General features: G+C 35.9%; 7 protein-coding genes and 2 pseudogenes across 12 annotated transcripts; 2 read left to right on the top strand and 7 right to left on the bottom strand.

The window, feature by feature from the left end:
- Positions 1-26522: 26522 nt before the first annotated feature.
- On the bottom strand, positions 26523-39570 carry LOC114259047 (uncharacterized). Its single transcript, XM_082885906.1, has 4 exons — positions 38339-39570; positions 34528-35145; positions 29807-30730; positions 26523-27307 (listed from the first exon to the last, which is right to left on the bottom strand). The coding sequence occupies exons 1-4, from the start codon at positions 39293-39295 to the stop codon at positions 26681-26683; spliced, it is 3126 nt and encodes a 1041-aa protein (XP_082742032.1). The 5' UTR covers positions 39296-39570; the 3' UTR covers positions 26523-26680.
- Positions 39571-40115: 545 nt separating this feature from the next.
- On the bottom strand, positions 40116-41660 carry LOC145797407 (serine acetyltransferase 1, chloroplastic pseudogene; annotated as a pseudogene). The gene has a single exon (XR_014338932.1). The product of XR_014338932.1 is annotated as a serine acetyltransferase 1, chloroplastic pseudogene (transcript).
- Positions 41661-47832: 6172 nt separating this feature from the next.
- LOC114318979 (small ribosomal subunit protein uS10c) lies at positions 47833-49888 on the bottom strand. Its single transcript, XM_028265958.2, has 4 exons — positions 49876-49888; positions 49338-49633; positions 49194-49253; positions 47833-48414 (listed from the first exon to the last, which is right to left on the bottom strand). The coding sequence occupies exons 1-4, from the start codon at positions 49886-49888 to the stop codon at positions 48103-48105; spliced, it is 681 nt and encodes a 226-aa protein (XP_028121759.2). The 3' UTR covers positions 47833-48102.
- Positions 49889-51399: 1511 nt separating this feature from the next.
- LOC114319010 (pectinesterase QRT1-like) lies at positions 51400-53797 on the top strand. Its single transcript, XM_082884492.1, has 5 exons — positions 51400-51787; positions 52735-52930; positions 53020-53223; positions 53316-53551; positions 53650-53797. Exons 1-5 carry the CDS (start codon positions 51504-51506, stop codon positions 53795-53797), a joined length of 1068 nt encoding a protein of 355 aa, XP_082740618.1. The 5' UTR covers positions 51400-51503.
- A 1870-nt stretch (positions 53798-55667) lies between these two features.
- LOC114318982 (disease resistance protein RPV1-like) lies at positions 55668-72403 on the top strand (annotated as a pseudogene). Its single transcript, XR_014338939.1, has 3 exons — positions 55668-56316; positions 68871-70388; positions 70494-72403. The product of XR_014338939.1 is annotated as a disease resistance protein RPV1-like (transcript).
- Positions 61660-65563, bottom strand: LOC145797408 (uncharacterized). The gene is made up of 10 exons (XM_082884494.1): positions 65387-65563; positions 65157-65297; positions 63754-64519; positions 63454-63540; positions 63052-63355; positions 62872-62956; positions 62694-62783; positions 62319-62570; positions 62064-62203; positions 61660-61983 (listed from the first exon to the last, which is right to left on the bottom strand). The coding sequence occupies exons 1-10, from the start codon at positions 65438-65440 to the stop codon at positions 61839-61841; spliced, it is 2064 nt and encodes a 687-aa protein (XP_082740620.1). The 5' UTR covers positions 65441-65563; the 3' UTR covers positions 61660-61838.
- Positions 72404-74091: 1688 nt separating the features above from the next.
- Positions 74092-76530, bottom strand: LOC114318955 (small ribosomal subunit protein uS10c-like). The gene is made up of 3 exons (XM_028265941.2): positions 76251-76530; positions 75945-76004; positions 74092-74655 (listed from the first exon to the last, which is right to left on the bottom strand). The coding sequence occupies exon 3, from the start codon at positions 74653-74655 to the stop codon at positions 74344-74346; it is 312 nt and encodes a 103-aa protein (XP_028121742.2). The 5' UTR covers positions 75945-76004; positions 76251-76530; the 3' UTR covers positions 74092-74343.
- Positions 76531-78719: 2189 nt separating this feature from the next.
- On the bottom strand, positions 78720-83155 carry LOC145797409 (uncharacterized). Of its 3 annotated transcripts, none has more exons than XR_014338937.1 (4): positions 82003-83155; positions 81698-81919; positions 81211-81500; positions 78720-81072 (listed from the first exon to the last, which is right to left on the bottom strand). XR_014338937.1 is itself a non-coding variant. In XM_082884496.1 (3 exons), exons 1-3 carry the CDS (start codon positions 82192-82194, stop codon positions 81387-81389), a joined length of 528 nt encoding a protein of 175 aa, XP_082740622.1. In that variant the 5' UTR covers positions 82195-83155; the 3' UTR covers positions 78720-81386. The 3 variants fall into 3 exon arrangements, 1 of the variants encoding a protein (XP_082740622.1); XR_014338938.1 differs by having other exon boundaries at positions 78720-79862; positions 80759-81500; XM_082884496.1 differs by having other exon boundaries at positions 78720-81500.
- Positions 83156-113816: 30661 nt separating this feature from the next.
- LOC114319012 (uncharacterized) lies at positions 113817-121427 on the bottom strand. 2 transcript variants are annotated; one of them, XM_082884495.1, is made up of 5 exons: positions 120467-121421; positions 115632-115733; positions 115451-115523; positions 115078-115160; positions 113817-114492 (listed from the first exon to the last, which is right to left on the bottom strand). In XM_082884495.1, exons 2-5 carry the CDS (start codon positions 115724-115726, stop codon positions 114126-114128), a joined length of 618 nt encoding a protein of 205 aa, XP_082740621.1. In that variant the 5' UTR covers positions 115727-115733; positions 120467-121421; the 3' UTR covers positions 113817-114125. The 2 variants fall into 2 exon arrangements, 1 of the variants encoding a protein (XP_082740621.1); XR_014338936.1 differs by lacking the exon at positions 115632-115733 and having other exon boundaries at positions 120467-121427.
- Positions 121428-144179: the final 22752 nt, after the last annotated feature.

A 144179-nucleotide genomic window follows, 5' to 3' on the forward strand; every position in this document is an offset into this window, starting at 1 on the left:
GACGTGGGGTTGGAAGACATTCACGCACACACACACACACACCCTTATTACAACATATGCCCTCTCGACGGAGGGTCCGAATAAATAATACAAGCTAGTTACGCTATGCTAAGCTACTTAACTAATCTAATAATCTAATTAGACTAATTATTACACAACACAAATTGAATAACTAGCTACAACTAATTATTACAATACTTTAATTAATTAATCAAATTAATTAAGTTACAAAACTAACTAAGTAAGAAAAAGAAGCTAAATTAGGCTGCCACAGCTCTGCCTCGGAATAATGAATGATGCATGCTCGGTCGGCTTCGCTCGGAAATCCATTACCATGTCCCCAATTGCCTCTGTTTGCATTTGGTTTGATCTCTGAAAATTGCACAATCTCCAAAATGCTTTTTCTCCAACACAGGGACCTCCTGGTGCACTGCCGACCAGAAAAAGAGGGTGTAGACCACCTGTAGACCAGAAAAAGTGGTCGGTCGACCACCTTTATTCGTCTACCGACCAGAAAATTTGCCAAGCTCCAGTTTTGCTGCAACTGTGAACAAGAAGGGGCATAGCAGTGTATTTGCAAGATATATGTGTACAACCACCCTCCCTATCATTTCTCAAGCCCAAGAGAGTGCGATACTCGACTCTCGGGCCACCAACCGAGCATCGCAATGCACGATGGCCGAGAAGCCAAGTTTGCACAAGTTAATGTCAATGAATGCACAAATAACACATAAGGGCCTCCACCTCTATCATGCTTGATCAAGAGGGTCGGCGACCGAGAAATGCTACACGTTTCATCACTTTGAGTATGAAACGTGCGACATTCCTCGTGTTTGGATCGACGTCCAATCCAAACACAATGCAACACACACAACATGCCTATCTAACAATGTTAATGTGGCATGCACAAGGTTCTAACATATGAACAATGCATGCAAGACATGCTCGGAGGCCAAGAACATCAAAGCTAGTAAAAAGCATCTCACAAGAGGCATGCAATACAAAGCTTAAATGGCTAAACCAACTATGGACAGACCTAAACCATGCCAAAACAAAGGCCAAAACATGTTGAAAAGGGAGTCCAAAAGCTTATACAAGCATGCATACACATTGGCTCACAAACAAGGCATGAACACACAACTCTCAAACACATTGAAGGAGTGGAAAATGTGAGAGTGTGGCAATGAAATATGCTCTAAAATCATGTAAGAAATTATGCCAAATCATCCAAACAACACAAGTAAGGCATGCTAGGAGGCCTAAGGCACAAGGCTAGTAAGGGGCACCACACAAGAGACATGCAATACATGACACAAATGTCCAAACCAACTCTGGACAGAGCTTAATTAGACCAAAACAAAGACCAAAGCATGCTGAAATGGTAGCCTAAAAGCCTGAGCAAGCATGCATACATATTGGCTCATAAACGAGGCATAAAGGTACAACTCTCAAGAGCACTTAAAGAGTGAAAAACATGGAAGTGTGACAACACTATATGCTCTAAAATATCATTCCAAATGATGCCAAAACATGCAAATTCCTCAAGCCAAGTATACAAGATACCTCAAAACTCAAAGCTAGTCAAGGCTATCATACTACAAGCATGCATAACAAGCACCATACGACCAAAAAAGCTCAAAACAGAGCTAAAGCATGTTAAAACATGAGTAAAAACTTGCTAGAGTGGAGCCAAAATGAGCTATAATAATAGGCCAAAATGGGAAGGATACAAGGCTAGTTAGCAAGATTGCACTACAAGTGCATGAAGCGTTCAAGAGGTAACCAAACCAGCCAAAAACAGAGTTATATCAGGTCCAAAAGCTCACAAAAACATGTTCAAACTAAGCCTTAAGAGGATAGAAATACATGCTCATTTGATAGGCCAACAAGACAAGTAAACAAGAGAAGAGGAAGGGGGAGACAACCCCCTCTCATTTTAGACCTCAAAACTACATTTCTATCACTGAAAATCCACTGGAATTCAGTGGCTAAAAGACCAAACAAAGATGACCTCAAAGGCCTTAAAAGATGGCTCAAGGCAAGGCCAAATGGGGTAAACCACCCCTAACACCAAAGAGGTCTCAAACAACCACCTTAAGCACTTAAAAACAAAAGTTTTTGTAGTTGCAAGTTAGGCCTAAAACATCATGCAAATAGGGCCAAATAAGCAATGAAAACAAAGCTTTAAAGAGGCTATTACTCACCCTTGAAGCAAACTTCAAAACAGAAACTTCAAAGGAAAACACCAAGCCAAAACCACCAAAATACAACCTCCAAGAACCTCAACTCAAGAATGAAGGTGTTTCACTAGGTGCTTTAGTGCAAAAGTTTGAAGACAAACCACTTTTAAGCACAAATATAAAGAGAGATGGAGAAATATAGAGAGAGAGGGATATGCTTTGCCCTAATATTTTCTGAACCCTGGAAAGGGAGAGAGAGCCTCCCTCTTATAGAATTCCAAGTCTCAAGCTTGTTGAACAAGCTAGAGACTTGAAGCAATCCCTTCATACACGTATATGGAGGATGCCTTCTGTGCCTAACAGCTGGCACAGCTGGCAAAAAAAATATCTGCAGGAAATGTAGGAAGGCCGCTGACCAGTTAAAGTGGTCGGCCGACCACCTCTCCTAGTTGACCGACCACAAAAAGTGGTCTACAAGGAAGCAAAGTGGTCGGAAAGGGAGGAAGCTGGTCTACACAGAAAGTAGAAGGTGATGGCAGGCTGCCGACCACCTTAGGTGGCCCACAGACCACCCACTCTAGCTGGCCGACCACCAAAAGTGGTCTATAGGGACAAAAAGTGGTCTACAGAGCGAAAAACTGGTCTACACCCCTGTTCCACTCTCCAGGCAAAGGATAACAAGGTTTGGTTCAACAACAAACCAAAAAAGAAGCAAGACAAGATTCCGCAAGGCGAGACACTCAGCCGGAAGCCCCGAAAACTAGCCTACGGGTACAAAAGTGGCCTACAAGAGGGAAATGTAGTCTACGGCTACAAAAAGTGGCCCACAGGCCTCTGTTTCCCTTTAGGCAAAGTGTAATAACCCCGACCCCTGATTGACGTAATCCGTACTTAATTATGTCTAATAGTAATTTAGGAAGGATTTGGGATTAATTTGCATGTGTATTGCATTATTTATGTTTTTCTATCTGTTTGCCATAAAATGATCTGTTCATGTTTTATGTTTTAAACTGCGAATTGAAGGTCTTATCGGCGGCCGACTTCGAAACTGATTAGCGTTTTGGACTAATTGGAATTAATGTGATTTTATGGTAGATTTAATTAAAATTTGATTTGGTATGATTAAATTAGACTAAGTAATGTAAATCACATTAACTCAAGTAAATTACCAAAATACCATTTGGTGGGCCACTATCTAAACCATTGTTTAGACTTGAATTAGGTGTTTTGTTTTCATCACTCTTCTCCATCCACAAGACCAATTCGAGAGAGAGAGAGGGGAGAGTAGGAGAATTTGAGTTCATCAAGAATTTGGCTAGGAAATTTGAAGAATTGAAGAAAGGATTGTATAATTAGGCTCCTACACCTTAACATTCAAGACCTAAGGTAGAAATCCATCCCCTTAAACTTGAATTTGAATTGTTCCTTTCTTGGTTCATGGTTAATTAGAGTCTAAACATTTAGAATTGGTTTAAAATGTTGAATTGAGGCTTAAATCATGCATGCATGTTCATATCATAATATTTTGAAGTGTTTTCATGGAAATTCTTGCATGCAAGACCATATTCTAGTTATAGTCCATGAGTTCATCATGATTTTGAGTTCAATCTTACATTTGGTTATGTTTTAGAGCATTGGATTTAAAATGAACACTTGCATGTAAGCTCTTGTTTTGTTCTTGAAGTTTTCCTTGAAATTGTGTATAATTGAACTACCTTTGGCTTTGATTTAGCAAATTGATCTTCAAAACATGTCATACTATGAGTTTACAAGAGTTTTCCAGAAAATTAGCACAAAAAGATCGAATTTGATGCATTGTAGTAGAGTTTTGAGCTTGAGGTTCAAATTTGGAAATTCCAGATTTTGGACTCACGCTCGAGCGGGAAACTCCACACTCGAGCATACATACTGAGTTCGTGCAGTACGCTCAAGCGGGTAAAATGACGCTCGAGCAGGAATTTCGTGTATCCAGTACTTTGCCTGTGTTTTCAGTCCGCTCGAGCGGGGTAATGCACGCTCGAGCGAGGACTTGTATCTCACGTTCGAGCAGGTATCGAGCGCCCATCGAGCGTTAATTTTGTGCATCCAGTACTTTTACTGTAGCTTGTAGTCTGCTCGAGCGGAGTAATCCACGCTCGAGCGGATTCCTTTTGTCTGCATGTCCGTTCGAGCGTAGAAGGCCATGCTTGAGCGGGACCCCTGTTTCAGCAAAATTTTGAAAAGTTTTTTAAAGTGCATCTTTGCATCCTCATTCCATTCTAGGTGTTCCTAGGCCATGTTTAAGACTCTATAGTGAGGGTAAGAGATTAGAAACACACGAAAAGCCAATGAAATAAGTTTTGTACAATTAGAATGTGTGTCTCAAGTGTGTATCTGTTATGTGTCGTGTAGGTCACGTGTCATGCCCTGTCTGATCGATCTGCTCTATCTGTCTGTCTCCAAGCCCACTGTGAGTAATAACTCTGTAAAGTTATGTTCAACTTATGTATTTTCTGACTGGTATTGTATGATCTGTTTCCTGAAATGCTATCTTACGAATTATGAATGAATGTCCAATTTTCTAAAAAGTAATTGTGGCACCCTTAGTTCACGTGGCCCTCACCTAGGGGTAATAATACCGCGGCCAATCTGCATCTGGCCCTCGCCCGGGGGTAACAATACCGCGGCTAATCTGCACGTGGCCCTTGCCTAGGGGTAACAATACTAGGAATGGCAACGGGTCGGGGCGGGGCCGGGGACCCCACTCCCCGTTCCCGATCCCCGAAGGTTAAAATATCCCCGTCCCCTTCCCCGATCCCCGGCAGGAAAACTCATCACCCCCCCATCCCCGTCCCCAACGGGGATCGAGTTTCCCCGACCCCGAAAAATCCCCAAGGTTTTTTTAATTTTTTTTTTTATTTTGTTCAAGAACAACAAATCAATATAGCAGATCTAAGTACCAACAATCATCATCAACAGATTTAAATTAAAAAAACAATTAATTTGAAAAAAAATATATAAGTTTTCATTATCATCAACAAATTTAATTTATAAAAAAAAAACAATCTGGAAAAAATATATATATACATAATCATCATCTCAACAGATTTAAACTAAAAAAAAATTTGAAAAAAAAAAACAGATGTACCAACAATCAGATCAAAGCGAGAGAGAGAAAGAGATAACAAATCTGAGCACAGATCTAACAGTAACAGATCTGAGAGACCGTAGCTGTGGTGAGATCAACGGCGGCTGTGGCGAGATCAACACAGGTATTACCGACTGTGGCTGTGGCTGTGGCTGTGACCGGCGGCTGTGGCTGTGGCGAGATCAACGGCGGTGGTGGGACACGCCGACTGTGAGAGTGAGAGAGTTGAGAGAGAAGAACGAGAGGGTGAGTGAGAAGAACGAGCGGCTGTGGCTGTGGTGAGATCAACGGCGGTGGTGCGACACACCGACTGTGAGAGAGAGAGTTGAGTGAGAAGAACGAGAGGGTGATAGAGTTGAGAGAGTAAGTGAGTCAAATAGATATAATGAAGTCAGATAGATATAATGATATACTATTGCACTAGATATATATTATAGAGTCAGACAGATATAATGATACACTATTACACTACATATTTATTATAATACAACTAAACACCAACACAGGTATTAACAGGGAAATTTCGGGGCGGAGCGGGGCTGGGGCCGGGGCGGAGCGGGGCCGGGGCCGGGGCTCAGGAGCCTATCCCCGTCCCCGGCCCAAAATTGATCGGGGAGTGATTTTTTAATACCATTCCCATCCCCGTGGGGATATTTTTTGGGGAAAAACCACTTATTTCGGGGTCGGGGGATCAGGTCCCCGTCGGGCCAGGTTTAAATTGCCATTCCTAAACAATACCATGGCTACTTGCGCGCAAGTTATGGACCTTTATGGTCATTGGTACTAACTGTGTATGTGGGTCTCTGGACCAATCTGTTCTGATAGCTAATGGGTGTACCACGTATGATCTTATGCAAAATCTGAATATGTAAATGTATATGAATTTGTTTCTGTTGAAGTCTGATTATGCTCTGATTTAAATGCTGGATTCTAACTTGTGCTGGACATCATTCATATAACCCCTTTACTCTGTTATTATTCACTGGACTTTCGCTCACAGTTTATATTATGTATGTAGGTGAGCCGGCATATGACCAGGGCCAGAGTTGATGGCCTTCTGTACTGTTTTGTCAGCCAACCTTTGTGCCTCCCGAGGAGGTTCCGATCGAAGTTTAACACCAAGGCTGTTTTTATTTTCATGCTAGTCTCTGTAATTTTTGTAAAGTCAGATCTTGAGAAGTTCACCTCTGTAAATATATAGTAAATATTGTGTATCTGGACCGGCATGTTTATATATCTATAAGTAAGTTTTGAAATGTTCTGTCCCATGTACATCGTCATAGCTCATTGGACCTTGTCTATTTTGTATTATTGCTTCCACAGCCCCTTATTATTTGTTAATCTGTTCAGAGGCCTTTGGTAGTCCACGGATTACTGGCTGGTTACGGTGCCAAACCCATAGGGGCGGGTTTGGGTCGTGACAAAGTGGTATCAAAGCACGTGTTCTACCGCGCACACAGGTCCGTATGAGCTTAGGATGTCCTAGTAAGCATTAAGGGCATTACATCTACATGTGTGAGTGTGTGGTAATGCAACTGAATATGAAAATTGAATATACATTTGAATCAAATGAATTGAAGGAAACGAATAACATTATGCCTGTGTTTATTATCATTTGATGTCTGTATAGTAAGATTGACAATGCAAGGGGCAGTGGTGAAAGTGAGTCTTCAGAGGCTCACATGGGCCAAATGGAACAGATGTTAGCAGCATTGACTGAAGCCTGGACACAACAACAGAGACAACAACCTTTGCCCCATCCGCCTCCACCGGCACAAGCCGAGGTAGATAATGCTGACATCATCAATCTGACACAGAAATTTATGAAAATGAAACCGCCAACGTTCTATGGCGGAATTGAACCTTTGAAAGTAGAGACGTGGCTACTTGAAATGGAGAAGTTGTATGATGTGTTCCCTTGTACCGAAACTCAGAAAGTCCTCCTAGCCACCTACGCTCTGAAAGATGAAGCTCGCAGGTGGTGGTTATTGATCCGAAATGGCAATGGGAATATGACATGGGCACAGTTTAATGATATCTTCTACGACAAGTACTTTCTCCAATGTTTCAGGGATCGGAAAGTGTCAGAATTCCAAGAACTTAAACAGGGAAGAATGGTTGTAGCAGAGTATGAAGCCAAATTCACTAAGTTGGCACGTTTTGCTCCACATATGGTGGATACTGATTACAAGAAAGCACGGAAGTTTGAGGGAGGGCTGGACCTAGAAATATTTGACCGAGTGGGTGTCCTAAAGTTACCTACTTATGTGGAGGTACTTGACAGGGCATTGATGGCAGAAGCCACAATAGCAGCTAAGAAACAAACTACAACACTAACAACAGAATGGAGAGGAAAGAGGACTGGACCTAGTTTCAAGAAAGGCCGGTCATTTTCGAAGAGGCAATATACAGGATCCTCCGACAGCTCTAGCCAAAGTAGCGGATTTACTCCAAACTGCCCCGACTGCGGAAAGAAGCACATGGGTGCCTGTTATCGAGCATCAGGTGCATGTTTTCGCTGTGGCAAGACTGGCCACATGGTAAGGGATTGCCCGATGAGATCCAATGAGGTTAACCGTCCTATGACAAGTTCCACCGGGTCTGTTTCCGCAGCAAGACCAAATGCAAGGGCCGATGTTAGAGGGAATGCAAACAATGAAACATTAAGGCAAGGGAGAGTGTTCGCCTTAGTGCCTGGTGACGTACCCAACACCTATACTATGGTGTCAGGTACACTCTCTGTATATTCTCAAAATGCATGTGTACTGATAGATTCTGATTTTACACATTCCTTTATATCGCATGCTTTCTCTCAAAAATTGACTAGACCACTAGAACAAATGACATATGTGTTATCTGTATCCACACCGTCTGGGATTCTATGATGTGTACTCATATTTATCCGGCATGTGATATTATGATTGGCGATATGATATTATATGTGGACTTATTACCCTTGGACAATAGTCATTTTGATTGTATTTTGGAAATGGACTGGTTGACTAAATACTGTGCTACCATTGACTGTGCAAATAAAACTATTGTTTTTAGACCACCGGGTATGCCTGAATTTACTTTTATTGGGAATGGGGTAGTTCATCCCCCGTATTTGATTTCGGCTATGAAAGTTGTAAAACTCCTTAGGAAGGGATGTAGGGGTTACCTGTGTTGTATACTGACTGCACCATCTGACGGTACTACTGTAGAAACAATCCCTATTGTTTGTAACTTTCCTGATGTGTTTCCAACTGACTTACCTGGGGACTTAGTTGATAAGGAGATCGAATTCACTGTTGAAGTGTTTCCAGGGACACAACCTATTTTTAAGACTCCCTATAGAATGTCTACCTCTGAATTGAAAGAATTGAAAACCTGTAGACACCCCATTTTTGACCGTCCTCAAGACTTGGATGTCACCGTTTGAACACTCGGTGATCATCCATGTTTGTGTTCGTTTGGAGTTCCCGGAGATCTCGGCTACGTGCCTTGCCTCAGGATCTCCGAACTCGACCGTTTAGTGTTTGGTTTTGCACCAAACACTTGCATCTTGCCTTTGAGAGGCAGGGTAGGGCTTGTGGACCATCCCCACCCACCACCGGCAGTGGCTAGAGGCCACCGGCTGGTTTTTGCTGCCACCGGCAATGTATATTGCCAGTCGGCACTTTTTAGTGCCGGTCGGCACTCTTTTTGGCCAAAATGGCATTTTTGGCCGGCCGACTACTGTGCATCTGCTTTTGCAAATATTTTAAGACAGCTATCTTGCTTTTGCTCCCCTCTATACACGTGTATGGAGGGATCTCCCTCTTATGAAGCTTGTCTTGTAAGCTTTACAAGACAAAAGCTTCTATATAGAGAGGGGCTCTCTCTTGGTTGAAAGAGGTTAGAGAGTTTAGACATTTTTAGAGAGGGAAAAACACAGACCAAGCTCTGGTTTTAGGGTTTGAGTTACATACACATCCTATCTCTATATTCCTCTTGTGTGTTTTAGTCCATACTATTGCACACAAGCACCTAGTGTTTCATCTTCCTCTTGAAACTAAGGTTTTAAAGGCTTGTTCTTGAGGTTCTTGACTGGTTTGGAGCCAAGGAGGGCCATTGGAGCATCACTTGTAAAGGGATCTTCAAGGGTGAGAATCTTACCCCTTTTTACCCCATTTTTGCATTGTATTTCTACCGATCTTAAAATCGTTTTTGAGCTTAGTGTATAATACAAAAAAGTTCTGTTTTTAGACCCTCTAAATTGTTTGTTTAGAGTGTTTTATGGTTTGGAGGTGTTTGACCCCTCCTAGGCCTTGAAAGGCCTCATTTTGTGCTATTTTGTGCTAGTTTCGAGACTTTGGTGTTTGGGCCTCTTCACCACTGAAATCTTGAGGGATTTCAGTGGTGAAGATGGTGCCTTGAAGTCTCCAAAAGGAGAGGGCCACCCCCTCTCCTTGTTGTCCTTGAAAAGGACCATTTTGGCCTCTTAAGGAAGCCTATGTTTGAGTGTGTGTTGAGCATGTATAGGCTGTTTTTCATGCTTATATATCCATAATATAACATGATTTTAAATTGTTTTTGGTACTCCATGCATGCTTAGCATAGTTGCCATGTAATGCCTTGTGATCCCTTAACATGCCTTAGGTTGTGTGCCTTTGTTTCTAGCATGTTTTAGGCTTACATTTGTGAAGATTTTGTGCATATTTTGCCATGTCTTAGGTCTGTCCATGGTTGTTTGGGTTGGATTTTGGCATGCTTAGTATAGCCCATTTGCATTCTGGCTTGTTGGCCTTAAGTATGTGCATGTATAGCATGACATTTTTGCATTGACTTGGTGATTTGGAACCACCCTACATGCTATTTCAGTCCCATTTTCATGCCTATGTGTTTGCCTTGAATGCTTCTTTAATGCTTTGAAAGCATGTGTAGCATGTTCCATGCTTTGGCCATAGTGCATGCTTTGAAATTGAGCCACTTAGATGCCATCTAGAGAGTTCCCTTTGCATGGTCTAGGTCTGCCTTGAACCTATTTTAAGCCCTCTTAGCCTCGTGAGGCTTGGTTGGCTTGGCCATGGTTCAAGCCCCTTTGACTTGCTTCAAGCACTTAGGCCATTTGTTGCATGTTTGGCTTGATTTGTTGTTTGGTTTGGCTTCATGTTTTAACATGATTTTCAATGCTTATGTCGCATGCTATATGCCCATGATTACCTTCTTTCAAATGTGTTTGAGGGTTGTCCAAGTTGTACCTAAGTGTTGGCCTTTCATCATATGTATGTGTGCATGTGTATTTGGTCCTTCATTATAGCACTTTGGCCACTGTTTTGGGCCTTATTAGAGCTGCCCAAATCATGTTTAAGACCACCTTTTCATCCCTTAGCATTGCCTCATGTTTGCTTGCATGCTTGCATAAGTGCCTTGTCATGCCATGTTGCATCTTTAGCTTGTATGCCTAGGTTGCATTGCATCTTGCACACATGCCTTGTTCCTTGACTTGATGATAGGAATTGGGCCTTGTTTGCTTGATTGATTTGCATTTCATTTGACATGAAAATTGCATACTTGATCCTTTGGGCCATCATGCATGAAAATGCGTGATTAGTGGTCCGAGAATCGAGGCACGTGCCCCTTTGAGTCATTACCATGATAAGGGACATGATTGGTGGATATATGCCTTGAATTGTGCTGCCATGCTTTGCCTTGCCCTCTGTTGCTGTCATTTGCAGATTCTGCAGGAACACTCTGCCGACCGGCAGTGTAAAGTGCCGACCGGCAATAATTTCTCTGCCGACAGCTTCATTTTGTGCCGGTGGCCGCATCCCACTGCCGGTGGCAATTCCATGCAGCCGGTGATGTCTCCCAGCATCCAAGGAAGCAGTCCTGAGGTTTTGGCAGCCTCCAGAGGAGTGAAGGAAGGAAAACAGAGGCAGCCTATGCATGGCGGTGCATTTTCCGAGGCGATTCCCTGTTTTCTTAGCTTAAGTTAATTTGCTTAGTTGATTAGGCAATTTGTAATATTTAATTAGCTTGCGTAGTTAATTATTTGTAATATTTATTTGGTCCCTCCGAGTGAGGGCAACTCTGTAATAAGCGTGTGTGAGTGGTGTGTATGTCTTCCAATCCCCACTTCTTTCTCCCCTTTTACTTACCTTCTTTGTTGGTTAGTATTAGGGCACGTTTAATTTAGCATGCCTTATGCTATGCATGCGTGCATTCATGCATTTGTACTGCATGCATTAGGCTCGGTACATCACGCTAACTGCATTTGAATTTCAAATTCCAAATTGAATACGTGCATCAATTGATCGTATTTCGTATGCCATGCTTAGGTTAGCCGAGCCTACTTCGATTGCATCCTGTATGCGTTGCATTAGGCAATTTAACATGAACTAGGACATGCATGTTTGCTAACTAGTTTATTGTTTTGGCACGGAGTACGATGTAAGTATTTCCGCTTTAGCATATCGCATGAGTGTGAATGTTGCCATGATAGCATGCTTAACATGTGGCTAGATGCTTATGTGTTATGAACTGTTTGGATGCCTGCAGGTGAAGGTTGGATTGTTTGAGTTGGAAAAACTCGTTGAAATCCGTATCTTAGCCTACTTGCAAGTAGCAAATTCCAAAACGCTTTTCAAAACAAACGGATATGCAATGCTTATTTCCAAATTAGGCAATCTAGTCTATACTTGTTTGCTGCGCGCATAACATAGTAATTCTAGGCTAACAATTGGTATAAGAACACATAACGTTTTCAAAAATGGATATCACGGTTAGTAGAGGCCGGTCTTCGGACCGGGCGAAAGGGGGTGCTCATAGCTGACCTTCCCCGATCGTACCCAAGCTCCCGAGCCGAGACAACTCCGGTGATGACGGACATGTGGCCTTCGGCACTGAGTCAGGGTTTCCTAAATTCTCCCATTTTAAAATATTTAGGTGGCGACTCTGTATCTGGCAAAGCAGTCCATGTTTGGCACTACTTTTTCAAAAATCTGTTTCTCAAAACGATTTGCCAGATTTTGACTCTTTGGTTCAGATTTAGAACCGTGACACAAATCGAGAGTCCGAACTGTAGCGGGGTCCCCCTGCGAACGTGTTACAAAACCCAACTTCAGGAACTGTTAGACAAGAAATTTATCCGTGCGAGTAGTTCACCTTGGGGTGCTCCAGTCTTGTTTGTCAAAAAGAATGATGGATCCTTGAGATTGTGTATAGACTACCGGGAACTGAATAAAGTGACTATCAAGAACAAATACCCTTTGCCCCGAATAGATGACTTGTTTGATCAATTTCAGGGTGCCCAAGTGTTTTCCAAAATTGACCTCAGGTCCGGGTATCATCAACTAAAGGTTAGAGCTGAGGACATAGAGAAAACTGCATTCCGAACTAGATATGGACATTATGAGTTTTTAGTAATGCCGTTTGGGATGACCAATGCACCTGCAGCTTTCATGGACCTAATGAATAGGGTGTTTAAATCATATCTGGATGACTTCATTGTTGTATTTATTGATGACATTTTGATTTATTCTAAAGACAGGGAAGAGCATGAGAACCATCTGAGAACCACCTTGTAGATTTTGAGAGAGAAGAAATTGTATGCTAAATTGTCCAAATGTGAGTTCTAGTTTGTGGCATTTTTGGGACATATAATCAACAAGGATGGAGTTTCTATTGACCCTCAGAAAGTTGAAGCCGTTGTGGATTGGCCTAGACCAACAAATGTGACAGAAGTCCGAAGTTTTCTGGGACTTGCAGGTTACTACAGGAGATTTGTGAAAGACTTTTCTAAGCTTGCCCTGCCATTGACTCAATTAACTCAGAAAAATGTGCCATTTGACTGGAATAAACAAAGAGAGGCAGCTTTCCAAGAGTTGAAAACCAGGTTAGTGATTGCACCAATCTTAACTTTGCCTAATGGTATTGATGGGTTTCAAGTGTACAATGATGCTTCTTATAAAGGCTTGGGGTGTGTACTAATGCAAAACGGAAGGGTGATTGCCTATGTTTCTAGACAACTTCGACCTCATGAAAAGAATTACCCAACACACGATCTTGAATTAGCAGTTGTGGTGTTTACTTTGAAAATCTGGCGTCACTACTTATATAGGGTAACTTGTGAGGTGTACACCGACCATAAGAGCTTGAAATACTTCTTCACCCAAAAGGAATTGAACATGAGACAGAGGCGATGGTTAGAGTTAATCAATGATTATGATTTGCAGATCTTGTACCATCCAGGAAAGGCTAATACCGTAGCAGATGCCTTGAGCCAAAAATCCAGTGCGAATTTGTCATGTTTGTTATCCAATCGAAAAGAATTGTTGACTGACCTAGAACAAGACGGGTTGTTATCTGCTATTTCTGCTCAACCTGCTATTCTTGATGAGATCAAACAAAAACAATGTGAAGATGAACACTTGAAAAAGATTATAAAGGAATTTGATTCGAAGCCAAGGCCGGGATTTGTGTTTGAGAATGATGTGCTGAAATTTCAGAACCGTCTTTGTGTGCCCGATTGTTGTGATTTGAGGAAACGTGTTATGACCGAAACTCACAGTAGTAAATTTTCTATGCATCCGGGGAACACGAAGATGTATCACAATTTGAAACAGAACTTTTGATGGCCTGGAATGAAAAAGAGTATTGCAGACTTTGTGGCTAGATGTCTACATTGCCAACAAGTTAAAGCTAAGCATCAACGACCCGCTGGTTTGCAACGACCCGCTAGTTTGCTACAACCACTCCCAATACCGGAATAGAAATGGGAACACATTACCATGGACTTCATTGTGGGATTACCTCGTTCTTCTCGAGGTATGGACTCTATCTGGGTTATAGTTGACCGTTTAACTAAGTCTGCCCATTTCTTGCCTGTCAAAACTATTTATAATGCTGATAAATTGGCCAATATCTATATGACTGAAATTGTGAGATTGCATGGAGTGTCAGTATCTATTGTGTCTGACAGGGACTCAAAGTTTGTATTGAGATTTTGGCAGAGTTTGCAACCGGCTTTGGGGACTGAATTGGGACTGAGCAGTGCCTATCACCCACAGACAGATGGCCAAACTGAACGAACGAACCAAACTCTAGAGGATATGCTTAGAATGTGCGTGTTAGACTTCTAAGGGAATTGGGAGACCTACTTGCGATTAGCTGAATTTGTGTACAACAATAGTTACCATTCAAGCATTGGAATGGCTTCATACGAAGCTTTGTATGGAAGATAATGTCGATCTCCACTATGTTGGGCTGAAGTAGGTGATAGACCTTTGTTAGGACCGAAACTCGTGCAAGATACAATCGAGAAAGTGAAACTGATACAGCAGCGCCTGAAAACTGCACAGAGTCGACAGCAAAGCTATGCCGATGTCTGAAGAAGAGATAGGGAATATGAAGTTGGGGACCACGTGTTCATAAAAGTGACCCCGATGAAGGGTCAAACTCGGTTTGGTGTTAAGGGAAAATTGACGCCAAGATACGTTGGACCTTACGAAGTTCTTAAAAAGATCAATCCAGTATCATACCGAGTAGCCTTACCCCCAGTGATGGAGCATATGCACAATGTATTTCATGTATCGATGCTTCGAGAGTATTTGAGAGATCCACTCCATGTCATTGAGCCAACACACGTACTCTTGAAAGATAATTACACCTACGAAGAAAGACCTATCCAGATTGTGAATCGTCGGATCAAAAGTTTGAAAAATAAAGAAATACCGTTGGTAATAGTTGATTGGAAAAACCACGGAGGAACCTATGCAACCTGGGAAACCGAGGAAGGCACGATGAAGAGATATCCGAACTTGTTTCCATTAGACCCAATGTTGTCTCAGAATGAAGGTAATTCGAGTTTGGAGGACCAAACTCTTTTTAAGGGGAGAAGACTGTAATAACCCCGACCCCTGATTAACGTAATCCGTACTTAATTATGTCTAATAGTAATTTAGGAAGGATTTGGGATTAATTTGCATGTGTATTGCATTATTTATGTGTTTCTATCTGTTTGCCATAAAATGATCTGTTCATATTTTATGTTTTAAACTGCGAATAGAAGGCCTTATCGGCGGCCGACTTCGAAACTGATTAGCGTTTTGGACTAATTGGAATTAATGTGATTTTATGGTAGATTTAATTAAAATTTGATTTTGTATGATTAATTAGACTAAGTAATGTAAATCACATTAGCTCAAGTAAATTACCAAAATACCACTTGGTGGGCCACTATCTAAACCATTGTTTAGACTTGAATTAGGTGTTTTGTTTTCATCACTCTTCTCCATCCACAAGACCAATTCGAGAGAGAGAGTGGGAGAGTAAGAGAATTTGAGTTCATCAAGAATTTGGCTAGGAAATTTGAAGAATTGAAGAAAGGATTGTATAATTAGGCTCCTACACCTTAACATTCAAGACCTAAGGTAGAAATCCATCCCTTTGAACTTGAATTTGAATTGTTCCTTTCTTGGTTCATGGTTAATTAGGTGGCGTTTGGTAACACTTACGTTTTTTGTTTTCTGTTTATATTTATAAAAATTTAAAAAACTCAAATAAAAACTTGTTTGGTAAAATTTTTGATTTATAAATCAGTGGCGTCAGTTTATAAATTTGGCCAAAAAATGAAAACACAAAAAATGTGTTTCCATTTTGAGTTTTCAGTTTTTTTTTTTTTACCACCCAACACTAGCCACCAACCGCCACCATTTTCCACCACCGTCTTCCGCCACCACCACCACCACCACCCACCCACCACCCACCTACCACCCACTTGCCACCACCATCCACCCCTCGCCACTACCACCACCTACCTGCCATCCACCTGCCACCACCCACCATCCGTCACTACTATCCACCGCCCGCCACCTCCTTGCCACCACTACTCACAACCCACCTGCCACCACCAGCCACCCTCCACCACTAGCCACCTGCCACTCACCCGCCACCAGCACCCACCCACCACCCACCACCACTACCATCACCATCCACTCGCTACCACCTACCACCCGCCACCGTTACCCACTCACCCACCCACCACCACCACCACCCGCCACCTGCCACCACCACCCACCACTCGCCGCCACCACCCGCCGCCACCACCACCACCACCCACCACTCGCCACCGTCACCCACAAACCCACCATCACCATCAGCATCACCACCCATCACCCATCCGCCACTACCCACCACCATCCGTCACCCACCTGCCACTACCACCCACTACCCGCCACCACCACCCACCACCCGCCATCGTCACCCACCCACCCACCCACCTACCACCACCACCACCCGCCACCACCACTCACCTGCCACCACCACCACCCACCACCCCCACCCACCACCCCCACCCACCACCCGCCACCACCACCACCACCACTACTCACTCGTTACCGCCCACCACCCTCCACTGTCACCCACTCGCCCACCCACTACCACCACCACCCACCCGCCACCACCCACCACCACCAGCTACCCACCATCCACCGTCACCACTTTCCACCACCGTCTTCCGCCGCCACTTGCCGCCACTTGCCACCACTTGCCATTTCTCACTCTTTTTTATATTTTTAAATTTTTTTAAACATTTTGTCAATTACCAAACGTGTTTGTAGTTTATGTTTTTCTAAAAATAAACAAAAACCAGTTTCTAAAATTTTTGTAAATATAAACTGAAAACGTAAACGTTACCAAACACACCCTTAGAGTTTAAAGTTTAGAATTGGTTTAAAATGTTGAATTGAGGCTTAAATCATGCATGCATGTTCATATCATAATATTTTGAAGTGTTTTCATGGAAATTCTTGCATGCAAGACCATATTCTAGTTATAGTCCATGAGTTCATCATGATTTTAAGTTCAATCTTACATTTGGTCATGTTTTAGAGCATTGGATTTAAAATGAACACTTGCATGTAAGCTCTTGTTTTGTTCTTGAAGTTTTCCTTGAAATTGTGTTTAATTGAACTACCTTTGGGCTTTGATTTAGCAAATTGATCTTCAAAACATGTCATACTATGAGTTTACAAGAGTTTTCCAAAAAGTTAGCCTAAAAGGATCGAATTTGATGCATTATAGTTGAGTTTTAAGCTTGAGGTTCAAATCTGGAAATTCCAGATTTTGGACTCACGCTCGAGCGAGAAACTCCACGCTCGAGCGTACATACTGAGTTCGTGCAGTACGCTCGAGTGGGTAAAATGACGCTCGAGCGGGAATTTCGTGTATCCAGTACTTTGCCTGTGTTTTCAATCCGATCGAGCGGGGTAATGCACGCTCGAGCGAGGACTTGTGTCTCACGCTCGAGCGGGTATCGAGCGCCCATCGAGCGTGAATTTCGTGCATCTAGTACTTTTACTATAGCTTGTAGTCCGCTCAAGCGGAGTAATCCACGCTCGAGCAGATTCCTTTTGTCTGCATGTCCACTCGAGCGTAGAAGGCCATGCTCGAGCGGGACCCCTATTTCAGTAAAATTTTGAAAAGTGTTTTAAAGTGCATCTTTGTATCCTCATTCCATCCTAGACGTTTCTAGGCCATGTTTAAGACTCTATAGTGAGGGTAAGAGATTAGAAACACACTAAGAGCCAATGAAATAAGTTTTGTACAATTAGAACGTGTGTTTCAAGTGTGTATCTGTTATGTGTCGTGTAGGTCATGTGCCACGCCCTGTCTGATCGATCTGCTTTGTCTGTCTGTCTGCAAGCCCACTATGAGTAATAACTCTGTAAAGTTATGTTCAACTTATGTATTTTCTGACTGGTATTGTATGATCTGTTTCCTGAAATGTTATCTTACGAATTATGAATGAATGTCCAATTTTCTGAAAAGTAATTGTGGCACCCTTAGCTTACGTGGCCCTCGCCCGGGGGTAACAATACCGCGGCCAATCTGCATCTGGCCCTCGCCCGGGGGTAACAATATCGTGGCTAATCTGCACGTGGCTCTTGCCTAGGGGTAACAATACCATGGCTACTTGCATGCAAGTTATGGACCTTTATGGTCGTTGGTACCAATTGTGTATGTGGGTTTCTGAACCAATCTATTCTGATAGCTAATGGGTGTACCATGTATGATCTTATGCAAAATCTGAATATGTAAATGTATATGAATATGTTTCTATTGAAGTCTGATTATGCTCTGAATTAAATGCTGGATTCTAACTTGTGGTGGACATCATTCATATAACCCCTTTACTCTATTATTATTCACTGGGCTTTCGCTCACAGTTTATATTATGTATGTAGGTGAGCCGGTGCATGACCAGGGCCAGAGTTGATGGCCTTCTGTACTGTTTTGTCAGCCAACCTTTGTGCCTCCAGAGGAGGTTCCGATCGAAGTTTAACGCCAAGGCTGTTTTTATTTTCGTGCTAGTCTCTGTAACTTTTTGTAAAGTCAGATCTTGGGAAGTTCACCTTTGTAAATATATTGTAAATATTGTGTATCTGGACTGGCATGTTTATATATCTATAAGTAAGTTTTGAAATGTTCTGTCCCATGTACGTCGTCACAGCTCATTGGACTTTGTCTATTTTGTATTATTGTTTCCGCAACCCCTTATTATTTGTTAATCTGTTCAGAGGCCTTTGGTAGTCCACAGATTACTGGCCGGTTATGGTGCTAAACCCATAGGGGCGGGTTTGGGTTGTGACACAAAAGCAGCAAGGCATGGTCCAAAACCAGGCCAAGAGGAGAAAGTTAAGAGGTCCTGAGACAAGGCGCTCAGCCGAAGGCTCCGGAAACTCAAAACGAGCACAAACATGCACAATCACCGAGCGCACGGACGATGACGTCTGAGTCTTAAGGTCGGTCAAAAATGGGGTGTCTACACACCCCCTGAGGTTTAGGTTTATTACAGTTCCCCCCTCACCTTTTGAAAATTACATCTCCCCCCTTAAGGTTTAAAGTTTCATTACAGATTCCACCCCTTAGCAATTTAATTTTTTTAAATACCAATTTTGCCCTCATTGGGTAAATTACATTGACACCCCTCACATTTTACAAATTACAATCCTCTCCCTAAGGTTTAAAGTAGTATTAGCAATTGCCCTCTCGGTTAATATTAGTTGAAAAAATAATTCATTGAAAAAAAAAATTAATTGGAAAAAAAAATTATTTGAAAAAAAAATTAATTGAAAAAAAAATTTTGTTAGTAAAATTTTTAAATTTCTGTTTAAAAACCAACGTAAGCTCATTTTTTGAATTTACGTTTTTTCCTCAAATAAACAAAATGAGACAATCATTTATAAAACAAAAAATTATCAAACAAGTTTTTATGACATTTTTAAAATTTTTGTAAATATAAATTGAAAATTGAAAACGAAATGGTTACCAAGCAGGTTTCAGATAGTAAAAATGTCGTAAAATTAACAAATAATTAAATAAGTTATCAACGTAAGAAATGACTTATTAAAAAATTCTTAGGCTATATATGGTTTGATTTTTATAAATTTTTTTAAAAATTAAAAATTAATTTTCTTAGGCCATTTGGTAACACTTAAGTTTTCAATTTTTTGTTTATATTTACAAAAATTTTAAAAATTCAAATAAAAACTTATTTGGTAAATTTTTGATTTATAAATCAGTGGTCTCAGTTTATAAATTTGGCCAAAAAATGTGTTTCCGTTTTGAGTTTTGAGTTTTTTTTTTTTTACCACCCAACACTAGCCACCACCCGCCACCATTTTCTACCACCGTCTTTCGCCACCACCACCCACTCCCCACCACCACTCACCACCCACCTGCCACCACCACTTACCACCCACCTGCCACCTACCACCCAACACCACCCACCCGCCACCCACCTGCCACCACCTGTCACCGTCACCCACCCACCCACCAACCACCACCACCACCCACCATCCGCTACCCACCTGTAACCATCACCCGCCACCCACTCGCTACCATCCACCACCCGCTACCGTCACCCACCCACCTACCATCACCACCCGCTGCCGCCACCACCACCACCCACCCGCCCGCCATCCACCTGCTACCACCACCCACCACCCGCCACTACCACCACCACCACCATCACCCACTCGCTAGCACCCGCCACCGTCACCCACCCGCCTACCACCACCACCACCCGCCACCACCATCCACCCACCAGCACCCGCCATCCGCCACCCACCTGCCACAACTACCACCCACTCGCCACAACCACCTCCCGCCACTACCACCCACTCGCCACCACCCACCACCACTCACCATCCGCCACCCATCTGCCGCCACCACCCGCCACCACTACCACCACCACCCACTCGCTACCACCCGCCACCCGCCACCATCACCCACCCACCTACCCACCACCCGCCACCGTCACCCACCCACCCACCCACCCACCACCACCCGCTACCCACCACCCACCGTTACCACTTTCCACCACCGTCTTCCGCCCCCACTTGCCACCACTTGCCATTTCTCACTCTTTTTTATATTTTTAAATTTTTTTAAACATTTTGTCAATTACCAAACACGTTTGTAGTTTGTGTTTTTCTAAAAATAAACAAAAATCAGTTTATAAAATTTTTGTAAATATAAATTGAAAACGTAAACGTTACCAAACAGACCCCATTTCATTTTTAGTTTTCAATTTATATTTATAAAATTTTTAAAAACTGTCATAAAAATTTGTTTGATAATTTTTTGGCTTATAAATGGTTGTCTTAGTTTGTAAATTTAAGAAAAAAAACGTAAATTCAAAAAATGAGTTTACGTTAGTTTTTAAACAAAAATTTAAAAATTTTACTAACAAATTTTTTTTCAATTAATTTTTTTTTCCAACTAATACTAACCGATGGGGCAATTGGTAATGCTACTTTAAACCTTAGGGAGGGGATTGTAATTTCTAAAATGTGAGGGGTGTCAATGTAATTTACCCAATGAGGGAAAAATTGGTATTTAAAAAAATTGAATTGCTGATGGGGAGAATCTGTAATGAAACTTTAAACCTCAGGGGGGAGATGTAATTTCCAAAAGGTGAGAGGGGAACTGTAATTAACCTAAACCTCAAGGGGGTGTCAATGTAATTTATCCTTTTTTTTCATACAGAAAAAAATATAACAAATGCAATATATCTTCAATCAATTATTTTATATTTGTTTTTATTCAAAATTTAAAAATAATGTACCGAAAAATTTATAACTAATTAAAGAAAATTTTATTCCTACCGATATTTTTTTACTTCTATATAAATACTTAAAATAATAAACTTAAAAAAAGTAGTCAATATAAATATTATGCATTAAGTAAAAAAAAGTGGTTAGCAATTATGCTTACATAAATTTATTATAGTTTTAATTTCAAATTAAAAAAAAAATTATTTTAAAAACATTTTATATAACTAGTACCAAAAAGAATTTTTTAGCAAAAATGAAAGTTATAAAAAAATTTTACAAAATTTTAAATGTCTATTGTTAAACATTTTATTCTATTTACTTGTTTGTTTGTTTGCTTGCTTTTGGAGTTTTAATATTTGATCTTTGCTCCACATTTATCGTATTGTTTTATTTATTTTTCTTCTTCTTTCTTGATTTCGCACGATACTTCTTTCATCGTGCATCTTCGAGTGTATTAATAAAAATATTATACACTTAAAATGCACAAAATTACAATATATAGAAAAAAAATAAGTGATTGCCCGAAACTAAAACTACTTTAAGAAAAAATAAAAAATAAAACAAAGATGAAATTGTTTGAAATATAAAATGATTTATTTATGTATTTATTAATTTTTAAAAATAAACTTTTAATGAAACGCATAGTGTAATTTTTTCTCTCTCTATTTTTTTTTTTTGCAATTCCAACCTGTTATATTTGTTTTAGATATTTTTTTAATATACAAATTATTTTTTACAGTGTAATTTTTTTTTTGTTTTTGTTTTTTTTTTTTGCAATTGTAACGTATTATTTTTTTAATAAGAATTTATATTTGTTTTAGATATTTTTTTAATATATAAATTATTTTTTAGATTTACTGAAATGCACAGTGTAATTTTTTTTCTCGCAATTGTAATCTGCTATTTTTTAATAAGAATTTATATTTGTTTTAGATATTTTTTTAATATACAAATCATTTTTTTTAGATTTTAATTAAATGCATAGTGTAATTTCTTTTTTCTTTTTTTTTCACAATTGCTACCTGTTATTTTTTAATAAAAATTTATATTTGTTTTAGATATTTTTTAATATTCGAATTATTTTTTACAGTGTAATTTTTTTTCTCTTTTTTTTTTTTTTACAATTACAGCCTGTTATTTTTTAATAAGAATTTTTATTTGTTTTAGATATTTTTTTAATATACAAATTATTATTTATACATTTTTTATAAAAATAATTTAACAATCTTATCACTAACTATAGCGTATAGAAGAAGTTAAAAATGGTGTGGTAGTAGGTATGGGAGAAGTCAAAAGGGTTTGTTGGTTGGGAGAAGTCAATAAATGTTGATTTTTTTTTAAATCAACAAATTAAAAAATTAAGATTGAAATATTGGAGCTTCCACAAGGCTTTTGGGTTAGAAACCCTCTTTTCCTTATATAATATATAGATATATAGATTTGATTGTCATGTTGGAGCTCGTCCTACTATGGTTCATGGGTCTTGTATTAATAATTTAAATATTTTATTTTATCGGGTCATTCGTGTATATCATATATGAAAACAATTAGATCAATTCAATAATCGTAATATTTTCATTTTATGATATTTATCTATAAAAAAAATAATAATTAAAAATATACTTGTCATCTATTTTCTTAGAAACAAATATGATAAAATAAAAATGTAATTCTTATCGTATTGATCTAATTTCTTTTATAGATGATAAACACATACGAATCATTGAAATAAACTCATAGTGAATCCCACAAATTTAAACGTAATAGTAAAATTCAAATTTAAACATGAAATAAGCTCAATCCTAAGCATTCGTTTGGGATATGAGTTGACTTTTTGACTAGTTTATCCTGGGGCTTAAAAGTCTCGTTTGGGATGAACTTTTTGATTTTTTTTTTTACTTTTGTGAGAGAAAAAATGAATTGATTATGATTTGGATGTAATATTTTGTCTCATTAGTTTTTTAGCATATTTTATCTTTTTGTGACTAAAATATCCAAAAAAAACTAATAGGACAAAAAGTCACAAAAAGACAAAATAGACTAAAAAATAATAAAATAAAATGTCAAATCCAAACTATAATCATTTTATTTTTTCTTTCCAAAAGTCGAAAAAAGTCAAAAAGTTCAACTCAAACAAAATTTTTTAACCCCAAATTAAAATGGCTAAAAAGCAAAACCACATCCCAAATGAAGGCAACGTATTACAAAAAAAATAAAAATAAAAATAAAAATCCTAAGGTTTGACCTTTATCACAAATTAAACTGAATTTTTTTTTATTTTATCAATTTAAATTACAAATTTTTTATTTGTTTTCAATCTAAATCATTTGCTTAAATAAAAAAGTCAATTGAAAAAATAATATTTTAGTTATTAAACTCAATAAAAAAGAATATTTTAAACATTTATGTATACTTACATTGAATTTAATAACTAAAATATTATTTTTTCTATCAATTTTATTTGACAAAAACCTGCAAATAGTTTATATTAAAAACAAATCAAAAGATTAGGATTAAAAATTTTGAGTTTATTTTGTTATTAGGCTCAAACGTTAAAGTTTTTTTTTTTTTAGAATAAGAATGAAACCCACATTATGCCTTCGTTTAGAATGTGGGTTGTTTTTTTAACTTTTTGATTATTTTAGTCTGAGGCTAAAAAGTCTCATTTATGATGAAATTTTTGACTTTTGTAAGAGAAAAAATAAAATGATTATGATAGCCATTGTTTTGCCATTTTTTTATTTTTTACTTTTTTAAATTAGGCTTGTATGATTTGAAAGGTATTTTACAACAAACTTTGAGATAGACTTGAAGATAGGTACCCCCACAAAGTAATTCATCTTGCGCAATATCAACTCTCAACAATTTTTTGCATTTTTATTTTTCATTGTCTAAACTGCCAATTTTTTTTGTACATATTATTCAAGGATTTTTTTTTCAATCTATCACGGTTCACGTGTATGGCACATGTCCCATGGCCAGTAGTGCCCAAGCCCACGTACACCACTCACATTCACACCCATGTAGCCCCGCCCTTGAAAATACACATGCACCCACACCTAGAATGATATACCTAAATGTCATATTTATGAATTGATATATTAATTAATATATTAATAAATAATTTGACGTCATTTAAAAAAATTTAGGTATTTATAATTTATATAATAAGTGGAGTTAATAATAATGTCATAAGATATGTTAGTATACTAATTAGTATATTAATTGGTGTATATAACATCACTAATAATACATTTTTGATTTTTATTTTTATTTTTTGAATAATTTTTTTTCCTTCTCATATGCCTAATATTGTTGTTTTATCCATGATTTAGTTTGCGACAAGTTACTGGTGCTGCTATTTATGACTTTGCCTCTGTTTGGGAAGAAAAAGCCCAGGCTTTTTTGGCTAAAATAGCCACAAAAAACAAAATAGGCTATTTTAGCCACAAAAAACAAAACATCAAATCCAACCCATAATCATTACAATCCTCTCTCACAAAAAAGTCAAAAAAGCCAAAAAGTCAAAAAGCCCTTCCCAAACCAGGCTAAAATAGCCCAGGCTAAAATAGCCAAAAAGTCAAAAAGCCAAAAAGCCAACCCACTTCCCAAACGGAGGCTTTGTATGACGTTAACAGCAACCAAAAAAATCCTCATAGCTTAATTGGTGTATAGAAAAATTTGTCTCCAACTCAGTCTAGCTGCCATTTATGACTTGTATGATACTAACAGCTACAAAAAAAATTCATAGTTTAATAGATATATACAAAAATTTGTCTCCTTTGGGGGGTCGGTTTATGACTTTTTTTTAGGCTAAAATTTACAATAAAATAAAGATTTCATTTGGGATGTGAATTGGTTATTATTTTAGTCTGGGATTAAAAAGTTTCGTTTGAGATAGATTTTTTGATTTTTTTAATTTTTGTGAGAAAAAAAATAAAATGATTATGGTTTAAATATAACATTTTGTTTTATTGATTTTTTAACCTATTTTGACTTTTTGTGACTAAAATAGTCAAAAAGTTGGCTTTTTGGTATGTCAAACAAAAGAAAAATAAGTTAGAATAGTTAATAAGACAAAATGTTGCATTAAATTCATAATCATTTCACTTTTTTCTCTTATAAACATCACATCCAATTATAAAAAAATCAATTATCTTTCCAAACATAAAATTTTAACCATCTAAAATAACCAACTTTCCAAACGAGACCATTATCTACAAAATTTTACTGGTGTTTGGCAAGTGGGTTGGGGCTAAAATAGCCACAAAAGACAAAACAGGCTATTTTAGCCACAACAAACAAAACATCACATCCAACCCATAATCATTACACTCTTCTCTCACAAAAAAAAGCCAAAAAGCCAAAAAGCCAAAAAGCCCTTTCCAAACCAAGTTTTTTAGCCCAGGCTAAAATAGCCAAAAAAGCCAAAAAGCCAAAAAGCCAACCCACTTCCCAAACGGAGGCTAAAGAACTCTAGATATGAGTGGGCTGGGGTTGGCTTTTTTAGCTTTTTGAGTTAATGTGTTTGAAAAGTTGCTAAAAAAATAAATATATTTGTGAGTCAAAAAGGATGATGTGATATTTGATTTTTTTACTCATGGCAAACGACTTAGTAGATTTTTTTTTTTTTTTTGAAGGTTAATAGGTCCTAATAATTTGATTTAATTTTTATAAGTTTTATTGAAAATAAGTTCTAATAAAATCGTCGCTAAAAATAATTTTTTGTGATTATTTTTTGCATATATCGCTAAAAATTGCCAATTAGTGATTTTTTTGTTACAATTTTTATAAATTGTCACTAAAACTTATAATTAGTGATATTTTTCAGTGACATTTTTTAAACTATCGCTGAAAGTTGAAAATTTGTAACTTTTTTATGACGATTTCTTTAAACTATTGTAAGTTATAATTGGTGAAATTTTTTGCGACAAAAATTTTAAACTGTCACTGAAAATTAATAATTAGTGACATTCATTTAATAATGTTGGATGAAAAATGCCATTAATTATCATAGAGCTTATTAAACAATAAATCTACCTATTAGGATTTATACATAAGTTCCCTATTTTTTTAGCCTATTGGCAAACAATTGGGACCAGTGCCTTGGCATCACCAAAGAATGAGTTGTTGGTTTTGAATCTCTTTCCTCCTTGCAGTACCATAAACATGAACTCAAGCTCTCTCCTTGACAATCAATTACGGACTTAACGTGATTGCAAAATTTACAGTAGCATTGGAAAATATAGAAACTAGCATCTAACATATCTTCCTTATGGTTTCACTATTTAACAGGAGAAGGATGATGATTGATAAGGAATGGGAATCAAGTGAAGATCGTTTTTTCTTCTTACAGTCAAAGCAAACACCTCAGTCATGTCTAGCTCTTCTGGCTTCATTCCACCGGGGAGTTTCCAATCGAAATGGTACAACAATTGCGCGAGTGGAAGTTCAATATTAGGAATAGCAAATGCTATGCCTGGACATATCCTTCTCCCAGCTCCGAATGGTATATATTCAAAACATGTCCCCTTGAAATCAAGTGTGCTGTTTAAAAATCTCTCTGGTTCAAATTTCTCTGCTTCATTCCAGTATCTTGGATCTCTACCAATTGCCCACGCATTAACGATGATTTTGGTCTTGACAGGTATTTTGTATCCGTTAATCGTGCATTGCTCGTTGGATTCTCTTGGAAGTAACAGAGGAGCAGAAGGATGTAGCCTCAATGTTTCTTTAATTACTGAGTTTAAGTATTTCAATTCATGAATGCAAGTTTCATCAACATTTTTTTTCCCATCAAAGACATGCCTTACTTCGGCTTGTGTCCTTTTCATCACTTCTGGGTTTTTTTGCATTTCTGACATTGCCCACTCTACAACTCCTGATGATGTCTCGCTTCCAGCACTGAAAATATCCTGAAATGGGGTTGATGGTATTCATAATAGGTTCCTATTACTGTCAATAATTCTTAAAGTAGTTATCCATCTTCATGCCTATAAATCTTTTGAAGCTCTGCATAGCTATGTGAATGCAAGAAAAATGACCTCAAATCTTTTACAAATGTCCTGAAATAGAATGCATGCGACATCTAGCTGTATTGAAATGATATGTGCAATCAAAAACTTCGATTGAAAGTTATTGAATTTTTATATTTTTGAAACTTATTAAAGGAGATCTGTCAAACGAAATTTATATTCAATATCAAATTTTATAAATAAAAAAAAGTTAAATTTTAGTGTAGAAACAGTAGAATTTATCCGTTTTAGAATTGCCAATGCATAAGTTTAGAAATTTTGTAAATAAAAAAAAAAAGAGAGACTAATTTCTTAGTGCATAAACTAAAAATTTTCTCAACAAGCATATTCTAAAATTATAAATTTTATAAAAAATATATTGCATCATCTGAGCAATTCTATTCAAGTTGGTGTTTTGAAAAGTTAGTAAAAAGTTAGCTTTTGACTTTTTGATAATATTTATTTCTAGTGTCATATCACATTAAAATGACCACAATACCCTTACCCAACTTAGGCTTGGTTTGGGAAGTGGGTTGGCTTTTTGGATTTTTGGTTTTTTTGGCTATTTTAGCCTAAGATTAAAAAGCTTGGTTTGGGAAGGGCTTTTGACTTTTTTGGTTTTTTTTTTTTTTTTTTTGTGAGAGAAAGAATGTAATGATTATGAGTTAGATGTGATGTTTTGGAGCATTTTGGCAATAAGCTAAAAAGGCCAGTTTTTTGGCTTTTCAATTTTTTTAGTAAAAAAAAACCAGCTTTTTTACCCAAAAGAACCCATCTTTTTGCCAAAAAAGCCACCAAAAAAGTCAAAAAGTCAGTTTTTTACCAACTTCTCAAAACGCTATTTTGTCTTATTGGGCTAAAAAACTTATTTTGTTTTTTGTGGCTATTTTAGCAAAAAAAAACTTCCAAACCCACCTCCCAAACAGGCACTCAGGAAATTTACTTTTTTACCTATTGTGTGTTTGAACAATTTTTGGGAATATAAAGGGTAATTATGTAAATTCACAGGTTTGTGTTTTAAACCACTTCCCAAATGGTTTTTTGCGTTTTGCTGCCCATGACTTTTTTTTCCCATGCTGCAAAACGCAGTTTTTTACCCCCTCTTCCCAAATGGTCACTTGCTAAGCAAGTAAAAGAATGACAAATCAAACTGAGAATATTGTTTGAGAAGTTAAAAAAAAGATGAATTGAACTATCAACAATAAAAATCATGAGGTCTAACACTCTTGACGTTGCCAGACTTGCTGTGCAAGTTTAAGAAAATAAGGCCGATCAAAAAAAAAAGTTTAACAAAATAAGTAAATAAATAAAAATAAATTACCGAGAATAAAAATCAGCAAGATCTCGTGGGCTTTCTAGAAAAAGTCATGAAATTAACCAACCCATGAGACTTGTCCCGATTAGCCCTCTGCTAACGCAAAAAAATACTCTTGCAAGGACCGATCTAGTCTCAGCCCGTGGATGTTACAACTCTTATTTTGATAATTTAATAATTTGATCTTTTTATTGTATGTAAATTATTTATAAAAAAACAAATTGAGTCGATAATTATAATTATATGATTTTGTCACACTTATAGTATAAAAAAAATAGACAAATATAATTTAAAATATATATATATTTTTTATTTTTTGAAAAAATTTAAACTATGTACTTATAATTATTATATTTTATTGATTTATTTCTTGAATCATCTGCGAGTTTTTAAAACTAAAATATCAGATCATTGGTGCCAGGTGGTACACCCATTTGTCCGAACTGAACCATCTAAGGACTAGATCAAAGTTATTTTTTTTTTATTTTTGGGTTCATGAACAGAACAATAAATTTTTTCTCAAATTTCAAAAGGAACAAGACTCCCACCATTTCATAAATTACACTTGAGGTTGCAATTCAAGATGTTAAGAGTTTGCCTAGTATTTATTTCGTTAATTCAAATTATTCAATTGTTAGTATTATTTATTAAAAAAATTAAATTAAATTAAATATAAATAAAAATACATATATTTGATTCACACTCACTCTTAAATATATATATATATATTCTATATCTCATTTTATCACTTCTAATTACATCTTTAATGAGGTGACAAATAATAATAATTAATCAACTTTTTTCAAACTTTTTTTCTTTTCAAAATTATTTGTCATCTCATTAGAGGTTTAATTGAGAGCAGTGAAATGAGAGATATAACAAAACCCTGAAAAAAAATAAAAAAATACACCGTTTATTTCAAAGAATTATATGTGGCACACAGACTACTGTATTTATAAACAAATGATACACAAATTTACTTTTTTTCAATTTAATAATGTATTAAAAAAATTAATTAATAATTAAATATACTCTAATTAAGATTTAAAAAGTGAGTCTAAAGACTAATAAAGTAAGAAACTGACCAAGATGACAGCTTTGATGTTGTCGTCTGTCAATGGAAACTCAAGCTCTCCACCCTTCTGAACTCTCAGAAGAACATCAACCAAATCCTCTGCTTCGCCTCTCCCACTCTCTCTCTCCATCTTCCTCTCTCTGTGCTCGTTAACAATGTTTTCAAGTATCTGATCAACTCTCTTATGCAATTTCTCAAGCTTTCTTCTCATTCCACTCATCACCTGAAGCAATTTAACAGATGGGTACATATCAGCAACACTGAACCCACCAAATAACTTTAAAACTTCATCCATAGCCTCAATGAATTCTTCTTGGTCTCTGCTTTTCTTCCCAAAAGCAGCTCTAGCAGTAACCCCGTAGGTATGCGAGAAAATTCTCTTGCTCAGATTGATTGCCGACCCTGTGTTCAACGAAATGTCTCTGACAAAATTCATCGCCTCCTCTTCCCTAATTCCCCGGAACGTTTCGACGCGCTTTGAGCTCAGAGCCTCTGTTATGCAAATCTTTCGGAGTTGTCTCCAGTAATCACCGTATGGGGCAAAGCATATGTTTGTAGAATTGTAAGATATAATCCGAGAAGCGAGAAGGTAAGGTCTTTGAGCGAAGATGAGGTCATGGGTTTTCATAACCTGTTCGGCGGTTTCTGGGGAGGAGACAACGATGGTGGAGACTTCGCCGAGGCGGAGGTGCATCAAGGGTCCATGTTTTTTGGCCAAGTTTGTCAAGGTTTGGTGGGTTAGTGATGAGCTAATAAGCTGGTGCATGTTTCCTATGAGAGGTAGTTGCCATGGCCCTGGAGGGAGCTTTGAAGTTGAGCGATTGGGTTTGGTTGTGTTGATCAAGATTTTGAGTACCATGAAAATGAAGAGCAGGAAGGCCAAGAGGAGAGATGGTGATGAAAACTGAAGCTCCATTATCAGAGGAATGTGAGGTTAGCGTCTTAGTAGGAAACATGCATTTTATACTCAGAAAAACAGTGGCGTAACCAGTAATTTCATTTAGTTGAGTCATTCAATAAGGTATCATCATTATTAGACTTTTAGTTTTGCGAAATCTGTCACCGTAATATTATAATATATTTCCATTAAACCACAAGGCATGTGGCCGAGCGGTAAAGCTTGGAGGATAAAATCTACAGGTCTCGAGTTCGAGTCACACCTTGGGGCCACTGGAGGTTTGCCCGGTCGTTAACTTCAGGGCCCTGAGATTAGTCGAGGTGCGCGAAAGCTGGCCCGGACACTCAGTTATCAAAAAAAAAAAAAAATAATATATTTCCATTAACATTGACACAAATAATTCAAATTTATCAAACTACGTGTAAAAACAAACGCATAAAAACAGTCTGAGGTGTACACGCGAATAAAGCTTCCGACCTCCAGTGGGGTGCTGGGGGGTCGTGCGTGTCGCCCACTAATTGGCCAAAAAAAAAATTTGTTTTTTTTTTTTTTTTTTTTTGGTTGTGTTTCAGCGAATGGCGCAGCGCCATGTCACTGGGGTGCGACCCCCACTGGGGGTTTGAAGCACGGCTCGTGTACACGCCAAGCAATATCTTAAGCAGGCTCAATGAAAGCCAAGATTAGCCCATTAGGGGTTGGGTTTTGGGTTATTTTAAGCTGAGGTTAAAAAGTCTCGTTTGGGATAAATTTTTTGACTTTTGTGAGAGAATAAATAAAATAATTATGATTTGAACGTGACATTTTATCTTATTAGGCTGAAAAGCCTATTTTATCTTTTTATGACTATTTTAATCAAAAAATCTCCGTTTAGCTTATGCCAAACGAGGATAATGTTGTCTACTAGCGCTCTACAATATGCCGCATCACCTGGCCAGTAGCGGCCGCGGCTTAGGACAAGCTAATCAAAATTGTACACGGCTAAGTCTATATATAAAAAGAATCGAGATGTTTAAGTTTCTTTAGGGTTAAATTGTCAAAAAAAATCATTAGAAACATGAAGTGGATATAAAATTAAGAGGCACATGAATTAACCACTGGGCTCATTTTGTAACTCTCTCGACAAAACTGTATAATTTTACTTTGGTAATTTTTATTTCTTCAAATTTTAGTGACACCACTCACATAAATGTAGCCTCATGCTTGAAACTACTCAATACACCCAGAATGATCACATTTGGAAATTTTAATATTTATCTGAATCTTTTTTCTCTGTACCTTGGTTTTATCCTAGATTTAGTTTGTCACAAGATATCAGTGTAGCCGCCATTCATGACCTGTATGTATGATATGAACAACTACAAAAAGTTTCTCATAGCTGTCAATTGATTTATAGACCATTTGTCTCCTCTACTGAGCATGCGTTGCATATTATGAAAAATTCTACTTGTGCACAGAAAGTTTTGCACATAGAATACATAAATGTGAAACAATATTAGCAATTATTGATGTAAATATTTAATTCTCAACTATAAATATGAACATTTTATCTCATATTTATGTTTGATTATGTGACAATTTTTCTATGTGAGTAGCACAACTGATATATTTATCTCCTGCTTTTGCCAAAGTACTCAGGATATATGACTAATTTGATTCTGTAATGCTTATCTTATATATATGTATATATATATTTGTCTTGTTTGTTTGGTCTAAGTTGACGATGATAAGATGCAATCCTTGTTTTTTAATATATTATTATTTAGGGATTGTTTGGGATGATCTAAATAAATGTACTTTTTGTCTTTTTATGAAAAGATATGCAGAAAAATAGAAAGGTGATATGATGAAAAAAAAATAAAAAAATAGATTATTTGAGACTTTCTCAAACTTGGCCTTAGCCTAATAAAGTCGCTACATAAAAGTCCAACTTTGAATTGAAATTCCTGTACGTTGTCCCAAAACATCTATCTGTCTTACTCTTCCCAAAACATCTATATAGTGGGCATGTTTCCAAAAATTAGTTTTTTTTTCTAAAATTTATAAAAAGATAAAATAAATTAAAATAGTTAATAAGATAAATATCACATTGAACTCGTAATTATTTTACTTTCTTTCTCACAAATATCACATCCAACTATAAAAAAATTCAATCATTTTCTCAAATACAAAATACTTTAGCCTACTAAAATAGTCAATTTTTCAAATGAGGCCAGTATTTTTCAAATTAAAAACAATTGTTGTCACATAGTGAGTGGGAGCTAAGGTTGCCATCATTGGGAAAATTATTAGATACTTTTGGAATATCATTTGGTATTGTCTATATAACTTTCGTTTGGCATGTCAGGTTTTTTTGGCTATTTTAGCCACAAAAAGATAAAATAGACTTTTTAACATAATAAGATAAAATATCACATCAAACTCATAATTATTTTATTTTTTTTCTCACAAAAGTCAAAAAAGTCAAAAAACCTATCCCAAACGAAACTTTTTAGCCTTAGGTTAAAAAAGTCAAAAAGTTAACCCACATCCCAAACGAATAGTAATCTCGATCAATGAGAAATTGTAACACAAAAAGTGAATCATCACCAAACTTAGGGAGAAATAAACATCACAAATGAACCAAACTAGAAAGAAATAACACCACAAATGATATCAAACTACTTTTCGTAAGAGTTAAACCCTCAATTTTACACTACAAAATGATACTATACAACCACTAGGCCAAAGGCCTTGGAAACAACATAGATACTAGATAGTGATATCAAATATCGATAATAATGTAAGTATCATTGTTACATTTAATTTTTTTCTTTTTAAGAAGATGAATATACTCCCTCTGTCCTATAGTAATAGTCCCTTTTGGAGATCTAATAATAGTTCCTTTTGGGGATTCTAACTTTTTAGTGAGACATGTACTTATTGCTTTGAAGTCAAATCAAAATATATTAATTTACAACATTGCCCCTTTTATACTGATTATTAAATATATTTATAATTATTTTTAAAGGGTAGTTTTGGAATTTTCTAAGAATTTTATGTTTTGACTTTTCAAAATAGACAAATATTTTGGGACATCGAGAAAAGGAAAGATGGACAAATAATATGGGATGAAAAGAGTAATTAATTTCATTTATCTTCTCTTTTCTTTTCACTTAACGTATTCAAAAATCTAAACATAGCATTAAGGTTGCCTCTTTGAGTTTGTTGGAACAATTACCCTTGCATTTGAGATGATATGAGTCTTGTATACCAATTAATAGAAAAAAGTGAAAAAGATAAAACTGGAAAGAGAACCTTAATTGCTAATCACACTAAACAATATTAAACTTGAAAATTAAAAGCAAAATAAATTCTCAATATACATATATATATATATATATATATATATCAGTGGCAATACAGACCCCCTCAAATTCCCACCCCCACCACCCCCACACACACGTGGGGGTTGGTGAATGGGGGAGAAAAAAAAAAAAATTTTTGGACCAATGAAAGGCAGAGGGGATCGTGGGGCTTGCTTCCAAAAGGGGGTCTAAGTCTTTTTTGTATATATATATATATATATTTCTTCACTTTGATTTTTTAGTTTTCATGCACTATATAATCACACTATATATATCCTTTACGAAAAAAGGATAATTAGAGTTCTGAAAATGACTGAAACATAAATAAATTAAGAAGTAGGTACCAAGTACATCTATTCTTCAACATGCAGAAACTGGTCACAAAATACTCAAGAAAATGAATCCCACAATGTCTGAACTCCACGATAGGACCCATCACTTAAGTGTTTAGTGACGGATTTATGTGCAATCTTTTTCCTCCATGTTTCAATTTGGTATTGGTTTATAAGGGACAGCAATTAAGTTGAGGTCTTCCTTTCTTCTAACTGTCACAGCAAAGGCTTCAGTCATGTGTAGTTCCTCTTGGTTCATTCCACCAGGGAGCTTCCAATCAAAATGATACAAAAACAGTGCAAGTGGCATTTCAACATTGGCCAGCCCAAATGCCATCCCTGGGCATATCCTTCTTCCAGCACCAAATGGTATAAATTCGAAGTTATTCCCTTTGAAATCAATTGAACTATCAAAAAATCTCTCTGGCCTAAAGCACTCAGGATCACTCCAGTAGTTTGGATCTCTTCCGATTGCCCACGCATTGATGATGACTTTGGTTTTCACCGGAATTTCATACCCGTTGATCTCACATCTCTCTCCACATTCTCTTGGAAGTAGCAAAGGAAGTGCAGGGTGTAATCGAAGCGTCTCTTTGATCACCAACTTCAAGTAGTTCAATTCTTGAATGCCCGTTTCATCAACCTTTCCTTTACCATTGAAAACCCGTCTCACCTCGGCTTGTGCCTTTCTCATGATTCTTGGGTTTTTCATCATTTCTGACATGGCCCAGTCTACAGTAGTTGCTGATGTCTCACTCCCAGCACTGAAAATGTCCTGATAATATAGAATTGACAAACTTCAGTTAACAATTAAAATCCTATTTTCTTGTCTTTACAGTCGACAAAATAAATTTAATCAAGGAAAAAAATCAGATTCTTCCCCAATAATAACAACTAAAATCTTGAGTTTTTAATTTCTTCACTTTAAACTCTGGTCTTATAAAATGATTCCAATCCCAACCATTCATCCATTAAAGTCTAAATGTACTAATGGGAAGGGGAAGGAGAAGGGGAAGGTGAGTGTGGCGGGTGACGCTAGGGGAACGGGAAGGGGAGGACACTGTGTGGTTAGGTGAATCGTAGAAATGAGATGGGTGGTAAGGGGTGATTGTGATTTGGTGTAGTTAAAGTGAAGTTGGCATTGATGTCAAGCCTCGTTTGGCAAGTGACTTTTTTAGTCAAAAAGTCACTAAGGTTCCGTTTGGCAAGAGCTAAACGGAGCTTTTTTGGCTATTTTAGCCACAAAAGACAAAATAGGCTATTTTAGTCACAAAAAATAAAATATCACATCCAACCCATAATCATTACATTCTTCTCTCACAAAAAAATTCAAAAAAGTCAAAAAGTCAAAAAGCCAAAAAGCCCTTCCCAAACGAAACTTTTTAGCCCAGGCTAAAATAGCAAAAAAAGCCAAAAAACTAAAAAGCCAACCCACTTCCCAAACGGAGGCTAAAAAAACTAAAAAGCCAATAACCTATACCAGAAAGTCAAAGATTCTATTTTCTCTCTACTTTTTACACATCTTTTCGTAAAAAACTAAAAAGTCATCCCAAACATACTAGTTTTTTTACATCATATTTTAGCCAAAAAATCAAAAAGTTACTAAAAAAGCATGTTCCTAGACGAGGCCTTGAAAGAACAAATGAGAAGATGTCATGTGTTGCACAATTTTTGCTCCCTTTAAATGGAGATGGATGGATAGTTAAGATTGAGAAAGCTTTAAAAGACTCGTATTTAAATTGAAGAAGTTAAAAATCTGAGGTTTTAGTTATTTCTGCTCTCTTTTGTGTAATTTTCCCTTTAAATGAAAATAATAATCCTACATAAAGGACATCGGCCTTTTCAAAGGCTTAGTTTTGGCAGATGAAACCTCCTGGATGCAAAAAATTTCTCGAGGCCAGTCCATATGGGGCTATATCCCGACTTTAATTTGGACCTTTGAAAGTGGACGGTGAGATTGATCCCTGGTTTAGTCGGTCTAATGGACCGGATGCCGAGTTATCAAAAAGAAAAAAACAGCTTGGAGACTTGGTCAGTTACAAAGGTCTAATACTAAGGCCTGGTTTGGCATGTCTTGAAAAAGACAAAAAGTTAAAAAGTTACTTAAAAAGTTAAAAAGTTATCACTATTCACAAAAAAAATACAAAAAAAATAAATTTACACATAAAAAAATACAACTCAACTTTTTGCTAAAGTGATGGATAGTCCGCGTAATTGGTCTGCTGTACTGGTTTAAAAATGATTGCCTCCTTCACGGGTAACCATTTAGACTATGTTGTTTGGCCCGTCGGGGCCACCACGGGTCACATTTTGATAATCTAAACCATTTAATATGTAGAATTCGTTGAGTACTATATGCTTCTAAAAATTACGTTAATCAGATATCGTTAACTATATGATCAAATCAGTTTTGTATAAAAAAAAGAATGGTGTTATAGTTAACTGGTGAACAAAAACTAATCCGATCAATGTGATTTTGATATCCGATTAATGTGATTTTTTGCATATATATAGTACTCGACAAGTTCTACATATTGAACGGTTCAGATTATCAAAATGGGACTCGTGGTGGGCTCCACGGGCCGAACAACACAGTCCAAATGGTTACCTGCAAAGGAGACAATCATGTCCTTATCTCCTACACTCTGCCCAGAAAAATGTGTCGTACAGCCTATTACACTTACTTCTCCTATACACTTATTTATATAATTTTTTATTACACATTTTTTCGAAAAAAGACAAAGTTAACCCAAACATCTATATTTTTTTCCTCAACTTTTTAGTCCAAAATGTGCACTTATTTAAGACACCCCAAACAACCCCTAAACTTCAATATGGTAATGGACTTTAGTGATTTATTTGAGGTGCAAAGGTTTTGAAAAGCAGTTGCGGTGGCGGTAACGGTGGCAGTGGTGCGGTTGCGGGGTGTAAAGGCCGTAGTATAACGGTTGCGGTAACCGAAACCGTGAATTTTTTTATTTTTCGTACAATTTGAAAAAAAATTAGCGATACGCATATTTTTTTTTCCCATAATCATATTTATTTATTGGGTTTTAAAATAAATATTGATCAATATTTGTAAATTTTTAAATAGATCGAAATCAACAAATCAATAGTATGTTCTTCATCTTCCCTTTTCCCTCTCTCTATCTCTTACCCCTCCATCATCCCCAAGGTTTTAAAAAACAGCCGTAAACATTACGTAACGCCGTTACGTAACGGTTGTGGTGGTAACCGCCATACGCTACGGCCACTTTGCAGTGTGATTGTCGGCCGTAGCGATCGTAATGGCCTGTTACACACCGTTACGTAATGGTTCCAAATTGATTCTTTCGAAAAAAAAAAGAAAAAAAAGAGCTGAAAATGGGGGAAGAGAGATAGAGAGAGAAGAGGAAAGATGAAGAGGGGAGATGGAGGAGCAAGAGATAAAGAGAGAGAGAGAGAAGAGGGAAGATGAAGAATATGTTATTGATTTGTTGATTTTGATCATACTTAAAAATTTACAAACATTGATCAATATTTATCTTAAAACCCAATAAATATGATTATGAAAAAAAAAATATGCGTATCGGTAAATTTTTTTCAAATTGTACGAAAAATAAAAAAATTTACGGTTCCTATTACTGCAACCATTATGCTATGGCTTTTACACCCCGCAACCTCAACCGTGCCACCGCCACCGTTACGAAAACTGTAACTGCTTTCCAGAACCTTGATCTTCCCTCTTCATCTTACCTCTTCTCTCTCCATCCCTTTTCTCCCATTTTTATTTTTTTTTATTTTCGAAAGAAGCAGTTTGGAACCGTTACGTAACGGTGCATAACAGGCCGCTACAGCCGACACACCTGTGAAACTCAATCACACCGCAAAAGCGGCCATAGTGGGTGGCGGTAACCACCACAACTGTTATGTAACGACGTTACGTAACAGTTGCGGCTGCTTTTTAAAACTTTGGGTGCAACTCTAACCTGGATAATCGCTTTGATGTTGTCAATAGTCAAGGAAAATTCATTTGTCCCGTGGTCATGATATTTTAAAAGAGCATCAACCAGATCTTCATTTGCTCTATCCTTGCCAGTCTCTGTCGCCTTGCCCGCTATATGTTCATTGATGATGTTTCCGAGTATCCTATCTGCCTCTTTTTGCAGCTTCTCAATTTTGGACTTTATTCCGCTGATCAAATGAAGCCACTCAGCAGAAGGATAAAAATCAGCAATGTTGAACCCTGATGCAGCCTTTACAGTTTCCTCCATAATCAATATGTACGATTCTTGGTCCTTAGTTTTATTACCAAAAGCAGCCCTCGAAGTGATGGTGTATCCTGATGAGTAAATTTTCTGAGTTAGATTGATGGGTGATCCTGCCTTCAAAGCGATCCATCTAATGAAATTTGATGACTCTTCTTCTCTGATTGATCGGAATGATTGAACACGCTTTGCGCTCAGAAGCTCCAATGTGCAAATTTTCCTTATTTGTCTCCAATATTCACCATATGGAGCAAAGGCAATGTTAGTAAAACCATAGGTCATGATCTTTGTAGCAAGAATCTGAGGCCTTGTTGCAAAGATGAGGTCGTGTGTTTTCATCACTTCCTTTGCGATTTCTGGCGAAGAAATTATTACAGTGGGGACTTCACCGAATTGTAGGCTCATCAGGGGTCCATGTTTGTTGGCCAAGTCTCGTAGGGCATGATGAGGTAAAGAGCCAGCAAGCTGGTGCAAGTTTCCTATGAGGGGTAGCTTCCTTGGTCCCGGGGGGAGATTTGAAGCCAAGTTATTGGTTTTGGATCTCTTACCTGTTTTCAGAACAATGAATACAAAAAGGAATAAGGTACAAAGGATTGAGACGGAGGGAAATTGAAACTCCATAGGAAAAAGAGACAAGTTCTTTAGAAGGGTGTTATGGGATGATTGATGAAATTGCATTGATTCCAGTTTTATGCAATGTGGATCCTTGGATTTTTGCAGATGTATGATTCCTTTTTCAACTAAGGGTTTTGTTTTCTAGTTTTTGGGAATCTTAGTTGAGAAAAATATATGCTCTTTGAGTTGATTCTTTCTTTTTTACATATGAGATATTTGGCTTCATCTAGTCTATTAAACATTTCAAACAAAAAAGCAAAAACAAAAAACAAACATGAACGTCAAAGCAATAATGCACCAGAATTTAGTTTATTGTTGTTATTTTTTTGTTTAGTCATCCAAAAATAATAATAATAAAAAAAAAATTTGAAAAAAGGAAAAAAGAAGAAGAAGAAGACGAAGGAAACACAACATCACAACATAACAGGGGAACGAACAATTTTTTTAAAAAAATAAATAAAGGAGGGAAAAACACCCTTTTCCTCTCAATTTTGAGTGTTCCATAATAAAACAACTCCATCTCTATTTTGGATGAAACCTACTAATTTGCTAAATCTTATTTGTGACGTTCAAATTTTGGCTACCACAAAGTTAGACATCTGGCATTGAAAATTGGAAATAGATGTACCATAGATTAGTTAAAGCTTGAAACTATCTCTTCAATAGACTTCTCATTTCCAATAGCATTATATGACAATTTCCATTCAACAACAGCAAATCTAATATATTCTAGCAGAGATTTCATGATTGCCAAAGCATACCTTACTAAAAAGACAATGGAATTTCTCACAAATCATGGTTGATATTGATTATGAGTGGCTTACCTGTCAAAAAGACTTGGCAGACGAAAACATTCTTTGGAATATGCAAAGAACAAAAAATGTAAAGGGAATGCCATAATTTCCATTTCATACTCATAGCACAATGTGGTCTTGGAACATAAGAGAGAACAATGTAAAAAACAATTATATGACAAGAAACATGTTTACTTGATACCTAATAATAATACATGGTCGTCTTGGCAACATTTTCCCACTATTTTAATGGCAAAAGCAACATATATGTTATCAGCAGCTCAAAAGCATTTCTGTTTGCTAACAGGAGAACTTCAGCTCTCACTTATCGGCTAGGATTCCACAACCGCACCATATGGTAGGAATCTCGAAATATGGGATTTTCGAGGTACGATGATCATACAACTAGGAGAGTGAAATGAGCCTCTAAATAACATAATCAGACCATATATGTGAAGTATGGTCCATGGTGAAACTAGGAATCTTGTCAAGCCTAATTGGATTTTCCTTCCCTCCAATCAACCTAGCTGGATTCCCAACAGCAGTAGTCCTAGGAGACACTTCCTTCAACACCACTGACCCAGCCCCAATCTTAGCACCATCCCCAATCCTAACATTGCCCAAAACACAAGTACCTGCACCAATCAACACCCCATCACCAATTTTTGGATGCCTATCCCCACAAGCCTTGCCAGTGCCTCCCAATGTCACATTATGCAGAATTGACACATTATTTCCAATCACTGCCGTCTCTCCGACAACCACTCCGGTCGCATGATCGAGCAATATCCCCCGTCCGATCTTCGCCCCGGGATGGATGTCCACTGCAAACATTTCAGATACTTTGTTTTGTATCAAAAGGGCTAAAATTTTCCTCCCCTGTGTCCATAGCTTATGTGCAACCCTATGAGCTTGGATTGCAAGAAAGCCTTTGAAATTCAAGAAACAGTGCACATAACTAATACAAGCTGGGTCTCTCTCTTTCACTGCCCTCAAATCATCTTTAACAGCATTCATGATTTCTTGATCCTCTGCGAGCATCCCCAGGAAAAGATCATAGAGGGTACCACTGGGAAGACTCGAATCGCTCAGCTTCAACGAGAGATGATTGCCTAGCGCAGTTCCTAGGGAATCATGAGACAAGATTGAGGTAAAATAGTAGCTTGATAATATGGGTTCTTGATCAACGTCTGATCGAGCTTCGTCTTTCATTCTCAGCCACAGATCATCATCATCAACTGTTGTGCGCGAATGTATGGTATTCGGCTTATTTGGGGCAATGGGTTCGCAGGAAACATGATCGGGATAATTGGGTCTGCAGAATTTTGCGAAATTGAAGAGATGATCATCGACTTGGGACCTGTTTGGATCGCAGGAAAGTCGGTTTGTTTGAGCGGAATGGATACAAGCGGCCATATTTTGTTGTTTTGGAGGAGGGAAAATTGGTTCGTGTAGGAGTGGGGATCTGAAAATAAAAATGGACATACAGAATAGTGAGGCGTGAGATAATGTACGGGTGGACGAGTGATAAGCAGTTTATATAGAGGAAGAGAGGTCGCCATGGATAGGGCTAAGAACAGATCTTTGACGGAAAGTGAGAATTTTCTTGGAAAATAGGGTTTATTTTTGCGAATGTTCTGTTTTGCGATTGCTCACTCCAATTTCTACAACGCGGTGGACCCCAGGTCCAAAAAATATTCTTTTCTTTAATTTTTTTTTTCTTCTAATTTTTGAATGTTGCAATTTTTTATTTTTTATTTTTTTCCTTCCTCAAGTGGATGCGGAGCATCTCATCACAACTAATCTAAGGGTGGGTTTGATTGTGCGAATTGATAACGAGCGATTAGAATTCATCTGTCTTAAATCTTACACTGTGAATCTCTCAAATTATTTGGTTGGATTGTATATGTATTTTGTGTTTATTTTTTTTATGGTATTAAATGTCTGGAAATAACTATTTTTAGTGAATCAAATGTTTGGTTAGACGAACTAGATAGGATAAATGAACAAAAGACTATTTTACCTTTTTTCAATTGTTTATTAAGTAATAGCAATATTAAACATATTTTTAATATTTTAATTATTTTTAGTTAGATTAAATAAAAATTTATTTTATTTTATTTTTTACACAATTAAATAAATTTATTTTTTAAAAATAAAATAAATAAAATATCAATAAAAATATATTTTATTTTTTAATTAAAATTTTAAATAAATTTGTTTTTAAAAATAATAATAATTAAACAATGAAATTAAATAAAACATCTATTAAATTTAAATACTGAAATTAAATAAAATATAAACAAAATTTTAAAATAAAACATCAATAAAATATTTATAAAAAATTATTTTAAAAAATTAAATAAATAAAATATCAATAAAAAGTTAAATAAAATTATTTTATTTTTAAATTGAGACATTTAAATTTTATTAAATTTTATTAAATATAATCCATAATTAAATAGTAGATGATCAAAATGGTCATTTTACCACCTAATTCTAACCGTGGATAGTCTCCCAAAAATTGTCTCATACCCCCTTAGGATATAATAGTTCCCCATATGGAGAATAAGGAGTCCGGCCAGACTCATTGTTCGACGGACTAAAAAAAAACAAACGGCGGATTGGATTCTTCCTCCGGATTACAATCTGCACAGTAAATAGTCCCCCTTTTATCCCCAATCAAACACAGACGGACTGGATAAGGAGGGATTAGAATCCATCGGGCTTGAGTCCTGGGACTGTGAATCCCCCGGACTACTTGGTTAGATTGGATATGTATCATGTGTTTGTTTTTCATAGGATTAGATGTCTGGAAAGGATTATTTTTAGTGAATCCAACGTTTGGTTGGACGGACTGGATAAGATAAATGAACAAAAGACTACTTTATCATTTTCCAATTATTTACTAAGTAATAGCAATATTAAACATATCTTTAATATTTTACTTATTTTTAGCTAGATTAAATAAAAATTTATTTTATTTTATTTTTTACACAATTAAATAAATTTATTTATTTTTAAATTAAATAAATAAAATATCAATAAAAAATATGTTATTTTTTTAATTAAAATTTTAAATAAATTTGTTTTTAAAAATAATAATAATTAAACAATGAAATTAAATAAAACATCAATTAACATTTTAATAATGAAATTAAATAAAATATAAACAAGATTTTAAAATAAAATATCTATAAAAAATTATTTTAAAAAATTAAATAAATAAAACATCAATAAAAAGTTAAATAAAATTATTTTATTTTTAAATTAAGACATTTAAATTTTATTGAATTTTACTAAATATAATACATAATTAAATAGTAGAGGGTCAAAATGGTCATTTTATCACCTAATCTCAACAGTAAATTGTCCTCCCAAAACTATCCCGCACCCCCCCGAGATAGTATAATCTCCCATATGAGAAATAAGGAGTTCGGCCGGACTCCATATCCGGCGGACTAAAAAAAAAATAAACGATAGACTACTCACTCCTTCAGATAAGCAATCCGAATAGTGAATAGTCCCCCCTAATCCCTCCAATCAAACACACCTTAAGTATATACATTTTATCTCACCTATGTCGAATCAAATTTGTGAGTTATTTTAAAAGAGAATGAAAACTAAAATATAACTCTTATTATGTATAATATTTTGTTTGATCATCACAAAAAGTCACAACAATTTTATATATATTTTTCAAATATTTTTCCTTCGCTAGCAATTATTTATAAGTGCTAAAACAAAATAAATAATCCACCAATTACTACACGCTATGCCGACTCTGTACATCTTTCACTCAAGGTCTCAATTTCTAGTAACGGAGAAAAAAATAACATTATAAATGAAACTTTTTTTTGGGTATAATTCGATATACACATAGAGTTATATTAAGTGGTTGTTTGAAATGTCCTAAATAAGTATATTTTTTATCTTTAGACTTAAAAATTGAGAAAAAAATATGGATATTTGGGTTAACTTTTTGACTTTTTATGAAAAAATATGTATTAAAAAATTGTATAAATTAGTGTGTAGGGAAAAATTAGGATTGAGAGTTGTGCAACCGTAATTTTTAACTTTTGGTGAATAGTGATAACTTTTTAACTTTTTGAGTAATTTTTTAACTTTTTAACTTTTTGACAACTTGTCAAACTTGACCTAAGTATAAGAATAAATCTGTATCATGCACAAAGGATAGTTGTACCATCATAAAAATATGTTATTTTTTTTCCACAGCTCTACTGAAATGTAATTTTTCCTAGTATAAATGTCTAAATAAAAAAAAAAAAATTGGTCAATTTTGTCAAAGAATATTGAACAACAAAAATTGTGGATGGAGAAATATATTTAAAAAAATCTAATTATATATATATATTTTTTTAAATTTCCATTAACAAATTTCTCACAATAATTGAAGGTCCAAATAAGATTTTATTTTATTTTATTTTATTTCCCTTCTTTAATCTTCTTGGTTGGTGCAATGATTCTTCACTAGGAGATTTTAAATTATTATACTCATCAAGGAGGAAACAACTTAATGACAAAATTGACATTGGAACGGTCATTAAGAAGAGAATCCTTATTAAACTTTTAGGCTCTGTAGTCTGATGTATTAGCATGCGTCACTCATGTATACATGTAGCTTTCGAAAAACAGTTGTGATAAGGACCTCCAGCATCCAAACACCCGCCGCCGCCTTGTGAGAGAGAGGGAGAGGGATTAAAGAATTATTTAAGGTGTTCTAAATAAATGTATTTTTTGTTTTTTTTAAATAAAAAAATTGAGAAAAAAATATGAATGTTTGATTTAATTTTTTATTTTTTTGAAAAAATGTGTATCAAAAAATTATATAAAGAAATGTGTAGAAAAAAATAGTGTAACACACTATACGGATTAGCAATGCAAGCGCTTGGTGAATACATGGGAAAAGATTGCTTCCTTTTCGGGCTTTGATTGGCTATGTTGTTCGGCCTGTGGGGACCATCACAGGTCCCTTTTTCTAATCGGAATCGTTCAATGTGTAGAATTCGTCGATTACTATATGTTTGTAAAAATCACGTTGATTAGATATCGATAACTATTTGATCGTATTAGTTTTTTTGTCAACTATTAACTATAACATCATTCAATTTTTTTACAAAACTGATTTGATCATGTAGTTAGGGATATCCGATAGACGTGATTTTTTATAGGCATATAGTACTAGACGAATTCTACATCTTCAACGGTTCGGATTATCAAAACGGGACCCATAGTGGGCCCCCACGAGTCCAACTTTACCATCCAACTTAGTGAATGTACACATGAAACTTTTTTTTTTTCCCTTTCACTGAAGCTACCGTGACGTCAGTACATTGATGGACCAAAAAGTTGATTTATATTTAATATTTGTATATTAATTTTTTTATATTTTTTTTATGAATAGTAATAATTTTTTAACTTTTTTAATAACTTTACTTTTTAATTTTTTTTTTACTTGTCAGACCCACCCTAAAACAAAAAAATAATAAATAAATAATGAAAGATCATAAATTAATTAAAAATCGTTAGAATCAAAAATTTTAGACGTCTCAAATATTATTCTCACAAATCAACCGTATCAATTAGTCGTAGGACCCTCCCAGTCTGTGTCACTTTTGGCTTAGTGGTTGTGGTTGCTCTTCTTTTTTTGATTCAAGCCTGTGGTGGCTCTTCAAAATGCAAAACAGCAGACTCCTATTAGCTTACTGGAACAAGAATAAAATTAAATGAATATTTTATTACAATATTCATTGTTATATTTAATTTATTTTATAAAAAGACGTGTTAAAAATATTTTTTTTAAAAATTACTTTTTACATTAATTATTTTATTATTTAATTAAAACATCAATCAAATTAATCTGTATCAACTGCTTTATTTCTCCTCCAATATCTTTCAATGACCATTGAAACTTTATTTAATTGACTAGATCATTATTTCACAATCACTCACTCCTTACTAGATTCATTGCATTTAAATCCTAATAAAAGTTTACACAATGACTGCACCAAGTGGTCAAGATACTTTATCCTTAAATTTATGATTTTTTTTTTTTAGTTCATTATTAACGGTATGTCACCATAAATTTTTTGAGATATGATTATACCTAAATCTCAATGCCCTTATTATCAATACCATATAACAAAAATTTTGAAACATAAGAAACTTAGGACATTATTCATATAAAAGTGTGTAGAATTTTTTTTATTATAATAATTCAGAATATCTCTCGCTCAGCCTAATCCTATTAAGCTTGAATTATCTTGCATCTAAACCGCCGATAACTAAATTTGGCAACAGAGTAGCGACATTTAATCAATATCGACATTTAATCACCATGAAATCGACCAATTCAATATTCTAAAAGATATGCACTGAACTAGCAAATTTGTTTCCTGGTGTGGTTTTCAAAACGAAGCATACATTGACTTCAATTACCAAAGGGACTGTACTTGGTTGGTTGAGCATTCTTTTAAGAAATCAATTGTCTATGTTTTTCCTAGATAAGAAATCATAAGCTTACCTTCAAGGCTCAAAACCACAACATCATCCCTTCACCACCTGCCCCGCAATTGCTCTCCCTGAGCAATTTCTCAACCTAGATGTAATCTTTTGCACCTAAAGAAATAAAATTGGTTATTAAAGCCTGAATTTTATGGACTCGGCCCAGAGTTTTAAAAGGCTTTCTTAAGACTCTCCTCGAGTCTCGCCTCACCTCGAGGCTAAAGTAAAACGTATCAAGATTTTGATTTTTAGGTATTGCTCCTCAAAGGCTTGCGCATCACAGTTTGAGACATGCACTTTAAGTGCGATTTGTACGCTTTTTACGCATAAGCATGTGAGAAGTACGCACATGCAGAGGTTGTCTTGGGCTTTTGTTAAACTTAATCTATTAGATTGTTCAAGCATAAAAAAATAAAAAGAAACCATTTTTGCAACTATATTCTACAGGAAAAAATAAGTAAACGATCAATAAGAAAAAACACACAGTTAATGGTCAAGTGAGAAGCTCAATCACTTAAGTCAAGAATATCAATTTCACTTTCAGTAAAGGAAAACTTCCTTTTTTATGTAGTAGAATGTCCAAAACCTTAAGGAGAAAAGTATTTACACCTTTATATTTAATTGTTTTTATTTTTTTCTACTATTTTAAAATATTTAATTTATTCACTAAATATTAAAATGTGAAATTTGAAATGTTTACACATTAACGTCCTGAGGCTTACGCCTCACCTCATGAAGGGTAAAACGCCTTAAGGTACGCATTCGCCTTTAAAAACTTTGACTCGGCCATCAAAAGTTTCAAAAAGTGAATAAAAGAAGTCATATATACCAATTAGGGTGTGTAATCAGGAAATTTTATTTTGAGGAAATTGCAAATTAGTGTTAAAAAAGTGAAATTAATTGCAAAAATATAGTACAAGTGGAGTATGTGCTCTAGTGCAAATAAGGCCACAGTTTTCACTTGCACCAAAGCACAAGAACACTTGCATCTCCATACTCACTGATTTACAAATCTCCCAAATTTTCTTCCATTGTAATTGTCCTTCAAAACTGCTCATATGGACATGGGCAACATCTTTAAAAACAAAAAAGAACTCAACATTTGCAACCAATATTTTAGTTATTCATTCAACAATATTCTCAAGCAACTCTTGTACAAGCATGACATGATACTACCACCAAATTAGAGGTTGTGCTTGCTTTTAAATTTGAAGAGAGCTTCAAATGCCGGTAGGAAAATATAGTGCTCTTATTTAGCTATGATCAAGATCAAGATCAAGATAAAGACAACTGAACCAACTTGATAATTTGGCATTATTGCCACAAAGAAGAGCTTTCACAATTTTCTTACACCATAGAAAAGATTGAATCAAAGATTAAGAAGTTTCAAACTTTCTATTACATATCCATCGGAACTAGTATTTGAGTGTTTTTCTGCTTGGGCTGTATGAGGTGGAATTCTCATATACAGTTCTAAGAGGGGGTGTCTAACCTATCTCAAATTAAGAAGTGTGAACATACAGTGCCCATTGAAGCTGAAGCAATGCTTTCTCAGAGCTTGACTTCCACATCAACCCCGGCAGGAAGGTCAAGCTGCATCAAGGAATCAATTGTTTGGGCAGTCGGGTATAGAATATCAATGAGGCGCTGATGAGTTCTGATCTCAAAATGGAACCTGGCATCTTTGTGGACATGTGGAGATTTAAGTACACAATAAATTCGCTTCTTGCTTGGTAACGGCACAGGACCCATGGTCTTTGCATTGGTAGTCCTTGCAGCATCCACTATTTGCTTGCATGAATCCTCTATCAGTCGCACCCAATATGACCTAAGTTTAATCCTAATTTTCTGCTTCGGTGCCATCTGAGAATGGACAAAAAACATAATAAGACGACCGGAATGTCACTAAAACTACTGAATATTAAGAAAAAAATCTAAGAGATATATCTAATCGAAAATTCAGTTTCATGTCATGAACGATTTACATGGACTTCCAAGATATTTGACTAAACAGATCGCCATCAAAAGCTTAAAAACAATTGACACTTATCCAATGCAAGACTATTTTAATGACTAGTTATTCTTTTTCAAAAGATTATCATATTGGGTTTGTGGAGCCTAATTAGTATTGTACACCTCACCATGAAGTTGCGAATCCAACTTGGCAGTTAGTTGGCAGAGAGGTTGCAGGCGGCAGCCAGCCCGAAGGTGGGAGTTTGGTGGCTGTGAACCCTAACATATACATTGTTGTTTAAACAAGCAACCAATTTGTACTCTTTTCTTTTCTTTTTTCAATATAGTGAAGCTAGTGTGACTAATCTTGCCGAACCACCTATCTATATACGTAATGCATTTTTTATTTGTAATTGATTCTTCTTGCTACTGTGTACTTGGTTAATTCCTCAACACATCACCATTCTTCTATTCTTATCAAATGTAAAAACATATGTAATCTATTTTTCATAAAATTTGAAAGACAAATGTCATTTAGAGCAAGAATCACAATCCCAGTGCAAATGGTTGTGGAGCTTATACCACCCAAATGGTTGTTTTGGGATCTAATTCTACATAAAAACATAATGTCATTTCTTCCTTTCAACTTTTCTCAGCAACCAAACAGAGCATAAAGGGAAAAAGATTACCTTCTCAGCATCGGCCCCAATACTGAGCGGCGACGAACCAGAAGCCACCAATCCTCCAACCTGAACATCCCAAATTAACATTAATCTCCTCAAATTCAGAGAAACATGAGTATTTCATGACACTAAATTAGAAGAATTACAAACCTCAGGCGTAGAAGAGTCAGGACCATCTAGGATTTCTAGGGAATCCAAGACTTCAGGTGCAGCAAAAACCCTAATCGTAGATGATCGAGAGGGTTTTAGGGCTTTTAGCGGTGAAGCAGTAGAGGGCAAAGAGAGAAGAGAAAGCTCAGGCTTGACAACAATGGTGGAGAAATTGGATGATGAGGGTGATGGGAATGGCGGACGAATTGTAGCAGAAAGTGATGAAACAGCTATTGATTCTCTCTCTGGTATGCAACAGTTTCGCAGTGTTATCCAGATGTAAATTTCTTTTTCCCCTATTTCAATAAGTTTTATAAAACAATTTATTTGGACCAAAAATAATATTTAGATAAATTATAAAATTTTAAAAAAACATATGAAGTCACATAAATTTGACATAATACATTAATTTTTTTTAATTTAAATTTAAATAGTAATACTCTGTCCTATTTTTATTAGTAATTTATTAATCATGTATATGAAATTAATGTTGTTATCTAATTTATGTTGAAATTTATATTTTTACTTTTATGTTTACCCAGGCTATGCATTATTTCCGTTACTTTTAATCTTATTAAAATGGAGGTTGTGTAATAATGTCAAATTTATGGTATTTATTATATATATATATATATATATTTTTAAATTTAAGAGTGGTTAATGTAATTTATTAAAACTAAATTGAATATTATATGTTTTGTTAGGTCTAGTGAAAAAAATTTAAAACAAAAATGCTATAAATACTAATTTTTTTATCAAATACTTACGTGGATGTAGTAGGTCTCACACTTATGCAACTGTTTGATAAAAAAATTTATATTTCTAGTATTGCTTTTTTTTTTTTTTAAATGGCGGTGATTAGCTTGTCATGTCTCACAAAATATTTTCTAGTCAAAATAAGCATTTTTTTTCACATTTGATTTTTGTCATATATGGAAAAAATATTTAAAAATATGTTTTTTTGCTTAAATAAATAAAATGTATCTAAAATTCAAGAAGAAAAATCTCACGAGATTCAATGCAGCACTAAAATTTTAAACATGTATAATTTGGACAAATTTCATCTACAGTTTCTATAATTTGTTTATTATGTTGGTTTAATTTTTATAATTTGTATAACTTTAATTTTATTTTTAAAATTTTCATGATATGTTAGTTTAGTCTAATTGAGAAATTATGTTTAGAAATTGAAGAGACAACATATTTCATTCACTCTTTTCAAAACTATTAAGAGCGTGACATACAATTTAAAATTACTCATTCTCTTTTAGATGCATCATTTTACTCTTAGTTTCTGTCTATGTTTTAGCAAGATATTATTACCGTCTAAATTTATAAATTGTAAAAAATTAAAAGTAAAATTGGTACAAATTACAAGAATGATGGATATAATTTGCCCAAGAATATAGTGAACATTGAAACTTAACAAATAAGACACAAAATCAATCTCGTGTTCCTGTGGGGAGAGATTCAAGAGAGTAAAAGTAAATTCATACAAATATGAATGTAATTACAAAACACTTTGAGAGTACTGCATGTTTCATGCTTTTGAGGAGGACCCTGCTACTAATTGTGCTCACCCCTGCATGCTTTATCACATAACAGAGTGACTTTTCACCTCCCCACAAAACACAACTGAAGTTAAAAAACCATAACCGTTATATAAATATGTATATACATAATATACAAGAATGTATATCTATCTATACTATTATGAAACAATAATTATGGTGGTATAATTATGGTGGTATAAACACTATGACAAATCAAGATTCAAACTTTGGGAGATAAATACACATATAATTCCTAATTTTTTGAAGTTATTTTATTATTACTAATATAATATAAATAGGTGCAACCGCACCTCTATCCAGATGCTTGGAGTAATTTTTAACCTTATTTAACTTCTTTAAATTGTAATTATAAATCTAATTATTTCACTTTTGCACACCGTATAATGTGTGCCAACACTACTAGTATACAATAAAAATGTCTCTTGGAGTTCCATAACTACTCCTCAACAAACCATCTTTTTACACCACCACCGTCCTATATTTATTGCCTCCACTTCTTCCTCACCACCTTTGCACCTTAGTCCAACTCCATCAACTTTCAAATTCAAAGATACCCACAAAGAGAACATCAAAGGTTTGAGGAAATCAAGTTATGGGTTCACTTGTTGCAGGATTTTTGGTACTGTTTTTGGGAAGCATTGAAGTGGGCTCTGGAAAGAGCCAAGCCTACACCATGAATTACATTACTTGGGAGGATATGAAGGTGGATTTGCAGAAAGAGAGGTTGGATTTGAACGAGGAACAGAATCGAAGCCGAGTAATCGTTGTTGATCAGAATGGTAAGGGAGATTCAGTTACAATACAAGGTGCAGTTGATATTGTTCCTCTGCTCAATTCACAGAGAGTGAAAATTTACATTCATCCTGGAATCTACAGGTTTGTATGTATTTCTGTATGTAAATATGATTGTCAATGAGAATAAACTCCACAGTTAGCAATTTTTCTCTCTTTCTAAGGTGATTTCTCTTCTATTTCTTTTCTTTCTTTGGTTGATAAATGTGGGGTTGCATTGGGAAGATGGGGACGCGAAAAGTGGGGACGTGGGTATTGGAAGTTATGGAATATCCATTCTAATTTCTATATATTGATTTTGAAGCTACCTTCAATATTTAATTTTTTTTTGTAATTATTATCTTTGCATAAGAGTATTTGTAAGTTATATAAAGAATTTCAAACAAGGGAAAATGTATTTCACCATTTTATATTTTAATTTTTTTTGTCACTCATATTTATGAGATAAATAACATCTATAAGATCGATCATATATATAAAAAAATATTAGAAAAAAATAGAACCCATTATATGACATGAAGACACATAAAAGGCTAATAGTTCGAGTGAATTGTTTGGGTTATAGGATCTTGTTTTCTTTCAAATTGAAAGAAGTCTAATCTGGTTATGTTGGGTTTGTGAGGCCTAAGGTGGGTCTCATGTTCTTATTATTTTGTAAATTTTTGTGTAGGACATTTATTTAAAAATCACATTTTTTCGATAACTGAATTTATATAATTTCATCATATTTGTTTTTAAAAAACAATGAATGGTCTATTGTAAATTATTTTTTTTTTTTTTCTTTCATTCATATGTGATGACTACCTTTTGTGATCCTTTCATTTAAACTAAAGCATGACAAATGATTTCAAAAATACCACTATCTTTTTTTTTTCTTTTTCTTTTTTATATTTAATTTTGTAATGTTATGCTGATGATTTAATTTAATTTTTTTAAAATTATATTTATGTACCATTTTCCATCATCATAGCTTCTTGTGTTTCTACATACATATAAAGATCTCAAAATACTTGAATTAAATTACAATGCAGAGAAAAGGTGTTTGTTCCAAACTCCAAGCCTTACATTTCATTCATTGGAGATGAAAATCGACCTTCTGAAACCATTATCACTTGGAATGATAAAGCTTCTGATAAAGACAATAATGGACATCAATTAGGGACCTCTAGATCAGCTTCTGTTACTATAGAATCCGATTTCTTCTGCGCAACCGGTATCACCTTTGAGGTACAAACCCATATCTATTTTTGTTTTTATATTTTTTAAAACAAAAACCCCAAAACACAACAACTCTCATCAATGATGTGGTATGCCAGAACTCAGTGGTTGCAGTCCCTAGAGCCTATGGAATGCAAGCTGTAGCATTAAGGTTAGCCGCCGATAAAGCCATGTTGTTCAAAGTTAGGGTCTTGGGGACACAAGACACACTTCTAGACGATTACGGATCACATTATTTTTATCAGTGTTACATTCAAGGTTCTGTTGATTTCATATTTGGTAAATCTCGATCGCTCTATCAGGTATCATTCAAATCCTCACTATCTGTATATGAGAATCATATGTCCAATATGTTTCTTGATAATGATTTGTAGAATTGGATTTCTTAAACTAGGACTGTGTTCTTCACTCAACAGCTGAAAGATTTGGAGCAATTGCAGCTCATCATAGAGATTCACAATATGATGATACAGGGTTCTCTTTTGTAAATTGCACAATTAATGGATCAGGAATTGTCTACCTGGGAAGAGCTTGGGGAAATTACTCGCGAGTAATATACTCATACTGTGATATCGACAATATAATAACTCCATCTGGGTGGAGCGACTGGAATCAACCATCTAGGCAAAAGTATGAATCTTTTCTTATTAAAGAAAACAAAAAATGAAAAACGGAAACGTGTTAAACTATTCAAAACTTTGAAATATAATTCGAGTTTGCAATTACAGGACTGTAATGTTTGGAGAATACCACTGCAGAGGGAGAGGAGCAGATAGAAGAAATAGAGTGCCATGGTCAAAGTCCCTGAATTATGAGGAAGTAAAACCATATTTGAATGTGACATTTGTAGCTGGAGAGCAATGGTTAAGACTATAGTAGTACTATTTTCATGTATTTATGCAATCATGCATATTGAGGTTCGAGTATTCGGGCATTTTTTTATTTATATTTATATTAAATGACAAAATAGTCGTTAGCACAAAATTTTTGATCACTTCGTGTTTTGAATTTGTGTATTGTTTGAATGTGATTGTATGTATGAGAGTGAATTGTTGTATTGTTTATAGGGTGTTTTTGGTGACCATTTGTGAAGTTGCAAAGGTGGCCATGTAGTAGGGGCTACTGTGACCCTGGTTTGGTGGTGCCATGTTGTGCACTTGAGAAGTTGAGGGTGGAAATAATAAAAAGTGTTTCATTACATATATTAGACATCAAAAATATTTAAAAGCACTAAAAGTAAAGTTTTTAGAGCTTTACTTATGTGACAGTGAATCTCACTCATGAATGATTTGATGTATATGTTTTATTTTTTTTAACTCCATGTTACATTATTAGAGTCATTGTTAGAGTTTCAAATTTTAGAGTTATGAATCATTATTCATTAGATATTGGGGTAAGAGTAAATATGACATTTTAATAAAACTAAATGTTAAAACATGAGTAAATTTTGCTAGATGGCTCAACAGTGAGTTTTTTTTTTTTTTTTGTAATGCGATTAGGGGGAATATAGTGTGTGTATATATATATATTGCACAGAATAGTGCGTCCACAATAGTTAAATTGGAGTATAAATCACACCTTTTTTTAAAAAAAAATTACTTAACAAAAGAATTTGTAAAAATTAATTACAAAATATAAAATTTATAATTTTACTTTTCAATATTTGTAATTTTATTATTAATTTAAAAATATTTTTTCAATTTTCAATTGAATTGTAATTTCCCAATTTTTTAAACAATTGATAAGAAGTTTTTTTTTTTTTTTTTTTTTTTTGTATATAATGCGATTAGGGGAATATAGTGTGTGTATATATATATATTGCACAGAATAGTGTGCGTCCACAATAGTTAAATTGCAGTATAAATCACACCTTAAATACATATTTTCATAATACATGTTAATTTTTTTTAAAAAAATTACTTAACAAAAGAATTTGTAAAAATCAATTACAAAATATAAAATATTTTGTAATTTTACTTTTCAATATTTGTAATTTTATCATTAATTTAAAAATAATTTTTCAATTTTCAATTGAATTGTAATTTTCCAATTTTTAAAACAATTGATAAGTATATATTTTTTAATATATGCTTATGACAAACATTAAAAAAAGACCCACCACAATTGTAATTTTTAGGAAGAGAAGGTTGATGTAATTATTATTACAATAATGTTAAGTGATTCGAAAAATTATTACTCGAATGACTTGAAATACTTAAAATGATATTATTTTAGGTGTAAAACGACATCATTTTAACACATTTAAACTATTCAAACTATAAAAATTCAGACTACCAAACATTTTCCATCTTATTATTATTACAATACTTGCATTCTTGGAAGGAAGAAATTTCGTGGAAATTAACTTTCAGACTTTGACGTAGACGTTGACTTCTGTACAAAGACCAAGTCACTAGCAAGTAGAGCAAATATGCAGAGTATAGAAACGAGAGGGGGTAAATTACATTTTAGCTTAAATTTTATTTTGATCTCTACACATTAAATTATGATATTTAATTTCTTACATTTTTAGTCAAGGGTTATTTTGACCTTTCTGTTAGTTTCATTGTTAATTAAAAATTAATCACATGAAAAAAATGTAAGAATAAATTATATTTTATATAAAATTTCACTTTAATTTTTACACATTAAAATTGTGACACTTAACTCTTAACTTCGGTTACCTTCACTATTAACAGAAAGATTAATGTGATATTTGACCAAAAGCAGATTAAGTGTTATAATTTAATCCGTAGAACGTAAAATAAAATTTTGCATAAAATGCAGGGGGTGAAAAGTGTAATTTAACCAAACGAGAGATATGTAATTTCTGTTCATTCATCAATCAAAATCCCCAATCTTTTGAGTAAGGGATTTGGTAGTACCCCAACCAAACAGTTATCAATGGCTTCATCTGTTCCATCTTCATCTCGATCTCGATGTACATACGATGTGTTCTTGAGCTTTAGAGGCGAAGACACTCGCGATAACTTCGTCAGCCATCTATACGCAGCGTTGGCTCTGAAGGGAATTCACACATTCAAAGACGATGAAAAGCTCGAAAGAGGAAAATATATTTCTCCGGAACTCCGGAAAGCGATTCAAGAATCTAGGTTTTCAATTGTGGTTTTGTCCAAGAACTATGCTTCTTCCAGATGGTGTTTGGATGAGCTTGTGGAGATACTTGAATGCAGCAACACAACTGTTTATCCGATTTTCTATCACGTGAATCTATCGGATGTGCGACGCCAAAGAGGGAGTTTTGGGGGTGGATTTGAGGAATTGGTGTCCAAACAGGAAGTATTGGGGATGGAAAAGGTCCAAAGGTGGAGGAATGCTTTGGAGCAAGTTGCCAATTTATCTGGATGGCCTTACCCTAGTGATTCAATTGTTAGGTATTTAATTCAAATATTCTCTTTTTCTGATTTGCTCTTCTTTTTTTTCTTTTTTTCTTTTTCTATGATTTACTATCAGTTGGTTGTGCGATGTAAGATAAAATACAGAGATAATTATAAATTAAAAAAAAAAAAACTCAAGAATTTAAATTCTAATATTTCAATTTATTTTTAATCTAAATCATTCTTGTTAAATAAAAATTGAGAAAAAATTATTTTAAAATTATTTTAGTTGTTAACTCAATGTAGATATAAAAGGTTTAAAATATATATATATATATATATATTTTTTTTATTGAATTTAATGATTAAAATATATTTTTTCAATTAATTTTACTTAATAGAAATAAACAAATAGTTTGGATTGAAAATAAATTAAAATTTAAGATTTAAATTGATAAAATTTAAAAATTAAGATTTATTTTGGGGAAAATTGGCCTAAGGTCCCTCCTCTACTTTTGATATGAGGAGAGGTCCTTTATTATATGTTTTGATGGCTAAGGTCCCTCAAATTTATTTTAGGTTATAAAGTACCTAAATTACCCCTCCTTTATAACATAAATTTGTTTGAATATTATATGGTTGACTTAACTGATACATTTTGGAAACCGAATTTGAAGTGGAGATTTTGTTGGAGTTTTCGTCGGAGATTTCAGTGGAGATTTTATGTTGGAGATTTCGTCGGAGATTTCAGTGGAGTTGACGAGAAAGATTGCTACGATCGTGTAGATTTTGTTGGAGATTTCGTCGGAGATTTCAGTGGTGTGATAGTGTATTGATCGCGTAGATTTTCAGTGGAGTTGAATCAGGTTTGTTTTCGATGGAGGTAGCACATGCATTTTGATATTTGTTTTGAATTTTTGTGTAGAGAGAGGCCAGCTTGATAGAGTTGATTTTTATTTTTGGAATTAATTTTTTATTATTTGTTTTTTAATCAATTTGAAAGAGTGTTGACAGTGTGTTGATCGCGTAGGTTTTTGAGTTGAGTTGAATTAGGTTTGTTTTCGATTTAGATTCCAAATGTATTTTGATTTTTGTTTAGAGAGAGGCCAGCTTGATAGAGTTGATTTTTATTTTTGGAATTAATTTTTCATTCTTTGTTTTTTGATCAATTTTAGATAGTGTTGACAGTGTAGGTGATTTTGATGTTTAGAGTTCATTTTTGGTGCTCTGTTTTTTATCAACATGCTGATGAATTATAGTTGTGTTCTATGTTTTTTCAAACCAGAGAAATTTCATTTTCTGCACTATTGTTTGTGTAGTCCAGAGGAAATTATAAGTGCATATGGACATATTATTAGAAGTTTGTAATGGAGATAGAATATGAGAAAGTGAATGTAAGTTCATAAATTTCTCTATACTTGTATTTGTAGTTCAGAGAAAATTGTAAGTTTGTTACTCACTTTCAGTTTGTAGTTCAGAGAAAAGTATTTCTCTGGACTTGTATTCTATGTGATTTTTTTTCTATAATTGTGTTTAATTGTTAGCAGTAAATTTCTCTGTGATTCATTAAGTTTCTGTGATTTTGTTTTTTATCATCTTGAAGGTGAATATCAGTTTGTAGATGTCTTTGGAGTTTTATTTTAAGTTCAGAGAAAATTATAATTTTTAGAAATTTCTCTGGACATTTATGTTGTTATTGTGAAGTGTTTCTGTGATTTTTTTTGTTGTTTTTTGTTTCAGTTTCAATGGACAGTGCAGTGTTGTTGCTGTGCAAATATGAGAATGATACTATTGTCATTAATGTTTCATGCGAATTGAATTTTGAGGAATTGGTTGGCATTTTGTGTAAAACATGGGAGAATTTGAAACCTGAGACTATGTGTATTTCATATTCTATTTTGGGCCATCCGAATTGTATGGTTCGAAATAATATTGATTTTCTGAATATGTTGAGGGTTGTTTGTGCACGCGGTGTTGATATAGTTGATGTTTCAGTTAGTAGATGTAGTACTTCTGATGAAGAGGATGAAGTGGGGTCTAATTGGGTAGATGTTGTGGATGGTGAGTGTGATAGGCTGGTGGATGTTGAAAGGAATTCACTCTCTAAGTTTTGTTCTCACCAAGAAAAGGTGTTATTGTCGGCTAGTTGGCGGAATAATATTACGAGTGTTGGACAAAAGTTTGAGGGTGGTGTGGTTGAGTTCCGTACTTTTTTATGCAAGTATGCTATTGAGGTTGGTTTTCAGTTTACGTATGTTAAAAATGACAAGCTGAGGGTTACGGCAGAATGTGCATATAAGGAATCAAGGGGATGTATGTGGCGTGTACATGCTTCTGTTGAAAAAACAAATGGGTTCTTCTACATAAGGACTTTGAACAATGAACATACACATGGTGTGGCGGTTCGTACGAGTAAACATTCGAGGATGACTTCCAGCTTGGTTTCTGGGCTGATACTTGAAGAGGTAAGTGCAAAACCTTTAACTCGTCCAGTGGATGTTGTGAAAGAAATGAAAGATAAGTATGGGGTCTCAATTAGTTATAACTGTGGTTGGTTGAGTGTTGAAAAAGCAAAATGTAGTACATATGGGGATTCTTGTTTGTCATTTGATCAATTACGGTGGTATTTTGATGAGGCATTAAAGAACAATCCAGGGAGTCGTTTTGAGTTAGATTTTGAAGATAACAAGCGTTTCAAAAGAGTGTTTGTGGCTTTTCATGCATGCATTGCTGGTTTCAAATATTGTTGGTCATTGCTTTTTCTTGATGGAACATTTTTGAAAGGACGATACAAAGGAGTTATGCTTGCTGCAACGGGGAAAGATGGGAATGAAGGTAATTGTAAATATATCTATTTTTATCTAAGTATGTGAATTTTCTATACATGTAGGAATTGAGTGAATGTGAATTTTCTCTGGTTTTGGCCACTGTGTGGATTTTCTATTGTTGTGGCCACTGTGAGAATTTTCAATGGATTTTTGTCAGTGTATGAATTTTCTCTGGATGTTGTCATTGTGTGAATTGTATTTGTAGGTGGTCACTAAGTGAATTTTCTCTGTATATTATGATTGTGTGAATTTTCTCTGTAGCTGGTCACTAAGTCAATTTTCTCTGGATGTTGCCAATGTGTGAATTTTCTCTGGATGTTGGCAGTGTCAAACTTCTCTGGTTGTTTTATTGTTCTATTTTTCTCTGTTGTTTTGTAGGTGGTCACTAAGTGAATTTTCTCTGTATATTATGATTGTGTGAATTTTCTCTGTAGCTGGTCACTTATTCAATTTTCTCTGGATGTTGCCAATGTGTGAATTTTCTCTGGATGTTGGCAGTGTCAAACTTCTCTGGTTGTTTATTGTTCTATTTTTCTCTGCATGTGTGTACCTAATATGCTTGTTCCTATTTGTTTTGTAGGTTTTTTTCTTGTAGCTTTTGCTGTTGTTGATGCTGAGAATAAAGACAATTGGTGTTGGTTTCTTGAACATTTATATGGAGTATTAGGATCAGAAAGGGTGATAAGTTTCATATCAGATCGACATTGTGGAATTGTGGAGGGAATTGCTAGGTTTTTCCCTAACTGCTTTCATGGATTTTGTCTGGAACATCTAAAGAGAAATTTGAGGGATAAGTTGTCATGTGGAAACACAAATTTGGTTAGGGAGACGATTGTGTCCAAGTTTTCAGAATGTGCATATGCTCCAACAAAGGCATCATTTCATTTCAAGTTAAATGAGTTAAAAAGTGAGGGAGGAGACATTGTGAGTGTTTTCTTGAGAAGTTTACTATATGAAAATTGGAGTGATGCATATTTTGCAAGGAAACGTTATGGTGTGATGTATTCAAATGTTGCTGAGTCATTCAATTCATGGATACGAGAAGCTCGGCACTTGCCAATAACAAATTTGGTGGACATGATACGGTTGCAAATCATGAATATGAGGTCTGATAGGAGGCTGCTCTCTAGTAAATGGAATAAAATTTTGTGTCCTCGTATGGATAGTGTGTTGCAGAAGTCTTTTTTGGACGGGAGGACATGGAATGTGAGTTTATCATCTGATAATGTCTTTGAAGTGCATTGTTTTCCTTCGGTTATGGTTGATCTTGGGTTGAGAACTTGTTCATGTCGAAAATGGGAAATAAATGGGTATCCATGTCAACATGCTGTTGCTGCAATTTTTAGGAGTGGAAAGAATTTGAATTCATTTGTTGAACCATTTTTTCATGCTGATATGTATCGTCAAGCATACTCCTTTTCGATTGGCCCAGTTCCAACTGTTGAAAAACCTGTGTGTAGCATTGAAGATGCTATGATTTTACCTCCATTGAGCAAGAGACCTGCTGGGAGGCCGAAGAAAAACAGAATTGCTTCTACTGGAGAGTTTAAAAGGGTGATTAAGTGTAGTCGTTGTGAGAGTATTGGTCACCATAATAAGAGGACATGCAAGGAACCTTTGTTAAATAGTTGAGGATTATACATTTTATTGATGGAATAATACATTTGATGATTACTTTGTGTATTTTGTTTTGTGAAATTTATTTTTTGGACAGTGTATACAATAATATCAATCAAATTCATCCAGAGAAATTTTTCAATATCAGTTAAAGTGTGTTTGTTGATATATACTATAGGCAGTGGGTTTGTAGTACCTGTCAAATTCATCCAGAGAAATTTTCCTATGGCAGAGAAAATTCTGTGTGTTGTGTTTTGAAGCTTCATATTCATCCACATAAATTTGACAATGGCAGACTAAAGTATTGTGTGGATTGTGTTTTTTCAATTTGATAATTGTTTTGTACTAACACAGTGCATTAGAGATTGAATGATCATATAGGCACCTTCTTTGGTGAGATATGAGTTAAATTTATCTGTAAATTTCTGGTAGCTTCATATTAGTCATTTCAAGAAATGTGCACAGCAGACAAAGCATTCAAAAAATTATTGTACAACCAAGAAACAAAATCAAGCTCTTTTGGAATTTCTCTGAGTTGAGAATTTCTCTGGACAAGGGAAGAATTTCTCTGGACTCACTTGAACTCAGAAATTTGTGTCAAAGCCAGAGAAATTTTCATCCAGAGAAATTTTTCACCATCAGAGAAAACTATATGGGCATTGTGTTCTGAAATTTGAAATTCATGCAATGAAATTTTCCAGTGGTAGATAAAATTACTGTGTGCTTTGTGTTTTGTTGAGTTTGATGATTGTTTTGTACCAACACAAAGTTTTACAGATTACATGATCATATAGGCATCCCCTTGGGACGATACAAGTTAAATTTCTCTGTGAATTTCTGGTAGTTTATACCAGAGAAATTTCTGCAGACAATTTTCTCTGGCAGACAATTTTCTCTGGCAGACAATTGTTGAAATTTACATTAGTCGAAATAAAAAAAAATGAAATTTAGATTAGTCAAGAAAGGATATATACATATACGTCAAGGATCATCATTCCTTCAATGTATCAACAAGAAAGGATATATACATATATGTGAGACAATTTTCTCTGTGTGGATATGTACATTGTCTTCCTTTCACTAGTTTCACTATTACATTTGTGGTTCTTCTGGGGGTATTTCAATTGGTTCAGTCTATGACCGGCCAACTTCGGTCACAAATCTCTCTATGAGTTCTGCCCTCATCAACCTTATCTCTTGTGTGGACAATTTGGATTTGATAGGTTCATGCTTGCTATATTGTTTCATTATATAGCAGACAAAGAGGCCACAATCCAGACTGCATACAAATTATAGGTATGGTTAGTTTTAAGAAACATGCAACTGAAATTATCTTATTTATAGATGTATGAAACTTACGAATCGCTTTCTTGTTGTGGAGCATTGTTGACATACTCAAAGTCATAACTTGTGTTTTGTGAGTTAATTAATTTGAAAGAGGGTTGTGATTGAGCGTCTCTTTCAAGACAAGCTTTCAAAAAATTCTCCACGTAATCTTGCTGCAAAAAAATAATTTTTATATAACAGAGAAATTTACGGACAAGTCAATGGGATTCTATGAAAATTATCATCACATAAAGATGATGATAGATCAGAGAAATTTGCACTCGTTACCAATTGTTTTGCATCTTTGACATATTTGTCTTCTGCATCATCCCTCCTTGGCCTCAGTGAGTTGTAGAACCTCCATAAATTGTCTTGTTTGTCCAGGACAAGCAAGGTCCAGTGATTTCCATGTGTGGACTTCTCATTACCTCCAGTATTTATTGGGAAATGGAGGAACCTATAGTTCCTCCATGCTGTTTCAATATGCTTGTCAAATAAGGACACTCGAAAACTTTGATTTTCTGTCATGTTGATGAAATTCTGTGCTCAGAGAAAATCGAAAAATGGTTTTGTTAGTGACACAACTGACTTCAAGAAGTATATTAAGAAGAGAAAGTAGAAAGTAAATTCCAGAGAAAATCAAATAAAATAGTAGTAACATACTAAGCACATGGATGTGAAAAAAAATGAGGTTGGTTGTTGTTTCTCTCTGATTTGGTCAGCCAAAAGGATCTCTCCATAGCCATCAATGACCTGAAAAATATGATTTATAATTGTAATATTGTTTTATAAAGGCTGATGGAACATTGCAGAGAAATGTTGATGAAAGGGAAAGACTTACATTGTTGGCAATTTCTTTTTGCTTTATGAGGTTTCCAATGTCTTCAAAGGTAATGATATTCAACTCACTTGTCCAAATTAAAGCTCTACAAGATGACAAAGAAGGGATTGAATTGTTGTTAATGCAACATAAGTTTGTAATTTGTTGTTTGTTATGTTCTATTTTGTTTGTTGTACTTACTCAAGCCCAGACACATTTGATATGTGCTGCAAGATGTCTTTTATATGATCTTTTATCAATCTTGAAATGGGAAGAGTTTGTGGAAAGACCCAAGATTTTGTGATGTTTATAGGTTGAGGCAAGACGTATGCATCAGCATCAAGCACTTCTTTGTCCTTCGTGCTTTGCTCAACTTGTTTTGCAGCTTGTTTTGAAGCTCTAGTCACTTTCGCAACTTTCGGATATTGGAATTCTGGATCATGCTGCTTTTCCTTCCTTTCTTTTGCCTTTAAATTTTTTATCATTGAGGTTGGATCTTTTTTGACTGTAGGCAGTGAAAATATTAGGAAAAGTGAAATTTCTCTGAAGCAACAGATGATATTTCAATATGTAAATTTATTTAATTCAATATTTTGCAGTTACCATAGAGTTTCTTCTTTTGTTTCGGTTGTTGTTTGTGTGGCATTTGCTCTTGTTGGGTTGTTGGTTGTTGTTCCAGTTGCATTCCAACTATACACAGTGAAAATCAAACAAGCCCCAAAAATGGAATAAGAAAATATACAGAGAAATGAAATGAGCAGTAGAAATATAACTAATGTGTTGAGAGAGATATAACTTCCAGAGAAAATTACCAATGACAGAGAAAATTATAATAAATAGAAATTTCTCTGAGTTATGATGGCACAAGGACATAACTTTTTGTGGCTCAAGATTTTCACTGACCTTGTGGTTGAAGTTGTGTTGGTGTTCGGTATGGTTGTGTTGCTAGTTGGACAGATAGTTCTTGAACTTGTTCATGCAATTTGGCATTTTCAGTTTCAAGCTCCGAATTTGAACACCTTAACTGTTGAATTGTTTTTGCATCGTCTGCTTTTTCAACCTCCAACATCCTTAGTTTCATTCGGATTGTGCTTTCTTTTTCTTGAAGTTCTGAGTTATGTGATGTCAGGATTCTTATTGAAATATCCTTTTCAGCAAGTAATTCCATCCAATTTCTGTCTTCTTCTTTTTTAGATTGAGACAGTGCCTTCAGTCTTTGACGTAGATCAGCAATTTGGGCATCCTTTGATTCCTCAAATTCTTCAGGCTGATGCATTGTTGAGCCACAAATGCCATCATGTTGTTGGTCCATCGGCTCATTATTTTCTTCTTCATCACTTTCATCCTTGTTCTCTTCTTCTTGTTCATCTTCATCTTCATCTTCTTGTTCACTGTCTTCTTCTTTCTGTTCATTTTGTTCTTTGTCTTCTGGTTCTATTTCTTCACTTTCTTTGGTGGTTTCTTCTTCTGTGCTGCTTGCTTGATGTTCTTGTCCATCGCTGGCTTCGTATTCTTCTGTGTTGCCTTCTTTTTGTTCATTCCCTCCATCTTCAGATGGATCTTGTAATGTCTCCTTGAATATGACAATTGCCTTTTTTAATTCTTTCTTCGTCTTTTTGCCAAGACAGAACTCCTCAGATGGGTTTTTGACTAGCTGCTTGTTATCAATCTGTAACAGGAGACTCTTTTATTAGAGAAATGTTACAAAATTCACTGAGAGAAAAAATTCAAATAAGGAAAATAAAATTCATCTAAATGATACTAATTGGAAACAAACTTCAGAGAAAATTGTATTGGGCCAGAGAAAATTAGAGACATGGAGTTAATTTTATGGGGCAGAGAAAATTATGAAACAGTGAAATAAACAGTGTTTATAAGTTAATGTTTTACTATATTTGTGTCAGAGAAATTTGAATTCCAGTGAAAATTCATTAGAAGGGTAGAAATAAACAGTGTTTATCAAAGATGCAAGGCACACAAGTTATGGGCAGAGAAAATTACACACAAGGAGATAAAATTTGATGGGCCAGAGAAAATTATGTAACAAAGAACATAATTCAGATATTAGAGAAAATGAATCAGGGCATATAAGTTAATGTGTTACAATTGTGGTCAGAGAAATTTGGATGGCAGAGAAAATTGATTACAATGGCAGAAATAGACCAGTGGTTAACAAAGAAGAAAACAGAAATTGATATTTCAGAGAAAATTAATCTTAATCAATCAATGCACAAGGAGGGAAACAAAGCAGTGGTCAGAGAAATTTTGAAATTTCACTGAGATTTCGGTAGCAATAGGAATCTAACCTGTTGAGGTGCAAGAGAGTGGACTGGTGTCTTCTGCAGCTGTTTCGTCAAGGTTTGAAGGTTCCACTTGGCACATCTTGGGAAGTCTGTTGTGTTACTGTCTTCTGAGTCAATGATAGTTGCATGTTCACATAGCCAATACTGTAATGAAAATGAAAGTAAATAAAATTTTGTAAACGCACAAATTTGTAAGTATGATAACTGCAAATTTGAATGGATATTATACTTACCAGCAATGCAATGACACACCCCGTAACTTTTTCTGGAGTTCTGTGCAATGCCATGATAGAATCAATCAATGTTGATGTGATTGCTTCCGGCCAATCATACTATTTCATTGATTCAAGAGGTTCCACATACTTTATAAAAACCCAACCTATTGAATTCCCACTTGTTGCAAAAAATAGGGTGAGACACAAGTACAATGTAACAATGATTGCTACATCTTTGAAGTCAATTGGTTGCTTGCCTTTCATTGCTTTGACCAAGGCATTTTTAAGAACAGGACTAGTGAGCCTTGTGTCCTTTTGGAATCTTCTCCTGAGGAATGCAGATTTTGGCTTTTTAGAGTATCTTAATGACATGGCTCCTTTACCTCCTTCCAAACCAAAAATCAAGGTCATGTCATTTGTTGTAAAGGTCAGGTTCTTCTTCCCAACTGTGAATGCTTTTGTTTTTTCATTGTAACATTGGATTATGGCAACTACATCATCATCGGATTTCCTAGATTTCTTTGGATCCATCCTTCCAGTGGTTAGAGCTTGGATCAAATACCAGAATGGGGTCTTTTGAAGCTCTAGAAGATGTTTTGAACTGAATTTAAGTGTTTGAAAGAAGGAGACGACAGATGAGAGGTTGGATCGGAATTGAATGCTGTAGTGAGCTCTCTTTCTGTGGAGTTTAACAGGTTTTTTCCCCCTTGAGCTTGAGTTTTTTGAAGTTGGGGTACTCATTTGGATGCTAGTTGCTTCATCAGCTTGAACTTGTGTGTTTTGGGAATGAGTTTGTGGTGTTTTAGTGCTGGTTTTTGATCTTAGATGATAACAGGACTGAGAGAGTTGTTCTTGCTTCCTTGGTGTTTCTAGTGTTTTGCTGCTGGTTTTTGATCCTAGTCCATAAGAAGACTGAGACAGTTTCTGTTTTTTGCTTGGTGTTTCCGGTGTTTCGCTGCCTTTACGTTTTGCCATTTCTAGACAATGATTAAAGCATAGAGATGTCAACATTAAATCCCAGAGAAAAATGGAAATGTCAGAGAAAATTACAGATAAGGGAGAAAATTGGAGATGCCAAAGAAAATTACAGATAAGGGAAAATTACAGAAAATTTGACATGTCAGAGAAAATCAACACAGCATCATAAACATGGGAGAGAAATTTTCAATAATTGTTTAAATTACAGATAGAAGTAAACATACCAGAGAAAATGAATGATAGCAAAAAGTAAACATGGCAAGTGAAAGAAAATTGCATTCCACAATTAGCAAAGATAAAATAAACAAAGTAATGTAAACATGGCACTGAGAAGTACACCATATTGAAATCAAGAATTGAACAAAATAAACATACCAGAGAAAAATGCACATTCTGGAGAAAATTACACATTCTTGAGGAAATTTCGATTCCAGAGAAAATTTCAATTCATAATATTAAAATGCAAGAAAAATTTACATACACAAGCAGAGAAAATTAACCATGATAGAGACACTCAATGGAGGAAAGTGGTGCGATGTGGTCAGAGAAAATTATAAATACCAGAGAAACTTAGACAGGGGCAAGAGTGTAATTGACATTGCAGAGAATGATACATATTCCAGAGAAATTTACAAAGCACAGAAATTCAGAGACAAAATGACAGAAACATATTCAAGAATAAGATCAAAATTCAGAGAAATAACTTTTTCTCAAAGTACATATGGCAGAGAAAATTCCAAGAAGAAACATTCATTCCAGTCCACAATATTAAAATTCCAGAGAAAATTTAAAATGACAAAGACACAAGGGAGGAAAGTGATGTGATGTGGTCAGAGAAAATTATAAATACCAGAGAAACTTAGACAGGGGCAAGAGTGTAATTGACATTGCAGAGAAGGATACATATTCCAGAGAAATTTACAAAGCAGAGAAATTCAGAGACAAAATGACAGAAACATATTCAAGAATAAGATCAAAATTCAGAGAAATAATTTTTTCTCAAAGTACATATGGCAGAGAAAATTCCAAGAAGAAACATTCATTCCAGTCCACAATATTAAAATTCCAGAGAAAATTTAAAATGACAAAGACACAAGGGAGGGAAGTGATGTGATGTGGTCAGAGAAAATTATAAATACCAGAGAAACTTAAGACAGAGGCAAGAGTGTAATTGACATTGCAGAGAAGGATACATATTCCAGAGAAATTTACAAAGCAGAGAAATTCAGAGACAAAATGACAGAAACATATTCAAGAATAAGATCAAAATTCAGAGAAATAACTTTTTCTCAAAGTACATATGGCAGAGAAAATTCCAAGAAGAAACATTCATTCCAGTCCACAATATTAAAATTCCAGAGAAAATTTAAAATGACAAAGACACAAGGGAGGAAAGTGATGTGATGTGGTCAGAGAAAATTATAAATACCAGAGAAACTTAAGACAGAGGCAAGAAAGCAATAGACATTCTAGATTAAGATAGACATTGCAATTAAAAATACATATTACAGAGAAATTTACGGAGCAGGAAAATTTATAGACAGAATTACAGAAACATGTTCAAGAATAAGATAAAAACACAAAAAATTGTTGTGAAAATAAACATGCCAGAGAAAATTGAAAGAAGAAAATTACATTAATCAAAAATCAGAGAAATTCAAATGCCAGAGAAATTTACAGATAAAATCACACAAACATGTTGAAGAATAAGTTCAAAATACACAGAAATAAATTTTTTCAAATTCAGGTAGTTTTTTATTACGAAATTGAAACCCTAATTTATGAAAGGTTATTATAAAATGCTATTAACTGTGTTTCCAGAGAAAATCTAGTTGTATTGTAGAAAAACTGACCAGAGTTAGGATGAAACTTGAATGATGAGCTGATATGGCCCGCGATGAAGATGCGACGTGACGAAGATGGACTGAGATGATGATGAGCAGTGAAAACGAAGCTTTAACCTAGGTCAGAGAAATTTGTGAGGAAGGAATGTGAATGATTTTTGGAGAAGATAACGAAGCTGTAATGTCGATGGTGCAGATGATGTTGAAACCCTAATTCTGCTGTTCTCCTGTTCGTGAAGATGCTGGATGTTTGGAATGTAACTGAGACGTCGGAATGAGTTTGGTTCTGTGTTGATTTTGGCGAGGGTATTTTGGTCCACAAAATAATTAAAAACGCGCGCCAAGTTGTTTCAGGGACGTGAGGCATCACTATCTTTTTGTGTGTCCTTTATCCTCTAAATTGTTATTATTAGGGACCTTAAAAAAAAATCCCCTTTATTTTGTTAACAGGGTTAAACTTTGGAAAATTTTATTTCCACACTAATTATCACAGAACACATCTTCTTTCGGTACACACTTATGTCTCTACACATTTATATGTCCTCCTGTTCCATAATTATCTTCATCCATTGCAATGAGCAAAATTATTAATCACAATTAAAATAATGTTAGTTTATCTTTTTATAGCTCTGTTGAGTTTTGATGCACAAATTTCTTTTACTGTTGGCCTAAATCCACAGGTCTGAATCAATGTTCATCCAGGAACTTGTTGGGATACTTTTTAGAAAATTGAACCATACATATTCGAGTGTTTCTGAAGACCTAGTTGGGATGCATTCTCGTATGGAGGAAATGATTGAATTGCTAGGATTAGGGATGGATGATGCTCGTGTTGTCAGGATATGGGGGATGGGTCGTATAGGTAAGACAACTCTTGCAAGTGCTATTTATGCCCATATCTCTTGCCAACTTGAAGGTTGCAGCTTCATTGAAAATGTTAGAGAAGTTTCAGAAAAAGCTGGTTTGAAAACTCTGCAAGAACAACTCATTTCCGAAATCTTAATGGAAAAAGATTTAAGAGTAGGAAATGTTGGTAGTGCCTTAAGTACAATAAGGAACAGGGTATGCCATAAAAAGGTTCTTATTGTTCTTGATGATGTGGATGAATCAACAGAACTTGAAAAATTGGTGGGAGAGCTTGATTGGTTTGGTTTTGGAAGTAGAATCATTATAACAACTCAAAATCAACATACATTATTCAGATATGGCATAACACATATTTATAAGGTTGAGGAATTAGGAGAAGATGAAGCTATAGAACTCTTTAAATCGAAAGCCTTCAGGAAACCCCAGCAAATGGGAGGCTATGGAAAACTTGTACGTTGTGTAGTAGAGTATGCTAAAGGAGTTCCTTTAGCTCTCAAAGTTTTGGGTTCTTTTCTTTGTGGTCGAAACAAAGATGAATAGGAAAGTACATTAAACAGACTGAAAGAAAGCCCTCTAAATGAAGTTCAACAAGTACTCAGAGTAAGTTATGATGCATTACAATTGGTAGAGAAGGAAATATTCTTAGATATTGCATGTTTTTTCAAAGGGAAAGACAAAAATGATGTGACAAAAATCCTAGAAAGTTGTGACTTCCACCCAATTATTGGAATAAAAGTTCTTGTTGAAAAGTCTCTTGTATCTATCTTAGACAATAAGCTGATGATGCATGATTTGATACAAGAACTAGGGTGGAATATTGTTCGTCAGGAATCACCTAAAGAGCCTGGGCAGTGTAGTAGGTTGTGGCTTCATGAAGATTCAACACATGTGCTGATGGAGAATATAGTAAGAGACCTTATAGAAAAGTATGAACACTCTGAACTTATTTATTTAACAAAGCTAATTCAGCATAATTTTGTCAGCCTTTTAATGCCGTGCTGCTGTTATTTTCTTGTGGTTATTAGGGAACAAAAAAGGTTGAAGGCATAGTTGTGGAGTATCCTGGCCTTCGAAGTCGAGATCGAAAGGACATTGGCCTAAAAGAATTAAAGTTGAGGCCTAAAGCTTTTGCAAAGATGTCGCACTTGAGAATTCTCAAAATTTGTTGTATTTACCTCTCAGAAGACCTCAAATATCTTTCTAACAAGCTCAGGTATCTTGATTGGTGCGGATACCCTATGAAATACATGCCTTCAACATTTCAACCAGAGCGTCTTGTTGAACTTCACTTAACATATAGCAGCATTGAACAACTTTGGGAGGGAACAATGGTATGAATATGCATTCTATTTAATTACTCTAACTAAGATGCAAAGTCCTTGAAACAATATATTTTCTGGAATTTCTATCTATCTATTTTTTTTCTCCTTCAACAGCATCTAGACATGTTAAGGATCATGAATCTTAGTCACTCGACATATCTAGCCAAGTGCCCAAACTTCACGAGGATTCCAAATCTGGAAAGACTAATTCTTGAAGGTTGTACTGGTTTGGTTAACCTTGGTCCATCCATTGAAATTCTCAAGTCTCTTATTTTCTTGAATTTGAAGGACTGCAAAAATCTCATGAGTCTTCCAGGTGGCATTCAATGGGAATCTCTTGAAGTTCTTAATGCCTCTGGGTGCTCAAAGCTTAAGAAGATTTCAGTCAACTTTGGATATATGAAATGTTTATTAGAGCTTTATTTAGATGGGATTGGTGTAAGTGAACTTCCACCTTCAATTGGACATCCTACCAATCTTGTTTTGTTGAGTCTGAGCAATTGTAAAAACTTGAGAAGTATTCCGAACAACATTTGTCAGTTGAAAGCTCTCACAAGTCTAAATCTCTCTGGGTGCTCCAAACTTGACAAACTGCCGCAAGACGTGGGTGTTCTGGACTGTTTAAAGGAGCTTCGTGCAAATTGCACTGCAATTAGACAACTCCCTCCCTCCATTGGACTTATGAAGAAACTTGAAACACTATCCTTGGGAGGGTGTAAAGGAATAGGATCTCATTCATGGAGTTACTCCCTCTTGCCTTCAATTTTACAAAGACGGAGAGAGGGTTACAGAACTTTGGAACTACAAGCTTTGTTAGGGTTGGAGTCTTTGAAAAACCTATATCTCAATGACTGTAATTTAAAATCTATCCCCACAACTATTTGCCACATCTACTCGTTGCAAGAGTTAGATCTAAGTAGAAACAATATTGAAAGTTTACCTGCAAGCATGAATAAACTTTCTAATCTGTTGTCCTTGTGTTTGGTTGGTTGCAAGAGGCTTCAAGAACTGCCAGAGCTTTCATCAGATATTCGTGGTATAGCAGCTAATGATTGCACATCATTAAGAACAACATTGAGCCTGTCCAAATACAATAATGTTGAAGAGTTTTCCTTCATGAATTGCTTCAAACTTGTTGAGAATGAGCAAAACATCCTGTCAGAAAAATTTCTTTCAAATCAATTTCAGGTTCTCTGTGTGTGTGTGTGTGTGTGTGTGTTTCTAACCATTGTGACCGATCTCTATTGTACAGAGACATTTTGAATGGCAATGGCAAGAATCTACTTTTTTTATTTTCCCCGGGAGTGAGATTCCAAAGTGGTTTAGTCATCAAAGTAGGGGGTGTTCACTATCGTTTGAGTTGCCTCCACATTGGTATAATGACAGGTTCTTGGGAATTGTTGTCGCTGTTGTTGGAATCAAGAATAAATGCAAGTGCGAGAATTATTGTATTGAGGTTGGGTTTAAACACCTCGATATTCAAATGATCATTGGACAAAGCTATGAAAATGACCTAACATATTTTGAATATTCGAATCATCAAAACTTGGAAGTTATATATGTCCCACGTAATGACTTTCCAAGTTCAATGTATGATGATATGGAGCAATTCAATGAGGGTAGAATTGAATTTCAAGCTTGTTTAGTCTCTTACGGTCATTATGTTGATTGTTTAACTAAAGCAGTTGACGAGGATTTTTCATTAATCGAAGGAGATGTAAAGTTGGGTGTCCATTTAGTATACGAGAAAGAAGATGATGAAGAAACATGGAGTATGGACAGCTGTAATTCAGAAGATAACATGGGTGTGTTCCATGGAGATTTGGAAAGATCAGTAGAAGGAGCAGGAGTAGAAGTTGCTAGTTCTAGTACTACTTCATCAAAGAGAAGACACGGTGACCTCAATGACAACCATGACTACGATGCAGCAGCAGCAGCAGGACCCAGTGGCGAATTTGATGATCAGGACAAGGACAAGGACCACCCCCACAGCAAAAGACTTAGACAGGCAGGACCAAGTGGAAGTGGTAGCTTTGACTAGGTACGTAGCTTGAACTCAGTTTGCAAATGTTTCCAATGACAAGTGATGTAAAATTAGAATAAACATAACACATTTATTTAGGAAAATTTTCAAATGGGTTGAATTGATCTAATTTCGAACAAGCCGTCCAAATTTTTAACACAATGATAATAAAATATAGTTATGGTCCTTAGAGAATGTGCTACCTATGAGTTTTCTTCGTAAAGTTTGTGATTTTATTCTATTGGTCCCTAAACATATATGAAGAAGACAAAACATAGTATTACCTTGTTTAGGGATGAAATTGAAAATTTAGAAACTGAAGCAACACAAAATGCATACTTTAGGGATTAATATGTGTTTTATTATTATTAGGTTAATGATTTAGACGATCTTATTGTTTTAGAGTTGGTTAAATGGCCATTTACATTTGTTTTGCCATTCGTGATATCATAAACGCATAATATGTTGAATTTTTGTACTTCAAATTATTTGTGTCAAGTATCTGCCTTTCTTTCCTCATTCCTAAATTATTCATGATGCCATAATTAATTAATTACTTCTCTATATGTGTCAGGGGTTGAAGTCTGATCAAGAGTCATGGATGTGTTCGTGTATATTAACTGAAGGAAGACTTTGACCCATGACCAATGAAGACTGTATTTTTGTACATAATAAATAGAGAGAGATTTGTTGGCATCATGCATGTGTACTTTTTTTGTGGTTGATGTATGGTTAATGTTTAAATTGGCCATGCAAGACAAAAAATTTTGCATGTCATCTGTAAATGATGTGCATGTAAATAATTGCATTTGGTACCTCCGTGGATACCATCGTTAGACTGGGTATCACACAATTGAGGAAGTATCACTCTTGATTTTTTTACCCTTAAATGTTTGGTGAGTTTTAGGAGGTGGTAATGGCCAACAGCGAGGGTGCCTGGTGGTGGGGGTGGTCAGGGCTGGTGATTAAAAATGTTGCTAAAGGTCAGAGGGTGGCCAAAGGGTGGTTGGAGGTCACGGAGGTTGATTGGAGTGTGTCAATGGAGATAGGCCGGTCAGTGGTGACCGGTGGTGATGTAGAGCGATGGTGGTCGTTGGAGGTGGTGAGGGCGGTTGATTGGAGTGTGTCAATGGAGATAGGCCGGTCGGTGGTGACCGGTGGTGATGTAGAGCGATGGTGGTCGTTGGAGGTGGTGAGGGAGGAGAGATTGAAAACTTATTTTGAAAACAAAAAATTAAAAAAAAAAAACTTTTTATTTCCATTTTTAAAAAAAAAATAATTCGATTAAACTTTTATGAGAACAAAAACAATATACCAAACAAGTGAAATTAATTCAAAAATATAGTGCAAGTGAAGTATGTGTTCTAGCGCACATAAGGCCACAGTTTTCACTTGCACCAAAGCACAAGAACATAATTCTCCCAAATTTTCTTCCTTAGTCATTGTCCTTCAAAACTGCTCATATGGAAATGGGCAGCATCTTTAAAAACAAATAGGAACTCACATTTGCAACCAATATTTTAGTTATCCATTCAACCATATTCTCAAGCAACTCTTGTACAAGCATGACATGATACTACCACCAAATTAGAGGTTGTGCTTGCTTTTAAATTTGAAGCGAGCTTCAAATGCGGGTAGGCAAGTATAGTGCTCTTTTTTAGCTATGATCAAGATCAGGATGAAGACAACTGAGCCCACTTGATAATTTGCCATTATTGCCACAAAGAAGAGCTTTCACAATTTTCTTACACCATAGAAAAGATTGAATCAAAGATTAAGAAGTTTCAAGCTTTTATTACATATCCATTGGAACTAGTATTTGAGTGTTTTGGGCTGTATGAGGTGGAATTCTCATATACAGTTCTAAGAGGGGGAGTCTAACCTATCTCAAATAAAGAAGTGTGAACATACAGTGCTCATCAAAGCTGCAGCAATCCTTTCTCAGAGCTTGACTTCCACATCAACCTCGGTGGGAAGGTCAAGCTGCATCAAGGAATCAATCATTTGGGCAGTCGGGTATAGAATATCAATGAGGCGCTGATGAGTTCTGATCTCAAAATGGAACCTGGCATCTTTGTGGACATGTGGAGATTTAAGTACACAATAAATTCGCTTCTTGATTGGTAACAGCACAGGACCCATGGTCTTTGCACTGGTAGTCCTTGCAGCATCTGTTATTTGCTTGCATGAATCCTCTATCAATCGCACCCAATATGACCCAAGTTTAATCCTAATTTTCTGCTTCAGTGCCATCTGAGAATTGGCAAAAAAACATAATAAGACAACCGGAATGTCACTAAAACTACTGAATATTAAAAAAAAATATAAGATATATCTAGTCGAAAATTCAGTTTCATTTAGTCTTGAACGTTTTACGTAGACTTCCAAGATACTTGACTAAACAGATTGCCATCAAAAGCTTAAATTAAACAATTGACACTTATCCAATGCAAGACTATTTTAATGAGTAGTTATTCTTTTTCAAAAGATTATCATGTTCGGTTTGTGGAGCCTCATTCGTATTGTACACCTCACCATGAAGTTGTGAATCCAACTTGGCAGTGAGTTGGGCAGAGGGGTTGCAGGCGGCAGCCAGCCTGAAGGTGGGAGTTGGGGGGCTGTGAACCCTAACATATAGATTGTTGTTTAAACAAGCAGCCAATTTGTACTCTATTTTATTTTTTATTTTTTCAATATAGTGAAACTAGTGTGAACCAATCTTGCCAAACAGCGTATCTCTATGGTGGTGTTTGGTGTAGCTGTTAAAACAGATTATAGATTATAGCTTAACAGATTATAGATTATGACTTTAATCAGAAGCGGTTAATCTGTTTGGTATAGCTGTTGGATTATAGATTTAAGTTGCTGAGTAGTGTTTGTTAAATAAGCTGTGAAGTAGCTTTTTCAATTAATTTTTATTTTTTATTATTCACTATTTGTCTACATTTTTCATAAAAAATAATAATAATATTTAATAGTCCATTTGAGTCTTTTTCTATTTTTTAAAAAATAAAAAATAAAAAAATCTAAGAGTATAACCGTGAATTAACATGTCCACAGCAGAAGCTGATAATCAGAAGCAAGGGGTGAGCAGCTTCTCAGAATCAGCTTTTTGACTTAAAATAAGTTGTTAGAATCAGAAGCTGTTTGAAATAAGTTTAACCAAACAGTCCAAAATAACTTTTTAAAAGCCAGAAGCCATAAGTTGGCTTAAAAAAGCTGCACCAAACACCCCATAGATGTCATGCTTTTTATTTGTAATTGATTCTTCTTGCTATTGTGTATTTGGTTAATTCCTCAACATATCACCATTCTTCTATTCTTTCTTATCAAATGTAATAACTTATGTAATCTATTTTTCATAAAATTTGAGAGACAAATGCCATTTAGAGCAAGAATCACAGTCCCAGTGCAATTGGTTGTGGAGCTTATACCACCCAAATGGTTATTTTGGGCTCTATTTCTACATACAAACATAATGTCCTTGATTCCCTTCAATTTTTCTCAGCAACTAAACAGAATATAAATGGTGAAAAGATTACCTTCTCAGCATCGGCCCCAATACTGAGCGGCGACGAACCAGGATCCACCGATCCTCCAACCTGAACATCCCCAAATTAACATTAATCTCCTCAAATTCAGAGAAACATAGAGTATTTCATGACACAAAATTAGAAGAAGAGTGGTGCTGTACAAACAAACTTTCCTTACAAACTGATGTATCACCTAGAATATTAGTAAATTAGGCCTTATTTCACATTGGAAAGTTGTATCACTCCATGTCACGTTGTAAGAAAAGTTTGTAAATTTTTTTTTTTTTTTTTTGTATAACATTTTTCTTTACAAACCTCAGTCGTAGCAGAGTCAGGACCATCTAGGGTTTCTTGGGAATCCAAAACTTCAGGTGCAGCAAAAACCCTAAAAGTATATGATCGAGAGGGTTTTAGGGCTTTTAGCGGCGTATAAGTTGAGGGCAAAGAAAGAAGAGAAAGCTTGGGCTTGACAGCAATGGCGGAGAAAATGGATGATGATGATGATGATGGTAATGTGGACGAGTTGTAGCAGAAGGTGATGAAACAAAACAGCCATTGATTCTCTCTCTTACAACCCGACCAGGCTGTGCTTGCTTGCCCTGCAATGCAACAGTTTCGCAGTGTTATCCAAATGTAAATTTCTTTTTACGCTATTTCAATAATTTTTAAAAAAACAATTTATTTGGACCAATAATAATATTTAGATAAATTATAAAATTAAAAAAAAAAACATATCGAGTCTCACAAATTTAATAAACTACATTAGGTTGCGTTTGGTAGAGTTTTGTAAATATGATTTGAGAGTATGAGTGATATTTTGAGTTTGTGAGTTGTGGAATTATGATTTGAGTGTAGAAAATTTGTTTGGTTATGGTTTTTGAATAAAGTGTGGAATTGAGTTTTGAAAGTTTGTTTTGACATGTGAAATAAGAAAATTTGTTTGGTTATAAGTTTTGGAAAGAGTTTTCAAAATTTAATTTAAATTGTTATAACTCATAACAAAACACACTACTTTCACAGTATTGAAAATTCTGATCAACACTCGTAACCAAACTCTTTTTAAAATTCAATTAAAAAAATTTATTATTAACAGAAAATAACATTAATCAATTTTTAATTGAAAATACTACAAAGAAAATAATTTTTTTCAAAATAAATATTCAAAAAATTTAAATCATAAATATTTAAATAATCTAAAAATTTAATAAGTAAAAAATAAAAATAAATATTCAAAAATTTAAATCATAAAAAATTAAATAATTTAAATATTCAAAAAATTTAAATAATTTAAAATGTTAATATTTTAAATTTAAAAACAACTCTACACTTAAATCGTAACCAAACATATAAAACAAAACTCAATTAAGAAATTATTTTTAAAACTCATAACCAAACACATAACTCGAAACTTCATACTATTTTCACAACTCTACACTCAAATCGTAATCAAATACATAACAAAAAAATTAAAATATTTAAAAATATTTTTATAAAATAGAGTTTGAATTTATTTTTATAAAATATTTTAAAATTTAAAAAATTAAAATCGTAATATTTTGAAATTAAAATATTTAAGAATATTCAAAAAAATTTAAAATTAAAAAAATCGTAAAATATTTAAATATTAAAATATTTAAAATCTTAACAAAATTAAAATATTTAAATATTTAAAATATTAAAATATTGATTTGAATTGAGTTTTGAAAAGAGTTTTGAATTATGTGTTTGATTATGAGTTTTGAAAAAGAATGATTATGTTTTGAATTGAGTTTTGAGAAATGGGTGTAGAATTATGATTTGAAAACTCAAAATAAACAACATACTTAAATCAATAGGTGAAATTATAATTTGAATTGCTTACCAAACGGAGCTTTAGATTTTTTGTAAAATTTTAATTTATATAGTAATACTTTGTTCTACTTTTATTAGTAATTTATTAATCGTGTATATGAAATTAATGTTGTTATCTAATTTATATTTTCATTTTATATTTACACACCCTATGCATTATTTATGTTTAATTTTAATCTTATTAAAATGGAGGTTGTGTAATAATGTATGTCACGACCCGCTCCTCGTATCTAAGGGTTAAATATCGTGATTGTCAGTAATTGAAGTTACCTCCGGTCAATTTTTGAACAAATTAATAAATGCGAGTGGAAATAATATTTAAGTGAGGGTACCAAAATAATCATCGGAGTTCTATTTTTATTACAAAATTTATTGACCAAAAAGGCCGATATTTACATATAAAAATATCACAAAAGTGTTGTGTGTGTCTATTCCGCAGTCCCGCGTCTAAGACTTTTCAAAAGTTATTTCTAAATTGCATTGTTTCTTAAAAATTAGTAAACCACTATAAGCACATGGCAGAGTGAGAAATATTATGCCAAGAGTACAAGGGATTATTTTAAATATTTAAAATAACTTAATCTGAACAAATAATCATTTAAGTAGCAAAATTGAGATTATGTAAATAAATAACCATAACCACAGTACCGAATAAAACAGAACAGAGATCACAGGAGTGACAGTCAGAACAAATGTACGGATTCAATTGATGGCTCGTACAGATTATAGAGGTAGCTCCCACAATAGTGTAGCACTTATCTCCACACAGCACTTTGCTCCGTACAGAATAGAGGTCAATAAATCCATGACAATAGAGGGTCACAAAGTGACAAAACAGAGGCCAATGATTATTTAAGTCCCCCAAGGTATGAGATTCTTGTAGTCACTACAGGAAAAAACACTTTTCGTGACCAACATTTATGGTCGCAAAAAGGTCAAATCTGGTCGCTAATAGTTTTTAGCGACCAAAAAAAGTTGGTCGCAATTTGGTCGCCAAAAGTCCGTCACAGAAGGTTTTTGGAGACCAAAAGTGAAGTTGGTCGCGGAAAATCATCATTTGCGACAACATTCTTTGGTCGCGGAATGCTCTTGAATTTGTCAAAATTGAACCTATTGCGACAAATAATTTGGTCGCTAAAAGTCTACTTTCTGCGACCATCTATTTTGGTCGCTGAAATATAACCATTTGCGACGAAAATATTGGTCGCAGAAAGTAGACTTTTAGCTACCAGAATAATTCTAGTCGCGGAAAGTGAGCATTGGCGACGAAATTTTTGGTCGCTGAAAGTGGACTTTTGGCGACCAGAATAATTCTGGTCGCAGAAAGTGATTATTGGCGACGAAATTTTTGGTCGCTAAAAGTGGGATTTTGGCGACCAGAATCTTGTTGGTCACAGAAAGTGAGCATTGGCGACGAAAGTTTTGGTCGCGAAAAGTGGACTTTTGGCGACCAGAATCTTGTTGGTCACAGAAAGGGTGTGTTTAGCAATTCCTAGAAGCTTTTTGCGACTAAAAACATATTGGTCGCAAAAAAACTTTTAATTTCAAAATTGATTCTTTTAAATATAATGCTAAATTTTTTGTAATACCTATAATACATTTGCAATTAATACATAATTCATGCCCATCCAATCAATTTTAATATACCAATCCAATCTAAAAAAAAAAAAAAAAAAAAAACCATCAATTATAAAGTCAAAATAATAATTAATATATTTACAACCACCTGTCAATATCAACATATTACATGCACAAAATAACCATCCATCCTTATAATAAATTCACCACATCAAAAATCAAAAAAACCATCAATTATAAAGTCAAAATAGTAATTAATATATTTACAACCACCTGTCAATATCAACACATTACACGTCCAAAATAACCATCCATCCTTACAATAAATTCACCACATCAAAAAATATTTAACAAAACATCAAAGATTTCAAATGCATGTCATATTTGTCCGATGCGAAGTATCTCAAAAACTCCACATATATATATGCACAACTTAGAATTAATGCATCGGCAAACTCAGATCCATAAACATGCATGACTACGCCTCTAGCTAGCTACCTGCAATAAAAAAAAAAAAAAATTGAAGAAAGCGTTGTTAATAATAATATATTTGTTTACATTTCTAAATAAAAAATAAAAAAAAAAAACCACAACACCACAACACCACCACATTATTACCATCCTTACAGTTCGTGTATTATCTCCTCCATCACTAGTTCAATCCCTAACTATGTAAATAGAATTATTATCCATGTATAGATTGTAAATAGAATATTCTGTTAAGTCAACATTGTGGGGACAACTGTAATGTGAATCAAAATATTATGAAAACATAGTGTAATTTTGCCAAACATTGAGAGTAAATTATAATTTCTCAAATTTTCAGGAGAGATACAATGTATTTATTTATTTGTGTGTGGATATTCAGGATTCTCAGCCATGTCTTTCCCCAACACAAGCTTCAATAGTTAGTGAGAAACCAACAGAGAAAAAAAAAACAAACCAGCAATCCAAAGCAACACAAACCAATTAACTAATATTAGAAAAACACACCATCATCTGCAAACACCACCTACTCCTTTATACACATAGTACCTCTTAACTTTACCTTTACATAAAGTAGCCTTTAACAAGATAAAGCCTCTTGAACCAAACAAGCTAACAAGACAGTCATAGAAATGTAACTATGTAACTATGTACCTAAATCCAATAATTTAATACCAAGTCATGTACTGAAAATAAGGCACCTCAACCTATGTCCCTCAACCATCCAACTATGTACCTAAATCCGAATGAAATTAACCTATGAAACCAATCAAATCAATATTAGACCATCATATGAATGGATGCCAACACGACAGTCATAGATCAACTGTCAAAATCAGATCTATGAGCTGATAAATTGAAACAAATCCCAGAAGTATTCACAAACCATCAAAAGCAATAGTACTTACTCATCAAAAGAGTCATATCCACTACCATTGCCCTGCATTTGTCTCATAAAGTGTTCAAACTGCTCAAAGCGTCCTTCATATGATTGAATTATCCCTTTCAGTGATGCTACCTCTTCTTTAAGGCCCTTAACCTCTTCATCACGTGCTTGTGATGACCTAGTTGTAGACTTGAATGCAGAAGACGGCTTTGGACCAACCCCGAAACCTCTCAAATACCCTGAACGCTTCCCAAGGACTTGAACAGTAATTTCCTCCTGTGTTAGCGGAGTTGCTCCAGGCTGTGAAGATTCCTCACGAAGTTGGTCCATCTTTTCCTGTTTGTGTTAAAAAAAGAAAAGAAAACAAAAAAAAAAAAAAAAAAAGGATCAGCAGTTATCCTATTTTACAAGTACACTAACTAGTTAAGCATTATATAGGACTATGAATAACAAATATAATGAAGGTATACTTACATATAACTCCGCACAAACTGGTTCAATCCAATCTTTTTTTTTCTTACTCCAATGTGAGGTCTTGAAAAAATCTACAATGTGAGGCTCCTTTCCAGTTTCAATTCCCTACATGAAACATATAAAATGCAAGCTTAGTAATATTGTTAATAAAAAAATTGCAGCATTAACTATAAGTTTTAAAACAAAAAATATGTTACCTCAATTGAGATTGCTGCTGAAAATGACCTTGAACCCATGGTGTGATTATAGGGTAACTTTTTCCTATTGGCTATATTTCTTGTTGACCGTTTCTACAATGCAATAGAAATATTAACTTAAAAATCAATATCCAAGCATGGTTCCTATATCTTTCCCTCCATCTCTGCAATTTCCTTACTCTGTCTCATATATAATTGTATATTATTTGAATTTCAAAGAAACTTGGGACCTTTGAGTTATTCATTGTAGTGCAATTAAAAGAAACATCCATGACTGTTAAGTTAATTACCTTGTGTGTGTCACCAAGAAACACTTCATCAATCATGTATCTCCAATCTTCTTCGCTCACCCCAACAAATGGTTTACTATAAGGATCTGTACCTTCTTTCACCAACTCTTTGTAATGTTCATGCATATGATATCGCCAGCCTTTAAACAAATGTGTGGCCTTTGTGTCAATGATTTCTTGTGGAAGTGGACTCTCATCATATCCTTCAATCTCAAACTTATCCTGTCCCAATTAAACATAAAATGAAAATTAAACATCTTATATATTAATTACTTCAATCTCAACAACTATAAAAATTAAATTACCCGCAAGGATTGTACAATAGCTGCTCGAATGACTGGTGGAACGTCCTCCCAATTTTTTGTTCCTTGCAATGGGGCTTGCAATCGAATTTGTGCCCCCAATTCGTTAGCGGCCTTGGTGGCATTAAGCCCCACAAATGTCCTCCTCTCAATAGAAACTCCAACAAAAAGCTTCTTCCCACCATGTTGGCTCATGAGTCTACTACTGTTCTTACCCCTAGTTGGACCTCGTACTCGCTTTGCAGATGGACCTATATTATAAACACAAAATGAAACACTATTATAGGCTGCTGCTAAATAAACTTCTGTTGCTGTATATACAGAGCAGATTTTAAGAACTCTCTTTAAATAGCATATGTGAATGAAGATTACTATGTGTCATATAATGTACATAGGTTGCTGCTGCTGCTGCTATATAGGTTGCTGTAGATTTTAAGAACTCTCAAGTTTAAAGCATCATGGAATGTATATGCCTTTATTCAAGCTTGCTATTATGTCATGTTCATGATTATAAGATTACTATGTCTAAGATAAGATGACTGAACATGCCTGTAATCCTGACTATATCAGCCTCGACTGCATAGAATGGTAAAATTATTTCAACATTAGGAACATGTAGATGCTCTGTTCTATTGGCTAATTTTTCTGGCCTAACTGCAGCAAGATTTAGCTTCTTAACTTCTTTAACTAACTGCAGCAACCTCCAGGAACTGGACATAGGCCTTAACAGGTTCAAAGGTGAATTACCAACTTTGATTGCTAATTTTTCAACTACTCTTCAACAGCTGATTGCAGGAGCAAACCAGATATGAGGATCCATCCCTGAAGGAATAAAGAATTTAATTGGCCTGACATGGTTGGTAATCTCCATGAACTCAATCACAGGAGAAATTCCAGTGGGTATTGGCAAACTCGAAAGATTGGAGGATCTTTGCCAGTTTGATAATAGAATTTCAGGGGAAATTCCAGCCGATCTTGGAAACACAACACAGTTGGGTCAATTGTATTTGCACACAAATAATTGAGGCTGAAACTTACAGAGAAAGGAGCTGAAACTTACAATTGAATCTTAAAAAAAACACTGTAATTGATCGTAATGATATTAGATCGTAACCAATATCGCTTTGAGCATTACCAAAGACCACTTCAATTGTAACCAACAATACCACTTTATAGAGGACAGAGGGAAGGAGGGAGAGGTTTTGCTCAATGGCAACTGCTCAAATTCTGGTAATATGTTTATTTGTTTGATTGAATCAAATACTTATTTTTCTCTATATATTTCTTCTCTTAAGCTTTACAAGATAAGGGTAGGAAAAACAGTAATTCTAAGAATCCAAAAAAATAAACTAAAAAAAAATGTCTAGAATTTGTAGAATTTGTAATCAAAGATTAAGATTTATTTATACTGAGCTCCCACAATAATAACTTTAAATATAGACATTTGTCAATCAACTTGGTTTCTTCTACACTTTGACCAACTATTAGAAAACATTAATTAGATGGCATAAATATCAACTATGGGGAAACTTACGTCCAATTCTGATGAAAGCATTAGATCAGAAATCATGTCAATAACCCCTGGTAGTTGGGAATCTTGGGATAAGGTTTTGTTGAGTTGCACAGTTATGTTTTTATCCTCTAGATTTGGCCTTGAATGATTTACTATATTGTAAAACTAATACTTTATGGTTTTCATTCTTATGAAGGCTGTTCAGCTCAACAAATTTGATTACAGACTTTCAAATAGGTTGGACACAGATTTACAAAAGCTTAGATGCAGAGTTAACTATCATGCCTTGAAGTTCACTGATCCTATAATTGACATGGGTGAACAATTGGTCCATCGAATGAAGATGAGAAGCAAGCTCCTGAGATAACTAACTCAACCTTAAGTTTTTACTGCTTAAGACTTCGTTAACCTCAGTTAAATTTCATCTCTGAAGCTCATAATGACCACAACTGACAGACCAATCTTGAACTTTTCCAGTGCAGTCTGAGCTCCAGAGAGTTGGTTTAAACACGAATTCCCTTCTGAGACCTCAAATCTCAAATCACACGGATAAAAAAAATGCCTCAAATATCAGGGTGAAAGCTCTTTAACCAAAAAGAAGAAGAAAAGGAAAGCCTAACTCCAATGTATCAGAATGCTTCAAATTCTGCTGCAACTGCTTCGAATAATATGATACATATACCTAACAGTGCTTTGAATCCATTGAAGTGCTTGATAAATAACCTAACATAGTTTTCAATCCACTGTTAGAAAAATAACTACTAGTCGAAGCCCTTTGCCTGCAGCAAAGGTAAAACCTTAGGGCATATGGAGGAGCAATGTCACTCAAAAAGGAATAGAAAGAGAGGGGAAAAGCTATAGACACAACCAAGTCTGATTGGCTTCTTTCTTAAAACCAGTAGTGAAAAAGTCATTTGACTGACAGCAAAAGATAATTATCATATTGAATTTGCAGAATGCTTTGACACTGCCCAAGAGATCAATACAATTCAATCTTAGCAAATGGAGAACATCATTGCAAATGTATTGCCAAAATACAGAGTTGCCTACTTCAGAGATCGCAGAGATTGTGAACATCACAAGCAACCTAAAGAGGATCAAATTGATACCATGAATTTATTATTTCCCTTTGTAGAGATCAAAGAAAATGACTAGAGGAAATAAGAACAGAAAGAACAGAAAAAATAAATAATTAATTAAAAAAATGTGAGGGTAGGGAACAGATTAGAACTCCTAAGGGTGGAATGGTAAGGTTGCATATTATCATGTGATGTGGCACAGAGTATAGTATGGGCAGCCCATATATTTACAGGAAAGAGTAAGCATGTAGTAACATGTAGTAACACTTACCAATATCAACTGTTTGCGAAGATGGAGAGGCATCCACAGGAGATAGACTTGCAAATGCATCCACAGGAGATGCAGCTGGGAGCTCAACCAGGTTTGCCTCTGACATTGAGGTCGTCGACCTCCTCTTAGTGGCTTGCCCAGGTGGCATCTGTGTAGTCTTTGTATCTAACAAATGAATTGTAAGCAACCAAAAGTAAAAATTTAAAATGCATGACAATTTATGATTAATACACAGATTAATCAAAACAGATTAATACACAGATTCAGACAGATTCAGATTCAGCATTAAACCAGATTCAAGCAGATTAATACACAGATTAATCAAAACAGATTAATTGACAATTTATGATTAATACACAGATTAATCAAAACAGATTAATACACAGATTCAGACAGATTCAGCATTAAACCAGATTCAAGCAGCAGATTCAAGCAGCAGCCGCATTTCAGCATTAAACCAGCAGATTCAAAATAGATTCAGCAGATTTAGATTAATACACAGATTCAGACAGATTCAGACAGATTCAGCAGCATCACCAAACAGAAGAGAAAAAAAAACATAGAGCACTTCAGCAGCAGCACACAGAGGAGACAGTAGAACAAACACAGCTTCAAACAGATTCAGACAGATTCCAATGTTTCCAAATGGACCACAATGAAGCAATAGGTACAACATTCCAGACTTGTTGTAACTAAACATGTCTTCATTAACAAGGCCATGCCATTACAATCAAGAGCATTACAATGAAAATGACTTGATAATGCAAAAAATAAAGGATATTACAATCAAGGCTCTATATCATCATCTGTATCCGAGTTACTATGACTATGAAATTCATCTTCATCATCAGTAGGATCATTTGAATGTTGATCATTATCATCACAGATAAAATCATCTCTGTTTGGACCCTCTACATGTACACTTGTACTAGATTGCAGAACCACTTGACTTGGAATAATATCAGGTGCAATATCAGTCCTACGTAAAGTGTTGCTAATGGAATCTGCAATGCTGATTTGGACAATTTCAGTGGTCTCGTCCTGCTGGAACACATCATTCGGAATAGGCAATTCATTAGCATCGGGATCTACATCCTCAAGCTCCGGCACATTCCATATTCCTCGACGTTGAAATCGCTCTACGACTTTCCAATGTTCACCTAATTTGGTATCATTGACATAAAAAACTTGTTGCACCTGACTTGGCAAGACAAATGGGTCATTTTGATACCAACGGCTTCTTACATCAATGGTTGTCAAATGTGTTTCAGTGCGAAATGTTCTGTTGCTACCAGTGTTAAACCATTCGCATTGAAACAACACAACTCGATGCCCGAACATGTATGTCATTTCCCAAACTTTATTCAACTGACCATAGAAATCAATTGACATACCATGATGATCCCCTTGAACAACCAACCCACTATTTTGACTTTTACGACGGTTGTCTCGCTCTTTCGTGTGGAATCGAATGCCATTACAAATACAACCTGAATAAATATTCACTATTGGACTAGGACCATTAGCTAATGACCACAACTCATCAGTTGCTTCCGATGATCCTTCAGCTCGTAATTGATTTATCTACATGAACATGTGACAAGGATGCATGATGTTAATATCAATCTACGAACAGTGAATTATGTTTATGATGAGAGGTTACATATTATCTATGTATCTTATATATTACCCGCTCTTTGAACCACCTAGGAAATTCTTCTTGTTGTTGTCTTGTAATGTCATGTACATTTGCATTTTGTAACTGATTCTTGTGTTCTCTACTTGAAAAATCAAATGTGAATAATTAGTACTTGAGTGTGATCATAATGAAAAGCATTTTGCATAGACTTAACTAAATGAGAACATACTCTAGATATTCATCAATTTCAGGACTATTATACAAGATAAACCAATGAGCCACTTTTCTTTCATTCTCAGACACGTCAACTGCCCTTTGAGTTAGCCCAAAAGTACGGACTTTTTGTGAAAAAACTGAATGCCCTGAGCCAACATCACCACCATCTTCATTTCTTTCCTCTCTGTTAAATACGGTTTCAATCCCACCAAGATACATAGAGCAAAAAGTTAGGCATTCTTTGACAATGTAAGCTTCTGCAATTGAACCTTCTGGGTGAGCTCGATTTGCTACATACCCTTTCAAAATCCCGAGTAATCTTCAACAAATAATATGAAATTATTATGTAAACCATATATATGGGTATACTATAATATTAAAAAAAATATAATTTCACATAAAAGAGCACAAAAATACCTTTCGATAGGGTACATCCATCGATATTGCACTGGCCCTCCAAGAATGGCTTCGCGAGGCAAGTGAATAGCTAAGTGAACCATCACATCAAAGAATGCAGGTGGAAAAATTTTTTCTAGCTTGCAAAGTATGAGTACTATGCTCTCTTGTAATTTTTCCAAATCATTCACCCTCACTGTTTTTGAACATAACTGTTGAAAGTAATTTCCCAACTCAAACAATGCAATAGAAATGTCCTTGTTAAGATACCCACGCATTCCAATAGGAAGAAGTCGTTGTATAAGGACATGGCAATCATGGCTTTTCAAACCGGATAACTTGCCGCCCTTTGTGCTCACACACATAGAGATGTTTGCTGCATACCCATCAGGATACCTAATCGATTTTAAGAACTCGCAAAAACCTTGTCTTTCCTTTAGGGACAATGTGAACAATGCAATGGGCTTTTCAAAGGACCCATCCGCGCGCCTCTTTAAGTGCAAATCCTTCCTAATTTTCATATCCTCTAAATCCATGCGTGCTTTTTCCGTATCCTTGTTCTTCCCATCAATGCTCAACAAAGTCCCAATTAAATTATCACATATGTTCTTCTCTATGTGCATGACATCGAGGTTATGTCGTAACTTGAGTGTCTTCCAGTAAGGCAATTCGAAAAATATGCTTTTCTTTGTCCAATTCAGGACGGTATTTTCATCCCTTTTTCTTTTTTGGTTGCTTGGATGCTTCCCAAATGGTTTAAATGTTCCTGAATCCAATTGATTTAAAATTTGTTCTCCTGACAACTCCGAAGGTCTTACTCGATCATCTGCCTTACCATTAAACAGCTTACTTCTTCGCCAAGGATGGTCTTCAGGTAAGTATCGGCGAGCACCAGTGTATCCTATCTTACTTCTTAACCGTTGTGATGATGCATTCTCATTACAATTGGGACAAGCCAAATATCCTTTTGTACTCCACCCTGACAAGTTACCATATGCAGGGAAGTCATTAATAGTCCACATAACAGTTGCATGCATTCGGAAACTTGCCCCAGTTGAGGCATCATAAGTAACTACACCATCTTCCCATAACTCCTTCAACTCGTCAATTAATGGCCTCAAGTAAACATCAATATCTCTCCCGGGTGCTTGCGGTCCAGGAATAAGCAATGACATCATGGAAAATGGTTGCTTCATACACTTCCACGGTGGTAGGTTATAAGGCATAACTACCACAGGCCACATACTATATGAGTTGCTCAAATTTCCAAAAGGGTTGAAACCATCGGTGGCCAACCCTAACCTCACATTACGTGGTTCTTGGGCAAACACAACATGTTGCCTATCAAAATCCTTCCACGCCTCACCATCGGCTGGATGCCTTAAGATGCCATCATCAACACGTTTTTCTTCATGCCATCGCATATCTCCAGCTGTTTTTCTCGACATGTATAATCTTTGCAACCTTGGTGTCAACGGAAAATATCTCAAAATTTTATGAGGTATCTTCTTACCTTTGCCATCATTCATTTTGTATCTAGGCTCCTTACAAATCGAACAATTTTCTAAATTTGCATTTTCCTTCCAAAAAAGAGCACAATCATACTTACATGCATGAATAGGCACATATCCTAAACCCAAATCACGTAAAAATTTCTTCGCTTCATAAAGGGTCCATGGAACCTTTTGATCACTTTCTGGTAAAAGGTCTTTCAATAAGCCTAACAACATGTCAAAAGACTTATTGCTCCACTTGTTTAAAACTTTTATATGAAGCATCTTAATGACAAATGATAACAAAGTAAACTTCTGACAGCCAAGGTATAATGGACGACGAGCATCCTCTAACAATTTATCAAAGTTTCGTCCATCTTCTCTTTGCTCATTATCATTCTGCTCACCCTCTTCATCATCATCAAAAATATGCGCCATGTGATAGTCATTTAACATATCATACAATTCATCTTCCACGTGAAGGCATTCATTGGTTGTCCCTTCATCACCAACACCTTCAATGTCATTGTCATTATTCCACACACGAGGTTGATTGACAGAAACAGTTTCCCCATGGTGCACCCAAGTCTTGTATGAAAGTGATATCCCTTTTCGGATCAAATGATATTCCACATCCTTAAAGGTATGATGTTCAAAATTTAGGCAATCCATACACGGACAACGAATTCTATTATCTACGCCAACATTTGTCATTGCAAATTGGAGAAATGACTTAACCCCTTCTCTATACTCCGAACTCAATCTATTCCTAATTGACATCCAACTCTTGTCCATATTTGGTGACCTACAAAGTGAAGATTATGTTAGGTGAATAAAGCAAAAACCAATTAACAAAAAATGAATTTTATTCCTATTTTGGAGGTTAATTTTGTTATAAGGTGAAAAAGTTATTTATACGCTTTAGGCAAGCATCAAATCTCACATTCCTTCCTATATTATTCAACTATAATAGTTATTGATTCCATTATGGTTGTTTTAGTATTCAATAAGCATAATATTGAACACTAATGCTGCTGCCAAGAAAAGAAGAAAAAAAATATTAAGAACCAACAGGAAGTTGCTACTGCAGCATGAAGCTGCTGCTACAGCACAAAGAACCAAATTGTATTAACTGAAAAGAGAAAAGAGAATAGATATGGATTATTTGAAAAGAAAAAAGAGAATAGAGAAAAGAGAATAGATCACCTAGGACCAACACTATGGATATCCAATAGGGAGAGAGAAAAGAGAATATCCAATATATACATAAGAAAGGAATGGTGGGAATGCTTTTTAATAAAGTGTACAGATATATTCAATGAACCATATCTTCATCTTATAGATTTGTCAAATAAATTATTTGTTGTGTACAATTTATAGGATTATTTGTTTTTTTTTTTTAAAGAAATTATCGAAGTGATAATTTTTTTTACAACATAGGAGGTAAGAATAAGTTAAATAAATTAAAAACATCTAATTATTAAATTGTTAAAAGTCTATGTATGAAAATCAAATGATAGATATTAAAAAAAAATAAATCAGAAAGTATGTATGAAACTCAAATGATAGAGATATAGATATAGACATAGACATAGATATGGATTCTTCACTAGAAATAGAAATGAGGGCAGTGAGTTGACAAATTGCAGAGAGCATTCGATGAAACAAGATTGAGAATGGACTCAGTTAAAACTTCCCTAGAAGGATGGATAAACAACCCATGTTTGTCAGTCTCAAGGCTTAATTTATGCAATTTAAAAAAAAAAATCATGCCCATATTAAGTTTAATTTATTCATTTTAGATTATCTATATATACTAAACTATCTAAAACATGCAGCCTGGTCAAGAGCTTTGTAATAAGTTAATAACAAACTTTTTAGAAACAATAATTTTAAATAATGATAATGAAGATGTCCATGATTAATGAGAATAAAGCATGACCAATAAATTTCCATGGCATTGCGTCTTGCTAAATCTAAAAGTTCAAGTACACTGGACCAATCACTATTCATTGACTCATAGATTAAGATAGGACTGTATTTCATACATTAAGATAGGACAAAATTAAAGACAAAATTAAAGACAAATAAAGGGTCAGTAACATATTACAAAGGTCATTAAAGTATAGTTCATTTCTTTACAGAAGCAATTAAAGTTAAGTTTACTCCCAAAAAAATATTAAAAATTCTTAAAAATCAATGCACATTTGAGGTTGACTAGATGCTACATTTTGTCTTAGCTATATGGCCAAATAACATGAACCTACTCTCACACTTTGAGCCCTAAAATACTTCTTAGCATAGACCTTGTATTCAATCAAGAGTGATGCTATAATTACATTCTTTTTATTTTATTTTATTTTATATCATATGCAAGTCTTGGTCTAAATTAACATTAGTTATAAACTATTCTAATATTTAATTACAGGTCAATTATGGTAGTGAAACAAATAAATTGTCAAATCAAAATTAATTACAATCCATTGTGATAATTGATTATGTCTTGAAGTGGTGTTACTGCCTCATTGTGATATTTTCAATTACGGCCAAAATGGTTTGGTCTTATGTCCCTATGTGACTATGATTAATAGCTTGAATTCATTATTTGGTATGTATAGTAGATTTTCCTTCAAAATACTTACATGTGCAAGGTCAGTACTTACAATTCTTATAGCAAATAAACCATATACTATTTCTATTTCTAAGAAGAAAAAAGGGCCAAAAGCCAAATTGAAACAATCCAAAAAACAAGGACAGAGACTATGCATTATTATTCATTCAAGCACCATTGATGATATTTGCAGTGCTCCAGTGAGAAATTAAAATCCATGTACAACAAACAGTCCCTTAAATGTTTCTTTCTTTTTTTTAAAGACACTTCACAGAAGCTTGCGATTTGCATTTCGAGCTGCCTCTGGTTCTCCATATCAGGAAATTTCGGGGACCATTTGTGCACTTTCTTTTCACCCTTCAATGGCTTCTTCCAAATAGACATTGCAAGAAAGTGGGTATATGTACTCTATGTTCAATCCTTGCATTATTATGAACATGTGAATTTGAGTCTCTTGCTCTCACTAAAAATGGTCACATGATGGTTCAAGTGTGATGTTGAAGTTTGTCTAACAAAATGAGAAATGTTTTAGACAACTAATTAGCGGTGGCTCTAATGATGTGGCAGTGGGTCTCGCCCACTACCACAATGTGTTCGTGAGCAATGCTATAGACCACTAATTTGCTATCACTAATCCCACCACTAGTAAGGTGGCAATTGAAATGAAAAAAAAATAAAAATAAATAAGGCACAATGTTTGTGCCTTGTTTTTTTTTTTTCAATTGTCACCTCATTAGTGGTGGGATTAGTGATGACAAATTAGTGGTCTATAGAATTGCTCTTATTAGTACAACAACTTTTATTTGAAGGAATTGTCACGTAAAAATGTTTAATACAACAATGTAAAATAAAAAGCATATAATAGGACAGATATTTCATTTTGCTCTGCATTGGGTATTACATAAGAAAGAAGAACCTTTCATGGTTTTATTATTCAAAATTTTGAAATCACACCTTTTACAAATCAACCATCACTTCACCATTTGATCGAGCCACTTATCACATCTTTAAGATTGGAAGTGATTTCCACTATACACTGCCCTATTATAGTGCCATGCTCATACTTTAAAGCCATAGCTCCGTATGGATAGACATTTTATTAAACCTTTCAATTTTCTCTCAGTTTCCAATATAAGATTCATAAGTAAGGCGATATAAATTTTCTTAAAAAATAAGTAAAACTAATTTTGAAAACTCCCAAAACTTAGATATATATAAACTCACAATTTGCCTTACTTGAATTGTTGCAATACCAACTCAACACCACACCCCTTCCAAGGGAGAAAATGGGACTAAGATATGGGCAAATTTATTTATTTTTTTTTTATTTTAAATAAGGTTATGGGCAAGTTGGAAAGGAAATACAGTCCTATCTTAATCTATGAGTCAATGAATAGTGATTGATAATGAATTTATCATACATTCAAAAGATCTGACTCAAGCCTTAACACTGGACCAAAAAGACTACGGTTGCTTTCTATTAAAAATTTCCATAATATCTTGTCAACTACATAACACTATTAATGTAACAATTACAAGATTGACCATGTGGATACATTCAAAAGAAGTTAAGGCAAAATTTAGCAGAAAATGTGGATAATTCCTTTTGTGTACTCATAGTAGTAATAGAATTCCATTAGAATATTCAACTGGACCAGATTGACCATCAATTACAAGCCTCCTTTAAGGCTGACAAATAAACAGACTAGGTTTAAAACAATACTTAGCAACAAAACAAAATTTTGCAACTTACAGGCATCCACGGTTACCATATTTATATGACTAATTAAAGGATGTGTAAAAGCATTAATCTGCTTGTAAACCACATAAAGTAACCAAAAATAATAATATGATAATAAAGAGACTACATATAGACATGGGCAGAGCTACAAGGAGGTGAGTGTGATCAATTGACCCCAAATGAATTTTGAAAATGTTTTTCTTTTACCAATGTATAATTATGCACAATTTTTTGGGATTTTCAGAATTGACCGAAGTGGAATTGTTAAAAAAACCAAAGATGGAGTTGCAACGATGAAAAACAGGAACACAGGGGACCATAAATCGATCGATTATATATATATATATATATACATGAACAGAGAGAGAGATTGAGAGAGAGAGACACTAACCTGGTAAGTACAAGGCGGAGGCGAAGATGAAGAGCAGCAAACCCAAGGGACGAAGTGAGGAGATGGTGGGTAGGGCTTGATGAACCGATCGGAGGATCAAGGAAATAGGAAACTTTTTTTTATTAAGGAAGAGGGCAACAATGAGGGAAGATCAAGGCTCTCAGGAAACATTTTTTATTTAATTTTTTTCCAAACGACGTAGTTTATTTCCTTTTCGCGACCAACATCTGCTGGTAGCCAAAAGATTTGATGTCCCGCCTTTTTTTTTCGCGCTCCCGCCATCACGTTTGGCGACCACATTTTCTATTTGGTCACAAATACTTAACTATTAGCCACCAAAAAAATGTTGGTCACTAAAACACCATCATCCGTGACCAAAATAAATTTGGGTGGCAGATTACTATACTTTTTGTGACCAACTAAAAATAGGTGGTCACTAAAGGTGTTTTTTCTTGTAGTGAGTGATACTTACAAAACATAATTGTATATAAGGTCATAGTCAAATAATCATTAAGAGTTAAACAAACATATCTATGAGTTTTACTTTAAGCAAATAGGGTTTAGAAAATAATCCACGTAATTAGAATAATTATATAGTTTATAAAACATAAACTTAGATGTAATAATTTATGGTAAGTCAAAATATACGTAAAATATATTATGATAACTCAAGGTATAATATAACTCACTTTAATATTAACCATTAACTTTTACTTTTCATTATCACAAACCTCCTTATTTCTTAATTTCCTATCTCCAATGCCCTTGCTTTTTTCTTCACTTTTCTGTTCTTTCTTTTTTTTTCCTTTTCTTCTTCTTTGATCTTGATCTCCTCCATTACCTTCCACGTGTCCATAACAATCTTCCTTAAATTTGAATTGAAATCTTTTTAGATCTATAGATATCTTATTAACTTGAGGTAATTATATTTTGGTCCTAATTCTTTAAAATAATTATATTACCTATTCGTTTGATAAAAATACAAATTAATCGCTAATTAAATTACATTCTATCGTATACCAACAGAAAATTAATTATTTATTTTACTACGATACCTATTATTATTATTATTATTATTTTTAATAATACACCATCAAATACAATCATAATATTAGTATTAAATTTAAGAGACAACTTAAATTTTCGGATTGTTACAATCTTCCTTCCTTTTAAAAATTTCGTCCTCAAAATTCGTTATATGTGTAAACTATTTGCTGCGCACTCTGATAAATACATATTAACTGATTAATCTGATACAAAATATTACCTCAAAATTTTTTTACCAAAAATAACTCACTGTCTAGTTGTCAAAAATTGTTTAAGGCCAAAATGAGACACAATCGGTGACTTTAAAAACTTTTCATTAGTCTTATTTTCAAAAAAATAAATAAAAAATAAAATGAGAACACAATCAAACAAGTGATTGGAAGTGAAATGACAAAATTATATGCAGGAGTTGAAGGAATTTGAGATGAACTCTCATTTCTTTTATCCATGAACTTTTTACTGATGGAAAATAGTTTCAAAATTAGTATTTTTAAATTTTGAATCCACTTTTAAAAAGTCAAAATGATTTTTTTTTTTTTGAATACTGAACTCGAAATTATATGTATTTAATTATATTATAATTTTGGTGGGTGCTTGAGCTCGACATCCTTTGTTTCTTTTCCTTCTTTTACTATAACAAATATAAATTATATCTAATATCCTTTACAAATTAGGCACAAAAAAAAATATATATATATAAAATCATATAAAATTATAATATAATTAAATCAACTAACAAAATATAATATTTAGATACTAATTATCTGTTATCCTACTTTTTAAATGTGCATATGTCCTATGCTCCAATGATGATTATTTATTTATTTATTTTTTTAATAAACCATTACTCTGATACTATTTGTCACGACCCGCTCCTCGTACCCAAGGGTTAAATATCGTGATAGCCAGTAATTGAAGTTACCTCTGGCCAATTCTTGAACAAATTAATAAACGCAAGCGGAAATAATATTTAAGTGAGAGTACCAAAACAATCATCGGAGTTTCTATTTTTATTACAAAATTTATTGACCAAAAAGGCCGATATTTACATATAAAAATATCACAAAAGTGCTGTGTGTGTCTATTCCGCAGCCCCACGTCTAAGACTTTCCAAAAATTATTTTTGAATTGCATTGTTTCCTGAAAATTAGTAAACCGCTATAAGCACATGGCAGAGTGAGAAATATTATGCCAAGAGTATATGGGACACAAAATAACCATGTAACTAAACTATTTAAGATAACTTAATCTGAACAATTAATCATTTAAGTAGCAAAACTGAGATTATGTAAATAAATAACCATAACCACGGTACGGAATAAAATAGAACAGAGATCACATGAGTGACAGTTAGAACAGAGGTACGGATTCAATAGGTGGCTCGTACGGATTATAGAGGTAGCTCCCACAATAGTATAGCACTTATTTTCGCACAACACTTTGCTCCATTCAGAAAAGAGGTCAATAAATCCATGATAATAGAGGGTCACAAAGTGACCAAACAATGGCCAATGGTTATTTAAGTTCTCCAAAGTATGAGACTATGGTGGTGGTACTTACAAAACATAATTGTATATAAGGTCATAGTCAAATAATCATTAAAAGTTAAACAAACATATCCATGAGTTTCACTTTAAGCAAATAGGGTTCAAAAAATAATCCACGTAATTGAAATACTAATATAGTTTATAAAATATAAACTTGTATGTAATAATTTATGATAAGTCAAAACATATGTAAAATATATTATGGTAACTCAAGGTATAATATAACTCACCTTAATATTAACCCTTAACCTTTACTTTTCATTATCACAAATCCCCTTATTTCTTAGTTTCCTATCTCCACTACCCTTGCATTTTTCTTCACTTTTTTTTTTTTTTTCTTTCCTTTTCTTCTTCTTTGATCTTGATCTCTCCCCCCCCCCCCCCCCGCGTTTATAGGGAGGCAGGCCTTTCCATTACCCTCCACGTGTCCATAACAATCTTCCTTAGATTTGGATTGAAATCTTTTTAGATCTATAGTTATCCTATTAACTTGAAACAATTATATTTTGGCCTCAATTCTTTAAAATAATTATATTCCCCCTTTGTTTGATAAAAATACAAACTAATCCCTAATTAAATTACACTCTATTATATACCAACAAAAAATTAATTATTTATTTTACTACCACACCTATTATTATTATTATTATTATTATTATTATTATTATTATTATTATTATTTATTTTTATTTTTAATAATACATCATCACATACAATCATAATACTAGTATAAAATTTAAGAGACAACTTAAATTTTCAAATTGTTAGAATACCAAACAATTGGTATTTATTATATTTTTTCTAAATTTAAGAGTGGTTAATGTAGTTTATAAAAAATAAAAAAATAAATTGAATATTATATATTTTGTTAGGTCTAGAAAATATTTTTTTAAACAAAAATGCTACATACTCTAAATTTTTTATCAAATACTCACATGAATATAGTATGTCTCACGCTCATGTAAGTGTTTGGTAAAAAACTTTATATCGCTAGCATTGCTTTTTTTTAATGGCCGTGATTAGATTGGCATGTCTCACAAAATATTTTCTAGTCAAAATAAGTATTTTTTTTTCACATTTGATTTTTGTCATAAAAATATTTAAAAATATGTCTTTTGCTTAAATAAATAAAATGTATCTAAAATTCAATAAGAAAAATCTTACTAGATTCAGTGCAGCACTAAAATTTCAAACATGTATATAAGAATTTGGACAAATTTCATCTACACTTTCTATAATTTGTTTATTATGTTAATTTAATTTTTTTAATTGTTATAACTTCAATTTTATTTTTAAAATTTTCATGATATGTAAAAGTGTAAAAATGGCCCGCGGTTCGTGGGCGGTCCGAAACACACTCGCGGCCCGGGTTGGCTTGGCCTGTTTGGGCCCAGGCCTGGGTTAGGCCCGAGCCCATAGGCTGGGGCCTAGACTATCATTTTGAAACCTGGCCCAACACATTGGCCCGCTTAAGGCCCACTCAAGACCCCGCCCGAAGCCCAGTGTTTTTTTTAGTGGAAAATAATAAAATTTTGGTAGAAAAAAAAAATGGGTAAGCCCGCCCAAGTCTGGCCCAAGCCCGAGGCTAGGCCCAGGCCTGAATACTCCTAGGCCAGGGCTTGAGCCTGGGCCTAATTTTTTGGCCCATGGGCTGGCTCGAATTTTGGCAGGAACTTGCGAGGCCCGACATGGGCCGGGTCAGGCCCAGATTTACACCCTTGATGATATGTTAGTTTAGTTCAATTGATAAATTATATTTAGAAATTAGATTGAAATAAATAGACAAAATATTTCATTTACTCTTTTTAAACTGATTAAGAGCGCGACATCCAATTTGAAATCATTCATTCTCTTTTAAATGCATCATTTTACTCTTAGTTTTTGTCCCTTTTTTTTAACGGGATATTATCACATAGTTATTCACCCAAAAAAATACACTACAATAAAAAAGGATTTTTACGGCGCGCAATGCACGCCGTAAAAACCCTTCTACAACGTGCAAACGCACGTCATATTATGACCAGTCATGGAAAGCCATTCACTTTCAACGACATATTTCGTACGCCGTTAAAAACTATTTAACGACAGATTTTGTACGTTTTTTTTTTTTTTTAGATAGGATAAGCAATTACACAGAAGAAGACACCTCAGACATCACCAATGCCATTAAAGAGGAAGGAACCTCCTCCATCCAAACACGTGGCAAATCAAAATCAAAGGCTAGCCTACTTAAACAATGAGCCACCGAATTGCTATCTCGACAAACATGCGAAACTGGTGAAGAAAGAAACCGCAAGAGAAGCGCTTGAGCCACACCCACAAAATGACCATAGCAAGATAAATTATCCGCCTTACCTTGAATTGCAGCCACCACATTTTGAGAATCACCTTCAAGATGAATATGCCCCAACCCCAAATCACATCCCAATTGAAGAGCTTTTATCGCACCCATAGCTTCCACACAATCAACATCCTCCATATACAGGATCCGCTCAACCATAAACGCAATGACTTCCCCATGACAGTCCCGAATAATAATGCCAACACCAGCACTGGCATGGGCCTTCCTAACAGAGCCATCAAAATTCAGTTTGAAGACACCCTCACGTGGCATAACCCACCTTTGCATCCGCACCTGGGCCGCAGGAAGATGGCCGCGCTCTTGTGCTTAATCATATTCGGATACATAATTCACCGCGAAAGAAACAACTTCCTCCACAGTCCTTGATTTATTGTCAAACAGAATGGAGTTTCTATTATTCCAAAGGCACTAACAAATAGCAATAAATAATTGCATGGGTTCTGGACCAATTGTGGCCATGAGTTGACAGACCCACTCAAAACAATTGTTAACAGGAGTAGATTTGATAACCAAATTAAGTGAGCTCGACATTGTCACGACCCAAACCCGGCCCCATGGGTTTAGCACCGTAACCGGCCAGTAATCCGAGATTACCGAAGGCCTGCAGAACAGTAATACAGTAAAACAGAGTACAGGGCCTGGCGGAAGCCAATACAGTAATTAAATAGTGTCCATTGAGCTGTGACAGTCTGTATGCAAAAAGGCTTTTCATACATTCACACATAAACAGTACAGAACAGTAAGTACAATATTTACATCCATTCAAACTAGGGACTCAACCCTATAGAACAGTACAGAAAACATTCCGTCTGTACAAAACAGTACGGTCTATACAAAATTTACAGTCACACAGTACAGGGACCTAATCCCTGTATAACAGTACAGTAAACAGTCAGGCTATACAGAACAGTTAGACAGTACAGAAGACAGGCGGGGGAAAACCAACAAAACACCCCCAAGCCATAGCATGGAAACTCGGAACCTCGCAGTGAGGCACAAAGGCTGGCTTGACAAAACTGGAGTAACCCTGACGCCTCTAGCTGCTGTCTGGTGCCTGTACACCTACATATATATATGAGCAGTGAGCTAAAGCCCAGTGAATAACATAAAGCGTAAAGGGGTTTAGAATGAATGTCCTTACAGTGATAAAAACAGTTCAATTCAATCAGTATTTCAGTCGTTCAGTACAGTAAACAGTCATATGTGGTACATCCATTAGCATAACAGTAACAGTAGGTCTTAAAAGACCGAACAGTAATGATGGCCATCAGTCAGTAAACAGTAGTGGTTCCACGAGGGAACCGACAGAGATCTCTGTAACAGTAACAGTAATAGTAAACCGTAGGTACTAAGGATGCCACAGTACAGTTCAGAAATAAAGGACATACATTCATTCAGTAAATAATACCAGTTCAGTAAACAGTTCAGTTCAGTATTCAAAAGATAATCAGTTGAACATATCTTTACACAATTGTTACTCACAGAGTTCTGGGCTACAGTATGCTAGAGCGTGTCTCTCCAGTTGCCAACCCTACACAGTTCACAGGTTGAACACACTAAGCTATACAGTTGGGAAATCTCATAACTTAATCCCTAATTGCCTTGGTGTGTTCTACAGTGATATCCTCATCAAGATGCCTTAAACTAGGCCTAAGAATGCCTAGGATGGAATGAGGATGCAAAAATACACTTAGAAAACATTTTGCAAACTTTGCTGAAAATAGGGGCTTCGCTCGAGCGAGACCTTCTACGCTCGAGCGTAAGTCCAAAATCAAAGGCTTCGCTCGAGCGAGGGATCCTTCGCTCGAGCGGTCTGCAAAACAGTAAAAGTACTGGATGCTGAAATTTTACGCGCGATCGTCGCTCGATGGTCGCTCGAGCGGAGCCCTGGACAAAGGTGCTCGCTCGAGCGGGGAATCCTTCGCTCGAGCGAGGAAGCCAAATCTGGAATTTCCAGATTTGCCTCCCAAGCTCAAACCAAGCATTCAACCACTCCAAACTCGACCTCTTGGGCTCAAATTCTGGAAAACACCACTAAATTCAATGTATAACAAGATTCAAAGCTCAATTCATGAATTCAAGCCCCAAAGGTGAGTCAATTAAAACCATATTCAAACCCATTTTCAAGAACAACATTCAAACATGAATGAATGAGTTTTAACCCAAATTGAAGCTCCAAGGCTTGCTCAAATGAGCTCATTTCTTTCCAAAACCAGATGAAAACATGGTCTATAACAACAATATGAGCATGCATGTACCAATGTCCATGTAATCAACCTCAAAATGCAACAATACCAACATGCATGCAAGAAATGATCTTCAATCCATCATTTATGGACCAAATCATGACTTAGCTCTACAAATTAACATGAATCATGCAAGAATGAACTCAAGAACAGCAACAAGAAGATGGATGTCCTACCTTAGTCTTGTAGAATTAGGAGTGAGGGAGCTCAAATATGCAAATACACTTCAATTACCAAGCAATTCTACCAAGTTCCAAGCAATGCAAGATGAAACTCACTCTCTCCCTCTCAAGGTCGGCTAAAGCAAGGAAAATGGCTGATCAAAATGTGTTTTGATTCAAGTATAAGGCTCAAGTGTGTGTATATGAGATAGTGGCAAAATGGTAAATATGACAAACTCTTTAATTGGCTTATTTTAATCTAATTTAATCATACCTAATCAGTTTTCAGATAAATATACCATAAAATCACATTAATTACGAGGGTCACGGAACATCAATCGGTTTCTAATTCGGCCGCCGATAAGGCCTTCAATTAGCAGTTTAAACATATAAACATGAACAGATAATCAGACAATCAAACAGATAGAATGCAATTAACTAACATATACTCAGTTAATTCAGATTCCAATTTCAATCAGTCAGTTCAGTACTTTACTCAGTTCAATTATCAGTCAGTTATCAGTCATTATCCGTTTCGTTTAACAGTAATCGGTGATTATCGGTAATCAATCAGTCCCTAATCAGTAAACAGTATGAGGGTTGTTACAGTCTCCCCTCCTTAAAAAGAGTTTAGTCCTCTAAACTCGAGTTACCTTCATTCTGGAAGAAAACAGGATTCAGTGGAAACAGTTCAGGATATCGTTTAGCCATGTCATCTTCCCTTTCCCAAGTGGCATACACGCCACCGTGGTTCTGCCAGTCAACTTTTACTAGCGGGATCTCTTTGTTCCTCAGTTTCTTGATTCGTCTGTTTACAATCTGTATAGGCCGCTCCTCGTAAGTGTAGTCATCACTCAACACTATCCGAGCAGGCTCAATCACATGGAAAGGATCCCGGAGATAATCTCTTAACATAGAAATGTGGAAAACATTATGCATGTGTTCCATTTCAGGAGGAAGCGCAACTTGATACGCCACCGGATTGATTTTCTCAATAATCTCATAAGGTCCGACGTATCTCGGTGCTAACTTGCCTTTGACTCCAAAACGAGTCTGGCCTTTCATTGGTGTCACTTTCACAAAAACGTGATCACCCACTTCATACTCTCTGTCCCGTCTTCTGACATCTGCATAACTTTTCTGTCTACTCTGTGCAGTTTTCAGTCTTTGCTGTATCAGTTTCACTTTCTCAGTTGTTTCATACACAATCTCGGGCCCAAGCAAAAGCCCATCTCCAACTTCTGCCTAGCAAATTGGAGACCTACATTTCCTGCCATACAATGCCTCGAAAGGCGCCATACCTATACTCGAATGGTAGCTGTTGTTGTAGGCGAATTCAGCTAATGGCAGATGACTTTCCCAGTCTCCCTGAAAATCGAGGACACACATTCTCAGTAAATCCTCCAGAGTTTGGATGGTCCTTTCTGATTGGCCATCTGTCTGAGGATGATAGGCACTACTCAGTCTCAGTTCAGTATCCAGTGCAGTTTGTAGGCTTTGCCAAAACCTCGATGTAAACTTCGAATCCCTGTCAGAAATAATAGACACAGGCACTCCATGCAGTCTTACAATTTCATCAATATAGATGACAGCCAATTTGTCCGCATTATAGATTGTCTTGACAGGTAAGAAGTGAGCAGATTTGGTTAGTCTATCAACAATAACCCAAATTGAATCCATACCTTTTCTGGAGCGAGGTAATCCAACGACAAAATCCATCGTGATATGCTCCCATTTCCACTCTGGTATGGGTAGAGGTTGCAATAATCCGGCAGGTCGCTGATGTTCAGCTTTGACCTGTTGGCAATGAAGACATTTGGACACAAAGTCGGCAATCTCTTTCTTCATTCCCGGCCACCAGAAATTCTGTTTCAGATCTTGGTACATTTTCGTATTCCCCGGATGGATAGACAATCTTGAGTTGTGGCCCTCTTGCAGAACTCTTCTTTTCAGTTCAGTATCATTTGGTACACACAGTCTTTCATGAAATTTCAGTACATTGTTCTCGAATTTGAATCCCGGTCTCGGTTTAGATTCTCTTTCTTCGATGATCTTCTTCAAGAAGTCATTCAGTTGCTGTTTCTCTTTAATCTCTTCAATCAGCGCCGGTTGAGCAGAAATAGCAGCTAAGGTTCCACCTTGTTCTCTCAAAACAATTTCTATTTCAGATTTTTCAAGGTCACAAAGCAACTCTTTCTGTCCTGTAAGCAAACAGGCTAAGTTTCCAATCGATTTCCGGCTCAATGCATCGGCAACGGTATTGGCTTTTCCCGGATGGTACAATATCTGTAGGTCATAGTCTTTAATCAGTTCCAGCCATCTCCGCTGTCTCATATTCAGTTCTTTCTGTGTGAAGAAATACTTTAAGCTCTTGTGGTCGGTGTATACTTCACATGTCACCCCATACAGATAGTGACGCCAGATTTTCAGTGCAAATACTACTGCAGCAAGTTCCAGATCATGGGTCGGGTAGTTCTTTTCATGTGGTCTCAGTTGACGGGAAGCATAAGCAATGACCTTCCCATTCTGCATTAAAACACATCCCAAACCCTTATGAGAAGCATCACTAAATACAGTATAACCATCCGTACCTGAAGGTAAGGTAAGAACCGGTGCAGTCACTAATCGAGTTTTCAACTCCTGGAAGGTAGATTCTCTTTGGTCAGTCCAGTCAAATGATGTCCCCTTCTGAGTTAACTGAGTCAATGGTAGGGCAATTTTGGAGAAATCTTTGACAAATCTTCTGTAATATCCAGCCAGTCCCAAAAAGCTTCGGACTTCAGTCACATTTGTTGGTCTAGGCCAGTTCACTACAACTTCAATTTTCTGCGGATCAACAGAAATTCCATTTTTGCTAACAACATGCCCCAAAAACATAACATGGTCAAGCCAAAATTCACATTTAGACAGTTTAGCATACAGTTTCTGTTCTCTTAAGGTTTGTAGGGCAAGTCTCAGATGATGTTCATGCTGTTCTATGCTTTTGGAGTAAATCAATATGTCATCGATAAATACAACAATAAAGTCATCAAGGTACGGTTTAAAAATTCTGTTCATGAGGTCCATAAAAGCAGCTGGTGCGTTCGTGACTCCAAAAGGCATAACTAGAAATTCATAATGTCCATACCTTGTTCTAAAAGCAGTTTTATCAATGTCTTCCGGTTTAACCTTCAGTTGATGATACCCCGATCTGAGATCAATCTTAGAAAACACTTGTGCACCCTATAACTGATCAAATAAATCATCAATGCATGGCAATGGGTATTTGTTCTTTACAGTTACCTTATTCAGTTCACGGTAGTCGATGCACAGTCTCAGTGAGCCATCTTTCTTCTTGACAAACAAAACAGGAGCACCCCATGGCGAAGTGCTAGGTCTGATAAACTTTTTGTCTAACAGTTCTTGCAGTTGCACTTTCAGTTCTTTCAGTTCAGTGGGAGCCATTCGGTAGGGGGCTTTAGAAACTGGTTGTGTTCCGGGAATCACATCAACGGTAAATTCAATCTCCCTGTCAGTCAAATCTCCTGGAAGATTATCTGGGAAAACATCTGGAAATTCTCTGACTATAGGAATGCAATTCACATCAGTTTTAACGCTATCATCAGTAGACACAGTCAGTACAGAACACAGATATCCTTTACACCCCTTTCTAATTAATTTAACAGCTTTTACTGACGAAATCAAATACGGAGGAGGTACTACTCCACTCCCATTAAACACAAATTCAGGTAGACCAGGTGGACGGAAAACAACTTGCTTGGTCACACAGTCAATAGTGGCATGATATTTTTGTAACCAATCCATCCCCAATATTACGTCAAAATGATCAATGTTCAATGGCAGTAAATCAATAAACAGATGCATATCCCCAACAATGATTTCACATGCGGGGTACATATAAGCACATGTCATAGATCCCCCTATGGGTGATGATACGGCTAGCAGATAGTTCATAGGTTCTAAGGGTCTATTCAATTTCCGTGAGAAAGCATGCGATACATAAGAATGCGTAGACCCCGAATCAATTAATACATATGCATTTTGTGCACAAATAGAGAGAATACCTGACACATCGGTCTCGGTATTCTGCACATCTCCCGGTACTAGTGCGAACACTCGGCCTTGCCTCACAGGCTCTTTCCCGGTAGCTCTGGGGTTAGGCTTTGGTGGAGCATTTGATGCTGCTGCGCTTGGTGCAGCTTTACTACTGACTTGTGGAGCAGAGGGGCAGTCTTTAACCATGTGGCCCACCTTGCCACACCTGTAACAGGCTCCTGATATTCTGTAGCAGACTCCCTTGTGCTTCTTGCCACACTCAGGACAGGGTGGTATGAATCCACTCCCTTGACTGGGGCTAGTTGCCGACCCCGTATTCTGTTTCTTGTTGGCTGGGTTGTGCTTGCCTTTCTTGAATTTGAAACCCTGCCTTTTTCCATGCCATTCAGTTGTTGGTGTTTCAGATTGTTTCACCGCTGCAATGTTCGACTCGGCCATCAATGCCCGGTCGAGAACACCCACAAAAGTCGGTAACTTCAAAACATTTATCCGGTCAAGTATTGCCACATTAAGGCCACCTTCAAATTTCCTGGCCTTCTTATATTCAGTATCCACCATATGCGGTGCATATCTAGCAAGCTCAGTAAATTTCGTCTCATATTCCGCAACAGTCATTGTGCCCTGCTTCAGCTGTTCAAATTCAGTCACCTTTCTATCCCTAACACACTGAGGGAAGTACTTTTCAAAGAAGGACTCCTTGAACTGAGCCCAAGTCATAACAGTATTTGTGTCACGGGTCAACATCCACCACCTTCTAGCCTCTTCTTGTAGGGTGAAGGTAGCTAACAATACTTTGTTTGCTTCTGAGCACGGAAACACTTCGAACAATTTTTCCGTTTCCAGAACCCAAGCTTCAGCCTTTAACGGTTCAAGGCCTCCCTGGAAGGATGGCGGTTTCATCTTGCTGAATTTATGGGTGAGAGCAATAATATCCCCATCATCCACGTTAACATTAGGTTCCGGCTGTACCGGAGGAGGAGGAGGAGGTGGGGGCGGTTGGTTCTGCTGTTGCTCAAGTCTAGCAGTTATCAGTTCTATCATTCTTTCCATTCTTTCCATTCTTGCCTCGGTAGACGAGGATTCGGGTTCATTTGCATTGTCCATTTCACTATAAGCAGTTATAACAGTTTTAAACATAAGCAGTCATTTGTTTACCAGTTTAACACATTAGCAGATATTCAGTCATAACGTAATCACACACTTAACATGCTCATGAGATGCCCTAATCACTTTCTAGGACACCCTATGGCTCATTTGGACACGTGTGTGCGGCATAACTCGTGGTTAAGTATCGCTCTGATACCACTCTGTCACGACCCAAACCCGGCCCCATGGGTTTAGCACCGTAACCGGCCAGTAATCCGAGATTACCGAAGGCCTGCAGAACAGTAATACAGTAAAACAGAGTACAGGGCCTAGCGGAAGCCAATACAGTAATTAAATAGTGTCCATTGAGCTGTGACAGTCTGTATGCAAAAAGGCTTTTCATACATTCACACATAAACAGTACAGAACAGTAAGTACAATATTTACATCCATTCAAACTAGGGACTCAACCCTATAGAACAGTACAGAAAACATTCCGTCTGTACAAAACAGTACGGTCTATACAAAATTTACAGTCACACAGTACAGGGACCTAATCCCTGTATAACAGTACAGTAAACAGTCAGGCTATACAGAACAGTTAGACAGTACAGAAGACAGGCGGGGGAAAACCAACAAAACACCCCCAAGCCATAGCATGGAAACTCGGAACCTCGCAGTGAGGCACAAAGGCTGGCTTGACAAAACTGGAGTAACCCTGACGCCTCTAGCTGCTGTCTGGTGCCTGTACACCTACATATATATATGAGCAGTGAGCTAAAGCCCAGTGAATAACATAAAGCGTAAAGGGGTTTAGAATGAATGTCCTTACAGTGATAAAAACAGTTCAATTCAATCAGTATTTCAGTCGTTCAGTACAGTAAACAGTCATATGTGGTACATCCATTAGCATAACAGTAACAGTAGGTCTTAAAAGACCGAACAGTAATGATGGCCATCAGTCAGTAAACAGTAGTGGTTCCACGAGGGAACCGACAGAGATCTCTGTAACAGTAACAGTAACAGTAAACCGTAGGTACTAAGGATGCCACAGTACAGTTCAGAAATAAAGGACATACATTCATTCAGTAAATAATACCAGTTCAGTAAACAGTTCAGTTCAGTATTCAAAAGATAATCAGTTGAACATATCTTTACACAATTGTTACTCACAGAGTTCTGGGCTACAGTATGCTAGAGCGTGTCTCTCCAGTTGCCAACCCTACACAGTTCACAGGTTGAACACACTAAGCTATACAGTTGGGAAATCTCATAACTTAATCCCTAATTGCCTTGGTGTGTTCTACAGTGATATCCTCATCAAGATGCCTTAAACTAGGCCTAAGAATGCCTAGGATGGAATGAGGATGCAAAAATACACTTAGAAAACATTTTGCAAACTTTGCTGAAAATAGGGGCTTCGCTCGAGCGAGACCTTCTACGCTCGAGCGTAAGTCCAAAATCAAAGGCTTCGCTCGAGCGAGGGATCCTTCGCTCGAGCGGTCTGCAAAACAGTAAAAGTACTGGATGCTGAAATTTTACGCGCGATCGTCGCTCGATGGTCGCTCGAGCGGAGCCCTGGACAAAGGTGCTCGCTCGAGCGGGGAATCCTTCGCTCGAGCGAGGAAGCCAAATCTGGAATTTCCAGATTTGCCTCCCAAGCTCAAACCAAGCATTCAACCACTCCAAACTCGACCTCTTGGGCTCAAATTCTGGAAAACACCACTAAATTCAATGTATAACAAGATTCAAAGCTCAATTCATGAATTCAAGCCCCAAAGGTGAGTCAATTAAAACCATATTCAAACCCATTTTCAAGAACAACATTCAAACATGAATGAATGAGTTTTAACCCAAATTGAAGCTCCAAGGCTTGCTCAAATGAGCTCATTTCTTTCCAAAACCAGATGAAAACATGGTCTATAACAACAATATGAGCATGCATGTACCAATGTCCATGTAATCAACCTCAAAATGCAACAATACCAACATGCATGCAAGAAATGATCTTCAATCCATCATTTATGGACCAAATCATGACTTAGCTCTACAAATTAACATGAATCATGCAAGAATGAACTCAAGAACAGCAACAAGAAGATGGATGTCCTACCTTAGTCTTGTAGAATTAGGAGTGAGGGAGCTCAAATATGCAAATACACTTCAATTACCAAGCAATTCTACCAAGTTCCAAGCAATGCAAGATGAAACTCACTCTCTCCCTCTCAAGGTCGGCTAAAGCAAGGAAAATGGCTGATCAAAATGTGTTTTGATTCAAGTATAAGGCTCAAGTGTGTGTATATGAGATAGTGGCAAAATGGTAAATATGACAAACTCTTTAATTGGCTTATTTTAATCTAATTTAATCATACCTAATCAGTTTTCAGATAAATATACCATAAAATCACATTAATTACGAGGGTCACGGAACATCAATCGGTTTCTAATTCGGCCGCCGATAAGGCCTTCAATTAGCAGTTTAAACATATAAACATGAACAGATAATCAGACAATCAAACAGATAGAATGCAATTAACTAACATATACTCAGTTAATTCAGATTCCAATTTCAATCAGTCAGTTCAGTACTTTACTCAGTTCAATTATCAGTCAGTTATCAGTCATTATCCGTTTCGTTTAACAGTAATCGGTGATTATCGGTAATCAATCAGTCCCTAATCAGTAAACAGTATGAGGGTTGTTACAGACATCCACACTTTCATGGCAAAACCGCAGTTGTGAAAACAATGGCCTACCGTTTCAGCCTCCACTCCACACCCAGGACATAAATCCATATTGACGATATGATGTTGCCGCAAATTGGCCCTTACAGCTAACAACCCAAGACACATTTTCCAGCCAAAAATCTTGAGTTTGGTTGGTAAATGAAGCTGCCAGAAACCTCGCCAGAATTGCCTATGCGACTGCCCATTAGTGGAGGTAGCACCTTGGCCATCCAAAGAGGTCATATCCATACACAAATGATATGCCGATCGTACCGAAAACTCACCATTTCGGGAAAAATGCCAGACCAATTTATCCGAAGGTAACGTGGGACAAAGAGGAATGCATCGGATAGCCTCCACATCCATGCCCAAAAAATTTTGCGTAAGCATCTCATCATACCATGCACTCTTCTCAGAATCAATCAAATCACTAACCCGCGCATCATCCGAAAAGAGTCGAAGGTGGCAAAATTACCTTAAAAGAGTGAGGCCGTGGAACCCATTTATCATACTTAACCGAGATGTTCGCACTATTCCCAACACGCCATCGAAGCCCAGCATTTAATAGACTTCGAGATCCGACTATACTCCTCCAGGTGAAAGATGAATTGCTCCCGACCAAAGCATCGAGAAATGAAGTTTGAGGAAAGTACCTAGCCTTAAAGACCCGTGCAACCAAAGATTGAGGCCGCTGCACTAATTGCCAACACTATTTGGCCAACAAAGCTGAATTGAAATGTTGAAGGCACCGAAATCCCATACCACCCTGTAATTTAGACTTACACAATTGTTTCCAGCTAGTCCAATGAATTTTTCGGGTTTCCTCTTTTTGTCCCCATCAAAAATTGCACACCATAGACTCAATTTCATGGCACACTCCATCAGGGAGGCGAAAACAGGACATAATAGAAGTGGGTATGGCTTGAGCAACAGACTTAATGAGTACCTCTCTACCCGCCATCGATAAAAAATTTTCCTTCCAACCATTTACTCGAGTCCATACGTGCTCCTTAACAAACCCCAAAACGGCGCACTTAGAATGCCCCACACAATATGGTAACCCCAAATACTTCCCGTACGGCGCCAATGAGCCCACCCCAAGAATAGATGTCACCACTCGCTGAGTAACCAAGTCCGTATTTTTACTAAAACAAACAGCCGATTTTTGGAAATTAATTTTCTGCCCTGATGCTTGCTCATACTTTTGGAGAATATCTCGCAAAACACCCGCCTCATCTTCCTTAGCAGCCGCAAATAGAAGACTATCATCGGCAAAAAATAAATGCGACAAGCATGGACTACCCCGGCAAATTGAAATTCCGGACAACCGGTTAGCTGCCATAGCATGGGCGAGGAGCGCCGACATTCCTTCCGCACAAATAGTAAACAAATAAGGCGAAAACGGATCCCCTTGGCGGAGGCCCCTTGCTGGGTAAAACATTCTGGAAGGCTTCCCATTAACAAGCACAGAAAAAGAAACAGTGGACACACAATTCATAAGTAGTTGCACAAACCGTTGCGGAAATCCTAACAGGAGCATCATTTGATTAATAAATGGCCATTCCACTCTGTCATAGGCTTTACTCATGTCAAGTTTCAACGCCAGGCAACCATCCTTTTCGGCCCTCTTATTCTTGAGAAAATGGAACACTTCAAATGCCACCAACGCATTATCAGTAATGAGACGGCCCGGAACAAACGCACTTTGAGTGTCGGAAATTACAGAAGGCAGCACCTCTTTAAGACGATTGGCCAACATTTTTGCAATTATTTTATAGACAACATTACACAAGCTAATTGGCCGGGAATTCTGACATGAGCTTGGGATTCTTAATTTTAGGAATCAGCACAATGAAGGTATGATTAATATGTGAAATCTCATCAACCCCATTCAACACCCCAAGCACCGCAGAGCTCACACTAGGCCCCACCACTGGCCAAAATTTTTGAAAAAATAAAGCAGGCTTACCATCGGGCCCGGGAGCCTTCGTTGGATGCATTTGGAAAAGCGTATGGTGGACCTCAACTTCAGAAAATGGTCTACTCAATTGAGATGCACTGTGATCGGAAACTCTCGCCTGAATCAACTGCAATACTGGGCCCATGTTCAGTCCCTCACCCGCCGAAAATAATTCCTGAAAATAATTCACAAAATTGTCCTCCACCACTCTTTGATTCTCCTGCCAAATTCCATTAGGATCAACAATACCAGCAATTTTCTTCTTCTTATGACGTTGGGTGGCCTTGGAATGAAAAAACGAAGTATTACGGTCCCCATCCTTTAGCCAATTAGCCCGAGCACGTTGACCCCAAAAAATAGATTCCCGTTCTAAAAGCTCATCAATATCACAACGTAGCTTACACATTTCTGCAACATCGTCTGGAAAATTGGAACTTAGCGTAAGCAACCGCTGTAATTGATCGGTTTTCTCCTTCAACTGTCGGCTAACACATCCAAAAACATTACGATCCCACCATCGCAACGAAGAACTTACATGTGCAATAGTAGAGACCAAACTTCGAACACCTGCATTAGAAGAAGGCAGCCAATTATCGGCAACTACTTGCTCACAACTTGCATGCCATAGCCACATAGCTTCGAACCGATACATGCGATGACCACTAGCAGGAGATTGACGTTGTTCTTTAGCCCCACAAATGTCAACACAAATAGGTAGGTGATCGGAGGATGTGCACACCATAGGATAAACCTTTGCATGTGGAAACAAGAGTTGCCAAGCATCATTAGCAAACCCACGGTCCAATCGCTCCCGAACCAAAACGTTGCCACCGCGATTATTGGACCAAGTGAAAATTGGCCCAACAAAACCCAGATCAGCCAGGTGTGCATCTGCGATAACATTCCGAAAATGTTCCATTTGGGATGGACTACGCCCCACGACGCCACACTTCTCGCGACAAAACAAAATTTCATTAAAATCACCCGCACAAAGCCAAGGCATTTGGAAGCATGTTGCTAGTCTACGCAATAATGCCCAAGAATTTTTCCGTTGTGCCATTTCCCGGTGTCCGTAAAATCCCGTAAATCTCTAAGGCTGTTCCCCCAATCCAGCGTCCACAAATACGTCAATATGACCAACCAAATAACTTTTCACACTAACCTGGATACCCGCTGGCCATAACAAAGCAAGTCCGCCCGCAAGTCCAACTCGGTTAACATAAAAACCACCACAAAATCCCAGTTTTTGCCGAATCCCATCCATATGCTTCGAATCGAGCTTCGTCTCCATGAGAAAAACCAGCCCAGGAACTTCCGTTTTCAGTAGAAACTGAAGAGATCAGACTGACCGTGGGTTCCCAAGCCCGCGATAGTTCCAGTATAACACATTCATTAGGATCGGCGGGGCTGAACATCAGCCTCCACCGTTGAAATATTGTTATATGGGTTGATAGCATCACCCCCTTGCACACACAAACGTTTCCCAGCCTTCACATCCCAAGTTTCATCACTCAGATTCCCATCATTAACTACCACCTCCTCAAGTACTCTCTTAGTTCCCATAACAGGGGAGTGAGCAGTATTGGGGTCCATATGTTGACGGGCCACCCTCTTCCACTTCTTTTTGGGCAACACTGATTCACTCAGTGGGCTAGCCTCAACCTCCATCAAAAGATTAGGAGCCAGGAGAGAAAATTGGGCCACCAAACCTGACTCAATTGCCGTGGGCTTGGCCCCACCTAGGCCCAAACTAGAATGTTGAGATTGATGCCCCAGTCCTCCTTCTGCAGTAACCTCCCGCCCATTCATAAATTCAAAAGTAGCAGACGTGGGTGAAGATATGGTACTGCTCGAAATTGTAGCCACATGTACCGCGTTTCCTTTACCAATGCTATCAATCACGGGAATCAGAGTTTCTCCACCGTGTGCGTTCCTATCCCGACGCCGGTCAGCTACCACAACCACCGGAGCACAGAGTGGCGAAACACTCTGCGGTGCCCCCTCCTCCTGATTCACATGTTCAGGAATCATCCGCATTGGTGTCCCCTGACCACCAGGAGGCCTCATCCCTACTCCTCGATCAATCGGACTAGTGCGACGAGGCCCTTTGCTTTTGAAAGTATCCATTCTCAACCATGCCCCATATTGCAACACATCAACCCGAGTGCCATCGGCAGAAGAGAGTTTAGCATCACACTCCCGATCGCTGTGCCCGAGTCTTCCGCAAAAATAGCAATAAATCGAGAGGCGCTCATATTTGAAATCCACCCAGATAGGGTCGGCAGAGGACAAAGCAAGTTTCATCCCCCGTCGTAGGGGCTTCCGAACATCAATGGCCACTCGAATTCGCATTGTTCGGCCCCATGCAATTCCACCATCTTCAAAATCCATATCAAGAAACTGTCCAACAGAGTTGCCAACTATTTGCCCAACCTCTTTATTCATAAGAATTAGAGGAAGATTGCAAACATGCACCCAGAAGTGCACCGATGTCAATTGAATGTCAGATGGTTGAACATTTGGATCCATCTCGCCCAACATTAGAAGGTGCTTATCAAACGTCCAAGGGCCGTTCAATAATACTCTCCGTTTATCCACAACATGACCAAACACGAAAACAAATAGGTTGTCACCAATGACTCGTACTTGCATTCCTTTAGTGGGTTGCCACACCGATAGCAGAGTACTCTTCATGGCGTCAACATTAAAAGGCCTACGAGTGAGCAACTTGCCGACAAGGCACATATCCGATTTGCCCATCATCAAGCTTGTAGAGTCCCCCCCAAGCCTCACAACTGTGTCCTCCGAAGTGAGAGATAGCGTACAAGTAAGGTCGAGAAGGGAGTCAGCCATCGCTTCACTACCACCTCCGCCAACCTTCTATCACAAAAAAAGAACTTGCACAAGGCAAGAAAAAAACCTCCACTCTAGAGAGAGAGGACTTATTACAAAAAAAAGAATCGATAAATAAACAGATTTTGTATGTTGTTACTTTTTCCATGACATGCTATAGTACGCCATTAAAAATTATTTAACAACAAATTTTGTGCGTCGTCGTTACTTTTTTACGACTACTTTTGCACGCCGTTAATTGGTGAGACAAATAATGACGCTGATTGCGCGCTGTAAAATATGTAATATAATGACTTATTATGCCTGCCGTAGAATATGCAATTTTTTTTTTTTAAAATTTAGCAGGTTCTATTTGACCAATTTTATACAATCTAACAACTATTACAAACAAGTATCACAAAACATCAATCAACCACCAAAATATTATTTGAAATATCACAAAGAAACTATATCGATAAATTATAAACATTCAACAATTGTCTTTACATTCCAAACATTCGAAAATATATCCTTAAGTTCTAAACTATACAAAAAGTTTAAACCATCCAAAACTATGCATATCTAATTTTCTAAACATATCGACAACTATTAAGAGATTATCTAATTTGTCAATGATTCATTATTTGAGCCACCATTAAGTACTTCTTTTACTTATAAATTTGTCGTCGACATTAACGTTCGCTTATTGATTCGGCGAAGTCGGCGATCGCTGTTCCGTTTCCTTTTTCAGAATCAATAGCAATGCAGGTTCACTGCCTCATTTAGTTCCTTCCCACAAACTGTTGCTTTCAAGTTTGACTGGCAAGTCGGGTCATCCACACCTATTTGGTTGCCGAGTTTATTACCCTGATGACTACCTCTGTTCCGTTTCCTTTTTCTAGATTCAGTAGTAATGCAGTTTTCATTGTCTCCATCCAGCTCCTTTCCACAAACTGTCACCTTCAAGTTTGATTGGCAAGTCGGAACATCCACACCTCCATGGTTGCCAACTTTCATGCATCCGTGACTTACTGGTTGCTTTGCAAGATAATACTTACAAACAAGCTGATAAGCCAATTTTGCAAGAGACTGACCAGAGACAGACTTGGGGATGGGTGGCCTGGAAAGGTTCACAAAGTGTAGCAGAAGACATGAGAACAAATACAAGGAATGGTTTCTAATAAAACAAAGACCAAGTAACATTAACAAAGTCAAGTGACCTGAATCATTGCCTAATTGGGTATGAGATCATGTTTTTTTTTTTTATAAATAGAGCTGTAAATGATCCAATTCGAACCAAGTATTTGGTTGCTTGAGCCTGATTTTAAAAAACTTTTTTGAGTTTTGAGATATCTGCTTAATACTTGTATAGTTCAAGTAGGGATCAACAAACTTTCATTTAATGATGCTATTTGAGTCATGGAACCAATGCCTTGTGCAATGGACCAGCGGTTAAGCTTCAGCCTATAAGCACAAGCATGTGGGTTAAAGGCAACCATTTTATGCAAATAATCAGGTCATGCATTCAACTATATAGGAAATGGGTGTTTAAATTACTCTAGCTAACTCATATTAAAAGAAGTGGAAGCCTTATCTATTTGGCTCGAGCCTTCGCATAAAATGAGCTAGCTATTGGTTGCAAGCAGACTCATGGATCCAACACGTAATTACTACAAAAGAAAAGGACAGATCTGGAAGCTCTCACCTTTTAGGAACTATGCGTCCAAGAAGGGACGATTTCTCATGCCATAGAATAGGTGAATGTAGGACATCTCGCTTTTTGACTGCCTGATACAAGACAAGTACAAGATGCATGACAAGCAAAATAAAGACTGAAATAAGGCTCAATGCAACTATCATGAATAAAGGAATAAACACTGATATATTCATTCAATAAGAATGAAATAGATATGATATTATTCACAACATGCCAATCAAGGAAACATGGCATAATATGACTTAACCATGATTGAGTAGATTTTGCACAACACATGAATTCAACAAAATCTTTTTAGACTTTTGAACATTACTTGACTGGTTGGATTTCAAACTCGCAACAATGTATAAACGTTACATACCTTCTCAGGCACAGTCACTCCTGGTGGTTTTGGGATGTGAGAATGAAATGAAGGGTATTTATAGAAGACAGATCTGCAAAAGACGAAGAAAGTGAACAATTAATAGTTGACAAGGAACTGGTGATGTACCACTTGGTACAGTCTATGTTCAAAGCAAACATAACCGTCCCCAGAAACATACAGGACTTCGTTCTTTATAATCATCGGCATATCACCAAGTGGATTAATCTCCAGAGGACACACAGGTTTATCAGAAATATAAATGTATCCATTCATCCCACCGCTGCATGAAAGTTCAGTCAGCAGTAGAATGGTAAAAAAAAAACTAACTGGAATATAATCATTTTTTAAAAATTACTTCAACTGAAAGGCAAACTTCAATTAGCACTCCTAAGGAGCAAATAATAGAATAAGATCATCTTATAGTCTAGAGCAGCATAGCATGACAAAAAATCATGTGAAGCTTGCAAAACAAGTAACCATGTACTACGAAAGGTTTAAAATTTCATAAGGTTGAACAAGGAATAGATGTCGACACAGATTGTTCTCCAATGGTCCACAACCAACTCAGGAAATTGCGACAAGGTTTCTTTGTGAGGTGGACAACACCAGGGGGTGATCATAGTCTCTGACACACCAGATGATAGTGGTGAAACATGTGAATTTATGAACTATCAAGCTTGGATACCACTTCAAGAGTTACTAGGTCATTAGCCAATTGAAGGCTCTCCTAGGGCATTGAGTCCCATATTGGTGGAATCAAATGGACATAAATTTACTTTTTAGGACACAAGCTGCATCTACATATTTTAGCTGGGGGAAACTGAAACTGACATGGGAAACAAAGTGCTCTATGATGGACTTCAGGAAAGGAACAACAGCATCCCATGACAAGCCCCAACAGTGATCAGCTAGTGATTTTAAAACATACATAGAAATACATATGTGCACATATCAATAAGCAGTCGGCTGTGCAGCTCACTCATGCACATAACTGAGTATCAAAAAGGATTAGAAAGAGAAACCAGAAAGATTGTCAATAGCAGATAACAAAAGGGGGGAGGGGGGGGGGGGGGGGAGGAGAGAGATTTTGGAGAAACAAAAACTGGATGAGTAATCTGGGATACTGCCTCTGGGAGCTCCAATGTTCAATCTACTTAAATTGAAGTGAAATGAAGACCAATTCTAGGAAGCCCAGAGCATACATGGATTTTATTCAGGTGCAGTTTTGGCACAAAAAGTACGGCCTCTATTGAAAGACTCTGGATACTACATTGTCAACAGTCCCCACATATTCAAAGATGTGCATAACCAAGGCTATAAGCATAGTGTTAACTAGAATACTACTAGTAATGCCATGCCGAGGTTGCGTTACGGAGCCTCTATAAGGTCTGCATCACTGTGCATACAAACAAAACTACTAGTGCACCAGCAAGTCAATCATTGATGAAATATGAAACATGTTGAGCATGAGACAAATCCTTCAAACAGAGGCAAGAAGAGAAATGCTCAAACTAAACGTAAGGCGGTAAGTCACCTCAGCTAGTCATGGTGGTTGTCATCCAATGGCTGTCCAATAGTTTAAGCTATTAGAGAATAGACCAGACTATTTATATCAAGTTCTTACACCTCCTTTGACATGAGAAACACTTGGCACACAGAGATGGATGGACAGACAATATGGAGTACAACCAGACAGACAAAAGGGAGAACAATGCAACTAGAAATACCTGAACCTAAGAACTCCTAGAACCAAAACTCTATTACTATGTTAGACAACCACTTTCTCAAAAGTTGAAACTATTAGAAAACATGCCAAAGAAAATACACCAAGCCCATAGTAATGTCAGGTCTAGCTTCACTCTCTAAACAATTTGTTACCTCTCAACATTCCAAAACTATCCTCTAATTGATGGTTACATCCAAAGTCGAGTTTTTTCATTTACTCAGCATTCCCAAACTACAAAACTAAAAAAAATCAACTACGCTTTAGTCCAATTTACTTGAGACTGGGAGCATGGATCTGTTCTCTCAATTGATGTTATTCGAAGCCATATCCTTAATCAAATCCAAGCCAATCATGCTCTTTTTCGCTGACTAAAACCATGTCCTTAACCTTCCTCTTATCATATTAGTACCTTCCACCTGGATAAATTCACTCTTCACCGAGCCATTACTTGGTCTATGTTGCACATGGCCAAACTATCTTAAACGGCTTCTCCTCATATTATCATTAGTTTTTTTCATTTATCATATATATATATATATATTATCATCAGTTTGTTTCAAAATTTGGAAAACAAGAAATCAAAGTAGAGAATGACCACCAGCATTAAACAAATGTGCAAACAATGGTCGGCATTCTTTGCTCCTTGTCCCTTCTCCTCCCATCTCCCTCTCTTGACACCACCATAACTCCCATAAGAGACACCATTGACTGCTTAAGTCTCACTAATACAAAAGCAAATTTTATGGAGTAAAACAAACCAATAAAAATTAAAGAAAAGGAAACATTAGCACAATAATCTCAACTCAAGGAAATTAATTTTAAAATATACATAGTTTGAGTGTTGCTGGTATACTTTGACATAAGAAGCATGGACACTTTTAAGAAGGTGGCATGCCCATGTTGATCCATGTCGACACGGATACCAACACTCATCGGACACTACTAAACATATGTCATTTTTTTAAGACCAAGATACTCTTTAGACACTTGAAAGACACATATATCCATTGCTTAAACACCCATAAACTAATTATAAGTTAGAACAACAATGATAAGAGAAAAGTGATGTAATTTTATAGAAATTAGTGTTATGTTTCTACACTGAAAAGGTTAGGGAGTTACACAAGAAAAAGAACTGTAGTGAGAAAAACAAGTATAAGGTTAGAGATTACCACTGTAAACAAAAAGTTGTGTACTCTATCCAATAATCTACTGATCTTCATGTTAAAGAGAAAACCTTACACTTTAGATGGAGATGCAGAAGAAGCAGCATCACCAAACCAACTTCTATTCGACAATTAAATTAGCAGGTGAGCACAAACATGTGTAGAATTGTATTTGTTAACTTAAAAAGGTTACCCCAACATAAGAAAAGTAATATTGTGAATAGAAAGATCTATGGACTTTGTTTCCTGAGATATTTTCTAGGCTCTAAAAGCCTAAATTGAACCATTCTCCGTCTCTATGTGGTTGCACACAGCAATTTTAACCATAATAGAAAATGCACCACTCTAATGTATGTTACTGTTAAATTATGACTAAGATTCATAAGAAGTGTTCATACTGCTATTGTCCAAGAACAATAAAGGGAAACATTCTTGTTTTGAATGAAATTAGTCTCAGGACTATACATCATTTTCCAGGTCCAGGGGATAACATCAGCAAATAGGGTCGATGAATACATTCTTTGCTATTTGATGTTGCATTTCCATCATCAGCTGTGAGTCTGTGACTAACTCATACCAGGTCCATAAATAGAACTTTCTGGCATTAGCATCACTGAAATTAGTTCATATCATACAAGAAACAGAAATAAATTTATAGTAGGATTTGCTTAATCCATATCAGTTCCACCCCAAATTCCCAATCCAGGTGCTTAGGTTCATATTACCATGATAAATGGGCTTATGCTAAACAATTTAATATTATATACATATCTATATATACTATTATAAAGAGAAGCCTTCTTTTGGTGTCTATGTCTCAAATTATAGGTTTTCCCAAAATATGCCTATATCAGCACTAAGCCAAAATCAATTCAAACCATCTTCATAAATTCAAAATGTAGATCAGGTCAATTGAACAAACACAACACAACAATTCATCTTCAGAAACACACACACACACACACACACACACACATATATATATACATGACATATTACTCATCCACACAATTAAATATATATACATACATAGAGAGAAATATAGACGAGTAAGGTTACCTCAAGTATCATAAAGATCTAACCATTTTTGTGTAATGGAAAAGCTATTTTCTCTTGAATTGCTTGCATTAGCAAGTAAATAGGCTCCAAATTAGTAACTACCATGATGCGCATTCCAATTAAAATAGCACTCACAGCAATTACTACAACCAGCCTGTTAATAATAGGGGCATCAATCCAGGAAAAATGCACCTCACAATGCTTTGAGCATTTTCATATATACTGCACAAAATCCTTATATTATTTTAACTTATCTTCTATTAATTTGGTGTATTCACTAGAACTGCAGTAATCATCAGGACCAAGCCTTAATGTATGGGTTGATATTTGCCAAAGAACAATATATTTCCTTGTATCTAGTAATTATGTGTCGTTTCCAATCATATGTGCGAGGCTAATGAAGTTGAAGAGAAACAAAAGACAACGAAGGTAAGATACCTCAGTCTAAATCAGATCTAGCAAACAGAGAAATCCTAGCATGGGATTATTGTTATTTTCAACATAAATCATTTGAAGAAATTCAATCAAAACTAGTCAAACAACTTCTTTTCTTTTCTCTTCTAACTTATCTAATAAGTTATTTTCTTTTCTTTTCTTTACTAAATTCCCAAACAGAGTGCCAGTTTTCTATGCAACCAAACAGAGAGAGAAAAGGCAAAAATTTACTACCCATAAAGGAGGGAAGCTCCTCAAGCCACAAAAGTTGAAAGAAAACCTTCATGAGAGGGAATGGAATATATATGTGTGTGTGTATTGGGATGCATCAGCAACTACCTTAAGTACAACCAACATTTCCCAAATCTGAAAAACAATTTTTAAAAAACAAAAACACCGAAAACAAAATAAACAAGAAAAATACACAAATAGAAAGCAAACCCATAACCACAAAACACCAAAAAACCAAACCCAGAACCTAAAATCAGAAATTGAAGGGCACATATCAAACTGGTTATGAACAAATTGAGAAGATTAATTGAAGTAAGGAAGCAAAAATAGGTAAATTGATGGAAAACCATAACAGAAAAGAAGTGGAATTCATAGAAGCATAGTCGGGATGGTTACCAATCATGGCGGCAGCAGTTTTAGCGGCCAATTCATTGAGTTGCCTGGTGGTGACGCCCTTGAGCTTCTTGAAACGGGCAATGATCTTATTGAAATGTAGAGTCTCTTGACGCCCATCTCTTTTCACAACATACATCTTTAAAAAGCTCCCAAACTAGATAGATAGTAAACAATTTTCAGAAAGGACTTTCGTCAAACAGGTTTGGTGCACAATGTGGCTGATCCAACCAAATCAAACAACAATCAGATGCCCAATTACACACATATACATACTTCGAATTTCCATTTCCGCCATTAGGGTTTGGAAATCGAACAATCAGATACCCAATCACACACACACATATAGAAATCACTGAAGCTTTACACATATATATATATATATATATATATATAACTTTGAACATAGATCATGAACCAACAAAAATCGAACACAGATTTGGCCTCCATCGTTCATCTCGGTGGCTGTAGCAGCGGAGAAAGAGCCTTCACATCTTAGATCTACCATAAATCTAACAGATTTGAAGCCTTCATATCTTATATCGTCGTTCGAGAATGGCACGAAGACGGTGAAGATGGTGGTGGTGGTGGTGGTGTGTGGTGGATGTGAGGGTGAAGACAGTGGCAGCTATGGAAGAGGAGTAAACGGCGGGGAGACCGTCGTCAATCTGGTAAGGAAAAGAGAAGATGGAGAGAGAGAGAAAAAATGTAGAGAAAAGTAAGCCGCCGGAAGCAAATACATGTCCTGAAGCAATAGGCCGAGAAGAGCGAGAGAGAGGTTGGTAACAAAGGTGATGGCGGTGGCCCGACAGTCACAGTGGCAGTGGCGGTAGCGTCGGAGGCAAAGGGGAGAGAGATGAAGTGTAACCATGTATGGGTTTGAAGAGTTATAAGGGTTTTTGATGATGATGAGTAGAATGTTAGGTTCTGGTTTTGGGTTGAAGAGTTGGAGTTTTTGATTTTTTTTCTTTTTTCTTTTTTTTTTTTTTTTTTTTTGGTATTTGACGCTCAAAATTTTTATTTTGGCATTGTTTTTTATTTTGATCATTCTATTCACGACAAAAATTGCATGATGTGAAAAGTAAAATATTTTTAACGGGTTAGGGTATGTGTGTCATGAAAAGTGTTCTTTTTAACGACTAATTTTTTGTACGTCGTAAAAAGTGTAATATTTTTAACGGTTGACCTTTTGTGTGCCGTGAAATATTCAATATTTTTAACGGCTAATGTACGCGTGTCGTGTATAGTTGATGTTTAACAGCAGGCCAAATACACGTCGTAGAAAGTTTTATTATTTATAGCTAATATTGCAAGTCGTAAAAAAATCATCATTATTAGCATTCACGGCCTACTCAATAGACACGTCGTGGTTGGGAAACTATTTACGACATGCAAAAAAAGAAAATCGTAAAATTGAGAAACCACGACTTGTATTTACTGTATGTCGTTAATGTGAAGCCGTAAAAACTCAATTTTGTTCACATAGTCTAAATTTATAGATTGTAAAGAATAAAAGTAAAATTGATACAAATTACAAGAATGACGATATAATTTGCCCAAGAATATAGTGAACATTGAAACTTAACCAATAAGACACAGAATCAATCTCGTGTTCCTGTAGAGAGAAATTCATAAGAGTAAAACTAAATTCATACAGATATAAATATAATTACAAAATATTTTGAGAGTAATGCATGTTTCATGCTTTTGAGGAGGACCCTGCAACTAATTGTGCTCACCCCTGCATGATTTATCACAGAACAAAGTGACTTTTCACCTGCATGTTTTATCACAGAACAGAGTGACTTTTCACCTCCCCTCACAAACAGCTGAAGTGAAGAACCATAACCGTTATATAAATATGTATATATAATATACAAAATGGGTTTAACTTTTTTTTTTAAGTTGTCATCTCAACTTGAGAGAACATTTAAATTTAATAAATCCATTTTGAAACCGATTTTGATCAAAATCGTTCAAATTTTTAGACTCGTTGACTAGAATGTTCATGCAAAAAATTAAGATAATTGAACATCAATAGCTATATGTTTGAATCATATTTGTTTTGAAAAAGTGGACCGCAAATATGATTTCAAGAATAACCACTTATTTTTTATAATACAAATTTGGTTCAAACATATAACTACTGATGTCCGATTATTTTGATGTTTTGCATGAGTATTCTACTCAACGAGTCCTAAAAAGTAAACGATTCGAATCATCAAAATAGGACCTGTGGTGGGCTCCACGAGCCCTTTAAATTCTCTCAGGTTAAGAAGTTAACATGAAAGAAGCCTAATCCATATAAAACTGTATATCTATCTATACTATTGTAAAACAACAGTTACAGTAGTATAGACAAAGCCGACGCTATAACTGCTTAGACAATGATAGATTATCATTCAAACTTTGGAAGACAAATACAGATAATTTCTCATTTTTTAAAGTTATTTTACTATTACTAGTATAATAATATACATAGGTGCGACCGCCCCCTAGATCCATCCATGTGCTTAGAGCAATATTTATTAATATACTGTTTGACATATACTAGTAATATACTGTCTATTTTCTTTGACAACTAGTAATAATATACTGGTGTCATTAACAATTCAGAATATTTATTTGTGAAGTTTGTTAGAAATTAATTTTTGGTTTTCAAAAATAATTTATGAGTGTTCATTAATTCAAATTCTGTTTCAGTATCTTAATTATTGGAGTGTTATAGAAATTTAATTTTTTGTGTGGAATTAATTTGTTTAAATAAAATTTTATTTTATTTTCAAATTAATTGAAAATAAAAGTTATAATTCTTGTTTCTTTTATTTTTATAGAATTTAATTCTATGGTTTTGGTTTATTTTCTGTGTAGTATAAAATTCTAATTCTAATTTTATTTTATAATTTAGAATTCATGGCTACAGAAACTACTGCTTAAACAAGTACTGGTATGGTGACTGCAATTGCATTAACCCCTTATCTTGTTGCGACAGTGCCAGTAAATCATGGTGAGAAGCCAGAGAAGTTTTTAGGAACTAATTTTAAAAGATGGCAGCAGAAAATGTTATTCTATCTTACTACTCTAAACTTGGCTCGTTTTCTCCGTTAAAATGCTCCTACTTTGAAAGAGGAAGAAACCGACTGGTAAGTAATTGCTGCGGTCGATGCTTAGAAACGTATTGATTTCCTTTGTCGGAACTACATCTTGAACGAACTTGACAACACATTATATAACGTCTACAGCCCTATCAAGACGACAAAGGAACTTTGAGAGTCTTTGGAGAAAAAGTACAAAATAGAAGATACTGGCTCAAAGAAATTTGTGGTTGGCAAATTCCTAGACTTTGTGATGGTTGATTCTAAGACTGTGATTAGCCAAGTTCAAGATCTCCAACTCATTCTGCATGACATTCACGCAGAAAGCATGTCTCTCAGTGAATCCTTCCAAGTTACTACCTTAATTGAAAAATTACCATAAGGCTAGAAGGAATTCAAGAACTATCTCAAATACAAACGCAAAGAAATGTCTTTAGAAGAATTGATTGTGCGTTTGACGATTGAGGAGGACAACCGTAATTCAGAGAAGCGGGCTAGTAAGCATCCAATGGAGTCAAAGGCAAATGTGGTGGAACATGCTCCAAAAGCTAAGAAAGGGAAGTTTTCTGGAGAAAGTTCCTCATAAGGCTCTAAAGGGGGAAAACTAAAAAGTACAAGTTTAATGGCAAATGTTACATCTATGATAAAGAGGGACATCGGGCTAAAGATTGCCGTAGCAAGCGCAAAGGCAAAAGAAGATCAAGTAAGAAGCTTGCTCAAGCCAATATGACCGAAATAGACAAAATTTCCAATGGTGTTGATGACATAAATCTTTTTGCAGTTGTTTTCGAGGAAAACCTTGTTGGAAATCCTAAAGAATGGTGGGTGGACACTGGTGTTATTCGCCATATTTGTACTGACAAAAAGATATTCACATCTTATTCTATAGTGGACAATGGTGAACAACTTTTTATGGGTAACTCCTCAACTTCTAAAGTTAAAAGATAAGGAAAGATTATTCTGAAAATGACATTTGGAAAGGAACTCACTCTTAACAATGTGCTGCATGTACTGGACATTCGCAAGAACCTTGTTTCTGGATCTTTGTTGAGTAAAAATGGGTTTAAGCTAGTTTTTGAAAGTGACAAGTTTGTACTTGTCAAAAACGAGATGTATGTAGGAAAATGTTACATGTCTGATGGCCTTTTCAAAATAAATGTAATGACTATTGTACCCTTTGTTATTAATAAAAATACATCTCCTTCTTACTTGCTTGAGTTTTCAAATTTATGGCATGGTAGACTTGGACATGTTAATTATGGATCTTTGCGTAGATTAATTAATATGGAATGTTTACCTAAATTTGACATTGATTTAAATCATAAATGTGAAATTTGCATTGAGGAAAAATTAACTAAAACTTTTTTCCATTCAATTGAAAGAAGTACGGAACCACTTGAATTAATTCATAGTGACATTTGTGATTTTAAATCAATTTAAACTAGAGATGGGAAAAAGTGTTTTATCACTTTTATAGATAACTATACTAGATATAGTTACGTTTATTTAATTCGAACCAATGATGAAGTTTTGGAAACTTTCATTCAATATAAGAATGAAGTTGAAAATCAACTTGATAAGAAAAATAAGAAACTTAGAAGTGATAGAGGTGGTGAATATGAATGAATCACCTTTTGGTGAATTTTGTAAAGAACATGGAATAATTCATAAAACAACCGCTCCTTACTCACCTCAGCAAAATGGAATTGCTGAAAGGAAAAATAGGACTTTAAAAGAAATGATGAATGCCATGTTAATAAGTTCTGGATTATCTCAGAACTTGTGGAGGGAAGCAATACTTTCTACTAATTATATATTTAATAAAGTACCCCGAAAGAAAGCGAATTAAACATCTTATGAATTGTGGCATGGGAGAGTACCATTCTACAAATACTTAAAAGTATGGGGGTATTTGGCTAAAGTGGCTATTCCTAGTCTTAAAAAGACTAAGATAAGTCCTAAAACAGTTGATTGCATTTTCATTGGTTATGCCAAGAATAGTAGTGCATATCGGTTTTTGATTCATAAATCAGAACATTCTGAAATGCGTGTAAATACTTGTGGACTCGCTTTTTTCTCACGCCCCACCTGTCGAAAAGGGTTTGAAAAGAAGGCCTCACAATTCGGACTCCTGTGGTTTTGAATCTAATCTCACAAGTGCAATGTGAAACTGATAAATACCAAAGAGTCTAAATCCGGCAAACCTTTTTGAAAAATTGATTTTAAATCAAATAATGCTAAAATTAGATTGCTTTGCCAGATACAGAGTCGTCACCTAAATATTTAATTTTTGGAGAAATTTAGGAAACCTTGACTCGTGCCGAAGGCCACGTGTCCGTCATCACCAAAGTTGCCTCGGCTTGGGAACTTGGGTACGAGAGGGAAAGGTCATGAAATGAGCACCCTCGCTCGCCTGATCGAAGATCGGCCTCTACTAATCATGATATGCATTTTTATAAACATTATGTGTTCTTATTCTGGTTATTAAACTAGCTTTACTATGTGACGCACACAAGCAAGTATAGACTAGTTTACAAGACTTGGGACAATTCAACTAATGTTTGTTTGCGAAAATAGTTTGAATTTGTCACCTCAAGTGGGCTTAAAGATGCAGTTTTACCACCAAACATAGTGGACTTAAAACATGATTTTGCCACAAAAAAGTGGGCTTAAAACGTATATTTGTTGAATCGTTCTAATTCAAACAACAAGCCTTCATCTATAGACATTCATGTAGTTTAACATTTAAGCACATAGCCTCATGGCAAGCATGTGAAACATGGCAACACGACAATCACACTCATGCAAGTATGTTAAAGCGTAAAAACTCACCGAGTACTCCAAGCCAAAACAGAAACTAGTTAGAAAGATGCATGGCCCTAACTATGTTAAGTGTCTAATGTAACACATGCAAAGAATGCAATTAATAGGCTCGGCTACTAATATGGCATATGAATCGATTTGAACAAAATGCTATTAAACACGTATTCAAAGAAGTATTTGAAATAACAATGCAGTTTGAATGATGCATCGAGCCTCGGTGCATGCAAGACAAATGAATGGATGTAAACATGCAAGCATAAGGTATGCTAATTGAAAGTGTCCCTAATCTAACCATTGAAATCGATTAAATAAAATGGAGAAAGACGTGAGGTTAGAAGACATACACACACGTACTCACACTTATTACAACATTACGCCATCGCGAAGGAGGGTCCGAATGAATAAAAGCTAACCAACTAGCTACGCTAATTAAGATAAGCTAATTATTACAACATAGTATTTAACTAACTACTCCAAGCTAATTAAATATTACAATACTTAACTAACTAATTACAAAGCAATTAAGTTAATTAATTACAATACGAATTAAACAATTAACTAACTCGACAAGTTAACTAAATGGCCTCGGGAAACGAGAGATGCATTCATGCTCGGTTCCTTCACCCGAAAAGCCACCGTTTTGCTGCTGCGAGCCTTTGTTTACACATTTGAACACCAAAAATTCTACCAACTTCCAGAATACCTCTGCTCCACCTCTAGAACACACTGTGCAAATTTCATTGGTGGCCGACAGGGGGCCTGTCGGCTACCAATGGTGGCCAGTTAGCTATCACTGGTGGTCGGTCGGCTACTAATGACATGAACTCCTCTTTTTACTGCAACAGAGAGAAAACAGTGTATTCTCATAGGTTTGTGTATACTGTTTATACTCCTTATTATCAAACAAACTCAACGGAGTGAAACTCTTGGCTCTCAAACCACCAATCAAGCAATTCCATGCATGACAGCCAAAGAGCCAAGTTTGTATAAGTTTAATGAGTGTAAAACAAGACTCAAAAAGACCACCACCCTATCATGCATGATCAAGGGTGACGGTGACCAAGGACAGTGGCACACTTCATTACTTTTGAGTATGAAATGTCCCATTTTCCTTATGTTCGAATTAACGTCCGATTCGAACACATGCAATACAACACGAAAGATGCTTATCTTGCCTCTTTTACTTGTCTACTTTTGTTTACTCATTTTAATTACCAAAACCATTTTTTAATTGATTTGTCCATTAGTGAGTGTCCTCTAATGGAAAGACAGCTCAAACCACAAGGTGCTTTGGGCATGAAAGAGGCATTACACTGTTAGTAATGAACCCCCTAAGGGATTAAACCATTAGGTGTAGCACCTCAATTTCACACTTAGGCAAACAAGGGGTTTGAAACCACTTTCAAAGTAAACAAAAGAGTGAAGAATGGAGGGAGGTTGCAGAGATTTTAAGTGCTGAAATGAAGTGAAAAACAACACTAAAACATGCTATTAACTCAAAACAATGATAATTAAAGCCTTAAAACACTAAGCAAGTGAAGGAATTAACATTATAACTATGCAAAACAAGCCTCAACTGAACTAACCAGTCCAAAACAGAGCCAAAACAGGTTATTTCAGAGGCAAAAACATACTGGACTTAAGCTCAATTAAGCTAGAATAATAAGCTAACATGTGAGGCTAACTAGGCATGCAAACAAGACACAAGGAGGGAAGGCTAACCACTCCAATTTTGGACTTCAAAATAAGGTTTTTACCACTGAAAAACCTCTGAAATTCAGTGGTTAAAAGGCCCAAAAAAGTTGATTTGAAATTGATGAAAACATGGTACAAAAGCTTAACAAACAAATGAACAAGAAGGGTGGACCACCCCCTAACTCAAAGAGACCTCAAACCAACACTTTGAAGTCACAAAAACAGAGTTTTTGATAGTTCAAAATCAGCCCAAAAAACAGTTGGAAAAGATGGTAAAACAAAGACACAAAATAAGCTTAAACAAGGTAAGTGCTATACTTTTGAAGGAAAACACAAAATAACCAATAATCCAAGCTCAAACCACCTTCTAGAGCTCACACAAGACTTTAAGTAATCTCATCCCAAAGGTGAGAGTATTTGGTTAAGGGTTGATATGCAAAAGCTAAGGACTTATGAGCAAATGTGTACAAAATATCGAGAGAGAGAGAGAGAGAGAGAGAGAGAGAGAGAGAGAATTCTAAAGAGCGATAGAGAGATTTTTGCTCTAATTTTTCTAATCCCCAAAATGGGGGAGGAAGCCCCTTATTTATAGAAAAACCACCCCTTGAGCTTGGAAATATCTCACCATTCACGTGTATGAAGATGCAGCTCAGTGTGTAACAGCTGGCACAACTGTCAATAAATATCTGGAAAAAGGCACTGGTGGTCGACAAGCCACATCTATGGCCAACAGAAACATCCCATGGCCGAAAGCCTTGGGTGGTGGCCGACAGGTCACCAAGAGGTCTAGACACCAAGTTTTAGTCCAAAACAAGGCACAGAAAGAACAAGGTTCAAAGGCTCAAAGACAGGGCATTCTGCCGAGGACTTCGGGCACTCAAAACAAACACAATCATCGAGTGCACAGACGATGACGTCTAAGTCTTGAGAACGATCAAAAATGGGGTGTCTATAATATATTATTGAATCTCGGAATGTGTCTTTCTTTTAACATGTGTTTGCAAATAAAACTGGACAAAAGACTAGTACTAACAAAAGATCTCATGATGCTATTACTAGTCAGGATCAAGAACATGATCAAGAACAAGAGCAAGAGATAGATCAAAATGAGGAAGAGGAACCTAGGTGTAGTAAACGTGCTAGAACCTCAAATCTTTTGTCCTAGATTTCCTAACATTTTTGTTAGAAAATGAGCCTTTAACTTTTAAAGAAGCTATGTTCAGTCCTGAGGCACATTTATGGAAAGAAGCTGTAAACAGTGAAGTTGAATCCATCTTGCAAAATCACACTTGAGAATTGGTGGATTTGCCACCAGGTTGTAAACCTCTTAGGTACAAGTGGATTTTCAAAAGAAAAATGAAAGTTGATGGATCAATTGACAAATACAAGGCAAGACTTTTGGTCAAAGGTTTTAGACAAAAAGAAGGTCTTGATTATTTTGACACATACTCACCAGTTACTAGAATAACATCCATTAGAATGCTAATTGCCATTGCATCTCTATACAATCTAAAAATTCATCAAATGGATGTAAAAACCGCTTTCTTAAATGGTGAGTGAAATGAATAAATTTAAATGGAACAACTAGAAGGATTTTCTATTCTAGGAAAATAAAAGAAAGTGTGTAAATTGGTTAAATCATTATATAGTTTAAAACAAGTGCCAAAGCAATGACATGAGAAATTTAACAAAGCAATGACGTCAAATGAATTCAAAATTAATGAATGTGACAAATGTGTTTATATTAAAAACACAAACAAAGGCTATGTTATAGTATGTCTTGATGTGGATGATATGCTCATCATAGGTAGTAAAAATGACATGATTAAAACTACCAAGAAAATGTTGAATAAACAATTTGACATGAAAGACAAGGGGATTGCTGATGTAATTCTTGATATGAAAATTACCAAAACATTAGAAGGTTATGCCTTGTCACAATCACATTACATTGAGAAAAAACTTGACAAATTTAGCAAAGATGATGATCATCTTGCTAGAACACCTGTGGATGTTAATTTTTTTCTTTCAAAAAATGTACAGGAAAGTATTTCTCAATTAGAGTATGCCTAAATTATTGGAAGCTTAATGTATTTGATGAACTGTACTCGCCTATATATAGCCTATGCAGTAAGTAAATTAAGTAGATATACGAGTAATCTAGCAGTAGAACACTGAAAAACAATTATAAGGGTTCTAAGATACCTCAGATTTACTCGTAACATAGGGCTGAATTATACTAGATATCCAGCAATACTTGAAGGATATTGTGATGCAAATTGGATATCGGATACTAGAGACTCAAAATCTACCAGTAGGTATGTCTTTACTTTTGGTGGGGCGGCTATGTCTTGGAAATCTTCCAAACAGACTTGCATTGCTAGGTTTACTATGGAATTAGAATTCATAACTTTAGGTAAAGCTGGGGAAGAAGTAGAATGGCTTCGCCACTTCCTTGAAGATATTTCAATATGGCCAAAATCGGTGCCTGCTATATGCATACATTGTGATAGTCAATCAGCAATTGGTAGAACACAGAGTCATATGTATAACGGTAAGTCACGACACATTCGTTGTCGACATAACACCGTGAGACAACTACTTTCTAATGGAATTATTTCCATTGAATATATGAAGTCTAAAGGCAACATAGCAGATCTACTAACTGAAGGGTTAGCAAGAGAGTTAGTTAAAAATTCATCAAGGGGAATGAGACTTAAGCCTATTAAATAAGAGTTACCACAACGGCAACCCAACCTAGTTGACTGGAAATCCCAAGATCTAGGTTCAAAGGGACAACCGAGTAGTGTATGACTCAGAAGGATTACTGGGGAGTCAAACTCCTACCCATTTCTATGATAAAATAGTGATGTCTGCAGTGTTTTAGGTTAAGTAAATACTTTTAATGAATCTTATATCTATGAATACCTAGTGGAGTATGGCAAGATACTCTTCATAAGAATTACTTATATGAGTGTGAACTGGGCTGGTTCTATGAGATTTGTGAAGGGCTACAAGTCTTTAGAGCCCTCATGAAAGACCAGGTTGTTCAGGGTCAAAATGAACATAATAGTGAGAACTAAAATGTGTCTGGTGATATACTGTGTGAGTTTTATTGTCTTGGTTTACACAAACAGCTGAACAGTTCAAGACATCATGTTCACTGGTTAGTTAGTAAATCCGACAGTGTCTCATAAGGGAAAGTTCAAAGCCAAAAGTTACCTATCCTTTGTAGAATATTTTCAATTTCTGTACTCTTTGTAATTAAATCATGTTATTGCATTTTCTCTCCGTCAAATTCCATTCATGTGGGGGATTGTTGGAAATTTTGGTTTTTTATAGGCTTATTTTGGGCCAACTTTGAGCCTAAAATTGAGTGGGGTCCACACATCTTTTAAGGTGGGTCCAAAGAGGTGACATGTTCCTTGCCGCATGGCAAGTCACACGGTGAAGACGGTTCATCAAAACCATTTATGAGTTAATGAGAACTTGATGTCATTTTCAGATTCGTAGAATGGACAATTCAAACATTAAATGTGGGTTTCCTTGTAAGGCTTGTCCCACATTGGAAACCTAACAGAACTTATGTGTGTATATAAGTTCTAGGCGGCAACACTTGGGTTGGACCCCAAGGGGCACCCCAAGTTTGTAGAAGGGAGGAGTTATGGACAAATTGAACCGTGACTCAAACCACAATACGCACGCGTGAGCGCTCCGTCACTGCCGGTCCGGCCTAGCCGAGCCGAGCCGAGCCAAGCCGGGTGTGGGTTGTGGGTCGGATTGGGTCTAATGTTAATTTTTTGAACAAAATTCTTGTGGGAAATTAATTCAAAATTTGAATTCAAATTTTTTGTCCATAATTGTGCCACTTCCAGTCCAAAATTCCCAACAAATAAATGATTTTTTAACAGGTTTTAACTGCCAGAAACTACCCATCAGTTCCCAGCAGTTCCAGATAGTTTTTCCAGACAGATTCAAATCTGAAACTGCTGCAGATCTGTCAGAATTTTAAACTGTATCTGTTTAAAACAGTTTCATACCTGTTCGGTTCAAAACAACACCTATTCGGACATATCAGTTTGCCTATAAATACCAGCCATTTCCAGCAGTCTAGAGATCTTTAAAAACATCCAGAAAATCATCTTTTTTGCTTTCCATTTCTTGCTCTATTTGCATTATTCTTCATATTAGTTATTTAGAGAAAATTTAGAGAGTAAAGAACACAGGTTTTGTTCATTGTACAAATTGTTTGGAGTGCTACTACAATTTATGAAGATCACTGTATCTTGGGAAATAGACGACTTTTATCCGTAAGTACTGTAGCGGAGCAAATCTGTCTTAAGGATAGAGTGTCACACACTCGACTTGATCTTTTAAAGTTCTGTTTGGTTCGGTAAAATAAATTCTGTAAGTGATTTATTTTTATTTATTTGATTTGGTTTCAAATTATTTATTTTACATAGAGGATTACTCCAATATTTATGTATATAAATGTGATTGTCATTGAGAATAATTTTTCTCTCTTTCTATGGTGATTTCTCTTCTATTTCTTTTCTTTCTTTGGTTGTTAAATGGGGGGTTGTATTGGGAAAATGAGGACTCAAAAAGTGGGGACGTAGGTATTGGAAGTTATGGAATATCCATTCTAATTTCTATATATTGATTTTGAAGCTACCTTCAATATTTAATTTTTTTTTGTAATTATTATCTTTGCATGAGAGTGTTTGTAAGTTATATAAAAAATTTTAAACAAGCAAAAATGTATTTCACCATTTTATATTTTAATTGTTTTGTCACTCGTATTTATGAAATAAATTACATCTACAAGGTCGATCATATATATAAAAAAAATTATAAAAAAAAATAGGACCATTATATGACATGGAGACACATAAAAGAGTAATGGTTTGAGTGAACTGCTTGGGTCATATTTAGGATCTCGTTTTTGTTCAAATTGAAAGAAGTCTAATTTGGTTATGTTGGGTTTGTGATGCCTAACGGGGTCTCATTTATTTAAAAAATCACATTTATTCAATAAATAAAATTATATGATTTCATCATATTTGTTTTTAAAAAATAATGAATGGTCTATTGTAAATTAGTTTGTTCGTTTGTTTGTTTTTTTTTTAATGTTACCTTTTGTGATCCTTTCATTTAAACCAACACATGACAAATGATTTTAAAAATATCACTATCCTTTTTTTTTTTTTTTAAATTTTATAATGTTATGCTAGATGATTTTATTTTTTTAAAAAATTATATTTGTGTACCATTTTCCATCATCATAGCTTCTTGTGTTTCTACATACATGTAAAGAACTCAAAATACTAGAATTAAATTACAATGCAGAGAAAAGGAGTTTCTTCCAAACTCCAAGCCTTACATTTCATTCATTGGAGATGAAAATCCAACTTTTGAAATCATTATTACTTGGAATGATAAAGCTTCTATTTGAAATTGTGATTTTTATAGGTTTATTTTAGGCCAACTTTGAGCTAAAATTTGAGTGGAGCCCACACGTCTTTTGGGGTGGGTCCAAAGAGATGACGCGTTTCTTGTCGCGTGGTAAGTCATACGGCGAAGACAGTTCGTCAAAATTAATTATGAGTGAATGAGAAGTTGACATTGTTTTCAGGTATGTGAAATGGAAAGTTGAAGAGTCAAACGTAAGTTTTCTTAAATTGATTATCCCACATTGAAACTTTAAGAGAGCTTGTATGAGTGTATAAACTCTAAGTGGGCATACTTGGGTTGGACCCCAAAGGGCACCCTAAGTTTTGTAAAGAGGGGAGTTATAGACAAAGTGGGCTTTAGCCCAAACCACTATATGTGCGCCGTTATCCGTCTGATTGGCCAGACGGGGGTGCGTGATGTGGGTTGTGGGTCAGTGTTACGATCCAAACCCGCCCCTATGGGTTTAGTAACGTAACCGGCCAGTAATTTGTGATTACCGAAGGCCTGCTTAACAGTAATGACAATAATACAGAGTAAGGGGTTGGCGGAAGCCAAATAGTAAGTAAAAGATGTCCAATGAGCTGTGAAAATCTGAATGAGAAAAGAACATTCATAACCAAAAGCATATATACATATTAGATATACATAACATGCAGGTTAAGGACCAAATCCCTACACCATAATTGTATAGTCAAAAGTCTTATTCAGTCAATACATAATAGAGACAAAAAGGGTGAATCTGAAACATCCCAAAAGCAGCCTTAGCTTGGATAGACTTGGAACCTCGAAGTGAGGCACAACGGTTAGCTTGACAAAATGAGAGCTTAACCTGACGCTCCTAGCCCCGGTCCGGTGCCTGGACACTTACATATAAATATAAACAGTGAGCTAAAGCCCAGTGAATAACAAATGCGTAAAGGGGTTAAGAATGAATGTCTTTTCAGTGATTAAAACAATCAATTGCATCTGTTGATCAATTATTCAATCAGTGGCTCATATTTCATACCATAACAGTCATTTAGAAACCATAGTAGTCATATGTGGTACATTCAATAGCAAAACAGTACAGTAGGTCTTAACAGACCGAACAGTCAGTTAATGGCCATCATAACAGTAAACAGTAGTAGTTCCAAGCATTGGAACTGACAGAGATCTCTGTAACAGTAGTAGTAACAGTACAGTAGCAGTAACAGTAAGTTGCTATGGATGCCACGAGTACAGTTCATAAAATAGGATAGAAATTCATTCAGTAAACAATGTTACTTCAGAAAGTAGTACAGTTGATCATTCAGAAAATAATCATAATTAAAAATATCTTTACAACATCGTTACTCACAGAGTAATGGGCTATAGGCAGGCTAGTCAGCGTCCTCGAGTGCCAACCCTACATAGTTGCAGAACGAACACACACTAAATTACACTCTGAGGATTAATAGCTTAGCCCCTTAACTTGACTTGGTGTGGTTCTATAACATTATCCTCATTAAGATGCCTTAAACATGGCCTAGGAATGCCCAGGATAGAATGAAGATGCAAAGATGTACTTTAAAACACTTTTCAAAATTTGCTGAAACAGGGGTCCATGCTCGAGTGTGGCTTTTTACGCTCGAGCGGACATGCAGACAATGAAGCTTCGCTCGAGCCTGACTTTCTTCGCTTGAGCAGGATGTAAACTCATGAAAAGTACTAGTTGCATGATATTCACGCTCGACGGATACTCGACCTCCGCTGGAGCGTGGGCCTTAGACCCTCGCTCGAGCGTGAATTCTCTCGCTCGAGCGGACTACAAAACACACGAACTTTTGGCCATATGCATTTCACGCTTGAGTATGACTTTCTACGCTCGAGCGAAAGTGCATGTACTCAGAGTGTACACTCGAGCGTGAAGTCCTCTGTTCGAGCGTGGATCCAAAATCTGGAATTTCCAGATTGATCCTCAAGCACAAAACTCAACTTCTAAAGCTTCAAATTTGATTTTTCTGAGCTAATTTTCTGGAAAACACTTAGAAACCCATAATACAACATATTTCAAAGATCAATTTATGAAATCAAGCCCAAAAGTAAGCCAATTGAACACCAATTTCAAAGAAACTGGAAGAACAATGCAAGAACACAACATGCATGAGTTCTTATGAATCCCAATGCTCCAAAACATGCTCAAATGCAAGGTTGAACTCCAAAACATGGTGAATTCTTGAACTACAACCAAAATGTGAACATGCATATAAGAATTTTTATGAAAACAACCTCAAAATTCCATGATATGGACATGCATGCATGAATGGACTCTTAAGTTAACACATTAAGCTAATTCTTGACTTAAATCACTAATCTTTCCATGAACCATGCATGTAACAACTCAAATTCATGTTCAAGAGGGTGAATTTCCTACCTTAGGTCTTGAATTCCAAACGTGGGAGTCTAATTTTGCAATCTTCTCCAATTCCTCTAATTTTCCAAGCCAAATTTCTTGTTGAATCAATTTTCTCCTATTCTCCCCCTCTCTCTCTCTCGGTTTTGGTCTAAGAAAATGGCTGAAGAGATGATATGTGAAATGTGCATGAGGCGGGGAGGAGTTAGCCTAGAATTGTCCACTCAATGGCAATAAGGTAATTAGTCTAGGTTCAATTAATTTAGCATTGTTTAATCTAATTTAATCATTCCAAATCAAATTATAATTAAACCTACCATAAAATTACATAATCCTAATTAGCATATAACACTAGTCAATTTCTGATTCGGTCACCGATAAGGCTTCCAATTCGCAATTCAAAATTAAAACATGAACAGATCATTAAATGACGAACAGATCATTAAATGACAAACAGATAGAAATGCAATTAAAGCAACATACTCATGCAATCAGTTCAGAATTTTAGCTTAATTAGTTACTTATCATGCTCAATCACAGTTTATCACTAATCAGAGGTGAGGGTTGTCACAGTCTTCCCTCCTTAAAAAGAGTTTGGTCCTCCAAACTCGAATTACCTTCATTCTGGATGAACACTGGATTCAGGGGGAAGAATTCAGGATATCTTTTCATCATGTCGTCTTCCCTTTCCTAAGTGGCATAAACGCCACCATGGTTTTGCCAGTCCACTTTCACTAATAGAATTTCTTTATTTCTCAACTTCTTGATTCGTCGATTTACAATCTGAATAGGACGTTCTTCTTAAGTGTAGGCATCACTTAGCACTACACGGGTAGGCTCAATAACATGGAAGGGATTCCGAAGATAATCCCTCAACATTGAAATATGGAAGACATTATGCATATGCTCCATGTCAGGAAGAAGCGCTACTTGATACGCCACTGGATTAATTTTTTCAATGATTTCATACGGCCCAACATATCTCGGCGCTAGCTTGCCCTTAGCCCCAAAACGAGTCTGTCCTTTCATTGGTGTCACTTTAACAAAAACATGATCACCCACTTCATATTCCCTGTCTTGCCTTCGGACATCCGCATAACTTTTCTGTCGGCTTTGTGCGGTTTTCAATCTCTGTTGAATCAGTTTCACCTTTTTTGTGGTTTCATGTACAATCTCGGGCCCAAGTAAAGGCCCATCTCCAACTTCTGCTCAGCAAATAGGAGATCGGCATTTTCTGCCGTATAAAGCCTTGAAAGGCGCCATACCAATGCTTAAGTGAAAACTGTTGTTGTAGGCGAATTCAACTAAAGGTAAATGACTCCTTGAAAATCAAGTACACACATACGCAGTAAGTCTTCCAGAGTCTGAATTGTTCTTTCTGATTGGCCATCTGTCTGAGGATGGCATGCACTACTCAATCTCAATTCGGTACCCAACGCTGTTTGCAAACTTTGCCAGAATCTCGATGTGAACTTCAAGTCCCTATCAGAAACAATAGACACAGGCATTCCATGCAATCTGACAATCTCATCAATATAAATTATATCCAATTTGTCCGCATTGTAAATTGTTTTGATAGGTAAGAAGTGAGCAGATTTAGTCAATCGATCAACAATAACCCAAATAGAGTCCATACCTTTACTGGAGCGAGGCAGTCCAATAATGAAATCCATAGTGATATGTTCCCATTTCCACTTCGGTATTGGTAAGGGCTGAAGTAAGCCTGCGGGTCGTTGATGTTCGACTTTGACTTGTTGGTAATGTAGACATTTCGACACAAAGTCAGCAATCTCTTTCTTCATTCCCGGCCACCAGAAATTGAGTTTCAAGTCTTGGTACATTTTTGCATTTCCCAGTTGGATGGAGAGTTTTGAATTGTGGCCTTCCTGCAAAACTCGCTTTTTAGTTCCGGATCATTTGGTATGCTCAACCTTCCCTAAAATTTCAATACATTGTTTTCAAATTTAAAGTCCGACCTTGGTTTGGATTCCTGTTCATCAATGATCTTTTTCAAAAAGTCATCTTGGTGTTGTTTCTCTTTAATCTCCTCAATAAGTGCCGGTTGAGCAGAAATAGCAGCCAATGTCCTTCCTTGTTCACGTAAAACAATCTCAACTTCAAATTTTTTAAGATCACATAGTAGTTCTTTCTGTCCGGTGAGTAAACAGGCCAAATTCCCAATTGATTTCCGGCTAAGTGCATCAGCAACGGTGTTAGCTTTTCCTGGATGGTACAAAATTTGCAAGTCATAGTCTTTTATCAGTTCTAACCATCTTTGCTGCCTCATGTTCAACTCTTTCTATGTAAAGAAGTATTTCAAACTTTTGTGATCTGTGTACACTTCACATGTTGCCCCATAAAGGTAGTGGCGCCAGATTTTTAGTGCAAACACTACCGCAGCAAGTTCTAAATCATGAGTCGGGTAATTCTTTTCATGTGGCTTTAGTTGTCGGGAAGCATACGCAATAACTTTACCATTCTGCATTAACACACATCCCAAACCCTTATAAGAAGCATCACTAAAAATAGTAAATCCATCTGTACCTGAGGGTAGGGTGAGAATCAGTGCAGTCACAAGTCGAGTATTTAATTCTTGAAAAGTTGATTCTCTTTGATCGGTCCAGTCAAATGATGTTCCTTTTTGGGTCAACTGAGTCAATGGTAGAGCGATTTTGGAAAAATCCTTCACAAATCTTCTGTAGTACCCGGCTAAACCTAAGAAACTTCGAACTTTAATAACATTTGTCGGTCTAGGCCAATTTACCACTGCTTCAATTTTCTGTGGATCAACTGAAATACCATCCTTACTAATCACATGTCCCAAAAACATAACATTATCAAGCCAAAATTCACGCTTTGTCAGTTTCACATACAATTTTTATTCTCTTAAGGTCTGTAAGGCAATGTTGAAATGACGTTCATGTTCTTCCTTACTCTTGAAATAAATTAAAATGTCATCTATAAATACAACCACAAATTCATCGAGGAATGGTTTGAAAATTCTGTTCATAAGGTTCATAAATGCAGCAGGCGCATTAGTAACTCCGGAAGGCATAACAAGAAATTCATAATGTCCGTACCTCGTTCGGAAGGCAGTCTTTTCAATGTCCTCTGTTTTGACCTTCAACTGGTGATATCCAGATCTAAGGTCAATTTTGGAGAAAACCTAGGCACCTTGCAATTGGTTGGTCAAATAAATCATCAATACGAGGTAATGGGTATTTGTTTTTCACTGCTACCTTGTTCAATTCACGGTAGTAAATGCAGAGTCATAGTGAGCCGTCTTTTTTTTTTTCACAAATAAAACCGGTGCCCCCCACGGCGAAGTACTGGGCCTGATGAACTTCTTTTCTAACAATTCTCGTAACTGAATCTTCAATTCTTTCAATTCAGTAGGTGCCATTCTGTAAGGAGCTTTGGAAACTGGCTGTGTACTCGGTAGCACTTCAATGGTGAACTCAATCTCCCTATCAATCAAATCCCCTGGCAAATCATCTGGAAAAACATCTAGGAATTGTCTGACTATAAGGATACTGTCTACATTAGTTTTAGTATCAGCAGGCACAATCAATATGCAACATAAATACCCTTTACATCCATTTTTGATTAATTTGAATGCTTTCATGGATGAAATCGGATATGGGGGAGGTACTACAACTCTGTTAAACACAAATTCAGGTAAACTAGGTGGACGAAAAATAACTTGTTTCGTTACACAATCAATGGAAGCATGATATTTTGTTAACCAGTCCATTCCCAAAATTACATCGAAATGATCAATGTTCAAAGGTAGTAAATCAATATACAAATGTACATCCCCAACAACAATCTCACATGCAGGATACACATAAGCACAAGTCATGGATCCCCCAGCGGGTGAAGATACAACTAACAAATAGTTCATGGGTTCCAGTGATCTATTTAATTTTCGTGAAAAAGTATGCGAGACAAATGAATCTGTAGACCTCGAATCAATCAGAATATAAGCATTTTGGGCACAAATTGAGAGTATACCTAACACAACTATCTCGGTATTCTGCACATCTCTCGGTACGAGTGCAAACACCCGGCCTTGCCTTAAAGGCTCTTTTCCAGTAGCATTGGGATTGGGTTTCGATGTAACAGTTGATGCTGCGGTACTAGCTGCAGCCTTACTATTGCCTTGAGAAGTGGAAGGGCAATCTTTGACCATGTGGCCCACCTTGCCACACCTGTAACAAGCGTTAGAAATTTTATAGCAAACCCCTTTATGCATTTTTCCACATTCGGAGCAGGGTGGTATGGAACCACTTCCCTGACTAGACCTGTTTGTTGACCCTGTGTTCTGCTTTTTATTCAATAAACTGTTCTGGCTTTTCTTGAACTTAAAGCCCGTCTCTTACCATGCCACTCAGTCGCTGGTGCTTCAGTCAGTTTTAATGCTTCGATATTCGACTCAGCGATTATTGCTCGGTCAAGAACATCCACATATTTAAGCAGTTTCAAGACATTGATTCGATCAAGTATTTCTACATTGAGCCCGCCTTCAAACTTCCTAGCCTTTTTATAATCAGTATTCACCATGTGTGGTGCATATCCGGCGAGTTCAGTGAATTTAGATTCATACTCTGCTACTGACATGGTACCTTGTTTCAACTATTCAAATTCAGTTACCTTGCGATATCGGACACATTGGGGAAAGTATTTCTCAAAGAAAGCTTCCTTAAACTGAGCCCAGGTAATAGCATTACTGGTGTCACGAACAAGCATCCACCACCGTCTCGCCTCTTCCTGTAAAATGAAGGTGGCCAGTAATACCTTGTGTGCCTCCGAACAAGGAAACACTTCGAACAATTTTTCAGTTTCTAGAACCCATGCTTTGGCCTTTAGTGGTTCAAGGCCTCCTTGGAACGATGGTGGTTTCATTTTGCTGAACTTCTGTGTCAAAGCAATTATATCATCATTAACATTTGGTTCCGGCTGTACTGGAGGAGGTGGGGGCTGTTGGTTTTGTTATTGCCTCAGGGCCTCAGTCAACAGTTCAATCGTTCTTTCTAACCTTGCCATTCTTGCCTCAGATGATTCAGATTCATCGGCCTTTCTTGTATTCTCCATTTCACTATAGGCAATATGGTAATAATAAACATAGGAAGTTGCTGACTTAAGCACATTAGCACATTAGCACATATATTCATATCATGGCCACAATACTTTCATGCTCATGCAATGCCCTAATTACTTTTCTAGGACATCCTATAGCTCCTTTGGACTCGTGTGTGCGGTATAACTCGTGCTTTGATATCGCTCTGATACCACTCTGTCACGATCCAAACCCACCTCTATGGGTTTAGTAACATAATTGGCTAATAATCCGTGATTACCGAAGGCCTGCTTAACAGTAATGACAGCAATATAGAGTAAAGGGTTGGCGGAAGCCAAACAGTAAGTAAAAGATGTTCAATGAGCTGTGAAAATCTGAATGAGAAAAGAACATTCATTACCAAAAGCATATATATACATATCAGATATACATAACATGCAGGTTAGGGACCAAATCCCTACACCATAACTGTACAGTCAAAAGTCTTATTCAATCAATACATAACAGAGACAAAAAGGGTGAATCTGAAACACCCAAAAAGCAGCCTTAGCTTGGACAGGCTTGGAACCTTGAAGTGAGGCATAACGGTTGGCTTGACAAAACAGGAGCTTAACCTGACGCTCCTAGCCCCGGTCCGGTGCCTGGACACCTACATATAAACATAAACAGTGAGCTAAAGCCCAGTGAATTACAAATGCATAAAGGGGTTAAGAATGAATATCCTTTCAGTGATTAAAATAGTCAATTGCATCTGTAGCTCAATTATTCAATCAGTGGCTGATATTTCATGCCATAACAGTTATTTAGAAACCATAGTAGTCATATGAGGTACATCCAATAACAAAACAGTACAGTAGGTCTTAACAGATCGAACAGTCAGTTGATGGCCATCATAACAGTAAACAGTAGCAGTTCCAAGCATTGGAACTAATAGAGATCTCTGTAACAGTAGCAGTAACAGTACAGTAGTAGTAACAGTAAGTTGCTATGGATGCCACGAGTACAGTTCATAAAATAGGACAGACATTCATTCATTCAGTAAACAATGTTACTTCAGAAAGTAGTAAAGTTGATCATTCAGAAAATAATCATAATTGAAAATAACTTTACAACATCGTTACTCACAGAGTGATGGGCTATAGACAGGCTAGTCAGTGTCCTCGGGTGCCAACCCTACACAGTTGCAGAACGAACACACACTAAATTACACTCTGAGGATTAATAGCTTAGCCCCTTAACTTGACTTGGTGTGGTTCTATAACATTATCCTCATTAAGATGCCTTAAACATGGCCTAGGAATGACTAGGATGGAATGAGGATGCAAAGATGTATTTTAAAACACTCTTCAAAATTTGCTGAAAGAGGGGTTCGCGCTCGAGCATGGCTTTTTACGCTTGAGCGGAAATGCAGACAATGAAGCTTCGCTCAAGCATGACTTCCTTCGCTCGAGCGGGCTGCAAACTCATGAAAAGTACTGATTGCATGATATTCACGCTCGACGGACGCTTGACCTCCGCTCGAGCGTGAGACTCAGACCCTCGCTCAAGTGTGAATTCTCTTGCTCGAGCGGACTGCAAAACACACGAAATTCTGGGCATATGCATCTCACGCTCAAGCGTGACTTTCTACGCTCGAGCGAAAGTGCATGTACTCAGAGTGTACGCTCGAGTGTGAAGTCCTCCGCTCAAGCGTGGATCCAAAATCTGGAATTTCCAGATTGATCCTCAAACACAAAACTCAACTTCTAAAGCTTCAAATTCGATTTTTTTGGGCTAATTTTCTGGAAAACACTTAGAAACCCAGAATACAACATGTTTCAAAGATCAATTTATGAAATCAAGCCCAAAGGTAAGCCAATTGAACACCAATTTCGAAGAAACTTGAAGAACAATGCAAGAACACAACATGCATGAGTTCTTATGAATCCCAGTGCTCCAAAACATGCTCAAATGCAAAGTTGAACTTCAAAACATGGTGAATTCTTGAACTACAACCAAAATGTGAACATGCATATAAGAATTTTCATGAAAACAACCTCAAAATTCCATGATATGGACATGCATGCATGAATGGACCCTTAAGTTAACACATTAAGCTAATTCTTGACTCAAATCACTATTCTTTCCATGAACCATGCATGTAACAACTCAAATTCATGTTCAAGAGGACGAATTTCCTACCTTAGGTCTTGAATTCCAAGCGTGGGAGTCTAATTTTGCAATCTTCTCCAATTCCTCTAATTTTCCAAGCCAAATTTCTTGTTAAATCAATTTTCTCCTATTCTCCCTCTCTCTCTCGGTTTTGGTCTAAGAAAATGGCTGAAGAGATGATATGTGAAATGTGCATGAGGTGGGGAGGAGTTAGCCTAGAATTGTCCACTCAATGGCAATAAGGTAATTAGTCTAGGTTCAATTAATTTAGCATTGATTAATCTAATTTAATCATTCCAAATCAAATTTTAATTAAACCTACCATAAAATCACATAAATCCTAATTAGCATATAACACTAGTCAATTTCTGATTCGGTCACCGATAAGGCTTCCAATTCGCAATTCGAAATTAAAACATGAACAGGTCATTAAATGACAAACAGATAGAAATGCAATTAAAGCAACATACTATGCAATCAGTTCAGAATTTCAGCTTAATCAGTTACTTATCATGCTCAATCACAGTTTAGCACTAATCAGAGGTGAGGGTTGGAGGAATGCTTTGGATCAAGTTGCCAATTTATCTGGATGGCCTTACCTAGTGATTCATTTGTTAGGTAATCATATATATATATATATATATATGTTTTTTTCCTTTATTATGTGACATATTTGAAAAGGTTTATTTAAAAAAATAAAATAAATCACATTAATATGATTTTTTTTGACATATAAAGTTTTATATAAATTCAATTTCAATTATAATAACTAATTTTACATAAATTATATTTGAGAAATACTTATTTTTCATAAATTTTTCATCATGTATTTAGTTTTATCATTGTCAAATTTTTTTTTTACATTGATATTTTAATTTAATTATTATAATATTTATAAAAAAATATTTTGATAAATAAATAAATAAATAATGTGTTTAATTATATGTATCGCACTAATCAAATTAATTTTTTTTTATATTTCATATCTATCTTATTGATGTGTTAATAGTAATTTATATTTAATTTTTTATTTAACATTAAATTATT

Source organism: Camellia sinensis, chromosome 8, assembly GCF_055761805.1.
Source record: "Camellia sinensis isolate YWXY chromosome 8, ASM5576180v1, whole genome shotgun sequence".
NCBI lineage: Eukaryota > Viridiplantae > Streptophyta > Magnoliopsida > Ericales > Theaceae > Camellia > Camellia sinensis.

Coding starts and splice junctions, on each gene's coding strand:
- LOC114259047 (XM_082885906.1), bottom strand. CDS start 39,295: ATGCAATTTCATCAATCATCCCATAACACCCTTCTAAAGAACTTGTCT. Junction 30,731..34,527: donor CTTATAAACCAATACCAAAT/TGAAACATGGAG, acceptor CTAAGACGCTAA/CCTCACATTCCTCTGATAAT. Junction 27,308..29,806: donor ACATCAAAGCTGTCATCTTG/GTCAGTTTCTTA, acceptor ACCCCATTTCAG/GATATTTTCAGTGCTGGAAG.
- LOC114318979 (XM_028265958.2), bottom strand. Junction 49,254..49,337: donor CTGACTCTTCTACGCCTGAG/GTTTGTAATTCT, acceptor TGGGATGTTCAG/GTTGGAGGATTGGTGGCTTC. Junction 48,415..49,193: donor TTGGGGCCGATGCTGAGAAG/GTAATCTTTTTC, acceptor GTCCATTCTCAG/ATGGCACCGAAGCAGAAAAT.
- LOC114319010 (XM_082884492.1), top strand. CDS start 51,504: ATGGGTTCACTTGTTGCAGGATTTTTGGTACTGTTTTTGGGAAGCATT. Junction 51,788..52,734: donor ATTCATCCTGGAATCTACAG/GTTTGTATGTAT, acceptor ATTACAATGCAG/AGAAAAGGTGTTTGTTCCAA. Junction 53,224..53,315: donor AATCTCGATCGCTCTATCAG/GTATCATTCAAA, acceptor TTCTTAAACTAG/GACTGTGTTCTTCACTCAAC.
- LOC145797408 (XM_082884494.1), bottom strand. CDS start 65,440: ATGGCATTGCACAGAACTCCAGAAAAAGTTACGGGGTGTGTCATTGCA. Junction 63,541..63,753: donor AACACAACTTCAACCACAAG/GTCAGTGAAAAT, acceptor CACTGTGTATAG/TTGGAATGCAACTGGAACAA. Junction 61,984..62,063: donor CCACAACAAGAAAGCGATTC/GTAAGTTTCATA, acceptor ATTTGTATGCAG/TCTGGATTGTGGCCTCTTTG.
- LOC114318955 (XM_028265941.2), bottom strand. CDS start 74,655: ATGGCACTGAAGCAGAAAATTAGGATTAAACTTGGGTCATATTGGGTG.
- LOC145797409 (XM_082884496.1), bottom strand. CDS start 82,194: ATGAGCCAACATGGTGGGAAGAAGCTTTTTGTTGGAGTTTCTATTGAG. Junction 81,920..82,002: donor CTATTGTACAATCCTTGCGG/GTAATTTAATTT, acceptor TAATTGGGACAG/GATAAGTTTGAGATTGAAGG. Junction 81,501..81,697: donor TTCTTGGTGACACACACAAG/GTAATTAACTTA, acceptor ATTGCATTGTAG/AAACGGTCAACAAGAAATAT.
- LOC114319012 (XM_082884495.1), bottom strand. CDS start 115,726: ATGAATGGATACATTTATATTTCTGATAAACCTGTGTGTCCTCTGGAG. Junction 115,161..115,450: donor GAGTGACTGTGCCTGAGAAG/GTATGTAACGTT, acceptor GTCTTGTATCAG/GCAGTCAAAAAGCGAGATGT. Junction 114,493..115,077: donor GGACGCATAGTTCCTAAAAG/GTGAGAGCTTCC, acceptor GAACCTTTCCAG/GCCACCCATCCCCAAGTCTG.